This window comes from Notolepis coatsorum (genome assembly GCF_963971535.1).
Source record: "Notolepis coatsorum genome assembly, chromosome: 15".
Taxonomy (NCBI): Eukaryota; Metazoa; Chordata; class Actinopteri; order Aulopiformes; family Paralepididae; genus Notolepis; species Notolepis coatsorum.
In genome coordinates, this window is record NC_140179.1 from 3,747,002 (window position 1) to 3,891,180 (window position 144,179).

General features: G+C 44.4%; 3 protein-coding genes across 3 annotated transcripts in view; all 3 read left to right on the forward strand.

Moving 5' to 3' along the window:
- Positions 1-21,937: 21,937 nt before the first annotated feature.
- On the forward strand, positions 21,938-43,205 carry LOC311241914 (aldo-keto reductase family 1 member D1-like; the record flags this gene model as incomplete). The annotated part of the gene is made up of 9 exons (XM_084330864.1): positions 21,938-22,030; positions 22,492-22,659; positions 24,707-24,823; positions 26,592-26,669; positions 28,534-28,656; positions 31,295-31,404; positions 34,500-34,665; positions 42,273-42,355; positions 43,077-43,205. The coding sequence occupies 9 exons, from the start codon at positions 21,938-21,940 to the stop codon at positions 43,117-43,119; spliced, it is 981 nt and encodes a 326-aa protein (XP_084186990.1). The 3' UTR covers positions 43,120-43,205.
- A 6,031-nt stretch (positions 43,206-49,236) lies between these two features.
- kdm5a (lysine demethylase 5A) lies at positions 49,237-113,720 on the forward strand. The gene is made up of 29 exons (XM_084330347.1): positions 49,237-50,526; positions 51,310-51,387; positions 51,508-51,630; positions 56,137-56,307; positions 59,233-59,430; positions 60,247-60,325; positions 60,581-60,672; positions 61,147-61,305; positions 62,278-62,397; positions 63,697-63,855; positions 69,212-69,393; positions 71,763-71,925; positions 74,639-74,758; positions 78,131-78,325; positions 79,913-80,094; positions 83,798-83,922; positions 85,310-85,460; positions 86,358-86,481; positions 87,580-87,756; positions 89,273-89,451; positions 89,761-89,899; positions 93,097-93,276; positions 93,533-94,099; positions 96,255-96,413; positions 98,325-98,456; positions 98,572-98,719; positions 99,818-100,035; positions 101,448-101,957; positions 111,713-113,720. The coding sequence occupies exons 1-29, from the start codon at positions 50,380-50,382 to the stop codon at positions 112,079-112,081; spliced, it is 5,346 nt and encodes a 1,781-aa protein (XP_084186473.1). The 5' UTR covers positions 49,237-50,379; the 3' UTR covers positions 112,082-113,720.
- A 22,596-nt stretch (positions 113,721-136,316) lies between these two features.
- Positions 136,317-144,179, forward strand: part of LOC311241386 (sodium- and chloride-dependent GABA transporter 2-like) — a gene marked incomplete at its 3' end in the record, with an annotated part of 24,511 nt that continues 16,648 nt past the window's right edge. The window contains 6 exon segments of the mRNA XM_084330192.1: positions 136,317-136,491; positions 139,588-139,722; positions 140,932-141,079; positions 141,992-142,073; positions 143,092-143,223; positions 144,169-144,179. The exon segment at positions 144,169-144,179 is cut by the window's right edge and continues 124 nt beyond it. Coding sequence (XP_084186318.1) covers positions 136,374-136,491; positions 139,588-139,722; positions 140,932-141,079; positions 141,992-142,073; positions 143,092-143,223; positions 144,169-144,179 — 626 coding nt within the window. The 5' untranslated portion in view covers positions 136,317-136,373.

Sequence of the window (144,179 nt, forward strand, 5' to 3'; positions counted from 1 at the left end):
GAGTCCTATTTACCTTTTTTCGGGTAAATGGGTTGACAACAAGGTAGGCCGTGGCTAGGTAGCCTAGCCAGGTATGTTACCTTGTGTTCCGGCGGGGTCTATGGAACGGTGTCTCCATCTGGGGCGATGCGTGAGCTCGGCGGTGTAGCAGTAGAGCTATATTACTGCAGGATGGGACTTAACGGCGGGTTATGGCTCAGCTGGCTAGTTCCTATCCACATTGGCGTCGGGTAGTGGGGCTATGGGTCCAGCCGACATGGTAAACATGTTGCGTGTCTGTGCGCAGCTGGTTGTTGATCTGGGTCCCACATCGCCTCACGCTAGGCTGTAGTAGTATAGGGGCAGGGCCGCCTGGGAGAAATGTGAGGCCCTGTGCGAATTTAAACGCGAGGCCCCCCACCCCCTGAGGCGGCCCTGTGTAGTGGGCTATTGTTTCGTTCTGTCACTCTGCTATGAGAAGGTCTGTCTTGCTACAGTTTTCTCTCCTCTCAACCATTCATACTGACGGTCAATCGGTATACTGGGGGAGTAGTGCGGGGGGGTGCTTTGTTTACCTTTTTTGGTAAATGGGCTAAGCTAGGGCTGGTGTGCTGTTGTGAATATTTTGAATGAAGGCGGGACTAGTTCGCTCTGGTCCGCCTCCCCTTAACGTTGTGTGTATGGGTTTGCTCATTCTACAGTATTTTGTGGTTTAGTTCTTTTATTCATTTAACCCTTTCATGGTGCACACCACAGTGGAGGTTGCTGTTTGCAACCACCACTGGTGCTCCGTGTTAACATCAGTCCTTTGTTTTTGACATATTGAAACAGTGCCCCGCCCGGCCGACGCCATGGGTGGGTCGGCCTGGCGAGTGGCTGGTGGGCTGTTAAAGCTTGTACCGCCACGGTATGGAATTGGCAACGATTAGAACTGTGTTCGAATTGCTGTTTTTTTCTATTAAAAAAATTGTGTCTGGTGGCGGGGCCTTGAGGGCCAGCCGACGTCGACACATTGCGCGAGGTTGTTGACGTTATTAGCTTTGACCCAGCCGCAAGCTATAACCGCTCAGGGTTCCCCTCTCCGCAGGGGATTTTGGTCTTCTGCTGGAGCGTGGGCGGTATTGTCCTAGGCCCTACACCGCCTCACACCGCGCAGCCAGAAGAAGAGAGAGCACGGCCTCGTCAGCGGCGATGACGAGGCCCTCGACAGGCGGCCATGTTTTCCCCCGCCGGAGGTATCCTGGGCGTTGATTCCACAGGTGTCCACAAGGCCGACAGCCTTGGCGGCCGAGGGATCGGCCATGTAGGATGGGTTCGGCTTGAACAAACAAGCCGTCACCGTCCTGCCGCGAGCAGCCCGCTCTCCGATCACTCCCTTCCCCAACACCAGCGGAAAAAGTGGGCTCTGATTGTTTCCTTTGGCTGCGGGCCGCGTGCCTTCGTTGATGCGCGAGCGGCCCCCCTTTCGCTTCTCATGGGGACAGGGGCTGACACCCAGTTGATGGCTGAGCCTGGGTCTGTCCGTGAGAATGTTGTGCTGTCAAGCGGCTCCCACACCTTGAGCTGTGTTGGTTGAGCCTGGTGTTACGTCTGTCAACTTAAGTGTTGTCAGCAGGGGGGCTCGAAACCTTTTGAGGCACACAGTGCGGGCTTCCCCGGCCTCGCCTTCGCCAGGCCAGGTATCATGTTGGTGCCTCCCACTCCTGAAATATTGGCAAGTGGTCGCAGGCACACGTGATTTGGGGTGGTAGTAATATCACTGCAGGGCTACGGTGTGTAGGAACCCATGGGGGCCTTACACCTTGCATGTCCGGCTGCAGAACAACTCCTCAGCATGTTCTGGAGGGGTGTTCAGTGGGGGGGCTTTTTTTATCGGAAGCCCCCCGTATCAGACCGGCCCTTTCTGTCGGGGTTCCCCCTTGGGTGCGATTGCCTCGTGGGTGGTGTCAGGGTCAGATGTTCCGACACGGAACGCGCTGCTCGCACGGTTCCAGGGTTGGCTACGCACAGCGGGGGGACCGGGCCAACTATCTACAGTTCCTGGCGGACCTGCGCCACGTGACGGCGGGTGCGTTGGGAGTGTCGTCACATATGACTACGGCAGTACCATATGTCGAGGTGGATGGAGAGAACGCTGAGGCGGGGACTTGTGTTTACACAACCCCACCCGTTTTCAGGTTTGGTACAGACCCTATTGTCAGGGTCTCCAGCAGTGACAGTTCTGGTCAACGAGATCTAATCTCTGTGGACGAAGCAAGCCATCGTCGTGGCGTTCTCCTCCCGGTGTTCTCTGCCTGAGAAGTCGGGAGGGAGGGGTGTAAGACCCAGGCTGGACCTGTCCCATGGGAAGGTTCAGCATTTTTTGGATTGTCTCCTACCTGTTGAACACTGTCAGGTGGGGGTCTGGTTCTCCTCCATAGACCTGTAGGATGCGTATGCGCATCTCCGATCTTCCATCCTAGGGCTTACCTACGCTTCCTTTGCATGGTTAGCGTATGAGTACCAGAGGCTGCCGTTCGGTTTTCTCTGGCTCCCCGCATCTTCACCAAGTGCGTGGAGGCTGCACTGGGGCCTCTGCGTCGTCAGGGGTTACGGAGTGTTCTGCCCTGATGACGTTCTGGTCCTTCGCGGTCAAGGTGGATCGTCAGGTCTCGTACCAGGCAGGTCTCTACCAGCCTGGGGTTGCTGTAGACTGGATGTAGAGTACTCCTCTTCCCAGTCAAGGGTTGGAGGGCTGTGGGCATCCATCTCAGAGCGTGTTGTCAACACGCTCTGGAGGTTCCGTCCGAGGACGGTTACGGCGCTGTCTCACGTCGCGTTTTCACCGACGCCTCCCTCGCTGGTGACGCGTCGGGCCAACGCAGTAGGGGGCAGCTGGCAAACCATGCTGCCCGGTCTGCGCTACGTTCAATGTGTTGGTGTTGAAAGCGGTCCTTCTGGTCCACAAATGGTGTTGATCAGGACGGACGATACGACGTCAGTGTCGTGTATCGACAGACAGGGAGGAGTACGCTTCCCCTGTCTGCACCAGGCGGCGGGCGGCTGGCTATGGGCGTCCTCCATCTGCGCGGCCTGAGGGCTCCCCACATCCCCGGCAGGGAGAATGTGGGTGCAGGTGTACTGTCGCGGGGCGGTCCTCATCCTGACGGGTGAGGATTACGTCTGGACATGGCCAGGCAGGTCTGGGACCGATGCCGTGCCGCCAGGGATTCTTCCCCATACATCTGTTAGGTCAGTTGTTGGGACGGGTACGTTGAGGGGCACAGGTTCTTGATCCTGATGGTGTTACCATCTGGAATGCGCATGCTCCCTCCACTGTCGCGCTTACGCGGGCAGATGACGTATGTTCCAAGTGTGGTGTAAGGCGGGGGGCCGGGACTCAGTCTCCTGCCCCCTGGATGCTGTCCTTAGTTACCTCCAGTCTCTCCTTGATAGACTGTCGGCTTCGACGGTGAGGGTATATGCAGCAGCTATATCCTCCTATCATGAGGGGTTTGAGGGGATGTCTTGTTCAGCCACCCTCTTGTGAAGCGTTTCCTGCTTGGCGCTCGACGCGTTAAGCCGGTGCAACGCTCCTTGGCTCCGACTTGGGATCTTCAATTGGTCCTCGGTCGGTTGTCCTTGGCCCTGTTTGAGCCGCTCGAGCAGGCGCCGTTGGGACAGCTGTCCTTCAAGACCGCGTTCCTACTGGCTGTCACTTCCGCTAAACGCGTAGGTGAGCTCTGTGCTCTCTCGGTACGTCCAGAGTGCCTGTCTTTTCGGACCGATTGCGGTGCCACTCTGCGACCTAATCCTGCTTTCGTGCCTAAGAATATCCGGAGTTCCTTCCGCTCCCGGGATATTGTGGTTCAGGCGTTTCGTCCTCCTCCTCACACTAGTGAGTTAGATGCGGGCCTTCACCTGTCATGTCCAGTCCGTGCTTTGGGGATTTACCTCAGCCGTACTCAGGACTTCAGGGTTACCGACCAGCTTTTTGTCTGTTACGGTGGGGCTCGTGCTGGTAAGGCACTGTCAAAGCAGCGCCTGTCCCATTGGTTGTGCGAGGGCATTACCCTCTGCTACACGTTGGCTGGGCAGGATCCCCCTGGGGGCGTCAGGGCGCACTCCACTCGTGGGGTGGCTGCTTCTGCCGCTCTCCTGGGTGGGGCCTCGGTGGAGGACATCTGTGCTGCAGCTTCATGGTCCTCCTCGGGTCCCTTTGTAAGGTTTTACCTCATGGACATGACCGGGGGTTCTGTCTCCCAGGCGGTTCTGGGGTCTGTGGCCTTTCCTGCTTCCCGTCCTTGGTCGGGTAGCAGGAGTGTATGGGTATGGGCCACAGTGTGTTGAGTCACACGTGGTTCCGCCTGTACGGTGTGTTCAAGGGGTTCTGGTTCCCTCTTGTTCGCATTCAGGTGGAGTTGACTGCGCCCCCCCTTCATTAGGAAGGATGGGGTGACAGGGCTCCCCGCACCCCTTGATGTGGGCTTACGGGTCCTCAGGGGGTACATCTGTTGGGTCTCGTGTCCGCTCTTCCCCATATCTCATAAGGCTCAGAGCGGGACGCGATAAGCAAATACGATATATAACGATAGGTTATGTAGATAACCTAGTTATATTAGTATTGGCTGAGCGTCCCGCTCTGCGCTGCCCTGAGTTCCCTCTTGAGGGATCTTTTCCTGGAACGGGATTTGGCGAGGAAGGGTGTTTGGTGACCAGAGTCATGGTTATATGGGCTACGCCTCCATAGGGGCGGGGCCCCATACAGGTGTGGGTGCATGTAGTTGTTCGTTGGGGATACAGTAGGTATCATAGGAGATAAGGGGTATCTCATAAGGCTCAGAGCGGGACGCTCAGCCAATACTAATATAACTAGGTTATCTACATAACCTATCGTTATTGCTGGTGTAAACATTCTTACAGTTGGGTAAAAATGCAGAGACACTGGTGACCGTTGTTTCAACGACTAACAGTGATAAAATCTTAGCATGTAATTTGAGTTTATTCCTCTGTGAAGTATGGGAGAATACATTAAAACGCCCTCAGTCACAAACGGTTTGAGTTGTTTTGCACAATATTTGCGGTTATTTGAAGTACGGAATGTTTTCACTACATTTAACTAATAATTGTCATTTATATCAGGGTTCCAGAGAAAGGTGATGGAGACCCTCCTGGAAATAAAGGATGAGATAAAAAAACTCCACAAAGAGATTCATCCTGATGGGAGGGTGGACATACACCCCTGCCAGACAGAGGAGGCATTCAACCTGCTTGAGGAGAACCTTGGGAGGGCGGAGTTCAGGACAAAAATGGTGACTTTAAATTTTTTTCCTAGGATAGGGATTACTGACTCGTATGTTCAAAGGATTTAAATTGTATTGTACATGATGTTACATTAATATACATGTAATTTGGTTTTTTCTTATTCAGATATCCACATTGGCGGGGATCGGGGGAAAGAGTGTCCGGGACTGCACGAACAAGATGATGGACAGGTATTTATATGCATGTACAAAGATGCAGGTTGAGGCAGGCAGGCATGCGTTCTCACTTTCTGTGTTTATGTTTGTAAAGACCAGATGAAGTCAGACGCGTATATTATATTGATAGTAAATGTACTGAGGATGGACAGATGATGTTGACATTTAAACAAAAAATACAATGCATAATAAATGTGTTCATGATCATCATGCAACAAAAAACAATGGGAGGAAGGGGTTTTATGAAACTGGTGATACACTTGTAGTCCTAGTACAGCTTTTCCCTTCAATTTTTTTTATTTGTTTTGACTAGTCACTTGTTGAATTGCTTGAATTATTAATGTCATGACTTTCTCTTACAGACTCATGACAAATGCAGTCATGTCCCGTTTTAATTTAAAGGGGGGTGGTCTTCGAGACAAGAGGGCCTTTAAAGAGACGTCCCTCTACCGTGTCATATTGGGTATGTTGGAACAGATAACGGATTTTAAAAAATGTCAACAGTAGGCAAGCCACAATTTGTGTAATGGGTTGTTAACACTGGGTTGACTTTGGATCTGAAACAAGGAATTGTCAATGCTAGAAATCCATTGGTGTGCTTTGGGATATGAGATCATTCAGTCAAAAAGTAAGCCTGTTTGTCTTACATTACAGAGGCTGTGATGACTCTGCACAGCACCAATGAGGTAGAGGTCAAGGCTGCAATTTCAGAACACCTGAAGCAGGCCCCAGGCAGAGTTGGTGGCACCGGTTGGGGGCACCCCTGATTTTTTTTGATATTTTTTTTCTGGCATGTTTTTTAAACCAACATTTTGGGCAATTAGCTTATTTAACATCTTCCCTGGAGTTAGACAAGAAGATGGATACCTTTCGTCTCTCTGCATGCATTAGGCTTAGGGAACGCCTGGACTGTTAGCCTAGCTTAGCTTCATCACTGGAAGTAGGTCCTACATTAAGCCTAGTTCCCAACAGTCACAAAATACATCCAAATACAATACCGCTCCTATCTCTCCTCTGCTCTTTCATATACCGCCCGCCTAAATACAACAAGGACTTTTTAAATGACTTCATGGACTCTCCGGACTGATGGTTAGATACGATTACATTCTCCTATGCGGCGATTTTAATATCCATGTGTGTTGCGAATCACATCCCCTGTCGCGAGATTTCCTAAATCTCATTGACTCTCTCAACCTCACCCAATCTGTCACAGTACCAACGCATGAAAAAGGACACTTGATCTCGTTCTGTCATTTGGGCTATCTGTCAATATAATTGACATATGTGCTGCTGCTTTTTCTGACCACTCACCTATTGTTTTCTCTATTAAAATCCCCTGCTCTGCTATTTCCCCTCATGTACCTACAAAACAATCCCGCACTTTTACCTCTGACACTGCTGCCCACTTTTCTGAAGCCTTCTCCAGCTCCCCAATTTGTGTCCTAAATGCAAACAGTGTCCCAAATATCGATGACTATCTCTCCATGTTCAATGAGTCATGCACCGATATTTTAAATACTGTAGCACCTTTTAAAACTAAACGCATAAAACCCCTCCCCACACCCTGGCTAAATGAATCCACGCGTACTCTCAGATGTGCATGTAGACGTGCCGAGAGGAAGTGGAGGAAGGATAGGTTGCATGTATCCCTCCAAATCCTACACAGCGCTCTGTCCATCTACCAAACGGCTGTCAAAGCTGCAAAAACAGCTTACATTTCCAACTTAGTCATAGCAAATTCAAACAAACCCCAGGCCCTGTTCAAAGTCCTAAACTCCCTCACCAACCCCTGTGCCACCCCCTCTATTGTACCTTCATTAGCTCTATGCGAAGGCTTCCAACACTTCTTCATCAGCAAAGTCTCTGCCCTTAGATCTCTCTCCCCCTTGCCCCCCTTGTCCCCCCTACCCCCCCTCCTCCCCCCCCCCCCCCACCCACTGCCTGCTGTTTTTGACCAGTTTGCCCCGGTCTCCCTTTCCGATGCCATTAAACACCTGCGACCAACAAATTGCCCCTCAGACGCACTCCCCTCGCGCATTCTAAAGGAAGTACCTGACCCTGTCCTCCTCACATTACTACCACTACTAAACGCTTGCCTCAGCACTGGATGTGTCCCGGCTGCCTTCAAGCACGCTGTGGTCCAGCCCCGGATAAAGAAGCCCAACCTCGATCCCTCTGTCTTCGCCAATTTTAGACCCATCTCACAACTACCATTTTTATCAAAAATCCTGGAGCGCATAGTCTACATACAGCTACAATCATTCCTTGAACACAACAACATCCATGACAAATTCCAATCTGGCTTTAAACCACGACACAGCACTGAAACGGCTCTCCTCCGTGTCTTAAACAACCTGATTACAGCTGCTGATGCAGGAAACTCATCCCTACTATTACTCCTTGACCTCTCAGCCGCCTTTGACACGGTAGACCACCACATCCTTATAGCTCGCCTCGAGCATTACGTAGGCCTTAGGGGCCCCGTCTTAGACTGGTTCCGGTCCTACCTGAGTAATAGGACCTTCTCTGTCCAACTCGGTGATCTCACTTCCTCTGTGGCCCCCCTCACCTGCGGGGTGCCCCAAGACTCGATATTGGGTCCCACTCTCTTCCTCCTATACATACTCCCCCTAGGCCAGATCTTGGCAAAACACAATATCTCATTCCACTGCTTCGCCGATGACGTGCAGGTTTACCTCCCCTTAAAGAAGGGGGCCCGGAGAGGACTGTACATCGGGACCAGCTCAAGCCCCGTTCCTTCCTAACGTCCGATCGGGGTCCGCCGGAGGGCTCCTACGCGCTCGCGGAGCTCGTCTGGGACAGACGCGGAGCCCGCCGGCTATCGTCCTCGGGAACCGGGTCCCAGGGCGTGTAACCCACCCGGGCCCCTCGGTCGTCGCTGAAGACGCGCCGGACGAGGGAGGAGAGGTGGAGTCGGACCCCTCGGGAGAGGACGGCAAGGACGAGGGGCGAAGAGGAGGCCGCTGGCGATCCACCGATGGCCCCGGAGGGCGAGGCTGTGGTCAAGGACCCGCCAACAGGCACTGAGGAATCCGACACGGAGTCGGACATGGGGGGAGTCGAACCAACCCGCCCCCAGAGGAGCACCAGAGGTCGGCTACCCGCTCGGTATCGCCAGGACTACGTGCTGAAGAGTGTGTTTGAGGAACAGTGTTTACAATTCATGACGAGTGTGTGAAACTGTTGGTCTAATGTGTGCGACTGTCGATCTAATGTATGAAACTGTTGGTCTCAGGACCGTATTCATGCATGCGTTAATCGGTGTTCCATTAAATTAACTTGCAGAGGACTTAGCAAGTTCAAAGTGGGGGGAAATGTAGCACCCTGAATATTCTACTATTATTCAGAAATGCTGACTTGCCTTTTATCTCCCCTTTGTGCACAAAGACATGTTAACCACTTTACATTGATATTCTCCAATGACGCGAGTTTCTCCTTCTCTCACTGGCTGGAATATGGATTATAAACACTAAAACTGAATCATATTCAATTCACCCAGTTCTTCCTGTGGGGCTAGTTGGCGGTACCAGCAGGGGGCGGCGGTGGCAGGCGGAGCGCACGAGAGAGTGTGGCGCGGCCGTAATATGTAACGCCTTAGAGGAAGGTATTATTGTATACGTGTTATATATATGTTATTATTATAATTATTAGTAATTAGGAATAATGATATTATATGCCATTTGACTCACTGCCAGTAATACTTGTCACTGCCCAGTATAAGTAACACTAAACGAACTAAGACGGGAATTGTGTGTGTGCGTGTCCATTATTGAGTCTAACCCTAACCCTTTTTGATGCGGGTAATATTATTATTTAACCCTTTCTCCTTACAGTCATTGAGGTCTCTAGTGGTCATCAAGGGAGGGTACTGCTTGCGGGAGGAACGAATCTATTTATTCATCTATCAGTCACTAGGTGTGGGAGGGTTAACGGAGGTATTGGGGGAAGTGAGAGCGAGTTGGGGAGTACTGCTGACCGCCCCGGAAGGGCGAGGAAGACCAGAGTACCAGACCAGGTTGGTAAATCCCGGGCCCCATCCACTCCCACTGCCGGCCTCCAGTTTGACGCTCCAGGCCCAAAGACGAGGGTGCAGTCAGACGGAGCTCTACTGTGTCCCGCTACCCAGTGACTGTGCACACCCGTTCCCACGAAGCAGGGATAATCCACCCTGCTACAGTAGGGAGTGATCTTACGCAGTAGACACAGCAATGATGGATGTCCAGTCGTGATTCCAGGTTTAGGGGTGTTTATTGCTGAAGTTGCAGTTGTACATTCAATGGGGGGAGTGGGTTCTGTAGGAATTATATGGTATTCTATATTTATTTGGTATTTCTTGTCTTCTGGTTGCTGAGCTGCTGAGCTTCTGTTACTGAGCTACTGGGCTACTGAGCTACTGGTAAGAACGGTGTGCTCCTCACTACCTGTGTCCTAGTTGATTACTGCACCTGTGACCTAATACCTAACCAGTGCTGTCAAATCTAAAACCCGCCACCAGGTGTCCAATAATAATATTACAAATAATAAAATAATATGCCACCATCATAATGGCTCCTACAATAATAATGTAATCATAATAATGATGGTAAAAGTCACTTATTATAGGAAACAGGTTAACACGTTATCTTCATTCATTCCCCTTGGTAAATGGATATAATAACATTCACGTTGCAATAGCAGCTTATGCCTGTCACTCCCTCTAGAGCAGTGGTTCTCAACCTTTTTACATAAAGTACCACCTGAGAACGTAGCTGGCTCTCCAAGTACCACCATATGACCGACGTTAAAATACATTCTATTCAGCTATGCACACTTCATGCAGGAGGCAAATGTATTCCTAATAACATTATTTATTGTTAACTTTTGTCAGACACAGCCACAATGTACAAAGGGGTAGCACTAGAACTAGCAAACTCTTCCACACAATTATCATACAATGCAAGAGGCATTGAAAACATAATAACTAACATTCTCACATAGCAAGTGAGAAAATTAAGAACAACTGTATTTAAGCAAATTACTTAATTCAAACACACACTTTTTCATGTAATCCTCGACCGCGAGGATTCCGGTTACAACATCTGTACCAAATGACATAATTTTGACCCAGAAATCAAGAGAGTCAGTGAAAACGTAACTTTTGAACGGCAAGGTAAGATATATTTCAGTTTGTCTATAAAAGACGCTTTACTTGTTAATCTCTCTCTCTCGTGTTCTCAATAGTGACTCAGTATTAGCAGAGTTTATAGCAAAAGGGAAGTTTTGTCTGGGCTCTGCTGAGAAGTCATGGGTCAAATAGAAAGTGCGGGGGTGAAGATGGGGGAGAAGATGGGGAAGTTGGTGAGTGGTGACTACTCCCATTCTCAGAATTTGAGAGTTCATTGGAACCTGATGATTCAGAGTTCAATGAGGCAGAGAATGTTCTGATTCAGACTGACATCATATCTATATTCTGTACGTGCTGTTCCAACTCTTTGTTGAGGCTTTATTGATCTCTCTCTCTCTCTCTCTCTGACACACACACACACACACACACACACACGCCAGCCCCCTCTCAATCATGTACCAGCCCCCTCTCAGTCATGTACCAGCCAGGCCCCTCTCAGTCATGTATACCAGCCCCCCTCTCAGTCCTGTATACCAGCCCCCTCTCAGTCATGTACCAGCCCCCTCTCAGTCATGTACCAGCCCCCTCTCAGTCATGTACCACAGCCCCCTCTCAGTCATGTACCAGCCCCCTCTCAGTCATGTACCACAGCCCCCTCTCAGTCATGTACCACAGCCCCATCTCAGTCATGTACCATAGCCCCATCTCAGTCATGTACCACAGCCCCCTCTCAGTCATGTACCAGCCCCCTCTCAGTCATGTACCACAGCCCCCTCTCAGTCATGTACCACAGCCCCATCTCAGTCATGTACCAGCCCCATCTCAGTCATGTACCACAGCCCCCTCTCAGTCATGTACCAGCCCCATCTCAGTCATGTACCACAGCCCCCTCTCAGTCATGTACCACAGCCCCATCTCAGTCATGTACCACAGCCCCCTCTCAGTCATGTACCAGCCCCATCTCAGTCATGTACCAGCCCCCCTCTCAGTCATGTACCAGCCCCCTCTCAGTCATGTACCACAGCCCCATCTCAGTCATGTACCAGCCCCCCTCTCAGTCATGTACCATAGCCCCATCTCAGTCATGTACCAGCCAGCCCCCTCTCAGTCATGTACCACAGCCCCATCTCAGTCATGTACCAGCCAGCCCCCTCTCAGTCATGTACCACAGCCCCCTCTCAGTCATGTACCAGCCCCATCTCAGTCATGTACCACAGCCCCCTCTCAGTCATGTACCAGCCCCCTCTCAGTCATGTACCAGCCCCCTCTCAGTCATGTACCACAGCCCCCTCTCAGTCATGTACCACAGCCCCATCTCAGTCATGTACCATAGCCCCATCTCAGTCATGTACCACAGCCCCATCTCAGTCATGTACCAGCCCCCCTCTCAGTCATGTACCAGCCCCCTCTCAGTCATGTACCACAGCCCCCTCTCAGTCATGTACCAGCCCCCTCTCAGTCATGTACCACAGCCCCATCTCAGTCATGTACCAGCCAGCCCCCTCTCAGTCATGTACCACAGCCCCATTTCAGTCATGTACCAGCCCCCCTCTCAGTCATGTACCACAGCCCCCTCTCAGTCATGTACCAGCCCCCTCTCAGTCATGTACCACAGCCCCATCTCAGTCATGTGCAGCCCCCCTCTCAGTCATGTACCAGCCCCCTCTCAGTCATGTACCACAGCCCCATTTCAGTCATGTACCACAGCCCCCTCTCAGTCATGTACCACAGCCCCATTTCAGTCATGTACCAGCCCCCCTCTCAGTCATGTACCACAGCCCCCTCTCAGTCATGTACCACAGCCCCCTCTCAGTCATGTACCAGCCCCCTCTCAGTCATGTACCATCCAGCCCCCTCTCAGTCATGTACCACAGCCCCATCTCAGTCATGTACCAGCCAGCCCCCTCTCAGTCATGTACCACAGCCCCATCTCAGTCATGTACCAGCCCCCCTCTCAGTCATGTACCTGCACGACTGGCGGGGGGATGCTTAGTAAGATATATATGATTGGGCCAGCCCAGTGTCAGTTTTTTATTTTTATTTTTTTTATATAAATCATAACGGCCCACATATGCGTCGGCCCACCGGGCAAATGCCCAGTATGCCAGATGGCTACTCCAGGCCTGCCTGCTTCTAAGTTCAGTGACCTGACTGCAGACAAAAAAGAAAAAAATTAAGAAAAAAATTATAATATCTTTTTTTTTTCAAGTACCACCAGCAGGGGGCCCAAGTACCACCCGTGGTACACGTACCACAGGTTGAGAACCACTGCTCTAGAGGGCCTGTTGACTAGCTCGAGTCCCATATATTTCAGATTGTTGACGGCATGATTGCGTTTAGAAAAATGTCGAGCTACAGATGACTTGACATCTGAATTTCTGACTGAACATTTATGTTCACTGATTCTGGATTTAAAAGCTCTAGTTGTTTTACCCACATAAGAAAAATTGCACGGACATTTCAGCAGATACACAAGATTACCTTTAACAGGTATACATACACTTGCCTGTTTTTGGGTGTGTATAGAATCTATCTTTAATCATGCCTTGGCATTGTACACAGGCCTGACAGGGGAAATTACCCTCAGGGATGTTGGACATAAAATGTGTGGGTTTCCTTATGGGAAAATCAGTTTTGACTAAAAGATTAGAAAGGTTCACTTGTCGTTTATAAAAATAATTAGGCGAGTGCTGAAACGCTGCCCCAGTAAGGGGATCGGACTGAAGAATGTGCCAATATTTATTGACAATGCTACGTTGTCGGCTTTTACTAAGGCTGACCATCAGTGGACCTCTGGACAAGCTGTTTATCACTTTCTCTTTTTCCACCTGTGCGGGCCGGGGCTCCACTCCACTAGTCAAATTACTTACTCGTGACAGAACGTTCTATCATGATGTCATACTGTGGTTCTAGAATGTTCTATGTTCTAGAAAGGCTATTATGACATCACCACAAACGTTCCAGTCTGTTTTATGTACCAGAAGTTCCTATTATGACATCACCACAACGCTCTAGAAGGTTATAGGTTCCAGAATGCCCTATCTATTATGACAAATACGACGGTTCAATGACTTTATCTAAATCCAATCAATATTAAACTATTTAATTATTTTGCATAAAGTTTAACACTGAATGAATGAATTAATGAAAACTTTATTTAACAGATTGCAGAATGGGTACAATACAGTACGGCTCAATACACACAATTGTTAAAGGAAAACTCCAACATTTTGGGAAATTAGCTTATTTAACATCTTCCCTGGAGTTAGACAAGAAGATACATACCTTTTTTGTCTCTGTGCGTGCATTTTAGCTTTGGGAATAGACGCTCCGTTAGCATAGCTTAGCTTCATCACTGGAAGTGAGTAGGGGCCGGAGCCTTACAGTGCCTTACAGTGTATTGCAAGGTCTGACATTGACCAAACTTGATATGCATGACCTTGGTGGGCTCTAGGTCAACTCCTGAAAAGGGGGTCAATGTCAGACTTTGCAATCAAAAGTTAGGGGGCTAATAACCCTTGCCATAATTTCAGTGTGCCCCCTAACTTTTGATTGCAAGGTCTGACATTGACCCCCTTTTCAGGAGTTGACCTAGAGCCCACCAAGGTCATGCATATCAAGTTTGGTCAATGTCAGACCTTGCAATACACTGTAAGGCACTGTAAGGCTCCGGCCCCTACTCACTAAGTTTCATCACCGCCAAACCCCGTCAGCCTGCGCTTAAGGCTTTTTGAAAATATGTTGAAGCTGGTGAGAGATAAAGGCTTGTTAAATAATTGGCAATATATGATAGAGACACTCTCAGAGGATGAAAGTCTTCTATCTGAAAACGACTTAGTTACTATTTTAGATCATATGATTGGTCATTTTAACAGAGCACACCTGTTGTGTTTATACACCGTAATAGTGGATGTTACGGCTTTTAAGCTGAAAAATCATAAGTGTTTAGAAACTTTAGATATTAATCACATTATTGATGTTATGCATGCTTATATTATTGATAAAAAAGGTTGCAGCATGATTTGTAATATTCTTTAATAAAAAACATTTATAATATACACAACTACGCTTCATTGTAATAATTGTTATGTAATAATTGTTTTGAATGATTTTAAGTTCATCCTAGTAATAATACAAATATTATCCAGTTGTGCAACTATATTCAGCTATGTGAATGTGATCCCTTAAAGACTTCGAAATGTCACCAGTTGTTGGGATCAAATCATATTTGTAAGGTCCTACTATACTCTGGTTAAACACATATTCTTTAAACAATTCAATAAGAAGTATCACAATCATAAATAAGCTATAAATACCATAAAGTCCACCAAATTTAAAAATAAATTAATGCAACACAGTCATATCCTTGCAAAAGTATGGAAAAAACTATAGGACTTAAATGCATCTCCAACCTAGTGTTGAGGAGATAACCCTAGACCCTTCTTAGATGTTGGTGACAGTAGTGTTGCACTAAAAACAGTCAAACAGTCAAACAGTTACAATAAAACATACCAACACATTTGTTATGTATAGAAAAAAGTGTTATTCCCATAGCAGGAGTCGAACCCGCGTCTCCCTGATGAAAGCAGGGCATCATTACCGCTAGACCATATGGGATTTGCATATGGTATACTGTACAGAACCTGTATACACTCTGACAGGGCTCCGGGGGTCAGATATTTATCTTTCTGTACAAGTTTTTTAAGTGAAATATATTAGTAGGACTCTTTTTACAGCATTCTATATAAGACTTGTAGATATATAAGAACATAAGACATGTTTTTTGCTAGTAGTCTATGTAAAACCCTGCATATTGCAGGGAACTTTCGCAGAGTACATTTCGCAGAGTACATTTCACAGAGTAAATTTTACTCAGAGTACATTTGGATAATTGAATGTGAATAATACATTACCTCTAACTTCACAAGTCTGTTCAGAGTACATTTGGATAATTGAATGTGAATGATACATTCCTATCTGTGAACACTAAAATCACGGTAAAACCTAACATTGCATTATTTTCATGGTTATAATGAATAAAATACATCTTTAAGATATTTCATGCTAAATGGTTCTTAAAAATGAATTTCCTTCAATCATCGGGACAAAAATCAAACAACCTCGCCGGTAATTATTTTGAATTGAATTATGAATTATAATATTGTATCAACAACTTTCATACATGTTAGCCATACTATACACTAACTATGTTGACTGAATTACATTTTATTTACCTTAGAACCATCATATTTGAGTTGATTGAATATTTCCTATCGTGTGTGATTTAATGCATATCCATAATATTGAGAGCATAAAACTCTGGGGGGATAAAAAAAACTAGACGCTGCAAAGTAATTCATAAATGAGTTGTATAATGTAGCTTAGATCAGGTTAAAGAAAATACATTTGGGGCTTGATATTACTAAACTTCTAAAAAATACATTTGTATTGAAGCATTTTGTTTTTATACCTTATCATTATGCAAACAGGTAAAAAAAACTATGTTGACATGTCTGTTTTAAGTGCATCAGTCAGTTTCATGGTTTTAGATGTTTTATAATTTATGTTTATTCAACCAATAAACATCAAATTCAGAATTCACTAGGATTGTGTTCTCATGTTTTTTTACATTTAGTTAAAATATAAATACAACCTGTAGTAGATACACTGTTTTAGAACAATGGTGTTTGCAAATAGTCTGTTTTACTTATGTAACACGTTAGAGTTGAAATTCATGCATGACAATTGGTAAACCTTAGTCATTTGAGATCATAAATCCCCTCTTTTAGCTAGACCTGATCAAAATGACAGATAAAAACATAACCAAACACCTAAAAAATACACCAAAAGCAGATTGATAAAAATGTATACAGGCAAGCGAGCCTAATCACTGAAATTACAACATCAAACTGTTTGTCTTACAAAATAGGGATGTGTCATGGGGGTGATATATCTCAACCCTTGACTAAAATAGCATTATCTTTCTGACTATTGATTAAATCTACTAAAAATCGACCTGTTTCATGATTTTAGATGTCTATAATTTATGTTTATCCTAGGACCATGCTACAAATCTTCAACACAGTTGGCTGAAAGGTGACTGAAAAGGTGACTGAAAACTGGATTGATGCAAGTTACATGAACATGTCTGTTTGAGGAAACAAAATAATGTATTAAACTATTACACTATTACACACTATTACACTATTGCATGATTACACATTTGCACAATATTACACTATATAACACTATTACATACTATTTATTATAGGACTACCCTATGACAATATTACACTATTACACACTATGTCCCTATTAAACAGTAGCACACTTAGATATGATAAACCTTATCCCTGTGGGAAATTTCTATTAATTTTTTCAAATAATTATTATTCCTCTATTTAAATCTGGGGACAAACACAGTTTTACCAACTACAGGCCAGTGTCTTTGCTTTCACAATGTTTCAAGATTCTTGATTCATGATTCTTAGATTCTTAGATTCTGAGTGAGAGTCGGTATGGATTCAGGGCAAATCGATCAACAGCCTTAGCCTTAATGAATATATATGAAGAAATAACCACAACCGTAGATGAAAGGAATTACACAATAGGAATAGGAAATACACTTAAAAAAGCATTTGATACGATTGATCATCACATTTAAATTTCTAAATTACAAACATGCAGTGTGAGAGGGGTGGCGATTAACTGGTTAAGTGGCTATCTTGAAAATAGACAACAATATGTTTTCAGGTGACAATTATATAATTGCCTATTGTCTACATTAGCTACAAATACACTGTATTTGTAATACACTGTTTAGAACAATACTATTTGGAAATATTATGGTTGAATTACTAGTGTGTAACATATTAGAAGTGCATTCTTGCATGACAATTGGTAGACCTTTTTACCATGTATTCATTTGCGATCATTGACCCCTCTTTTAGCTAGATGGTCAAAATGACAGCAACAGCAAAGACCTAAAAATACACATTTTCTGAACATTACATTTGAGGTGGAGCAAACTATATTGAATGTGTTGTCCCTCAAGGTTCGGTCCTGGGGCCCATACTTTTTATTTTATATATATTAATGATATATGTGAAGTGTCAAACATATTGCAATTTGTTTTATTTGCTGTCGATACAAATTTCTGTATTCCAAATTACAAATGAAATGTGTAAACTTAAGATATGGTTTAATAACAATAAGCTATCCCTAAATTTGGAAAAACGAAATGTATGATATTTACTAATCGAAAGAAGGACAATGTGGCATTATGTATTGACAAAGGAATCCAAGGATTATGTTGGATGAGAAAATGACATGGAAGCCACATATAATGTACATAAAAAAAATAAGGTAGCCAAGAGTGTTTTGTTTTGAACAAGGCAAAGAATGTGCTTGATTATAATTCTATGCGAATATTATATTGTTCACTCATCCTACCATATTTGAGTTACTGTGTGGAAGTGTGGGGTAACACGTATGAAAGCAACATAAAGCCCTTATTTATATTACAGAAGAGAGCAGTAAGAATAGTTCACAATGTAGATTCAAGAGAACATACCAATGAATTATGTATTAAATCCAAACTATTGAAACTTAAAGAGTTAGCTGTAATACAGACTTTATTAGTTTTGTTTAGAGTAAATGCAGAGTATTACAAGCAAATATACAGAGGTTGTTTGGTCCCTAATCTTTCACACCTCCTTGCAGCCCCCAGATCCTTTCACACCCAGATCCTCAAAAAGATAGATATTTACAACACTTTATATTTTCGCCCCAACTCTAATCTATCATGTCTTTAACTTTTATACCTAATCATATATTGATTGATTGATTGAAAAGTTTATTAACAGATTGCAGAATGGGTACAGTTTAAAAGTTTTTTATTTTGAATAAGGCCTTTTCCCCACACTCTGTGCTATTTCAGGTTACTGTGACATTAAAAGAGGGGTTAGATGTGCATGTTGGTAAGGGAAGTTGACCTGAAAATGCATGCTTACCATTGCTACAGTATATGGACATTCAGGCCTTGAAGTGATCTATATCCAAAATAAGTCTTAATTAAAGATGGTTGAAACAGTTAAAACAGCTTATGGACAGATATTTTCAGGACTGTTTTCACAAACAGTGTTGTATTTGTAAATCTGCTATGTCCTAAATGTCTGGATGTATTGAAAAAAGGGGGACTCTGATGTAAACAAGACATAAGTCTTATGATCTGTAGCCTTTTAATTTTAGTTTTACGAAATAAGAAAATAAGAATCACCACCCAAACTGTCAAATAGTTGGTATTACTTTTACATTTAGTCAATTAGTTGACGTTTTTATCCAAATTATAATTATAATACATCTCTGTTAGCGGTGTAACAATATTCATCAAAGTGTAGGTTAGTTTATAGGACAATAGCCTGTTTATGGGGAAAATCTTTTAAATTATGTGTGAAAACATTGTGTGAACAAAAAATATGCTATGAGTATAATGTTGTACATTACTTGTACATGTTACAAAAGATATAAACCATTTGAATGATGACTGTAAATGTGTGTTGAGTTTACATTTTTTTACTCCAAGTATGCATGTGCCCTAATCTTCACGCCTCATGCTGTGTTGTAGCACCTAAGAGAGCCCTGTTCACACCCCCGATCAGAGACACACACCTCACAGACACACATAGATCTTTTCTGTACTTTATATTTTTAGCCCAACTCTTTTAATAATAACTCTAAAATAATTAATGTGTATAATATAAAACACCTGTATTAACGAAATATTCAAACCCTAGAACCTTGCATGCTAATGTAATGGTGCACTTTTAATTTTACAAATTACATTTGTAATTTTCTTTTTGCTTAAACACAAGTGAAGATTATGTCTTTATCCATGAAACTAATATACATACATACATTTGTAATTTGGAATACAAACAATTTATTTTACATTTATTTAGACTTTTGCTTAAACACATTAGACACATTACATTTGTAATTTGGAATACACTTATCTAAAGATTGTGACATTTGGCATCTGGCATTAAGAAAACACACACAGACACCTTGGGGGCCGTTTTTCTACAGAAACGGGAAGTCGCAGAGTCATAAATCTGCTTTTGGCAGATGGTTTTGAGTCATCTCATTGGTCCTAGTCTTTCACCAGCCTCGTATGACATCTACGGGGTTTGTCACTGTCAAAATTTTCAGAGAAGCTGCAGTTAGACAGAGGGAGAAATATTCAGTCTACTGAGAGACATTTGAGAGAACACACAGCCTACAGAGTGGAGACACACACCAACAGCAAACAGACAGAGATAGGGTATTTCTTAAGATACACTCACCATTTGAAATAAATGCACTTTCTGAAGATACACTCACCATTTGAAATAAATGCACTTTCTGAAGATACACTCACCATTTGAAATAAATGCACTTTCTGAAGATACACTCACCATTTGAAATAAATGCACTTTCTGAAGATACACTCACCATTTGAAATAAATACACTTTCTGAAGAAAACACACTAAATGTATTTTATTCTGAATATATATTCTTAAGACTTTGGAATACACATAATGTATTCAACCTTGTAAAACTTAATTGTGAAGATATATTCTGAAAACGTTTGGAAATACAGAAATACATATTGTGAAAACCATGGAATACACTCTTTTTGAAAAAAAATAAAAAAAAACTTTTGAATCTAAAAAATATTTGAATCTTTTATTTTGAAAGACTTTTTTTTTTTTTTAGAAAAAAATAAAACTTTTATTTTGAAAAAAATCTCCTCCCCTTCCGAAAACCGAATGTCCCGCCCTCAAAACCGGATGTCCCGCCTCCTTACATTAAATCATCTCAAAAAGGGGGCGTGGCTACAATCCATCAAACTTTGATATATGCCCTTATAAGGTATGACATACACCTAAGTCACGCCCCCTTAAACCTCTCGGCCAATCAGAACGCGCCAAATTCCAAAAACTAAAAGGGGCGTGTTTTGCATAATGAGACACATGGCGTATCCTAATTCTCTCTCTTACACAGGCCTGACAGGGGAAATTACCCTCAGGGATGTTGGACATAAAATGTGTGGGTTTCCTTATGGGAAAATCAGTTTTGACTAAAAGATTAGAAAGGTTCACTTGTCGTTTATAAAAATAATTAGGCGAGTGCTGAAACGCTGCCCCAGTAAGGGGATCGGACTGAAGAATGTGCCAATATTTATTGACAATGCTACGTTGTCGGCTTTTACTAAGGCTGACCATCAGTGGACCTCTGGACAAGCTGTTTATCACTTTCTCTTTTTCCACCTGTGCGGGCCGGGGCTCCACTCCACTAGTCAAATTACTTACTCGTGACAGAACGTTCTATCATGATGTCATACTGTGGTTCTAGAATGTTCTATGTTCTAGAAAGGCTATTATGACATCACCACAAACGTTCCAGTCTGTTTTATGTACCAGAAGATCTATTATGACATCACCACAACGCTCTAGAAGGTTATAGGTTCCAGAATGCCCTATATATTATGACAAATACGACGGTTCAATGACTTTATCTAAATCCAATCAATATTAAACAATTTAATTATTTTGCATAAAGTTTAACACTGAATGAATGAATTAATGAATTAATGAAAACTTTATTTAACAGATTGCAGAATGGGTACAATACAGTACGGCTCAATACACACAATTGTTAAGGGGATGCAGACCAGAGAAAGACGTTTGTCTTGTTTCCATCAGGGTCCCCCATTTTCAATTCATATAGACATTTATGACATACACAACATACATGACATTTATGGCATAGGGACATATAGGTATTTAGTACTGATACATTTGTGACATAAACGGTATTCAAATATACAGTACTGTTACCCCTAGATCCTGACAGAGTATATACATAGATATGATGGTGAGGGGACTGTAGGAGGGGGTGGGTGGGTGGGAGAGAGATATACGGCGGGGAGGGAATATATACATGCGGTGGGGAGGAGACTGTCTATTAGGAGGTGGTGTTATAATAATAATTCTGTATATTGCGCACACACAAGCCCCCGCGGTGAGAACGGACATCCCTGTCTTCTCCGTGTGGGTTGACCTCCGTGGACTATAAACGTGGGCTAGTTCCCTCTGCTTGGGAGGAGTTTGAATAGTGGTCAAAGGTACCAGGGAGCAGCAACGTATCGGTATAACATTATTCATTCACTTGTGTTGCTTGTCTTGTGCATGGAGGCACGTTATTATAGCCTTGGCGGTTTAAACGGGGAGCCAAGCAAACTGCCTATCAAGTACTAGTCCTTTTGCCTTTTTTTTATTTTTTATTTTTTTGTCAGTCCACATCTGGCGAGAAAGATAAAGTTGTGTTGAAATGGAACTAACAGCTGAGAGCCATTCCGTCCCTCTGAGTGATGGAAACAAAATACCTCTGATAGGACTGGGGACCTACGGCGATCCTCGAGAGGTAAGACAGGCAGGCAGCACGTTTTTAACCTAAAGGAAAACCGGTAATTGAAAACCTATACCTTATCTGGTGGTATAATTACTGTCTATCTGTATGTCGTGTGTATGTCATATATGTTATGATGAATTGAAAATGGGGGACCCTGATGTAAACAAGACGAAAGTCTTTCTCTGGTCTGCATCCCCTTAACAATTGTATGTATTGAGCCGTACTGTATACTGTACGGTACCCATTCTGCAATCTGTTAATAAAGTTTTCAATCAATCAATCAATCAATCTATATCTGTATCCATACCTACTATATAGTTATACAACTGGCCAGTATTACTACATGTTTTTATACTTACTGTACAGATGAACACTATATCAGATTACCATTATAACTCAGTACTCATTTTACTCCAGTTTAATCACTTGCACGTGGTATACTATAATTCAGATCATGTTTCTTTTCGTCATAGACCCCAAAAGGGACTTCATATGAGTCTGTGAAAGTGGCCATTGCGGCAGGATACAGACACGTCGACGGGGCTTTGGTTTATTTCAATGAGCATGAAGTGGGATCGGCGATCCGGGAGAAAATCGCAGATGGAACCGTGAAGAGAGAAGATATCTTCTACTGTGGGAAGGTTAGTAGGCTATTATTACACGTGGGGAAACCACTCAAATAAACCATTTTAATTATGTTATTATCTCTCCATGGAAAGTTCATCAATATGTGAACATGAGCTATTCTCTTCCAATTAAGCCAGAAACCACTATGAATTGAAAATGGGGAATGAATGAATGAATGAACGAATGAATGAATGAATGAATGAATGAATGAATGAATGAATGAATGAATGAATGAATGAATGAATGAATGAATGAATGACTTGATTAATGAATTAATGAATGAAAACTTTATTTAACAGATTGCAGAATGGGTACAGTACAGTACGACTCAATACACACAATTGTTAAGGGGATGCAGACCAGAGAAAGACGTTTGTCTTGTTTACATCAGGGTCCCCCATTTTCAATTCATAGTGAGGGGGACCCTGATGTAAACAAGACAAACGTCTTTTTCTGGTCTGAGCCGTACTGTATTGTATCCATTCTGCAATCTATTAATAACGTTTTCATTCATTCATTCATTCATTCATTCATTCATTCATTTATTCATTCATTCATTCATTCATTCACTAGATAAGTAAGACTCAAATTTGTGATGTCATCATCGGTATGAAGTCTGAGGTGAATAGGAGACTGATTTTGTGGACAGACGGAATGTTTGTTTGAGTTTTTATATCCAAATGAGCTTTATTCTATATAGTGTTCTCAGTTCTGAAACAGAAAATGTACCCATACTCAGAACATTCCACTGGGTGTCTCTCAATAAGTGTCACCTATAACATCTTTCCCAATTAGCTCCAGACTGTACCGTCACATGTTTGAGTTTAGACTGTTTTAGACATAGGAAACATAGGTATAAATTCTTAAATTGGATGTAGTTCCTCTCATTATACAAATCTTTTCAATATAAAGTCACAGTATACGTTGGTGAATCAGAATTCCGAACCCTTTGAGGTGTGAGGATTTTCAAATAATTCTAATTCTTAGAATTATTCTTACAGTTTTCATTGACAACTGATAATTGAGACATCATTAGACTTTTCTTTTTTTCTTTTATTATTATTATAATTTTTTATTAATTGTAAAAATGTACAAACATTCAGTCATACCAGTTCCTATAACAAGAAAGATAAACAATATAGCTACATCAAAACATTTTAAGAAAATGTTTCTTTTACATTTTGGTGACAAACTAAATGTTAACTACTGACGTACATTTCTTGTTTTTAACATTCAATCTCAATTAGAAACAATTTTAAAGATGGAGTTGAACATTTAGCTTTATGGATATATTATTTGCAAATAAAATACAAAATAGGCTTCACTTGTCAAAGTTCTAATCCCACCTGTGTGATATCACACACCAAGGGTTACAAAAATATATATGGAGAAAAAAAGAAAAAGAGAAATCTGATACAAATAATACAATTGTGAACATAGAAGTGTTATTCTATTGTTATATTGGTTGGTTGCTTGTCTGATGATGATGATGACGATGATGATGATGATGATGATGATGATGATGATGATGATGATGAGGATGATGATGACGATGAAGAAAAACTGGAGTTCATAATGCACCCTCCGTTTCAACTGTGACTAACATTATGTTAATTACAGTTCAATTACACTCAGTTCAATGAAATGATAAGGTAGCAGTCCCTATAAGACAAGGTATTGCTATTTATTTCACCTACATCCTTCCATGGAGCTGTGGAAGGGCAGTCAGGAAGAGCAACACAACACAAGGATTCAATGTCCCTGATGACATCACTAACTTCTTTACTCTCACGTTTTTAACCTAAAGGAAAACCTGGTAACTATAAAATTAATGTGTGCAAAACAGTTTTTGGATGTGTGTGTGTGAGATTATGTGCAAAATAAATCAGCATTGTTTTTTTTTGATGAAAGTGTCCCTTTAATTAAGGCTGTATGCGTGCCTGTGTGTATTTGTGTATGTGTGCATGTGTGTTCAAAACATTGTTTTAGTCCATCAGTCCGTCATTACGAGAGAGAAAATATTGACCATATCACACATCGATATCTCAATCTGTGACCCAGCTGTGGAACACGTTCCATCCTCCAGCGTTGGTGCGACCGGCTCTGGAAAGAACCTTGCAGGCGCTACAGCTCGACTATGTTGACCTGTACATCCTGGAGATGCCAACGGCCTTCAAGGTATTTTCAACCGTCATTGTATTCACATTGGTCATCATCGGTGTCACTGGTGAATATGTACATTGAGACCGAGACTGTGTGTCAGTTGCCATTACAAAGTTGTCAGTTGCATATTCTAAACTTCTCCAATCTTGCCCCTGCCGGTCATGTTATATAAAACTTTTTAAAAAAAACTTTAAACACGAGGGCGGCTAGGTGGTGCAGTGGGCAAGGCACTCACCACCAATGCTGGAGACGCTGGGTTCGAGCCCAGCTCTCCACATTGTTTTCAGTTTGGCTGGTCGTCCGTACTAATACAATTGGCAGTATTAGAGGGTGGGAAAACTGATGGGTGGGGATCGGACGTTGTGGACAGAGACTCCTACAGGTCGGTTGGTGCGCCTGCGCAGTAGAATCAGGAAGCGACGGGGGCGGCGTCCCTCCAAAGCCCAGACCCCTGACGCTGAAAGATCGCGCCGCGCAGGTGAAAAGATGCGACGGCTGCTACCTCGAGTACCGGAGGGGACTCGTGCAATGTATGGCTTCGTCCACATTATAGCCGGCTTGTGGGAGGCATGGCCTAACAGCGTTCGAGACAGGGGAGGGTAGAATTGGACGATACGAAATTGGGATGGGAGAAAAATAGAAAATGGGAGAAAAGTGGATAATAAAAAAAAAAAAAAAAAACGTTAAACACTAAACTGTAACTAGCAACGCCCCTCTGGAAACAAACAGAAATGACTGAATTGTTAAGGTCCAACTGGTAAACTCTAGTGCAAAGAGGTTCTGTTGTGCAAGACAATAGAACCATGTTTAATGTTTATTGGCAAACTTCCACCTTATATTACATCTTTGTTGGTCTGGAGTGCTGTCACCTACCAAACTCGTTCGAATGATCGGCTTGTGCTCAGGGTGCCTCGAGTTCGGTCTGAGCTTGGAAAATCTGCCTTCTCCTACGATGCTCCATACACATGGAATACCCTGCAAAAGACTCTAAAGCTCGGAACATTCCCGTCATTCATGGAGTTTAAAGGCATTGCACTTGACCTATGTACTGAATCATGTAATTGTTTTTAATCCATCATTGTAGTAATTGTAATTCATTGTAATTATTAACTGTTATGATATTTGTGTCCTTTGTTAACTCGTTATCACTGTAAATGAGGGAAACCTCAGTGCTTTCACGAGTATAAATAAAGGTTTGAAATGAAATGAAGTAAGAGGAGCAGGGGGGGGGGGGGGGGGTAGTTCAGGTTGAGGTAGAGTAGGTCCAGACAGGGTTTCCAGGTGGGGACACACAAGGCAGGGTAGGATTATAGACACCAGGCAGGAGTCAGGCCGAGGGTCTGGACAAGGAGACAGGCAGACGTCAGGACGGGACAAATAGAGCAGCGATGAGACGGTTAAGATATATCAGGAGGAGCAAGAACATAGATGATACTGACTGGGTTAGCGGAATCTACAATCTGGCAAAGTCTTGGAGTTTGAGCTGGGTATTATAGGGGGGACATGACATAAATAAACAAACAAAATTAAAGCGTGTGTTGGTAATGTTTAGTATACTTAGTGTCTGTATATTTATTAAGATTGTGTGTTGGTCACATTTAGTATACTCAGTGTCTGTATATTTATTAAGATTGTGTGTTGGTCATATTTAGTATACTCAGTGTCTGTATATTTATTAAGATTGTGTGTTGGTCATATTTAGTATACTCACTGTCTGTATGTTTATTAAGAACGTGTGTATTAATGTTCAATGTGAGGTCATTAATTTTTTATGTGTTTTAAGCCGGGGGATACATTCTACCCCAAAGATGAAAACGGGAAGTACCTTTACCACGAGACTGACCTTTGTGCAACATGGGAGGTGAGCGGAACTGACTCCAGATCAGAGCAGAGATGGATCTTAGCTTGTTATTGACATCATATGTAATGTATGTACAGTATATATGTAACGGTTGTGAGTGACATCGTCCCCTTAAACTTCGATGCCCCGAGGGAGTTTCGAACCCGTGGTCTGCCGCACCGCGGGCACCAGCACAGACCGCTATACCAAGAAGTGAACTCACTGCTTTGTAACGTGTCTATGTGTCTTTTGAGGGTGAGAGTGAGTTTAACCCGTAGTACCGCTACTCACCACAGTCACTTCACAACATCTGAAGTCCATCGTGACAGCGCCTCGTGGTACCATCCGTTACACATATATATATATATATATATATATATATATATATATATATATATATATATATATATATATATATATATATATATATATATATATATATATATATATATATATATATATATATATATATATATATATATATATATATATATATATATATATATATATATATATATTATGTGTGTATAACTATGTGGTGCATGTTATCAACACACACACAAACATCAATCTGGCGACAGATAACACACACACACACACACACACACACACACACACACATGGCACGTGGCAAAATCATGATTAATTGTCCAGCCGTAACACACATCAATCTGGCGACCAGATCACTCACACACACACGCGCGCACACACGCGCGCACACACACACACACACACATTTAGAATATTTTATTTATGTCCACATAAAGACAAAGTTTAAAGGACACAAATATTAACAGTGCACTTGTACATTGTGGTATTATTCCGATACAATCGTGCCACAGTGGCAATCAAAGTTACAGACTCACACGGATGATGAACCTGACAATCAACACACAGCTCATGGGTACAGATAGCAGCGTCTTCTCCAAATTGCCCGGCTGCCAATAATTGCTGACACTGAGCAATATTTTGCTAATTGTTTGACTCTTCTCTTTGGAAGACCGGCCAACTGAAGGCCTCTAACACCCAATTTATGGACATGACTCAGGCTTCCAAATATGAAGACTAAAAGTTTACAGTTGTAGCCAAGTTGTGATATGGTATGGTCTAACAGTTGATATTTTAACATTTTGGTTGTAAATGCTTCCTCTAGACTGTAATCAAACGTGCAACCAACTTCTAGGATGAGAACCTCTCTGTTATTCTCATTAACAATAACAACATCGGGGGTGTTTGCTGAAATGTCAGAGAACAGTGAATTGTCCCTACACAGATTGAGCATATATGGCTTCACACTGGTGTGCTTATACAGCTTATATGTTGCAGGTGACCCGAGTGTGGAACTGACACTGTCTGCAATCAGGTTCACGATCCTATCATGCCTACAAATGTAGAGCCCTTTGTATGCATGACAGCCATTGAGTATGTGAGACATGGTTTCTGTTGTCTGTTCGTGACCATGGTGTATGCAGTGTGGGCAGTGTGGGCTATTTCTTTTTACATTTTTAAAAACTGCGTGCGAGACAGAGTGGTCAGCGGCAGGGAGACAAGCAAGCTTCCCTTGTAGTTTAAGCTCAGTCCAGTGTTGACGTTGGCGTTGGCCACGGGCATTGGTAAGTGGCAGTTCATGCTTACACACACACACACACACACACACACACACACACACACACACACACACACACACACACACACAGTCAAAGGGCAGTGTTTACTATAGATTGAGCATGTAACCTGCAGGTCATTGTCCATGCAGGACAAAGCTGTAAACCAGAATGATAGTTTGCCATAGGATAGTTAAGCAGGGTTAAAGTCTGAATCTGTGATCAGTGTGTGGTTTGCATGCCGTGTACTCTCTGACTGATACTATTCGTTCACACAACAGGCTCTAGAGGCGTGCAGAGATGCCGGCCTCACCAGATCTCTCGGCGTGTCCAACTTCAATAAACGCCAGCTTGAGTTGATCTTCAACATGCCTGGCCTGAAACACAAACCTGTCTCCAATCAGGTACAGAAACATATATTCTCTGCTAAAGAAGCACCATGTTATTCCTGATACACTGAGGGCTAGATCCACAAAGAATGGATTGCACGGAGCAAGTTGCACCCTCCCTTACAATTCATTATTAATTGAAAATGGGGGACCCTGATGTAAACAAGAGATAAAAAGTCTTTCTCTGGTCTGCATCCCCTTAACAATTGTGTGTATTGAGCCGTACTGTACTGTACCCATTCTGCAATCTGTTAATAAAATCTTCATTCAATCAATCACCGTGCAGATTGATTGATTGAATGAACGTTTTATTAACAGATTGCAGAATGGGTACAATACAGTAAGGCTCAATACTTAAACCGCCTGTTCTCCATGGGATCAATTTGACCCCATTCAATGTTTAACGTATAAATGGTTGACATTCCTTTTTTTGCTTATTATTTCATGACCTTTCCTAATTTAATGAGGACATAAAAACATAAAATCAACAGGATTTCAATGTCCCGTACACACTTTGTACGCATCAGTGTTCCTTGAGGTCAAATTTACCCCAGGCTGTTTTAACTGTATAAAAAGCATATCAAAATGTCAACATTGTTTAGGATGATATTTATGTGACTATTACATGCAAATTTATAATCTTAAAAAAAGCGTCCCTCTGCTTTAGGGCCCTAATCTAATCTCTATATCTGCAGTGCGAGAACCACTCATTGTTCACACCCTAATGTCCTGTGAAATGGGTAGGGGGGGGATGTGTGACTCCTTGGGTCTTTGGAATATTTTGTCGGAGGTGGGGTGCGGGGCTCGAGGGCATGAGCAGCAAACGGTATTGATTGATTGATTGATTGAAAACTTTATTAACAGATTGCAGAATGGGTACAGTACAGTACAGCGTTAAGGGGATGCAGACCAGAGAAAGACTTTCGTCTTGTTTACATCAGGGTCCCCCATTTTCAATTCATCGTAACATATATGACATACATGACATACAGATAGACAGTACTGCTACATCTATACATTTATGACATACCAGATTTGCAATTACAGTACTGTTTGTGATACAAAAAGAGTCCAGAAAAAAAGAGTATATACATTTGACGTAGAAACTGTACATTGGATTGGGTAGGTGGGGGTGGGGGGGGACTGTACATTGGAGGTGGTTGGGTGGGTGGGGGGGGGGGTTGGGTAGGAGTGGGGGGGGGGGGGTAGGAGGGGTGGGGGGGGGACACTGTACAGACAGAGCTGCAGCGTTAACTATGACCAGAGTAATTAGAGGAGTAGGAGCGGTAACAAGGCTCTGTGGTAGGAGCACCGGAGTTGTCTCTTAACAGTATGTATGGAGTCAGACAGTTCCTTTTGCCTAGCAAACATTGTTTGTAGTTCCTCTGTCACCTGGGAAAGTGTCTGATCGTGCTGTCCCAGTAGGGTGCCTTGGCTCAAGAGTCAGTACGGCTGAGCGAGTTGAACCCAATATGCAAACACAGAGACGATGCAGACAGATCTTGGTATAACCCAAAAGACGGGTACTTTATTATAAGAATGTTCAGGGTAGTTCAAGCTGCAGGTCGGTCTTAAACCACAGAGATACTCGTACAGTCCAAGGGGCATAAGAGGAGCGGGGCAGTCAGTCACACAGGCGATGGGTCAAACACGGGATCTGATACTCAAACGGTCCAGGGCGTAGGCGAGGAGCGGGGCAGTCACACAAGCGATGGGTCAAACACGGGATCTGATACTCAAACGGTCCAGGGCGTAGGCGAGGAGCGGGGCAGTCACACAAGCGATGGGTCAAACACGGGATCTGATACTCAAACGGTCCAGGGCGTAGGCGAGGAGCGGGGCAGTCACACAAGCGATGGGTCAAACACGGGATCTGATACTCAAACGGTCCAGGGCGTAGGCGAGGAGCGGGGCAGTCACACAGGCGATGGGTCGTACGCGGGATCTGGTACTCAAACGGTCCAGGGCGTAGGCGAGGAGCGGGGCAGTCACACAGGCGATGGGTCGTACGCGGGATCTGGTACTCAAACGGTCCAGGGCGTAGGCGAGGAGCGGGGCAGTCACACAGGCGATGGGTCGTACGCGGGATCTGGTACTCAAACGGTCCAGGGCGTAGGCGAGGAGCGGGGCAGTCACACAGGCGATGGGTCGTACGCGGGATCTGGTACTCAAGCGGAGTGGGCACGAAGAATGGTCAGGCAGGCAGAGGTCATGCACGGCATACAGGAGTAGAGACAGGACGTGGAGCCAGATGATGGACTGCAGGAAAGGGAGAGACAGACCGGGTTAGGCACGAGACAAGGGTACCGGAATAGGAATTAACCATAAAGAGTGAAGTGAACTGCGACTGACCGGAAAATACTAAGCTACGATCTGGCAGCTTGATGACATCTGAGCCAGGTGTGAGTAGGTGAAGCAATCAGCACACGGATGTCAACCAGCTGCTCCCAGGGCTCGCACACACCTGACTCCACTTCTGTAATTAGAGAATTAGAGTTCTGAAAGGGGGCATTTGTAGCGGAACTAGTTACCCAAACACCCGTAGCCCTCACATTATGCATGTGCTATCTAGAATGTTCTCAAACTCTAGATGCTTTTTTTTTTTTTTTTTTTTTTTTTTTTTTTTTTTTTCTTAATTTCTTTCTATATACAGATCGAGTGCCACCCCTATTTCACTCAGCCAAAGCTGCTTGAATATTGCCGGCAGCACGATGTGGTTGTAGTGGGATACAGCCCCATAGGAACCTCCAGAGACGCTTCCTGGTATGTGCTGGAAACAACACAACACAACGTCATATCACATATTCATCACATCATTAGGTCATTGTAGAATAACTAAGCCATAAGACCATATTCCTGGCCAGTACATGAGATGTTGGATATTTCAAGTTTTCAACCCTAATGATGTTATCAAGTGGCCTGATTCAGAGGCATTTTTACTATGCTGCCCCCTACTGGTATAGTAGTGCACCCCAGGGAATCAAAAATAAACTTCAGACTGCCCAAAATAAAATGGTTAGAGTAGTGATGAAGCTTCCTACCCGCACTCACCTGGATGTAGCCATATTTAACCAACTCAACTGGCTCCCAGTGGAAAAGCGGGTTATTCAAATTAAGTTGGGCCTTACCCATAAAATCATGTTCAATGTGGTCCCCTCATACTTGTCCAACTATTTTATGTGCATCAGGGACACCCACACATATGCGACCAGGGACAGTTTAACAGACATTAAACTGTGCAAATTCAAGAGCTCAATTGGGAAAATGCAGTACTAGTGAGTGGAATAAACTGCCAGTGTCCATAAAAGGTATTGAGTCAGAAAGAAACTTCAAACAGGCTCTGAAGAAATGGCTTAGTCACTCAGGATAGGGAAAGATCTATGCAGGAGGTGCACTGTTGACTGTGTTTGTTTGTTTTATTGTTTTTTTCTTTTTTATTATTCAAGTGTAGTGCTTGAAGATTGAACTTGTGCATGTTATATTTGTGGCTACTCGTCATCTTGTTGTCCCCCCCCCCCTCTGAGGACCACAATGGAAATAAACCGTAAGGTTTTATTGTGTATCAATCCTCGACAGTTTTTTTTTTCTTTTTTTTTTTTCCCCTCCGTTTTCCTCCGATTTTCTCCCATCCCAATGTTAGTCGTTATGCCAATTCCCAATCCCCTTCCTGGTCGCTGCGCACTTACCCCCCACAGTCGGTCTGGGAGAGTGGAGGCTACCACGTGCTTCCTCCGACACACGTCCAGCCAATCAACCGCTTCTTTTCACCTGGCAGCGCGGATTCTCATTGAGAGGGCGTAGCGTGTGGAAGGATCACACTATCCCACTCAAGTCCTATCCGCGCTTAGCAGGCGCCCCGACCGAACTGTAGGAGTCGCTGTTTACAATGACCCGGACCCACCCCGCCAGCTTCTCCCACCCTCTAATACAGCCAATTGTATTAGTGTGAACGGCCAGCCAAGCTGGTGACAACCCCGGAGCTGTGAGCTGGATTCGAACAGGCGAATCTAGCCGCTCCGGGGTTTGGTGACGAACGCAATCTCCGTTACGCCACCTGACCGCCCAATCCTCGACAGTTTTAAATTATATGTGATGGCTGTACATTTTTTGTACCAGTATTGTATGTGATTTTAGATTGTCTAATAAATTCAATCAACCAATCAATTGCACCACATGACAAACAGGATCTTGGACATATTGTTCTCAGCTGAGATTGATTGCTTTGGATTGGAGTAAACCATTTTCACATAATGAACTCTCTACCATTAAATGACAATTCCACCACAAAGCAACAACTAATTTACCAGATTGAGGAATAGCTGATAGCTGATTCCCTATGTGGCCAAAGTCAGTTCTTTTTTAAATTGAAAAAAAAATGCATTTGCATTTTAAGAAATGTTATAGTTTAGCAAGAAAATATAGAAACGGGAAAACTTGTCATTATACAGATGGAGAAAAAGTAAATACAATTAAATACATACATAACTAAATAAAGTAGTACATATTCACATACATATTGCCGTGTTTACCCATGTACAGAGAGGACATCAACACAGTCACATATGATCATCTTTGAACCAATTCCTTGTCATTGGTTTTATTATTGCTACCCTTATTACTAAGAACAAGTGAGAATCTCTCTCCATCTCTTCTGGTATTTTCTCAAGTAGTGAGACTAACATATTTGACTATTCTCTTAATAGAATTTTCCCAGACGCCACTTGATAGATGACCAGAATATACGACTGTGGTTTGTCATCTGGCTCATTGCATTCTGTTCAATTACATTCGTTTTCGAGGACCCCCTCAAAAACGAGATAGCATATCTCAAGGGGTTTATCCTTCAAATAAAATTTAAATTTTTCTTTGTACTTACTTTGAATCTGGGAGGTCTTAAAGTATCGAATTATAATCTTCCCAAGAATATAATATTCTTTCCAATTGTTTGAGTCAGTTGTGTTGACACAGGTCGAGCTAAATCGACCTTGACGTAAGAGAGTGGTGGTAGGTTCCCACACAGAGTGGACAGGCACAACAGGTGCAAAAAATAACACTCTTTATTTGACAATTCGATGACAAAGAATGCAATGCACAGAAAAATGGGAAATGAGGGCGGCTAAGTGGCGCAGTGGGCAAGGCGCTCGCCACTAATGCAGGAGACGCTGGGTTCGAGCCCAGCTCTCGGCATTTGCTACCAGCTTGGCTGGTCGTTCATACTAACGCAATTGGCAGTGTTAGGGGGTGGGAAGCTGGTGGGTGGGGATCGGACGTTGTGGACAGCGACTCCTACAGGTCGGTTGGTGCGCCTGCGCAGCAGAATCAGGAAGCGACGGGGGCAGCGTGAGCCTCCCACGCAGACCCTCGCCGCTGAGAGATCGCGCTGTGCAGGTGAAAAGATGCGACGGCTGCCTCCTCGTGTACCGGAGGGGACACATGATGCAAGGCTTCGTCCACATTGCAGCCGGCCTGTGGGAGGCATGGCCAAACAGCGTTCGAGACAGGGGAGGGTAGAATTGGACAATACAAAATTGGGAGGGGAGAAAAATAGAAAAAGTTGATAAATTCTTTTTTTTTATTTTCCCTTTTTGCTGTTGTGACAGCCACTCCTGCTCCCAGGTCTAATTAGCTTGACCTAGGGCAGGCGTGGCTGCTTAAACCAGCCATCTTCACACCACAATGCGATTTAAAAGAGGTTTGCATTATTGTACGTGGGATTGTAATAAACTACTCAATCCTCCTGCAGTCCTTGAGTCCTGCAGTCTACTGAGGATGTCTTTGGACAGAACTCTGTTCATGATGAAATCAGATGAGCTTCTTCAACAAAGTGAACGACCCCCTTTTCATCATCACGTCAACAGGGTGAACTTGACCTGCCCTCCGCTGTTGGAGGATGAGGTTCTGGTGTCCATTGCCAAGCGGTACGAGAAGACCACCGCCCAGGTGGCCCTGCGCTTCAACGCCCAGAGAGGAGTGGTGGTCATTCCAAAGAGCTTCAACCCCCAGCGAATAAAGGAGAACTTCCAGGTTTGTAAATATGTATTGTCACTAGGGATGTTCCGATCACATTTTTTTGCTCCCGATCCGATCCCGATCATGTGATTTTGAGTATCTACCGATACCGATCTTTCCCGATCCGATCAACAATTTTTCATCCCAATTTCTCACATTACATTCACCCTGAATGTTGACGTTATCCAGGTGAAAAGTTAACTTCATTCAAGCGAGGCATTGCAATCATTGACATAAATCATTTGATGTATAATTAAATCAAAGGAAATGCGTTTGTTTTGGCAAAATTCTTCTGCTCTGTGTGACAATAAATAAATGAATGATGATATGCAATTTAAAACCAAAACTAAGGCCTCAGTATGAGTTTAAGACGTGAACATGGTCATGTTTGTTGAATAAAAAAAAAAGTGACCTGTGGTGTGTGTGTGTGAGTGTGTTCATGTGTGCTTGTGTGTGGAGAGTTCAGTGTTCAATGTTCTGATGGCCTGGGGGAAGAAGCTGAGCCTGAGTCTCTCTGTTCTTGCAGCGTGTATGCGGAGGCGCTTGCCTGACCTCAGCAGCTTGAACAGGCTATTGTTGGGGTGGTGAGGGTCCTTCATTATTCTGCAGGCTCTGGATTTGCACCTCCTATTGTATAAGTCCTGCAGGGGTGGTAGTGCAATACCCGTAGTACGCTCTGCTGAGTGCACCACTCTCTGGAGGGCCTTCCTGTCCTGGGCAGTGCCGTTTCCAAACCAGGCAGTGATGTTCCCAGTCAGGATGCTCTCTACAGCCCTGGAATAGAAGGAGTGGAGTATCTTCCCCGATACTCTGAACTTCCTTAATTGTCTCAGGCGATAGAGGCGCTGCTTTGCCTTTTTTACCACAGTGTCTATGTGTGTTGTCCATGTCAGGTCATCTGTGATGCGGACTCCCAGGTACTTAAAACTGCTCACCCTGTCCACGATAGCCCCATTCTCCTAAAATCCACGATCAGCTCCTTGGTCTTACCAATGTTCAGGAGTAGGCTGTTATCCCGGCACCAGCGTGCCAGGACATCAACCTCCTCCCGGTAGGCCTTCTCGTCATTGTCAGAGATCAGACCCACCACCACCGTGTCGTCCGCAAACTTCACTATGGAGTTGGAGCTGAACCTGGCCACACAGGTTCTGACTGTCAAGGTGAGAAAGGTGTTGTGGAGTACCTGGTAGACTGTGTCGTCAGTGGACCTGTTTGTCCTGTAAACAAACTGCAATGGCTCCATGGTACTAGGGAGGGAGGCACAGATGTAATCCTTGACCAGCCTCTCAAAGCATTTCATGACCACAGAGGTGAGTGCCACCGGTCTGTAGTCATTTAGGCCTGCTGGGTAGGAGTTTTTTGGTACAGGGATTATAGTGGACACCTTGAAGCAGGCAGGGACCACGGACTCGGCCAGGGATAGGTTGAATATAGTGGTGAACACTGGGGCTAGCTAGTTAGCACAGGACTTAAGTATTCGTCCTGTTATCCCATCTGGGCCTGCAGCTTTCCTAGTGTTCACCCATCATAAACGCTCTCCTCGCGCTGTGGTCCGTCACCGAGAGTGTGTGTTTCTCCCCAGCGGAGGAACCCCCCTCACTGACGTTGCTAGCCGGTTGAGTTCGTTCGCTAGGGAGGCATCGGCACTCACGATTGAGTGGGGGCTGACCATGTAATCAGTTATCGTTCATAATCCTCGCCATAAGCCTCCTGTGTCTTTCTGGGCCATCTGTGTCTCCAACTTGTTCCCATATCTTTGTTTTGCAGACTTCACCTCTTTACGCAACCTGTAAGCTGCTGCCTTATACTCGTCCATATTTCCAGATACACGGCCTGAGTTGTAAGCAACAGTGTGAGCATTTAGGGCGACTCGGATGGAGTTGTCAACCCACGGTTTCTGGATGCTCTCGGTTGTGCCTCTGTAGAAGTCCATAGGATCTGGGGCCCCAAGCCAAATATCTTTAGCCGCCTGAGGAGAAAGAGGCGTTGTTGTGTTTTCACATGTGAGGTGATGTGAACACAGAGGAACTTGAAGCTGCTGACTCTTTCCACAGCAGACTTGTTGATATTGATGGGGCCCAGCCTTCCTTCCCCTCTCCTACAGTCCACAACCAGCTCCTTGGTCTCGTCAACATCGAGGGAGAGGTCGTTCACCTGGTACTATTGTCATATTGTCAATCTCTTTCCTGTGTAGGCTGTTTCATCGTTGTTGGTGATTAGGCCTATCAGTGTTGTGTCATTGGCAAACTTAATCACCATGTTGGAGCTGTGTGTGGCTACACAGTCGTGCAAGTACAGGGAGTAGAGGAGGGGGCCCATTGCTACAAAAACGTCAACAAAGAAAAACCAAGAATCTCCGGCACTGAGAGAGGATGGACCTCAGGTAGGAAGTATGACGCAGTGTGGTGAAAGCCGGAAACATCCGGAAGCTACCCTGCCGACCACCATTCTCTCAAGCAGGGCCATTACCACCATCGGAACATGGAATGTAAGGACCATGTATGAAGCCGGAAAGACTGCGCAGGTGGCTGCCGAGATGAGGAATTACAATCTTGCAATACTCGGAATCAGTGAATCAAGGTGGATTGGATCCAGCCAGAAGAGGCTTGCCACAGGCGAGATGACACTGTACTCAGGCCATGAAGAGGACGATGCACACCATACCCAGGGAGTGGCCTTAATGCTGTCCAAGGCTGCCCAGAGAGCACTTATTGGATGGGAGGCACATGATCCTAGGATCATTGCAGCTTCCTTTAGAACTATGAAGGCAAAAATAAACATGAACATTATCCAGTGCTATGCCCCTACAAATGACAGCAATGAAGAGAGAAAAGAAGAATACTACAGCAGACTACAGGACATCATTCAGAAATACCCAGAAAGAGACATCAACATCATAATGGGAGACTTCAATGCCAAGGTAGGAAGTGACAACAGAGGCTACGAGGAGACAATGGGAAAGCAAGGTATAGGACGACAACGGGGAGAGATTCGCAAACCTATGCGCCACTAACAACCTGGTCATCGGCGGAAGCATTTCCCCCCACAAAAGGATACACAAAGCTACACCGAAAACCAGATAGACCATGTGTGCATCACGAAGAAGTTCAGGAGGTCCCTTCAAGATGTATGTGTTAGGAGAGGAGCTGATGTTGCCTCAGACCACCACCTCCTGGTTGCCCGGCTGAAGCTGAAATGAAACAAAAACTGGACAGGAGAGAAGAATTGGAGACAAACATTCAACACAGCACTTCTGAGAGACCCAACCAAGTTAGAAGAATACAAACTCACACTTAGGAACAAGTTTCAAGCCCTGCAAGAGTTGATGGAAGAAGAGGAGGAAAACAGACAAGAAGTGGAAGTCTGTGAAGGAAGCAGTAAGTACAATGTGCAAAGAAGTACTGGGCCCGAAGTAACACAACCATAAGGAGTGGATATCAGCAGAGTCATTGAGGAAGATAGAGGAGAGGAAAGGGAAGAAGGCACTAATCAACAACAGTTGCACAAGAGCCGAAAAGGTCAAAGCACAAAACCAGTACACAGAAGCCACAAAAAGGGTTAAGAAAAGCATCAAGGCAGACAAGAAGGACTATATAGAGGGTCTTGCGGCAGAGGCTGAAGAAGCAGCTAGACATGGACATTTTAAAGACTTATATAACACCACCAAGAAGCTGTCAGGAAAGTTTAGTAAACCAGAAAGACCAGTTAAGGACAAAGATGGACAGCCAATCATCGGAGAGGAAAGACAAAAGGAAAGATGGGTAGAACATTTTGAGGAACTGCTAAACAGACCAGCACCACAGGACCCACCAGACATCCAGCAAGCTGACAGGGATCTGCTGATAGACTGCAGCGTGCCAACAAAGGAAGAGATCCGCAAAGCCATCAAGAAACTGAGGAACGGCAAGACTGCAGGACCCGGCGGTATTCCGGCAGAAGCACTGAAGGCCGATATAGAGACGATGGAAGAGATGCTCCATCCTCTCTTCAAGAAGATATGGGAAGAAGAACACATCCCATCAGAATGGAAGGAGGGCTACCTCGTCAAAATACCAAAGAAAGGAGATATGAGCCAATGTGCAAACTACAGAGGGATCACACTACTCTCCATCCCAGGAAAAGTATTCAACATGATTATACTGGACAGGATGAAGGATGCCGTCAACCCACAGCTATGAGACCACCAGGCGGGCTTCTGCAAAAACAGATCCTGCACAGACCAGATTGCAACACTGCGGATAATACTGGAGCAGTCATTAGAGTGGAATTCACCCCTATTCATTCATTTCATTGACTACGAAAAGGCTTTCGACAGCGTGAATAGAGAGACCCTCTGGAAACTACTCAGACACTACGGAGTGCCAGAGAAGTACAGAAATATCATCAGGAACTCCTATGAGGGATGACCTGCAGGGTGATTCATGGTGGTCAACCCACCGACGCCTTCCAGGTAAAAACTGGAGTGAGACAGGGCTGTTTGTTGTCACCATTTCTGTTCCTGCTGGCAATAGATTGGGTCATGAAGCAATCCATGGCAGAGAAACGGCATACAATGGACATTATGGACGCAGTTAGAAGACCTCGACTTTGCAGATGACCTGGCCCTTCTCTCTCACACCCAGCAGCAGATGCAGGAAAAGACAAGTACCATCGCTGACAACTCTACTCGGCTTGGGCTTAACATCCACAGAGGTCATGAGAATCAATGCTGACAACACATCACCCATCATTCTGGAAGGAGAAGCGTTGGAAGAGGTAGACAACTTCACCTACCTGGGCAGCATGGTTAACAAGCAAGGTGGAACAGATGCTGATGTGAGAGCCAGGATTGGTAAGGCCAGAGGAGCCTTTCTCCAACTAAAAAACATCTGGAGCTCAAGAGACATTTCCACACAACCAAGATCAGGATATTTAACACCAACGTGAAGTCAGTCCTACTCTATGGCGCTGAGACCTGGAGGACCACTGTCACCACAACCAATAAACTACAAGTTTTCCTAAACACCTGTCTGCGCCGAATCCTCCAGATTCGCTGGCCTAACACCATCAACAAAGACCTGTGGGCAACAAACACAACAACAGCCAGCAGAGAAAGAGATTCTCCAACGGCGTTGGAGATGGATTGGCCATACTATCCCTGAGCATCACAAGACAATCTCTCAGGTGGAACCCCCAAGGGAAAAGAAAGAGAGGCCGACCACGAAACACCTGGCGCAGAGACTTGGAAGATGATGCCAAGAAGATGGGACACACCTGGGGCCAGCTTGAGAGGTTGGCTCAGGATCGGGATGCTTGGAGAACCCTTGTTGACGGCCTATGCCCCAAACGGGGTAAAAGGCGTAAGTAAAAGTAAGTAAGCAGGCCAAAAAAATCAATCTTAACAACCAATCAGATTGTTTTGGCCTGCTAAGTGGTGTATCCGGGGTTGCGTCAGAAAACGAACACCACCATTGTGTTCCTGGCCAAACATATCAGTTAATGTCCCCATGGGCCGGACACGTCTTCTTTAAACAAGTCAAGAAGAAACATCACAATAAGTCAAGAACAAAACAAAAACACCATAAAGTCCACTGGTGCAGAAGAGGTGCGGCTGGGTGACGCAGCGGACATTGCACTCGTCACCAACGCAAGAGACACCGGGTTCAAATCCGGCTGTCGGCGTTGCCTCCGACTTGGGCCGGCCGTCATACTAACTCAATTGGCAGAGTTAGCGGGTGGAAGTCGATGGGTGGTAATCTGGACGTTGTGGACAGCGACTCCTACAGGTCGGTTGGGGGACGCCTGCACAGCAGAGACAGGAAATGGTGGGGGTAGTGTGAGCCTCCCATACGTTACACCTCGCCACTGAGAGTCCGCGCTGGCAGGTGAAAAGATGTGACAGGCTGCCTCCTCGTGTATCGGAGGGGACACGTGATGCACGTGAAGCCATTATTATTGGCACCCCACACCAGGTTCGCTCATCCACCATCACCACCATCACCTTTTCCGGCCAAAACATCACCCTGTCACCAACAATCACCAACCTAGGGGTAAAAATGGACCCTCACCTGACCTTTGAGGCGCACATAAATCAACTATACAAAAACTCTTTCTACCACCTCAGGAACATCGCCAAACTTCACCCCTCACTCACTCTGTCAGATGCCGAAAAGCTCATCCACGCCTTTGTTTCCTCCAGGCTGGATTACTGCAATGCACTCCTCATCGGGATCCCTAGCAAGAACATCCAAAGGCTACAATGTATCCAAAACAGCGCTGCTAGGATCCTGATGAGAGTGCGGAAATACCACCACATCACTCCCATCCTCAAGTCCCTTCACTGGCTCCCTGTCTCACTCAGGATTGAGTTCAAAGTCTCCCTGCTCACCCACAAATGCCTCTACGGAAACACCCCCCTATACCTCAAAGAACTCATCACCCCTCACTCCTCCTCCCGACATCTCCGCTCTGGCCAGGCAAACCTCCTCCAGCGCACAAGGACAAATCTCTGCACTATGGGAGATCAGGCTTTTTGCTCTTCCGCTCCCAGTCTGTGGAATGCTCTCCCTGACTACCTGAGAGCACCACAGACTGTGGATGCTTTTAAGAAAGGCCTCAAAACTCACCTTTTTAGTAGAGCCTTCTGTTGACTTTTTATCAAATTTTTTGCTCCACACATTTTATTTCTTTTACCAATTTCTTTGATCAGTTTTATTTATTCTATGTTTCTCTATGTTATTCTATGTTTTAGTCTTGCCTATTTTTATATTCTTTTTCCTTTATTCTCGCTAGTTTTTAAGTTATTTTAACTGTAGCGCTTTGAGACTTGCCCCGCAACTGTAAAGCGCATTACAAATAGAATCTATTATTATTATTATTAAGGCTTCTATCCTCCCTACAACTGGCCAGTAGGGGGCATATGCGAGCAACGTTCAAGACAGGGGAGGGGAGAATTGGCACAGTGAAATTGGGATGGGAGAAAAATAGAAAAAGAGGAGAAAAAGTGGATCAAAAAACAAAAAAAACACTGGTGCAGAAGAATGGAACAAGCTGCCAAATTAAATTAAATGCATTTAGGTGGAGGGTAGATTACAAAATGAGGTGTAATGTTGGCTTAAGATCAATGACTGATTAAGCATTTATCAAGTTTTTATAAAAGTTCTGAGCTGTAGCCTATATGTGATTGATTGTTATTTATTAGATTTTTTGTTTTACATGTTCTATCGAGTGTTGTTCATCATACTGGCCAGCGGTATAACTTGTAAGAGTAGGTAAGGGATATATGTAGATGTGGATAAATATATATATATGGCATACATAAATATATATACATACGGTATATACAGCATTATTGTACATGCTATCATACAGAGTTACAGTATATGGGTAGACTATAGTTTGAGGTAGGTAGTTGTGTTTACAGTGTAAGGCAGTTGTAGACGGTGAAGACGTATAGAGGACAGTGAAGACGTATAGAGGACCACAATGGAAATAAGTTGACTTTTCTTTTATAGTCCTCGACAATTTCTGGTATACATTAATGTGATGCAAGAATGTTGTGTTGTTGCATTGTATGTAACCATTTATTTTTAAATTGTCAAGTGAAACCAACTAACGATGCTCTACCCATCATGTCATTGCAGATATTCGACTTCTGCCTCTCTGAGACGGAGATGGCGGCAATTGAGGGGTTAAACAAAAACATCCGTTTTGTGGAACTTCTCATGTGAGTATACTGCATAATAATAATAATGGCCAACACCTGGGTCGTTTAAACTGATTTTGCCAGACATTATTTTGTTGTAGTGTGCATGTGCCAAGTTGTTCAGAAGCGTGTGGTCACAAAAATGCCAAGCTTGTGAACAAACAATTCATTATGGACTAAAAACTTGACTATTTTTGTAAAGAGGAGGCTTTGGACTGTCTGTGGTGAGTTTTTGGAGAAGATTAGAATAGATTAAATGCCTCCAGACGGGTCTCTACCGTTTTTTGGGTGAACCGGTTCCTGGTTCTGTATACAGTTGCTGGAATTGATTGATTGAAAATTGTATTAACAGATTGCAGAATGGGTACAATACAGTACAGCTCAATACAAACAATTGTTAAGGGGATGCAGACCAGAGAAAGACTTTCGTCTTGAAAATCTGGTATGTCATAAATGTATAGATGTAGCAGTACTGTCTATCTGTATGTCATGTGTGTCATATGATGAATTGAAAATGGGGGACCCTGATGGAAACAAGACGAAAGTCTTTCTCAGGTCTGCATCCTCTTAACAATTGTATGTATTGAGCTGTACTGTACTGTACCCATTCTGCAATCTGTTAATAAACTTTTCAATCAATCAATCAATCCCCCATTTTCAATTCATCATAATCTTCTGGAACACAGTCGGGTTTGCACGGCTATCGGTCTACCTGCTCATCTAATAAAATGTGTATCAACAGGTGGAGCGATCATCCCGAGTATCCCTTTCATGATGACTACTAGACTGCCAAACTTCAAGATGTCACTGAAATTTGCAAAAATAAAAAATATCCTCAATATTGACTCCTACAATCCTGCTATGCACTGCCATATGTATCCACCAGATGTCAGCATGTAGGCTACGTGTAAAACACAGGGAACTTGAACTTGTATTTCGGTTTGTATTGTAATCAATGTAATGCATGACAACTGTTTGATATTTTATCTTAAAATGGTTATGTTGCAATAAAGTCACTATTTGCCAGACCAGTGAGTGTGATTGCCTGCGGAAGTGTTGACGTTACAATAGTGCATGTACACTGCTGTCACTAGCTACATCGTTTCTTGAAATAATGACTAAATCATAACCCAAATACCTTCGAGTTCAGATAAGAAAATTCTATAAATCAAACAATTATGTATTGGCTTGGATCAGAATCTCGACAACAACGGTGCGTGCTGCTGCTCGCTCTACTTTTCGCCTGGGTGATGAGACGGAAGTGGAGGATGAGCACAATGTTATGACGTGTGGTTGTAATGCGGCTGTAGAAATATTAGCCCAGCAGCTACTCAAGTTAAACTTTCTGATCATAATATATATGCCAGTGATATGTGTGAAGTATGTCCATTATAATAATGACGGTAAAGCCGTGCACGTTTCTGCAGAAGACGAAGATTCAAGACGAGACGTGAAGCTCGACGGCAAAGCAACAACCAAGGACTAGCTAACGGTTAGAGTAGGGTATATCTGCAGAGCCGCAAGCCCAACGTCTGGGCGGGGCTTCGGGGCTTTTGTACTCTGTGTTGTTTCCTGTAAAACCCGGAAGTAGTCAGTTTGTGCTGTTTATTTTTAACCCTAACCCGCAACACGGAACACAGAAGTGCAAATGCTGTTGAGTCCTCACTGCTTGTAAAAATAAAGCGTGATTTTTCCCCCGTAGCCTCTGTGAGCGAAGATGCTCTTTGATTTAGGCTGGTAAAGCTATGCCTCCTAAAGTGTTAATCCCGGCTTTCCGGTTTTGATTGATTGATTGATTGATTGAAAAGTTTATTAACAGATTGCAGAATGGGTACAGTACAGTACAGCTCAATACATACAATTGTTAAGGGGATGCAGACCAGAGAAAGACTTTCGTCTTGTTTGCGGACGACTCAGCCCTGCTGGTCTCTGACAAGAACAAGTTACAGGTTGAAAAAGCCCTCAGCTCGGAACTAGGCAAAATCTGCATATGGCTCGCCGACAACAAACTATCATTACACATGGACAAAACAGAGTCCATTCTCTTCGGTTCAAATAACAAACTCAGCAAGACTGACGACTTCTCGGTTACAGTGGGTGACAATATTGTCACAAGGAAAGATGAAATTACCTACCTGGGTTCCATCCTAGAGGCTAATCTTTCCTGTGACAAAATGGCATCCAATGTAATAAAAAAAGTCAACCAACGAACGCGATTCTTGTACCGGATCTCCTCTCTGGTAAACAAGAATACCCTGAAGACTCTAGCAGGAGCACTCATTCAAGGGTACTACGACTATGCTTGCACCTCATGGTACCAAAGCACCTCAAAGGCACTAAAAAACAAATTACAAACATCTCAAAACAAGCTAGTCAGACTACTACTTGACCTGACTCCTAGAACCCACCTCACCCCTGCCCACTTTGACAACCTAGGATGGCTTAGAGTAGACGACAGAGTACAGCAACTTGCAATGGGCCTGGTCTACAAGATACACTACGCGACCAAGGTACCCATGTACATGTCAAAATACTTCCCAAAGGTCAGTGAATACCACGATCACAACACCAGAGGGAGCTCCACAAATCATGTAAAACCCAGATTCGGCTCAAACAAGGGACTAAACACGTTTCGCAATTATGCCACATCAATGTGGAACGCCCTGCCTAAAGCTGTAAAGGAATGTGAATCACTACCCACCTTCAAAAACACTCTCAAAAAACACCTACGTGAGACTGCAATTCGAAACTGGCCCCTACAAATGTCCTAACCTAGTTGTACAGTAAATGACCAAGTAAGGCTTTGTCAACATTCCAATGTACAGTGTAAAATGTGTGTGTGTCCCCTACCCAACCCCCCCCCCCCCCCCACCTCCAATGTACAGCCCTCACCCAACCCCACCCCACCAACCTCCTCCAATGTACAGTTTCTACGCCAAATGTATATACACTCCTTTTCTGGACACTTTTGTATCACAAACAGTACTGTATTTGCAAATCTGATATGTCATAAATGTATAGATGTAGCAGTACTGTCTATCTGTATGTCATGTATGTCATATATGTTATGATGAATTGAAAATGGGGGACCCTGGTGGAAACAAGACGAAAGTCTTTCTCTGGTCTGCATCCCCTTAACAATTGTATGTATTGAGATGTACTGTACTGTACCCATTCTGCAATCTGTTAATAAACTTTTCAATCAATCAATCAATCAATACATCAGGGTCCCCCATTTTCAATTCATCATAACATATATGACATACATGACATACAGATAGACAGTACTGCTACATACATTTATGACATATCAGATTTGCAAAATACAGTACTGTTTGTGATACAAAAGTGTCCAGAAAAGGAGTGTATATACATTTGGCGTAGAAACTGTACATTGGAGGAGGTTGGGTGGGGTGGGGTTGGGTGAGGGCTGTACATTGCGGGGGGGGGGGGGGGGGTTGGGTAGGGGACACACACACATTTTACACTGTACATTGGAATATTGACAAAGCCTTACTTGGTCATTTACTGTACAACTAGGTTAGGACATTTGTAGGGGCCAGTTTCGAATTGCAGTCTCACGTAGGTGTTTTTTGAGAGTGTTTTTGAAAGTGGGTAGTGATTCACATTCCTTTACAGCTTTAGGTAGGGCGTTCCACATTGATGTGGCATAATTGCGAAACGTGTTTAGTCCCTTGTTTGAGCCGAATCTGGGTTTAACATGATTTGTGGAGCTCCCTCTGGTGTTGTGATCGTGGTATTCACTGACCTTTGGGAAGTATTTTGACATGTACATGGGTACCTTGGTCACGTAGTGTATCTTGTAGACCAGGCCCATTGCAAGTTGCTGTACTCTGTCGTCTACTCTAAGCCATCCTAGGTTGTCAAAGTGGGCAGGGGTGAGGTGGGTTCTAGGAGTAAGGTCAAGCAGTAGTCTGACCAGTTTGTTTTGAGATGTTTGTAATTTTGTTTTTAGCGCCTTTGAGGTGCTTTGGTACCATGAGGTGCAAGCATAGTCGTAGTACCCTTGAATGAGTGCTCCTGCCAGAGTCTTCAGGGTATTCTTGATACAAGATCCGGTACAAGAATCGAGTTCGTTGGTTGACTTTTTTTTATTACACTGGAATCCAGTGTAATAAAAAAAGTCAACCAACAAACTCGATTCTTGTACCGGATCTTGTATCAAGGGATGCCATTTTGTCACAGGAAAGATTTGCCTCTAGGATGGAACCCAGGTAGGTAATTTCTTCTTTCCTTGTGACAATATTGTCACCCACTGTAACTGAGAAGCCGTCGGTCTTGCTGAGTTTGTTATTTGAACCAAAGAGAATGGACTCTGTTTTGCTTATGTGTAATGATAGTTTGTTATCAGCGAGCCATATGCAGATTTTGCCTAGTTCCGAGCTGAGGGTTTTTTCAACCTGTAACTTGTTCTTGTCAGAGACCAGCAGGGCTGAGTCGTCCGCAAACAGGAACAGGTTGCAGTCACAAGCAGTCACATTTGCATAAATTAGAAACAGTAGCGGTCCTAGTATGCTTCCTTGTGGAACACCACAGCTCACTGTGAGGGGGGGGATAGGGTACCGTTTACCTCCACCATCTGTTCTCTCCCCTCCAGGTAGGATTGCATCCAGCTCACTGATAGACTATCAAAACCAATTGCTTTTAGCTTGTCAATCAGAATGGAGTGATTGACAGTGTCGAAGGCCTTTTGTAGGTCCAGCATGACCATGCTGCAGTATTTTCCTGCGTCCACCTCTTGTTTGAGCATAACCACTTCGAAAGAATGCCTAAGCATAACCACTTCGAAAGAGGGCCTAAGCATAACCACTTCGAAAGAATGCCTAAGCATAACCACTTCGAAGCAGAGAATAATTATATGTACAAGGCGGAAGAGACCCTTCGGAGTTAAACCAGTCAGAGAGGGTATTTTCTTCTTCGCTGTACGCGGCCTAGCCAATCAGAGCGAGCGTCTTCGCAAGAACAGAGGCTACGGAAAAAATAAAATAAACAGCACAAACTCACTACTTCCGGGTTTTACTGGAAACAACAACACTGAGTACAAGCCCCGACGCATTCTTTTTTTCCGTAGCCGCATTTCTCGGAGACGCTCTCTGATTGGCCGACGCCTGTTTCTACACTGGTTAAGCTTAGGCACTCTTTCGAAGTTGGTTAAGGTTAGAGTTTGTCTTAGAGCGTGACGGCAAGTTCTTTCGACAGTTAAGCTTAGGCACTCTTTCGAAGTTGGTTAAGGTTAGAGTTTGTCTTAGAGCATGGCGATAGAACGCCAGGTAGTTTGCAGGCTGTTCGACGCGGAAATGGGCAAAGACACAGCTTGTCACGCGATTGGGCAAACATGTCAGTGGCCAATCAGAGAGTGTCAGTCAGTGGCCAATCAGAGAGCGTCTCCGAGAAATGCGCCCGGACGCGTGAACATGCGCCCGGACGCGTGAACACTTTAGGCAACCAACATGCCCTTCCGCGTTGCTCTGAATTGCTCTGATTGGCTGAGCGTGCGCATGCGCATGAGCCGCGACGCGCTCCTCAGAGGCAGGAATACTAAGCTCCCCCTTAAGCTCCAGGAGAGAGGAGAGAGGCTGAAAACCCGCAGTTCTTGGTTTGTCATGACAAACTAATAAAAAAATCGCGATTTACCCGGTGGCTACAACAACACACAGTGACTACATGTGTTGTTGTAGCCACCGGGTAAATCGCGATTTTTTATTAGTTTGTCATGACAAACCAATTACATAATCCAACATATATGTGTAAAGGCACAACATATTCCAGTTAACGGTATATTTTTTTAATGATTCGTTACGGCGCAATCAATACTTCCATGCGTTCGGGACCTCCATGTTTTGGGGGTATTCATCAGAAAAATCGGATCCGGGATTCGGCTCCCATCAGTCGGGCAAGAACTGCGGGTTTTCAGCCTCTCTCCTCTCTCCTGGAGGCCTGTACGTTAATGCCAAGCAAGCAGTGCAAAAATGCTTCCGCATTCGTCACCGCACGCTAGTGCGGTAAAGCGCCCTTCTTTTCAGACACGCGCTACCGTGCGTGCACCGGCGGCGGCGTGCTCGCTCAGGTGCGTGCGTGCGCCGGCGTGCTCGCGCGAGGTGCCCGCGCATGCGACACGAGCGGAGCTCAATATATATAAGTCACCGCCCCTTATTCAGTATCCAACAAATAGCTCAATTGGCAAGGACACATGGCTGTGGATCCTATGGCTTGTTTGCTGGCGAGTTCGAATCCCATCGAAAATATTTTTTAACGTGATTTTTTTTTAACGTGTATTCTTTCGCCGATTAAGGTTAGGCATTGTTTCGGAGTTGGTTAAGGTTAGAACGGTTAAGTTTAGGCGCTGTTAAGGAGCTGGTTAAGGTTAGAGTTTGTCAAAGAGAATGGCAATATAATTTCTATGGTTAAGGTTAGGCATGGTTAAGGTTAAGGTTAAGGTTAGGCATTGTTTCGGAGTTGGTTAAGGTTAGAACGGTTAAGTTTAGGCGTTGTTAAGGAGCTGGTTAAGGTTAGAGTTTGTCAAAGAGAATGGCAATAGACAGCCTATTTCCGCGAAAATGAAAGGCGCATTACTGCATGCCACTACGGTAAATTTTTGCACTGCTTGCTTGGCATAAAGCTACACGCCTCCTGGAGCCGCGCTCGGCCAATCAGAGAAACGCGGAAGGCGCTCGGCCAATCAGAGAAACGCGGAAGCGCATGTTGGTTGCCGAAAGTGTTCACGCCGCCCGGACGTTGGGTTTGCGGCTCTGCAGATATACACCCTATTGAACGGTTCACCAGCTAGCCTAGCCGCGTTAGCTCCCTGTCAGCGGCGCGGTCGGTCGTTGTTGTTTGTGTGAAAAGTGGGACTCCGTGTTTATGGGGACGTGATGTGCTGTTTTATTTTTTAGGTATATTGTCGAGCAGATAACGCCAGGTTACACCACGGGACCGTCCAGCTCAACCAACAACCGAGGCTATATATTCAGCTACCCTTTAGCTGCTGCAGAATAGCGACCTAAACGAGGAGTGGAACTAACGACACAACAACAGTCAACAGTGTGGAGCAGCAGCCTCCCTGCTCTGCAGATATACCCTACTCTCCCTGCTGGAGGAGGAACCGCCGCTGTTCTCTTCTTGGAAGAAAAGACACGCAAAGACCGGAGTTTATTAACAATAACGTTACATTTATTACGCTAACCTTTTCTTTTGCGGTCGCACAACGTTATTATTAAATAACCCCCACGCAGCCTATTTTTTTAAACCCCATTATTATGATGGTGAAAAAATAATGCATTGCCGTGGAGGTGGTGGTGGGGACGGGGACAACATGGCTAGTAATAGTGTTCGAGCTTGCCTAGTAATAACAGATGCCGCAGCCAAAGTTGGATAACCCGTTTTTGTTGTTGTTTTTTGGGGGTATTATATTTAAGAAATATATATGAAGGCGTTGATGCATTTGACACCAGTGTGATTTCTTTCACTGGATCGTGTTTAACTTTGTGAAGGGATCGCCTGTCCCCCGTTTTTGAAGGGTTATTATTATTATTATTCCGATGGCGTGGTGTGTGTCTGGCGGTGCTGCCGCCGCCCGGTGCCCCAGGTAGCTGCTCCTCCTCGGCCCCGCGGTGCTGCCGCCGCCGCCCGGTGCCCCTCCTCGGCCCCGCGGTGCTGGAGGGAGGACTCCCCCGGTGGGATGGACGAGCCTGGCTGGCAGTGATCTGGACCTCCGTTGTTTTTTTTTGCGTCTAACGTTACTTTTTTTTACAGAATGCGACTCATCATAACACATAGCGATATATCCCAAGAAATGGCAGTGGCTGCGATTATGATTATTAAACGTGTTCGATTTCAGAATTGAATAATCATGCTGGAAGTTCTCCAAGAAGAAGAAGACTTAATGTCCAGTTGTTGTTCGAGGAGGCTATAATCATGGACTGATCCCACTCGGATCACCTCACAAGGCAACACGTTTTGAACTATTATTGTGTTTGTAAAAAAAGAAAAAGAAAAAAATATTTAATTGTTTTAGCAAATTCAACATGTCCGGATTTGCCGAATTTGTGCCCCCTCCCGAATGCCCTGTTTTTGAGCCGAGTTGGGAAGATTTCTCGGACCCTTTAGGATTTATCAACAAGATTCGACCCATTGCAGAGAAAACTGGCATCTGCAAAATTCGACCTCCCGAGGTAAACTCTTCTTCTATTATTATTATTATTATTATTGGATCGTAGCTCTGCTTCTTTCAGATGCTCTTGCATGGAGTCGCCTGGTCTCTCTTGTTGTCATTTAGCAGCTAGTCCGGTTGTTATTTTGGGCCTGCGTGGATCTTGCGTTAGGTAACGACATTAGTCTTTACCATTACACTTATAGAGGTCAAATTAGACGTCCTATTCTTATTTTTTTATTTTTTTCGCTTTCCAGTGAGAATGAGATGTGGCGTATTTTATGAAATAAGAAAACGTATCTTTTGATTTCAAATGATTTGTAAAAAGGCTCAGATCGCACATTTCTGCCTCTGATTTCTTTGTTTATGTTTTACCCCTTTTTTCGGCCTTCGTGGTTACATTGTAACTGTTAACCATGTTTACTGCAAAATAATGCCAGGTTAGGCCATAAGTTCGGCCGCTCTTTTAGTCAAATCCTGTCGCCTGCATCTGTTTTGTAGACTTGCAGTCAACACATTGGTTAACGTTAGCCATGGATTTGCCTCTTGGCCTTGTCATGTTGGACCAGGAGATGTCCACTTCTTTACCATATTATGACGAGGCAGAATATGAGCTATGTCCAAAATTGTAGACTAGAAGAAGAATTGTCTGCTGAGTGTGTTGAATAGATGCATGCATCCCTTCCTCTTGACAGACAACCTGTGATTTCCTTGACTTAAAACAGCATTGATGTTGCTGTCATTTCCTCGTTCTTTTGTTGGACTTGTCAGTGGGCTAATATTTTGGATCTTCCTGTCTTGTCAGGATTGGCAGCCTCCCTTTGCCTGTGATGTGCGCAATTTTCGCTTTACCCCTCGAGTCCAACGGCTCAATGAACTGGAGGTGAGTGTTGCCAAAATGTTACAGAATGCATCATCATCTCATCTGGTAAAGATAAATAAACATGTCTATTTCTCTGTGGCTCCTCCCCTCTCCTCTCCTCTAATTTACCAACATGCTCAGGCCCTCACTCGGGTCAAGCTCAACTTCCTGGACCAGATCGCCAAGTTCTGGGAGCTCCAGGGCTCCAAGATTCGCTTCCCCCACGTGGAGAGAAAGATCCTGGACCTTTACCGGCTCAGCAAGGTGACCTGTTTCTACTGAATCACTCTGTCCACTGCCCATCATCCTCCACAGATGCAACATGACATTTTTATTATGAGTAGGCTGTTGAATTCATGTTGTTAAATGTAGCATTGTTGGCCTGTGCCAATTATTTTTAATAACCCAGGTAATCTGTAAAATCGACTGACCATCATGTCTAGAGAGAGTGTTTTCATGGCGCATCATCAAACCGGAGATACTGAACGTATCCAACGCAAGCGAACTAGCATCTGTTCCTGGTCATTGTTGCTCAAAATGTTCGGTCGGACCGGGAAAAGCATTTGGAGTACTTCAGATTGCCAAAAGCTATTACAAATCAGGGAGAAGAGTGCAAAAAAGGAGGCGAACAGTACACCCCCTCTCCTCTCTGTCCTCCCGTCTGAACGATCTACCAAAGTACCGATAAGCATTTCGATCCAAAAATGTGTACTAGTAGACTATTAGAAAAAAAATTCAAATGTAAAGATCAGTTGATCTAGTAACGTTATTGAATCACCTACCTTGGCTTTCACAATACACATGTCATGTGACATGTCATCGATGAGCTGATACTGTGCCCCGCTCACCCATCCACACACCATCTGGTTGTAGGCAATAGGCATCCAAACCTTTGTAAGATTTAAGGTCTTCATCTGTGTATGGGCTTGGTGAAAAGACGAGGTAGTTCACTATGTCGGGGTAGGCAATAGAAGGCAGAATTGTAGGGTCGTAAACTCGAAGATGAAGTAGCCAGCTAGCTCGTATGGATCTTCACCACCTATTAGTCTGAGTTTATAAGAATATTGCGCCCTTTCCTGCCGACTAAGTCCTTCTCTGTAGGTTCTAGCAGCTTCCACGCGCTTTCCTGCACTTTTTTTGTGGTTTAAACATCCTAAAATCCTAAAAAGTCAACTTAAATCAAACATTCAGCGTGCAATCCATTCAGATGTTTAAATCCCAGTATCGCCGCAATGTCCACGCATCCGGGTTACTGACCAAATCGTGACGTCGGTGCAAACACTATTGTAAAATGTGCAGGTAGCTCAGCATGTAATGTACACTTCACAGAAATAGAAGTTCGGTTCATAACATAGTTTTCTGGTCACAGGTTTCAGTTCGGTACGGTTCAGTTTGATTGATTGATTGAAAATTGTATTAACAGATTGCAGAATGGGTACAATACAGTATGGCTCAATACACACAATTGTTAAGGGGATGCAGACCAGAGAAAGACTTTCGTCTTGTTTACATCACGGTCCCCCATTTTCAATTCATAATGACATACATGATATACAGATATATATCATGACATTTATGACATACAGATATACAGTACTGTTACATTTATGATATACAGTACTGTTTAACAGAGATTCTAAGTACCAGAAAATATATACATTTGAGGGGGAGGAAACTGTACATTAGGAGGGCGGTGTAGAGCCTGATGCCTGCCGGTATAAAGGACCGGCAGTCAACAGTGGGGAGAACAAATTCCATTGCTAATTCAAATAGTATTTGGTAAAAAAAAAAACATTTGCCTTCATTGTATTAGCTGAAAGCATAAGAAACACACAAATACTTGGTTATTATCAATTTGGCCTATTTGTTAATTCTAAGTGGCTCTCATAAGGGGATGTGCCTTTTTATTATTTTTTTTACTTCGGTGTAATGAAAGAGTTGTAGGCAGTCTGGTAACTTTGTTCTGAAGGTCCATCCCTCTTCTGTAGACCTAGTAGTGTAGCTGTAGCCTATAGTGTATGTGTTGGATAATTATTTGACAATTCTGTTTCGTGTCTGTTTACGTTTGGAAATGACCTTGTTGCTGAAGTGACCATGAAAGGAAATATTAACATCATGGCCTGAGGTTGTGCACTGAAATGCCAAACTACACACGACTGCATTGGGTTGCATAGTTCGCTTTCGCTATAAATAACAACATTAAGGCTTTGATTATGATTTTGCCCTGTCAGTGTCAACATATCCAAATGCAGAGGTTGTTTTTTGTGTAACGCTAAATACTTTGGGGAGCATTTGCCTTCCCTGATCTGCTAGTAATGGACCGTTATCTAGATTTTACGTGTGAAAGGGCAACTCCCGGCAATGATGCCCGCACCCAATTCTCTGGGCATTGTGTCGCAAAGAGGCCTCATGTGTCTGTGGAAGCAGGAAGCACTGGCCTAGGAAGTGTCGACATGAAATTAGAAAACATGCTAAATCCATGCATGAAAATAATCTTTGATTGACCTAGCGAAACACTTGTTTTTACAAAGTTGGGGAATGGCCATGTGGTTGTACCTCTTCAGCTCCAGTCACGCATCTACGAAAAACAGACCCAAGCAGATGATTTGAGTAAGCGAAGCGATACGAGGTGGATTCACGTGGGGCTGGGCGATATGGCCAAAATATCACATGGTGGTTTAACGGTAGACCAGGGGTTCCCAAACTTTTCAGGCCAGGACCGAGAAAATAAGGCGTCAGAGAGCCGCGGCCCAATGCACATCGTCTGGCTTTTTTTTATTTTTTATTTTTTGCCAGGCGACCGATTTTTTATGCCAAATATCACTTCAATCCTATTAAGTTAGTTCAAGTTAGTTATTAATTTATATGTGCTATTTATGAGAGGGCTAACTTGTTGCAAAATAATAATGATAATAATAATAGCCTCATTAAAATACTATTGTTGCTTCGGTTGTTTTCAGCGTTTTATGTGCATAATCTGTTATTTAGTTTGAAATGTTCGTTGAAATAAGTAGATTTTTCATTTTTGTTTATTTATTAAGTTAATATAAAACCATATAGTCACATTTTAGAATACAATAGAATATAATTTTAGAATACAACTAGAAACACTGTCCTGGCCTGCTTCTAAGTTCAGTGGCCTGACAAAAAAAATTTATTGATTTTTTTTTTTTTTTTTTTTTTGAAATCATCTCGCGGCCCTCCCGTGGCTGCTCGCGGCCCACCTTTGGGTCGCGACCCCGACTTTGGGAACCACTGGTCTAACGGTAGACGACAGTATTCAGTTTTCCAATGTGATAGGACTATTGTTTTATGTCTTTATCTTGTAATATACAATTGTCACAGTGCTGTTTCATTCAAGATATTTGTAATACTGATGCAAGGACGTATTTGTTGATCAACCTTTTTTGTCATTAGATGTTTTTATTCACATGAAGTAAAACAACGGCATACAAAAATACACGACACAATTGCCCCCCCACCCATCCTGAGATATTAAATAAGTGTATGGGGCAGTTTCCATCTTAATGCAATAGGTTTCTTTTTTGCAGCCTTCAGGCCATCAAGTAATATATGTTTCTGGTATTGGGGGGTATTTGGGGGGGGCTTACAGGTATAGTAATTATTTTTTACAGTATGTATATTCTTTCCAATATGAACATATTGTGAATGACTGTATTGTAAAAATAAAAGTCCATACCTTTGCATGGATCCATGAAGGTATACCTTCATATTCGATGCTTTGCTCAGCTGTAGGACAATATTTGCCCTGTAGGACTAAACATGGAACAATATACGTTCCTTGACATCAAACGGTAAATACCATTGACGACCTGCATGACTCTACTGTCTTCTTTTTTTTTATCCACTTTTTCTCCCATTTTCTATTTTTCTCCCATCCCAATTTTCATATTGTCCAATTCAACCCTCCCCTGTCTTCGAACGCTGTTTCTTGCCTCCCACAAGCCGGCTGCAATGTGGACTAAGTCATACATAGCACGAGTCCCCTCCGATACTCGAAGTAACAGCCGTCGCATCTTTTCACCTGCGCGGCTCGATCTTTCAGCGTCAGGGGTCTGGGCTTTGGAGGGGCCCCGCCCCCGTCGCTTCTTGATTCTACTGCGCAGGCGCACCAACCGACCTGTAGGAGTCGCTGTCCACAACGCCCGATCCCCACCCTTCAGTTTCCCTCCCCGTAATACTGCCAATGTGTATTACTGTGGACGACCAGCTAAACTGAAAGCAATGTGGAGAGCGGGGCTCGAACAGGAGGCATCCTGTTCCAGCCTAGTCTCCAGCATTCGTTGCGAGCGCCTTGCCCACTGCGCCACGTAGCCGCCCATGACTCTTCTGTCTTTATTCATTATTCAATAACCAGAAGTTTTACCCTGAGGGATGATTTACAATAAAGTGCTATTAAAAAAAAATACCTGAAAAGTAGGCTACCGTACTTAGATTCTTGATGCTGGAACTCCCAAAACACTAGCATTAGTATAAAAAGGAAGAAAGGCAGGCTGTAGCTGCATACAACTTTTGAGATTCCACACGTTTGCCTTCTAGTAGTATTGACAAATCCAAAGTATTTCCGTCATGCGTTGCATTCAGACCTGCGCGAGAAGTGAATATTCATTTCCACAATCGAATGTAATGGTGTTTTTTTTTTTTTTTTTTTTTTCTCCGATTATAGAATATCGTTTGACAGCCCTAATATAAACAACCTTCTTCTGTGACTTGAAGATCATCTCAACGTGAAGACCTTGTGTGTTTCAGATCGTGTCTTCCGAGGGCGGCTTCGAGACGGTCTGTAAGGAGAAGAGGTGGTCCAAGGTCGCTGGCCGCATGGGCTTCCCCCCGGGGAAAGGTGCCGGCTCGCTGCTGCGCTCCCACTACGAGAGGATCCTCTACCCCTACGAGCTCTTCCAGACTGGAGCCACACTCACTGTGAGTGACGATAACCTTACACACACACACACACACTGCCCAAGAATGGTGGTACAGTAATGTGTTTTACTAAGCAGAGCTCCAAACAAACTGGGCTCACCACCGTCCCAAAACATAGTTCTAGTCGTCTCAAAGTATTTCTTGACTGTCCCAAAAATATAGAAGGGATCTTTAACAACAGCAGACCCGACCGTCTGTAGTGTGGTAGTGAAAGGTTAACCTAATCTGTAGTGTGGTAGTGAAAGGTTAACCTTCTGTAGTGTGGTAGTGAAAGGTTAACCTAATCTGTAGTGTGGTAGTGAAAGGTTAACCTAATCTGTAGTGTGGTAGTGAAAGGGTTAAAGCTCCAGTCATGACCGTGTCAATGTGAGGTATATATTCGCACACATTCTTAAAGAGTTGGATCTGTAGATGGAAGATAAGCTTCTTGGTACTTAATTAACCCATCAAGCTGTATACTTCAGTGTTTATAACATTACCAACATAAACAAACCTTTTACAGCCACAAAATACAGCAAATACAATTTAAAATGAACTAATTATTGACCTGTTGTCTAGTGTTAGTCTTTGTATAATGTGTGTTGTCTAGTGTTAGTCTTTGAACGAACTGCCCACCCCAGTTAGGACAGCCGAAACCCGCCCAATCTTTCGCCGTCGACTAAAGACGCACTTCTTCAACCATTATCTGAAATAAAAAAAAATTCTTTAATTTTTTTTTATCTAACCCCTAACCTTATTGTCCTAATATACTAACCTACACTGCAGCACTCAACACTTTGATGAACATTGTTGCTCAGCTGATATATTTGTGCCCTTCCGAAGTTCCTGATGACTTGTCGTACAGAACTTGTAAGTCGCTTTGGATAAAAGCGTTTCAGCTAAATGATAAAATGTAAATGTCAATGTATAAAGAGCTCAGTCATATTTACCTGCTGTCTAGTGTTAGTCCTTGTATCAAGAGCTCAGTCATATTTACCTGCTGTCTAGTGTTAGTCCTTGTATCAAGAGCTCAGTCATATTTACCTGCTGTCTAGTGTTAGTCCTTGTATAAAGAGCTCAGTCATATTTACCTGTTGTCTAGTGTTAGTCCTTGTATCAAGAGCTCAGTCATATTTACCTGTTGTCTAGTGTTAGTCCTTGTTATCAAGAGCTCAGTCATATTTACCTGCTGTCTAGTGTTAGTCCTTGTATAAAGAGCTCAGTCATATTTACCAGTTGTCTAGTGTTAGTCCTTGTATAAAGAGCTCAGTCATATTTACCAGTTGTCTAGTGTTAGTCCTTGTATCTAGAGCTCAGTCATATTTACCTGTTGTCTAGTGTTAGTCCTTGTATAAAGAGCTCAGTCATATTTACCAGTTGTCTAGTGTTAGTCCTTGTATCTAGAGCTCAGTCATATTTACCTGTTGTCTAGTGTTAGTCCTTGTATAAAGAGCTCAGTCATATTTACCAGTTGTCTAGTGTTAGTCCTTGTATCAAGAGCTCAGTCATATTTACCAGTTGTCTAGTGTTAGTCCTTGTATCAAGAGCTCAGTCATATTTACCTGTTGTCTAGTGTTAGTCCTTGTATCAAGAGCTCAGTCATATTTACCTGTTGTCTAGTGTTAGTCCTTGTATCAAGAGCTCAGTCATATTTACCAGTTGTCTAGTGTTAGTCCTTGTATCAAGAGCTCAGTCATATTTACCTGTTGTCTAGTGTTAGTCCTTGTATCAAGAGCTCAGTCATATTTACCTGTTGTCTAGTGTTAGTCCTTGTATCTAGAGCTCAGTCATATTTACCTGTTGTCTAGTGTTAGTCCTTCTATCAAGAGCTCAGTCATATTTACCTGTTGTCTAGTGTTAGTCCTTGTATCTAGAGCTCAGTCATATTTACCTGTTGTCTAGTGTTAGTCCTTGTATCAAGAGCTCAGTCATATTTACCTGTTGTCTAGTGTTAGTCCTTGTATCAAGAGCTCAGTCATATTTACCTGTTGTCTAGTGTTAGTCCTTGTATCTAGAGCTCAGTCATATTTACCTGTTGTCTAGTGTTAGTCCTTCTATCAAGAGCTCACTCAACATGTCTCTATTGCTAGTTCTTGTTTTGGGGGCGCGGGGGCGGGGCTACCCATTTGTTGACGTTTGGGTCACTGATTGGCTCTTCATTTTTTTTTTTTTTTTTTTTTTTTAAACACACATATAAACAAACATGACAACACACGATAAGATACACAAGCATTAATACACAGTGTATATCCAACGAAGTTACCATTTATACCAATGTCTTATACAGGATATACCCCTATATATACTGATTGGCTCTTCATACAGTGGGCCCCACCTCGGCACACGGTGCAGTTCAGGTTTCATTAGTAAAGAGTCTCTGACCTCTTCTCCTGACCCAGGATGGGAGCCTAGCCCAGGGCCCACGATCATGAACATTCTGGGAAAATAATATGAAGTATAATATATTTTCCAGGCCTGGAAAGCTATGAAACATGCATCAACTTTTGGAAAAATTTATAATTTATGTCGATCAGAAAAATTACTCACACACGAGATGGTAATAAATAAGGGAATGAGCGACGTCTAGACCATTTCCTGCTTGCTGCCAAGAAACAACTGAGGCAAGAGAAGAAAAGAAATAGAAGCTCTGGTTCATTCATTTCATCTCCCTCTGATCATTTGAATTTGAAATGGGCAGATTGTGCACATGACAGATGACTTGGTATCACGTTATGTAAAAAAAAAAAAAAAGCCTGTGGACTCGGACCAGTCCTGTCATATTGCAACACTTAGTATTACACAAACTAAAATGAATCAAATAATACTCCCGACAGTCACCAAAATGTATGATTTTATAATGTACAATACTTCACATAAATAGAGTAGGCAGACCTGATGACTTTGATTCCCCCCCCCCCCCCCCGCCTGCTACTCTCTCCCCACCAGGGCATCCAGCGGCTGTACGAGGAAGGAGAGGATGGGGAGGAGGTGGACGAGGGCGTAGGGGAGGAGACGGCGGAGGACGAGGAGGACCAGGAGGAAGAGGAGGAGAAGGGCAAGGGAAAGGAGGGCCTCTGCTGCGACGCCACACCGACCAAGGACCGCTCTCTGCCCGAGCGACGCTCCCGACGGCTGAGGTCCGAGGTAAAGGAACAACCTCCCGGTGCCATCTGGGGGTAAAATAGAATGACGGCTGAGGCACAAAAATAACAAGGGATAAGAAAGATTGAGGTCATGTGACTTCAGGGTTAGATTGAGGTCATGTACTTCAGGGTGAGATTGAGGTCATGTGACTTCAGGGTGAGATTGAGGTCATGTGACTTCAGGGTGAGATTGAGGTCATGTGACTTCAGGGTGAGATTGAGGTCATGTGACTTCAGGGTGAGATTGAGGTCATGTGACTTCAGGGTTAGAGTTAGATTGGGTTGTTTGAAAACACGCAACACCGAGAACATTTCCCACCTCAGCATCTCTTTCTACCGCAGATTTCGCTAATGTTGCGCAAAACCAATAATTTCCACAGATTTGTATTTGTTCAGAGTATGTATGATGAATTAGCAATAACCCTCCTCTCCCCCTACCAACCCTCTCTACCTCCTCGCCTCTTGTGTTTGAATTACGCTTGTCTGTTACTTAGTGTAAAGCGACTTTGAGTTCTATAAAAGTGCTGTATAAATCAAATGTATTATTAGTAGTAGTAGTAGTATTAATATTATTTATTATTAATAAACTTTAAGGGATCACATCATACCACAACTTAAATCTTCGTGCTTTTCTTTAATCTCTAACGTTTTTTTCTGGATCGATCCAGCACTGATATGAGAGAGAAAATGGGTTCTGTGAGTGACCGTCTGACCGGGGGGTCGAGGTAGATGGTTCCACCGCATATATACGTCCCTGGAACCCACGTCCCCTGGTTCTGTCCTGATCCTCTTCTATCGCTGTTTGTTTCTCTTCCAGAGGGAAAACAAGGAGCCAAAGGGTCTGAAGATCTTCGCCTCAGGCCCTAAGATGGTGGGCTTGGAGATCGTACCAGCTGGTGAGGACGGGAGCTCCTACTCCTAACTTCACTTGTATTTGTGTAACACGCTAACCGATAACATTGGTAATGCAACGCTCTGTGTGTTCTTTTAGTGCTTAGTTCCCCTATTTGAAAAGCTATATCTCCAATCAACTTGTGTTTTTCTGAAACTTGATTGAGTTTATTACACACGCGCACACAAATACCAGCATTGCAGAAAGTGAAGGGTTTCTCCATTCGTCTTAACATTGGTGCTTTTCTCCTTCTAACTAGACGATGGATTCAATAAGAGGCAGCGTCTTCTCAAGGCTCAGGCCTTCGCCATCAAAATGCGGCCGCGCAAGGAAACCCTGGAGGTCAACTTTGTGCGTACCAGATAATTACACACACACACACACACACATACATACATACATACATACATACATACATACATACATACATACATACACACATACATACACACATACATACATACATACATACATACATACGCACGCACGCACGCACGCACATACATACATACATACATACATACATACATACACACACACACACACACACACACACACACACACACACACACACACACACACACCTGTCAACATACAGTACTTTGTATAGTCTATCCAAATCAATTGTAATGTATGAGCTTTATATATCATGTACTGCCCCTGACTATGAAATAACACTCCTACTTTCAGTGTTTAAATGGGTTCTGTGAGTGAAAACATCGTCCATAAACTGCAAAACCTGAGTGTGTAATAAATAAATGTGTTAATTGTATAAGCCTACGGTGTAACTCTTACCTTGACCGTGCTGCATGGTTCCCCCCCCAGATCGACCTCTACCTGTGTCTGATGTGTGGGCGGGGCGACGAGGAGGACCGCCTCCTGCTGTGTGACGGCTGCGACGACAGCTACCACACCTTCTGCCTGATCCCGCCCCTGCAGGACGTGCCCAAGGGAGACTGGCGCTGCCCCAAGTGCGTTGCAGAGGTAACGCTCGGCTGTTATTAGGTGCCTGGGAAAGGAGTACTTCTTATCATCATCACTGCACTCTTTCGGTTGGGTGGGTGGTTTGTTTGTGCGTGCGTGGGTTTGTTGTTGTTGGTTGGGTGGTTTGTTTGTTTGTGCATGCATGGGTTTGTTGTTGTTGGGTGGGTGGTTTGTTTGTGCGTGCGTGGGTTTGTTGTTGTTGGTTGGGTGGTTTGTTTGTTTGTGCATGCATGCATGGTGTGCACTTTTTCCACGGTTGGTTAGTTGGTTACTTGGTTGGTAGTCTGAGCGAATAACCAAATAGTCGGTGCGTGTGTGCTGACAGAATAGAAGAAAAAAAGATTCTCATCAGGGCATCTGGCAATCTTCCATGGAACTTGTGCTCAACATGCTAGGCTAATTTGACTAGTTGGGTCCGTCATCCTTACCTGTTGCTCACTTTTTCCGACAAGTCAGCCTTGTTCTACCGCGCCATTGAAGAATAATAGCAGCGCATGCAGGTCCGAGGCCAGGCAGGAACAGCACCTATTATGACTCCTATTATTCTATGTGTAGCCGTGACATGAAGCTCTAGTGAACACCACAGGTGAGGTCCGAAGTAGGTGGAATAACTAGGTGGAATGTTTCAACCTGACACTAGAGCAAGAGAGACAATGGACCTATCTCAAACCCTGCCCTCTTTTCTTGATCCTCCAATCACAACTGTCGCTTACAGTTGTGATTGGAGGATCAAGAAAAGAGGGCAGGGTTTGAGATAGGTCTATTGACTCTAGTTGTCTCTATGGGGAGGAAATGATCAGACTTACATTACTAATAATGAAATATGGATTAAAGATTCTATAGTGATTCCGGACACATCAATACATGATTATAAAATCACCAACATCGACCAATGCCGATATGGTCACTGATTATATTGTGCATCCCTAAACGTTAGCCCTCTTCATCGAGTGTCCCATTTCACCCTCCCAGGAGTGCAGCAAGCCCCGGGAGGCGTTCGGCTTCGAGCAGGCCGTGAGGGAGTACACCCTCCAGAGCTTCGGAGAGATGGCCGATCACTTCAAGTCCGACTACTTCAACATGCCTGTCCATGTATGTATGACAGCAGCAGCAGCTCCTCGTACGGTCTGTACTGGTGCTCGAGTGTTAGAAACCATGAGGACGACGCAACACTCCTGCTCGCTGCACGGCCGCTCACGCCTCAGCAGTGCCTCGTGTCGCTCTCCAGACGAGGGGCACCGTGCCCATCCAAGTATGTAATGTCACCGCACAGTGCTGCAGCGCCTGTGTTCCGCTAGCAGCAACAACAACAACAACAACAACAACAACACGACTTATTCAAAATTTCAAAGTTTTTCAAAATAAAAGTGCAATTCTTGTCGGCTAGGTGGTGCATTGGGCAAGGTGCTCACCACCAATGCAGGAGACGCTGGGTTCGAGCCCAGCTCTCTGCATTGCTATCAGCTTGGCTGGTCGTTCATACTAATACAATTGGCAGTATTAGGGGGTGGGAAGCTGATGGGTGGGGATCGGACGTTGTGGACAGCGACTCCTACAGGTCGGTTGGTGCGCCTGCGCAGTAGAATCAGGAAGCGACGGGGGCGCCGTGTCCCTCCCACGCAGACCCTCGCCGCTGAGAGATCGCGCTGTGCAGGTGAAAAGATGAGACGGCTGCCTCCTCGAGTACCGGAGGGGACACGTGATGCAAGGCTTAGTCCACATTGCAGCCGGCTTGTGGGAGGCACGGCCTAACAACGTTCGTGACAGTGGAGGGTAGAGTTGGACGATACGAAATTGGGATGGGAGAAAAATAGAAAATGGGAGAAAAAGTAGATAAAAAAAAGTGCAATTCTCTGTGTTGCAGTACACAAAGGTTATTGAAAAAGCTTTATTTTGCACATTAAAACATCAAACTAAGCATGTAAATGAACAGATACAATTGTGTTTTTGTATAATAATAATAATAATACATATTATTATTTGATTTGATACCTTTTATTTATTCTCAAAAAAGGGACATTGAGGTTTTACCCTCATTTGCAATGCTGTCGGAGATTACAAATATAAACTAATAATAAATAACATTTGTTTTGATGAAATTAAATGGATAAATGCTGTTTATTGGAGCGCTACTTCTGGTCACAGTCAAAGAGTTCTAGAAGACCAAGGCGTGAACCTGTGACCTCACACTTCACAGAGCCCCAATCGAGGCTGGTGGCATATTGTTCCCTAATATTTTCTTTATGTTAGCTGAAAATATGAACATACAATTGTTTTATGAAATCTTAAAAATATCGTTTGGCAGTCAAAATGTCAGAAAATATAGGGATATAATTTTTTTCCCCCATATCTTCCAAACTAAGAGAAACAACCGCCTCTGTCTCTCACCAGATGGTCCCCACGGAGCTGGTGGAGAAGGAGTTCTGGCGTCTGGTGAGCAGCATCGAGGAGGACGTGATCGTGGAGTACGGAGCGGACATCAGCTCCAAGGACATGGGCAGCGGCTTCCCCGTGAGGGACGGCAAGAGGAGGCTGATGGGAGACGAGGAGGTACCGGAGTTCTGATCCCAGTCCAACCCACGTTTTTATACAATTAGCTCATCGTCATATCTGACCGTTCCTGGTGTTGTATGTAGAAAATAGTCAAATTGTCACGTGCCTCATTGTGGGCGACTGTAGGCCTACATTTACATACATTTAGTAGGGATGGGTACCGAATTCGGTACTTTTGAGGTACCGAACCGAAACATGTCGGTACTACAGAGTATCGAATCAAGTGAGAAACAAAAAAAAAAAAAAAAAAAAAAATGTTTTTTATTATTATTTTTTTTTAACGTTTTTCTTCTTCTTTTTTTTTACTTCTTTTCATGTCAACGTTCACACGCACAATATATGCTTACCTAGGATTTGACTTGATTCAACAACAAAGCAGTCGGAGCAATGACAAGCCGAAAACTGTCAAAATTGTAGTTATTTGAAGTTTGGATTTTTTTTTTACGACTGAGGTAGGTAAATTAAATTTCTTGAGACTAAAGTACCGAAAAAAGGTACCGTTGGGTACCGGTATCGATTCACAGGTACCGGTATCTGTTCAAATGTGAAAGGTACCCATCCCTAACATTTATTTTTATTTATCCAAAGCGACTTACAAGTTCTGTACGACAAGACAGCGAGAAGGGCACAACTCTATCAGCTGAGTAACAATGTTCATCAAAGTGTTGCGTGTTACAGTGTAGGTTAGTGTATTAGGACAAGTGCATGACAGTAGATTAGGGTCAGGGTTAGATTTTTTTTTTTTTTTTTTATTTATCATTTCAGATAATGGTTGAAGAAGTGAGTCTTTAGTCGACGGCGAAAGATTGGACGTGTTTCGGCTGTCCTAACTGGGGTGGGTAGTTCATTCCACCATTGTGGGGCAAGGACTGAGAATAGGCGGCTTCTCTTTGATGACCCTCCGGGAGCTTGGATAGGAGTAGGTCTGAGGCGGCCAGAAGATGCAGAGCGTAGGGGTCTTGAGGGTGTGTAGACCGGGGTGCCTGTTGTTCGTGTGAGCTGCTTCCAGGCTAGTGTTGTGTGTTGGGGTGGGTATCGCTAGGATTTGATCATTACTGATACTTATTGATACTCTTATTGATACTGTTCTTCATAATTTGGTGCAAAAAATGGCATGAAAAGATCAACAGTTATTTTACTATAACTTTTTTGCAGAAATGACGAGTTAAATTGTTGCTTTAGTTTCCTATATATACGGTATGTGTGTGTATATATATATATATATAAAATGAGGGAGGAGCAATTGCAACAGATATCTGGTGTTGATGTTGCTTAACTCATTGCACATTATTGCATTGGATTGACTGGGAATGTGCATCGAAAAAATAACTCCGGTCCGGGTCTTGCTTCTCGGGCATGCAGTATCGTGTTACCAGATTGACTGAGGACCCTCAGAGCACCGTCGATTATGTGTTTCGGACTATAACGTTGGATCAATAAACGCGATCGATATTTGGAATGGCGATCAGGAATTGGATTAATCTTTTTTGCAGAACATCTGATGTGAGGTAAGGAATTTATGTTACGAGTCTTGGGGTAATCAGATGTTCCTATCACCGCCATCGCAGCGTGTGTGTGTGTGTGACGTTAGCGCTGACCAGGTCATGGATAATCGATTTTTCAGACCGCTTCTCTAGCGTGCATAAGGACACAAATACTATCGATAATCTAGCGTTTATTTGAAAACTATTCATAAATCAGCCGGAAAATGACAACGTGTTTTGTGCATTGTATTCCACTAAAGGGCTATTATCGCGGATTTCTCTGGAATTACCAGAACTCTCCAAAACTATACTCGTAATTCAAAACGGTATAAAACGGAAATGTACTGATGAAAAAACAATCAGTTTCGTACATGTTGACTGCAAGCAAGTCATTGATAAGCGACGGGTGTATTAGACCCATAGCCATAATTTAAGATATAGTTTAAGCGTTCGCAAATTTCCCCATCCTCCCATTGACTAAAGCGCTGGCACGGAACGGCCTATTTGGGCATAGGGGCGTGGCTTTGAATGTGTTAATGCTGCTTTACTACCAGAACACTTAAAGGACGGCCCATAGGGGGAGCCAGTTCACCTGACATCTACTGCTCTTGTATATACCGTAATTCCTCTATTAGTGACCCGGGCTTGTATTTGCTTAAACTGTAGCGGGTACCAGGCTTTTATTATGAGGAGGCATGTATAAGAGAGAGGCCTATATTTCTAATTTTCAAACGGATCATAATGAATAAATCAACATTTTGTGTCAGTTTGAACCCAGTAAAATGTACTGGGTTCATTTATTGAAACCAAGTACTGTATGAAATAGTAAACAGTGCAATTACAGGTGGTCACTGGTCATTTCAATGTTTTCAAAGTGAAATCAAGTAACTAGCTCAGTATGCAGCTCAGTATATTAGTAACCCGGCTTGTATTAGGAGGCCGGCTTATAATTGCTTAGCTCAAGAGCGCACCCGGCCATTAATAGAGACCCGGTTTGTATTTGAGACCCGGTTACTATTAGAGGAATTACGGTAGGCTATTTTGTTTACATTTCTGACGTTTTCAATAACAACAAAAAAATATATATATATTTATAAATAGAGAGAGAATGAAGGCAGGCGGAAGAATCCTTTCTTTTGATATATATATATATATATATACTTATTTTTGTTATATACTGTATATCACGATTCAATACTGCATCTCGATATGTGGAGTGAAACTGTGGAACAGTCTAAATGTGGTGCTAAAGAAATGTCCAAACATGAGACAATTCAAACTGATGTATAAGGAAATGATGTTCACAAGGTACAGGGATGAGGAAGGGACTTGATATTCACGGGGGTTTACATTTTTATTTTATTTCTTTCATGTTTTACATACCGTAATTCCTCTAATAGTAACCCCGGCTTGTATTTGTTTCAACTGTAGCGGATACCAGGCTTGTATTAGGAGGAGGCCTGTATAAGAGGGAGGCCTATATTTAAAATGTTCAAACAGATCATAATGAATAAATCAACATTTTGTGTCAGTTTGAACCCAGTAAAATGTACTGGGTTCATTTATTGAAACCAAGTACTGTATGAAATACGGTAGTAAACAGTGCAATTACAGGTGGTCAAAAAAAGTAAAATAGTGCAATCACAATACTGGTATAATAATAATAATAATAATAATAATAATAATAATAATAATAATAATAATAATAATAATAATAATAATAATAATAACTTCGTTTTATACAATTCTGAGGTAGGCTTACTCTCTTGGTAAACATTAACACCATACCATTAGGTATTTACTGCACAGCCAGGCCAGCATATAACAACAATAACAAAATATATTGCCTATGGTAAATCCGTTGAGGGAAATACCGTAATTCCTCTAATATACATGAAACCCGGCTTGTATTAGGAGGCCGGCTTATAATTGCTTAGCTCAACAGCGCACCCGGTCATTAATAGAGACCCGGTTTTTAATTGAATACCGGTTACTATTAGAGGAATTACGGTATATAGTTTTTGTTTTTTTGTTTTGCATATATATATATGGTATATATATATATATATATATATTTTTTTTTTTTTATGTTTTAAAATAGTACACTCATTTGAGTAGTGGAAAAGGGGTAGGATTAAATAAGTGTATACTTCTTCCTACTCCCTTTCGAACATGTAGATTGAGTTGTGTTTTGCTTTTGTTATTGTTTGTTTGTATTCATTGCATGTTCGAAATAAAGATTTCAAATCAAATCAAATCAAAAACGAATCATGAGCTGAGTGTGTCCCCTATCGGATAATGAAGTGGTAGTGACGGGACATCGATTATTCACAGAGGCAGACAACAGAGTATTTGGTTGAGGTGGAATTTAATGAAAGCTCATGTTTCAGCCTGGGGAGATTCAGAGGACAGCATTGAATACACAACCCTGGATAATGGAATGGAATGGCTGTGAAGAATGACATGAAGTCATTACACCGCTTCTCAGTGGTCTCTCTGTGTGCCTGGGTTTGAGGAGGTGGTGTATGGTGGAAAAAAGCTGTTTAGAATTGCCGGGGCTATTGTTGATGATGTTGGAGTAGAACCGTGACCGAGTTATGTGTGAGTCCCCCAGAACAGCTTTCCACTATGACCCCTGAGAGAGGTCATTAGGGTCACTTGCTCCAGGGTTCCCCACCTGTCCTGGACAACCTGCAAAGTTGTTGACTAGTTTTAACCGTATTGTTTTTGAGCGGAAAGGGGTCTCTAACCCTCTAAAGCCACGTAATGTTTGCAAAACATTAAATATGTTTGGAACCATTTATTTATTTATTTAAATTGTATCTGAATCGACTTGTCCCTGGTTTTATAATACAATGGCATTAAGACATGAAAAGAGGTATAATGTTCAACAAGCATTATTGGAATTTGTTGTGGATTGTTGAGGATGATCCAGATGATAAAAATGAAAAGCCTGATAGCTGGGACAGTGCTGACGACAACCATAGTGAAGGATTTGATCTTGTATCAATTGATCTGAGTGACAACTATATAATTTATTGTGCAGCTTGAATCAAAATTACCTGTTGATGATTCATGTGTGTAACTACTATGCTATTTGGATACGATGCAGAGAGGGACATTGATAGGAGCCTTTAGAGGGTTAAAGTTTAGTTTTAAGTTTAACAGTATTGTTTTTGAGTGCAGGGGATCTTTAACGCTTAGTTTTAGCAGGGGATCTTTAACGCTTAGTTTTAACAGTATTGTTTTTGAGTGGAGGGGATCTTTAAAGCTTAGTTTTAACAGTATTGTTTTTGAGTGCAGGGGATCTTTAAAGCTTAGTTTTAGCTGTATTGTTTTTGAGTGGAGGGGATCTTTAAAGCTTAGTTTTAACTGTATTGTTTTTGAGTGCAGGGGATCTTTAAAGCTTAGTTTTAACCGTATTGTTTTTGAGTGCAGGGGATCTTTAAAGGAACACTCCTCAGCCTGTTCCACCACCTCCCTTCTTGCCCGCTTTGCTTCCAGAACCCGTAGTTCCTTCTCTGTAAATTCTGGTTCAAATAGATATGGTTCTGGTCTGGATTTTGGTTTGCTCAGAATGAATCATCACTTTCCTCTCTTTCAAAGTCGTCCATGATTAGCAGTTCTGTAGGTTAGCTAGTTATGTTGGTTCTGTTGACGGAAGTTACCAGGGCTGCCCCCTGAAAGTCGACGATTCCAATCATCAGTAAGAGACCCCTCAGTCCACTGAGATTATATATAATAAAACCCTTTTAATAAATGTTTCTCATATCAGTGCCCACATTCATCAAATAAAATAAACCTCTACTATGCCAATGTATTTAGCCAGGAAGTCTGGCAGAACATTTTCTTTCTATACATGTTCCCAGGAGTACGCCAACTCGGGCTGGAACCTGAACAACATGCCGGTGCTGGAGCAGTCTGTCCTCACCCACATCAACGTGGACATCTCGGGCATGAAGGTGCCCTGGCTCTACGTGGGCATGTGCTTCTCCTCGTTCTGCTGGCACATCGAGGACCACTGGAGCTACTCCATCAACTTCCTGCACTGGTGAGGGAGCACGCACACGCACACAGAGACACACACACACACACACACACACACAGGGCTCTACAGTGCGACCATATTGCTCGCATATGCCCCTAAAAATATGTGTGTGCGAACCTGAAAAATCAATTATGCGCACGGTGTGCGAGTGCAGATTACAGCCTCAGTCGTCCCTTTTTTTTTTCTCCGCTGAGAATCGTTAAAAAACTACAAGTCCCACATTGCACTCAAGCCAACGGTCCAATCACAGTAGAGTGACGTGACTGGTTTCATGGGAAATAAAGCAAATGACCAATCGTAAGCTCTCATTTTGCTTGTTTACGTCCTGAAACTCCGCCATTGCGATCAGGGCTCTGTGTTTTCCGAGACACTAACATATTATATACCGGTAGTCTTACCAATAGCAATAGATTTTAGAACACCTAGATTTATCGATAGCAATAGTAATATAACGGTAATGCAACAAAACGAATGCCTTGCTTTGTTAATCATAACGTTGATGCAGTAGCGTATTATGTCGTTGTGTTGGCTGTAACGGACATGACAATAACATAACGTGTACACATTAAAATTGCGATAATCTATTCTAACATTTTCAAATCGATGCAGTTGAATTTTCCCCTTAGGGTCGATGCATTGTTACACCCCTACACCAAAGTCACTGGCCCTCTGTGTGTATAATAACTTGGCTATCGTTATCAACAGCAGAGATGGGCATGGGGTCCAGCTGCAGCGCCGGACGGCCGGAGTGCAAGCGATGTGACGTAATTGGCAGGCTCTACTGTCAATCAATAGTCTACCTGACACGCAAACTCATAAACAATGTTTCTGTACTGGAGGTGTACAGTATTTCAATAGGCAACCCTGAAAGGATTATTTTTCTAGAAGAGCAACACAGCCAAAACATAGGCATTGTATGCATAAAAGGGGCAAAAGCTAAAGTTAAGTGACTGTTACTTTTGTAGCAGTAGTTTGATTTGATAGTTTATTTGATAGGGACAGCGCATGTTAATGAACATCAAGTACAAAATACAAAATGTAAACATGCAGGGTTGTAGCTAGAGCTAATTTACACACATGCACGCACAGTACAAATATACATTTATTAAAAAAAAAAAAAAAAAAAAAAAAAACTCTGTTACTTGAAAATATTTTCACTGTGCTCCTAAATATTTGTGGGTGCTCCTAAATTTCTTTGTGTGCTCCTAAATTTTTTCATTTAGGAGCACATGTGCTCCTTGGGGAAAAGGTTAGCGTAGAGCCCTGACACACACACACACACACACACACAGAGACACAGACACACACACACACAGAGACACACACACAGAGACACGCATGCATACACACACACACACACAGAGACACACACGCATACACACACACACACACACAGACAGAGAGACACACACACACAGACAGACAGAGACACACATCTCTGATGGTTCAAATTGAGTTTGGATATTGACCTGGTCATTCACCGATGGTGTTATTTTAAAGCTACCTTCGGAGAAATGGGCAAGAGTGCGTTTACCTGCCCAGCTGAAATTGAGCCAGCTCTGCCTCACTTTTCACGCACGCACAACAACGGTTCTCCACAGACTCTGAGAGGCACCAGCAGCTTAAAGCCGAATAAAAGAAAAACTACAATAATAATAATAATAATAATAATAATAATAATAATAATAATAATAATAATAATAATAATAATAATAATAATAATAACAAATGTTCCCAGCCCCTGATCAGCAGGTGGTTTTGCACATTTATATGTACTTTCTGTCGAGGAATGTGATGGTGGTTGTGGTTTTCCGATGTGAATCGGAGAACACCTGGGTCCCAGTGTTGTCACTCAGTGTTGTCCTTGCTCTGCACGATCCTCATCACAGAGGCCCTGACATGGACAACACACACAAGACACTGTGTTTAAAAAAGGGCGAAGCAGCGCCTCTACCACCTTGAGACAACTCGGGTCATTCAGAGTATCGGGGAAGATACTCCAGTCCTTCTACTCTGGGGCTGTGGAGAGCATCCTGACTGGGGGACATCACTGCCTGGTTTGGCAACTGCACTTTAGGGGGAAAAAAAGGTCACTTTAAAAAACACATCTGTTTTTGTATAGTTATATATAGCATAACTGTATATTGTATAGTTAGTACTAGTGTATATAGGACTCATTACCTTCAATTCGTAAGCTTAGCATTGTATTGTATTTTATCTTAGTACTTTTTATCACGTCTATTTTATTAGCTATTCTATTATTATTTGTATTTTTGCACAATCAAGGCGAGCATTCGTTTCACTACATGTCTCTCGTGTGTGTGTAGTGTACTGTATGTGATAAATATAAATCTCTTGACTCCTGAACCCAGGGGGGAGCCCAAGACGTGGTACGGCGTGCCGGCGCAGGCCGCGGAGCAGCTGGAGGCGGTGATGAAGAAGCTGGCCCCCGAGCTGTTCGACTCCCAGCCGGACCTGCTCCATCAGCTGGTCACCATCATGAACCCCAACATCCTCATGGAGCACGGAGTCCCGGTAGGTACAGCCGCCGTGTAGCCGTCCAATCTAAAATAATAATAATCTAACCCTGACTAACCTTACTGCCATGCACTTGTCCTAATAAACTAACCTACACTGTAGCACTCAACACTTTGATGAACATGGTTACTCAGCTGATAAGAGTTCTGCCCTTCCTCATGACTTGTCGTACAGAACTTGTAAGTCGCTTTGGATAAAACCGTCGGCTAAATGACTAAATGTAAATGTACTGGATAGTTCCGATTTTTTGGAACCCTAGTCCTATTGGTAGAATCCTTTCTCGGCAGAATACATGCTGTTCCTCATACTAGCTCTGGGTAGTCGGCCCCAAACCGATTAACCTCGTTCCCAGTTTGATCTCCTCCGTGAGATAAAGACTGGTAAAGCACTACGGCCAAGTGTCTGTGGGGTGGAATGTCCGGTGTATGTACTACTACTTCCCCTGGAAGCTGCCTCCGAACGGACCAAACTTTTGCCCGAATCCTGTCGGCAAACAAGCTAGAACGTCCCGGTCATGTAGTAAATTCTTCAGGCAAAGCCGTTGCAGTGGCTTAAAGTTTTTAAACGAGGAAATATGGTGCACTTCACACGTTTCTAATATAATTGTTTTGTCGAAACCGGAAAGCCTGTAGCCGGTACTTCCTGTACTTCCGTTTTCACACTTCAGGAGGCATAGCTTTACCAGCCTACAAACCGATGCAAAGTAGATGGGGTCGAGCTGACTGAAGCTCACTGACATCTGCTTTCACTGTGGAGTAGATTTCAGTGAGTGCGCCCGGTGAACACACAATAAGTGAATTAATGGAGACATCCCTACTAGTATGCATACCAGAGGTGGGACCAAGTCATTGTTTTGCAAGTCTCAAGTCAGTCGCAAGTCTTGGTACTCAAGTCCCGAGTCAAGACGGGCAAGTCTCAAGTCGAGTCCCAAGTCAAGTCTGACAAGTCCCAAGTCGAGAAGTGCTAACCTTTAAGTTTTGAGTCCTAAACAAGTCATAATACGCCGTTTCACCAAAAAGTTTCATTATCAACTTGTTGGCAAAACATAATCTAATTTCTATAAATGTAATAATATTCAGAATCAGTCTTACAACTAGATACAATTGGGCAAGAGCTGCTTGAAAACCAGTTCAGGAGTATATTGAGAAAAAAAAGAATAAGGATCACCATATCCATTTTAAAGGTATAGGATAACAATAACCAACATATTGTCTTCCCACTTGGACCAATCATTTATTTAACGTCTGCCTGCCCTGTATATACAGTCGACTCTAGGCACATGATCCATAATAGCAGACCTCGGTTCAACTAACCTTAACCCTTTATCAATTTTGGGGTATAAAAAATCTGTACTGAAATGACAAGGCATCTCTGCATTTCATATATTAGGTCGTTTATTAGGTATTAGATTTAGGTAGGGCCTAATGCATCTAACTATTGTCAGCGTTGCAATCTCATCAGGATGGTATATCTAGTAGAAGAACTCAAAGGAGTTAGTAGCAGAATCTCAAAGGATGGGATTGAAATCTTGCTTTCTTTGGGCTTAACATGCCACGGCCCGTATTCGGGGGGGCGACGTGCCCGTGGGCGGAACGCACAAAGTCACGGCACTTTGCGAGCGTCTAGCGCCTCGGGCTGCATTTTCTCGCAGAACATATAAATGACAGAATTAAAGATCTATTTGCTGCCGTTCGAATGCCACCTCCCGTATCGGTGCCTCGGTTCTCGAGTTACATGACGATATGTCAGGATTCCCGAGGCTCCAGAACTGCCAATCATCCGCTGATGGTGAAAAAAATGATTGGTCAGCGTTGTAGCCAATGAGTGTAGCTCAGAGTGTAGTGTGCGAATAAGGGATCTAGTGAAAGTTGACGAGCGAAAACCAGAAGTGTTTTTTTTCTTTTCTCTAATGAGTGGACGAGGAAATGGAACACTGGAGAGCTTTTCTTTTTGGCCCATGGTTTACCCGGATCTCTCTCAAAGAGCCATTTCTGAACGAATTTTGATCAAATTTGGACCTGTACTACATAAGACTTCAGGCTATGGGTCCACTGTGTTTTCCAGCTTATACCTATTTTTTTTGTATCTGCTTTTCCTCCCCATTTTTCTATTTTTCTCCCGTCCCCAATTTCGTATTGTCCAATTCTACCCTCCCCTGTCTCGAACGCTGTTAGGCCATGCCTCCCACAAGCCGGCTGCAATGTGGACGAAGCCTTGCATCACGTCTCCCCTCCGGTACTCGAGGAGGCAGCCGTCGCATCTTTTCACCTGCACAGCGCGATCTCTCAGCGGCGAGGGTCTGCGTGGGCGGGACACGCCGCCCTCGTCGCTTCCTGATTCTGCTGCGCAGGCGCACCAACCGACCTGTAGGAGTCGCTGTCCACAACGTCCGATCCCCACCCACCAGCTTCCCACCCCCTAATACTGCCAATTGTATTAGTATGAACGTTGGTGGCGAGCGCTTTGCCCACTGCGCCACCTAGCTTATACCAATTTTTTTTTATATTTTGTATTGCAACCACTACAGAAACATTTTAGTACACAAGTTCAACTCAAGTTCAGACCTCTGTTACTCTATTTCATTAGCACTAAGAGGTTAAATGACGAGCAGCGGTGTCTCTGATTGACGCTACAGTTGTGGTGGGGTGAGTCCGGGAGGTTTGAGGAGACGAGGTTTGGAAGCAGGTGTTTTATTTGTGTCCTCTCTCAGGTGTACAGGACCAACCAGTGTGCCGGGGAGTTCGTGGTGACCTTCCCCAGAGCCTACCACAGCGGCTTCAACCAGGGATACAACTTTGCAGAGGCCGTCAACTTCTGCACCGCCGACTGGGTGAGCAACGTCATTCTTCTGTTTCTGTTTTGACATTTGTAGGGCTGACCCCTATTAGTCGACTAATCGGTCGAAAGGAGCCGTAGTCGACTAGCCAACCTCTTAGTCCAGTGGTTCCCAAACTGTGGTGCGCGCACCCCTTGTGGTGCGCGAGCGCCCTCTAGGTGGTGCGTGACATGAAAAGGCTAATGGTGGTATAAAAAAATAAATTTTCATAAAAATCTTAGTCAAACCTTTAGTATTAAACATGCTGGCAGAGTACATGCATCCATGTTGTCGTGAACATTTTAATTAAATAAAGAAATTCCCTATCCATCGTCGCCGTGGGAAGAGATAAAATAAAAAAAAATAATAAGAAATTCCCTACCTACTCATGGCTTTAACTGACAACCAACAGGAACCAAATAAAAAATTTTTTATGCCTAATAAATATAACTAATATACATTATTTCAAATGGGGATTTTCACTGTGTAAATCATGAAATTCAAGAAACGTTTTAATAATAATAATAAACAATAATGTCTCGGGCGTGTCTGACACAGGTGTGCGGACAGAAACCCATTGGGGGGTGCGTCAGCTAGGTCGGGAGGTGACAGGGGGTGCACGGCCAAAAAAGTTTGGGAACCGCTGTCTTAGTCGAATACAAACAAAATAAATTTTTTTTTTTTTTTTTTATCATTCTTTCCAAAAGAAAAGAGGCCTAGAAGCGTGGCTAATGCTAATGGCACGCATACCAGAGGCTAACTGCCTAAGAAAACAGGCACAGAGGCACTGAAAGAGGATTTCACCCATCTAATGAACACACTAGACTAGACAAATATCAAGATGTATCCATCAGTGGACCAATTGCATGCTTTTGCAGAGGACAAGAAGCCTTCAGTCGACTCCTTCAGACATTAAGCACCCCCACAGCCCAAATGGAATGATAAAAAATTTAAATAAAATAAAAAATGTAAAGAAAAATATATATATATATATATATATATATATATATATATATATATATATATATTTATTTTTTTTGTCGACCAATAGTCGACTAACGGCAAATTTTGGCCAATCATAGTCGACCATCCAAATCCTTAGTCGGGGACAGCCCTAGACATGTGCAATAAGAGACACTGAATGTGTTTTTATCCGTATTAAAGCTACTACCGACCATTATCTGAAATAAAATAAAAAATCGAACCCTAACCGTACTTTTCGGACTATAAGCCGCGGCTTTTCCCCCCATTTTTCGACCCTGCGGCTTATATAACGGTGCGGCTTATATGTGACTCGACGTGACCAAACCCGAAAATGTAAAAATCTAAATAAAAAATCTTGACTGCATTGAAATGTTATTTATCTGTTCCTTTATTTGCTAAACTTAATACAACTTGTAAATTAGTTAATTCTTGTTATTTTTCCGACAGTATTGTGTCCCAATGCTAATTACATATGGTAATTAAACATTAAAACACCTGCGGCTTATAGTCCAGTGCGGCTTATATATGTACACATCATTCAATTTAGCTGCTGCGGCTTATATTCAGGTGCGGCTTATAGTGCGAAAAGTACGGTAACCTTACTGTCATGCACAGAATCTACATCTCTGTATACACAAGTTAACAGAATCTACATCCCTGTATACACAAGTTAACAGAATCTACATCCCTGTATACACAAGTTAACAGAATCTACATCCCTGTATACACAAGTTAACAGAATCTACATCCCTGTATACACAAGTTAACAGAATCTACATCCCTGTATACACAAGTTAACAGAATCTACATCCCTGTACACAAGTTAACAGAATCTACATCCCTGTATACACAAGTTAACAGAATCTACATCCCTGTATACACAAGTTAACAGAATCTACATCCCTGTACACAAGTTAACAGAATCTTGTAAGTACTGCCATGGAAACAGAATTCCGAAGAGCGCAGAACCCCAGAGTATAGTGGGTATGGTGTTTACAAGCCTCCGTATCTGGGCTAACATGGCTGTATCGCAGGCATCGTATTTGGGTTTCTCATAGTTGGGATATGAGCTCATCATGGCCACTGTGAACTGGAATGGTGTTTACATGCACCATCTCAAATAGGATCCTCCCGACTAACCTTTCCACCAGTGGCACAGCCCACATTTTATCACCAGGTGGCACCAGCACAAGATTTGGTCACTTATTTTTTTTGTTTTTTTGGTCCACTTTTTCTCCCATTTTCTATTTTTTCTCCCATCCCAATTTTCATATCGTCCAATTCAACCCTCCGCTGTCTTTGAACGTTGTTTCTTGCCTCCCACAAGCCGGCTGCAATGTGGACTAAGTCATACATAGCACGAGTCCCCTCCGATACTCGAGGTAACAGCCGTCGCATCTTGTAACACCTGCGCGGCTCGATCTTTCAGCGTCGGGGGTCTGGGCTTTGGAGGGGCCCCGCCCCCGTCGCTTCTTGATTCTACTGCGCAGGCGCACCAACCGACCTGTAGGAGTCGCTGTCCACAACGCCCGATCCCCACCCTTCAGTTTCCCTCCCCGTAATACAGCCAATGTGTATTACTGTGGACGACCAGCTAAACTGAAAGCAATGTGGAGAGCGGGGCTCGAACAGGAGGCATCCTTGCCCACTGCGCCACGTAGCCGCCTGGTCACTTCTTTTCTTTTCTTTTCTTTTGCTGCACAGTATTCAGGACCTTTTTTAAATGCAGCTATTTATTTGATGTTCTTTATTTTCTGCAACATTACATGACATTGCTGTGTTGAGAAGATAAATGAGAGCAACGCAGCATGCGGCACGATAAGCTATTTATCTTGATTGTCTTGTTTTCACGATTGAAACTGGGATTAATCGCCGGGCCCTCGGCTGTAGACACGTCTAGCATGCCTAACTATAACGGAAGGATGAGCAACGGCAGTGCAATATAGAATACACTCTTGCAATGAAATACCGTAGATTACATGACTGCATCGAAACTAGGGATGTCCGATATTGTCGGCCTACCGAGATTATCGGCCTACTGATATTATCGGCCGATATTGGCATTAAAATGTAATATCGGAAATGATCTGTATCTGTTTTCAAATATTTAATTGAATTTTTTACATTTATTTAACCTTTATTTACCCAGGCAAGCCAGTAAGAACATTCTTATTTTATTTATTGTCCATATGCAAGTATGCATAATGTTGTGTTAATTCCACAACAAGAGATATGTAATGTTAATTACCTGAAATTGTTCCGTTTTTTGCGGGGGGAAACCCGCATATATCGGTATCGGTTGATATCAGTATCGGAAATTAAGAGTTGGTATATCGGATATTGGTAAAAAAAAAAAGCCAACATCGAACATCCCTAATGGAAACCCTTCTTCTCTGGCACCAGTTACCGAGGGGCCGTCAGTGTGTGGCTCACTACCGCCGCCTCCACCGCTACTGCGTCTTCTCCCACGAAGAGCTCCTCTGCAAGATGGCGGCCGACCCGGAGAGCCTCGACGTGGAGCTGGCCGCCGCCGTCTTCAGGGAGATGGGAGACATGATGGAGGAGGAGACGCGCCTCCGACAGGCCGTGCAGGAAATGGTGAGAGAGGGGTGTTTGTTTATTCTTTGTAGGGCTGTCTTAAATACTTCGAAGCTTCGTTCGATGGCATGAACTTCGAACATACAAAGAAAAATCGAAGTTAAAAAAAGAATATATATATATATATATTTTTTTGCCTCCAAAATCTTGCGCCTCCATTCCAATGAAACGAAAGTAAGCGGCGCCTTCCCGCCTCCATTCCAATGAAACGAAAGTAAGCGGCGCCTTCCCGCCTCCATTCCAATGAAACGAAAGTAAGCGGCGCCTCGACTCCACCTCTCTACAACAAGCATGTGGAGATTATCTGTGTTGAAAACAACAAGGACATACATGTGCAGCAGACATGTCGACGAAGAAGTCATCAGACGTGTGGTCACACTTTAAAATATGCAAAGACAATGCCCAAAAAGCCGAGTGCCAGATATGCCAGAAGAAAATGGCATATCACAACTCTACAACAACTTTGTCAAATCACCTAAAAAAACGTAAGTATCGTTGTACACGACGGCGACGCCACACAAAACATTAATAAGGCTATGCCTATGCTGCTATGACTAATGTGTTACCAAGTTGGCTCATTTAATTGTAATCATCTGCTTTTGTAGGTGCATTGTCTGATATAATTATAAATTATAAATTATAAATTAAATATAATATAATATAATTGTTTTCTTGATAGACGAAGGTTGCAACATAATTATGTAATGTCATGTCGTTGGCTGTGAGAGCAGCCCCACTGCACCCAGGCAGCGCAGCCGAGTGAAACCTTGTCACGAAAGGGGCTACTTAATTAATTAATCCAATCCCCTTTATTTATAGAGCACATTTAAAAACAACAAAGTTTACCAAAGTGCTGTACAAGTCCCACAACATAAGATAACAAAATATATATATTATAATTAATTAAAAAGAATAAATTAAAAAAAAATCCCGAAGCTTCGATTGCCAAAAAAAGCTTTGAAGGTCAGCCCTAATTCTTTGAATATCTCTTTTTACTGATATTGCAGTGTTTGGTTTCTCTTAATTAATCAGATCCAGCACCTCCCCATGACATCAATACATTTTGTGTAAAACCTTGTACAATTGAATGTGTTCTATCATTCTGTTATGGGTAGTGTAGTCACTCCTGTTGTGTGTGTGTGTGTGTGTGCGTGCGCGCGCGCGTCCTCAGCCATACCTCCTACAGTTCTGATTAAATTAGGATGAGACTTGGCACATAGTTTGATGCTATAACCCCATAGAGTGAGTTGCGTCTACATAGTAGCCAGACGTCTTGTGTAGGGGGTCCTCTAGGGGCCTTGGAATATTTTCAACAAGATTATCATAGCCTATGATATGATCCTTAGTCTATCTAGTTGATCATACTCTATGATCCTTACAGGCTATCTAGTTGATCATACCGGATGATCCTTAGTCTATCTTGTCGATCATACCGTATGATCCTTACAGTCTATCTCCCTAATATCTCCCTAGTTTTACTCCCTAATGTCGGTATCCTCACCTGACCAAAAATCAGGTATCCGTCGGGCTCTAAATCATACAATGCAATTGAGTTACTTACCATGTGTTGTTCTTCCGGGCCTTTAGGGGGTGTTGTCCTCGGAGCAGGAGGTGTTTGAGCTGGTCCCCGATGACGAGCGCCAGTGCCACAAGTGCAAGACCACCTGTTTCCTGTCGGCGCTGACGTGCTCCTGCAGTCCAGACCGGCTTGTCTGCCTTCACCACGCCGCGGAGCTCTGCGACTGCCCTCTGGGTGACAGGTGTCTCCGGTGAGGAACCCCGACTAACCCAGTACAGTGTGTCTATTCTTAGCACGGGGGGCGGCTGGGAAGCAGATGGGGTATGAGTCCTGGTCATTACAATAGCGTCTCCTACTGGTCGGTCGTGCCTGCAGCAGGGAGGGGGTCTGGGGGAGACGGTGTGAACCTCTGCACACGTTTTCACACGGTGAAAAGAAGCAGCTGGTGACTCCACGTGTATCAGGGGAGGCATGTGGTAGTTCTACAATATCCCCAGACCGACGGTAGGGCAGTGCAACGATCAGAAATGTACTCTGAAACAGCATTTAGACCACGACGTGACTCTTGAAGGTGATAGAGCCATATGAAATCCGTTTTATTTTTTTCCAAATTCCATTTTATTTTTTTCCAAATTCAGTTTTTTCCGTTTTAATATTTCAGAATTCTGTATTTTGCTTTACGCTCATTTTACCATCAGAAATAGTGTCTAATAAGTGGGAATGAATAAATGTCCACAATTTAATAAGATATAACAGTCCATTTAATAGGGCTGTCTTAAATACTTCGAAGCTTCGTTCGATGGGCATGGGATTCGAATATGAAAATAAAATTTGATTATTAAAAAATATAAATGATATATATATATTTTTTTGCAAAATCAACTCTGCGTCTCTGTTAACTACAACAAGCAATGCTGTTTGTTATTTAAGATGAGGTCGGACTCGGCACTGACAGATTTGTGTTCATTGTGCTGCTTTTATAAAGCCTCAAATGACGGCTTACAATATTTCATGAAAGCAAAGTTTTTGTTTGTCTAAGATTTAAAAAGGTTTAAACTTTACAAAGTTGAACAAAGTGCTGTACAAGTCCCACAACATAAAAAAAATAAAAAGAAAAAAAAATATTTCTTTTTATAGTTGATTCCATTTTTATTGCTTTATTGATTCCGTGATCGCGGATTCCATATGGCTCTCGATATATCTACTACGCTGGTGTTCCTGTGTCGCCTCGTTTGCCGCCGCAACATTCACAGAACAGGAAGCCGACGCCGCTGAAATACAGTCAGAGTCAGGTAGTCATGAGTTTATAACTCCAGCAGTGTATTCTCTGTCTATTGTTTAGACTACTTCGACTTGGTAACGCAGCTGTCCTCTGCGCTACACAGCCTTCTCCAGAGACTTGAAATGTACAATGGAAATTGTAGTTCTTGCACGTTTGGCGCCGTTAGATACGCAGTTGTGTTCCTCCTGTTGTGTTTTTTGCAAAAAAATTCTAAAATTTTAAAAGTGTATAATTAGACTATAATGTTGTCTGTATTCTGTAAGAATCTGTAGCGAGAATCAGCGAGGCAAGGGCCTCATCACATCCAACTAAAGAACATCTGGAGCTCCAAGGTAATCAGTCAGCAGACAAAGGTCAGACTATTCAAATCAAATCCAACATCAAGCCAGTACTCCTTATACGGATCAGAGACGTGGAGGAGGACAACCAAGATCACAATGACTAGAGTGCAGTCATTCATCAACAACAGACGCCTGAGGCGGATCCTGAACATCCACTGGCCAGATACCATCAGTAATAACAATGATCTCTGGCAGAGAACGGGAGAACAACCAGTGGAAGAACAAATGACGGCTTACAATATTTCATGAAAGAAAAGTGTTTTGTTTGTCTAAGATTTAAAAAGGTTTAAACTTTACAGCACTGACGAAGTTGAACAAAGTGCTGTACAAGTCCCACAACATTAAAAAAAAAAAAAAATTATATATATATTTTTTTTAACAGTTGATTCCATTTTTATTGCTCAATTCTGCGATTCCGTCCGCGATTCCGTGATCGCGGATTTCATATGGCTCTATTGAAGGACATACCAGTCTAATATTGACTTCTCACCATTACCGGAGATTGCCCCCCTGTCTTTACCTAATCAGAATCAGAAAGGTCTTTATTGCCAAGTATACTTTTCACATACAAGAAATTTGCTTTGGACGTTACTGGTGCGACATTAGCGGACAGACATTAACAGACAGATGATACAATAAAGTGGTGGAGTAAAATAGAATGAAATATGAGCCAAGTTAAGCACAATAGAATAATATATTTATGAAATCAAATATAGGCCAGGGCTGTACGACTGTATAAGAGGTTGAATAGAATTATATGGGATATAAACTAAATTAAATATAGCACAATAGATATAGTAAAATTATAAGTAAAAATAAAACGGGAATAGGCCATAATAATAAACACAATAATGTTGTGTGTGTGTGTGTGTGTGTGTGTGTGTGTGTGTGTGTGTGTGTGTGTGTGTGTGTGTGTGTGTGTGTGTGTGTGTGTGTGTGTGTGTGTGTGTGTGTGTGTGTGTGTGTGTGTGTGTGTGTGTGTGTGTGTGTGTGTGTGTGTGTGTGTGTGTGTGTGTGTGTGTGTGTGTGTGTGTGTGTGTGTGTGTGTGTGTGTGTAGCTGATCTCTTACCTTCACCTTACTAAACACCATTCACACTCAAGTTTCAAGTTTCTTTATTAGTTGTCATACAAAAATACAGAATACTTTTATATGAAATGCTTTTTTCTGTTTTGCTCCTGAGAGTGTGCTAGATAAAAATAGATAAGTATAAAATAGAAAGTCAAAAGTACGCAAACAAGTATAAACAAAAGTGTTCAATATACATATATACAATACAGAGTAGGATTTTTTTTTTTAACTGAGTTACAATACAATATACAGTACAATGCAGAAACATCAACATCATTGGCATTTAGGGATGTTCGATATTGGCTTTTTTACCTATACCGATATTGTCCAACTCTTAATTTCCGATACTGATATCAACCGATACCGATAATATATGCAGGGTTTCCCCCCCAAAAAACGGAATAATTTCAGGTAATTAACATTACATATCTCTTGTCGCGGAATTAACACAACATTATGCATACTTTTGACAATAAGAAATTCAGAATGTGTTCTTACTGGCTTGCCTGGGTAAATAAAGATTAAATAAATATATAAATAAATGAAAACCGATACAGATAATTTCCGATATCACATTTTAATGGCCATTGATGTTGAAAAGGGGAGGGAAATGCTCCATGAGACTTGAAAGTAGTTTGGAAGCTGCTAGGTACTGTGTATATAACTCAGCCTTCTGAAAACCAATGAGTTGTTTTACTTTTTCTAACACTCTACTAAAGCCCTGCATGTCAAATCTTCTATATAAAATAAACCAAACCAGCCACACAACCACCTCTCGGAGACGAGTGTGGACATTGCAACGTGTGCAAGCTGCTGACATGACATGATGGAGAGGAGACTGTTCACTGAACATTGTTTCAGCTAAATCCCTTCACTGGCTCTCGGGAACGTCTCTAAAACATTTTAAATATAAATAAATGTGTTTTTTCCGGGGAGCTCCAGTAGCTCACCATGTACCTCGACGCGAAAGCGTCGGGGAATACCGTGCTGCGTCACGGATCTGGTAGACTCCGAGTTCGATTCCTGGACCCGCCGTCATTTGCCGAATGTCTTCCCCTGTTCTCCCTCCCGTTTCACCCTACATCTGTCAGTCATGCTTGACCAGAAAAGCGATAAACGCTAAAAAATGAAGTTAAAAAAAAAATATATATATATATATATGTGTGTTTTTTCCTAAGATCTGAGCTCCATACCGCCTCTAATGTCAGTGTTTCTCCCCCCCCCCCCCCCCCCCCCCCCCTCCATGCCGTGTTCCTCCAGGTATCGGTACGACCTGGATGAGTTCCCGTCGATGCTGTACGGGGTCAAGTTGCGGGCTCAGTCATACGACACCTGGGCCAAGAGGGTGAGCGAGGCGCTGGCCGCAGACCACAAGAACAAGAAAGGTAGGATGACGGAGATCCCGTTTAATTCGCCACGTCATCCATTGTCTTGTGTTGTGGCTCCTCTGCCTTGTGGCGTTATCGTCAATAAAGTAGGACGACAACACAACAAAAACGGTAGAAATGGCAGCGTAAACAACAATATAACGTCACGGTGACCAAATGCGTCCACATTTTTATAGGATTCCATCACATTTTCATAACGATAGCGAATATAATTTACCCTGCACCGTTTTCATTGAGGTTTCTTACAAATTAACGATGTTTTATTTGTCCTTTTATATGCGGATAACATTAAAATCTTAAATTGTACCATTATGTTCCCCTTTAGACGACAAACATAATGCTAATGATGCACTTTTGTTAAGATAATTAGGTGACCATTCTCGGTCACTATATGCAGGTCGCATTAATAGTTTAACGCTGCGTGTTCAGATCACGTTTTCCTAATCCGGTGCTGACCTGTGAACAACTAGGTGCTAAAGGTCTTGGGATTTGTAGTCATTTTGTAGTCATAACATTTTCACCTTTTAAACCAATGCTGCCATCTACTGACACCAGAAAGTGTTGTGTATAACGTTAAATTGATTAGAGAGGCTACCCGTACCGCACACTTGTAAACACCGTCGCCCAAAACACATTCTAGAGATTCCCACTTTTTACTGGTACATACGTTCATATCTAATAGTCTTTAGATGACTAAATATAGATGAATACTCATGAAATTTGATATATATATTCTAAAATAAGTACAATTTCACTTCACCTACCTGTCGGCATGAAATTCCCAAACGCTGACGGTAAAAAAAAAAGCCTGGATGTCGCGCAAAATGGGGCGTGACCGAATTTGGTTTGGGGCGTTCCCAGACAAAGAGAGTGACCGAGATTGGTCTATGTTCCGTTAATAGCTCTCAATTACAATACAGCTATCAGTGTGGATGTTGTGAGTGGCACTACAATGGCAGCAAGATCACTGATAAATAGCTCTAGACTATAACATAACGATAACAAAGCATGTAGTGTGTGCAAATCAAATAGCTCTAAATTACAATCACAGTCCTGGTGTAGTGTGTGGAGAGTAGCAACACAACAACAATGAAGTAGCACTAAGTTATCATAATAGTCACAGTATAATAGTCACAGTACAAGTGTAGGACAGACCACAAGGACAAGACTGGTCAACAAATCAAAAATAAAATAATTTGTTTGAACTTTTATGTCATCAGAATCCTAAGTTAACCCCCCAAACATTCTGTGGATCCACAAAATCAGTCTCCCATTCATTGTCAATGGAACAGAACAGATATAGACTGAACATATTTAAATTCTTAATTTGGGTGGTATTCCCCTTTAATCTTCTCCCCTCTGTCTCTCTGTCTTTGTCTCTCAGACCTGATAGAGCTGAAGGTGTTATTGGAAGACGCGGAGGACAGGAAGTACCCGGAGAACACTCTGTTCCGGCGTCTGAGGGAGATGGTGAAGGAGGCGGAGACGTGCTCCTCTGTCGCCCAGCTTCTCCTCAGCCGCAAGCAGAGGCACAGGTTAGTAGACCGACCATATACCCACCGGAGGGAAGCCGGTGGGCGGTAATCTGGTCGTTGTAAACAGCGACTCCTACAGGTCGGTCAGGGCGCCTGCACAGCGAGGGAGGGATCTGGGTGAGGTAGTGTGAGCCTCCCACGCGTTACACTTCCCCAGTGAGAGTCCTCGCTGGCAGGTGAAAAGAGGCAGCTGGCCGTCTCCTATGTATCGGAGGAAGCATGTGATAGACTTCAGGGCTCCCTAGACCAACCAGTGGGGGGCAAATGCGAGTAACGACCAGGAAGGGGAGCGTTTTTTTTTTTTTTTTTTTTTTTTTTTTGCCGCAGTTTGCGGAGACGCTCTCTGATTGGCCACTGGCGTTTCTGGTCATGTAACATGTGCGCCCAATCGCGTGACGAGCTGTGTCTTTGCCCATTTCCGCCTCGACCAGCAGCAAACTACCTAACGCCTAGTTTATCACTGGTTAAGCTTAGGCGACTCTTTCGAAGTTGGTTAAGGTTAGAGTTTGGAATCAGGGCTGGTGTTCTATCGCCACGCTCTAAGACAAACTCTAACCTTAACCAACTTCGAAAGAGTGCCTAAGCTTAACCGGTGAAAGAAACAGGCGTCACACGATTGGGCGCACATGTCACATGACCAGAAACGTCAGTGGCCAATCAGAGAGTGTCTCCGCAAACTGCGACTACGAAAAAAAATGACGTGGAAGGGGAGGGGGGGACTTGGCGTAACGACTAAAATTGGCATGGGAGGAAAATACAAGAAAAATAGGAGGAGAAAAAAAGTTGATCAAAAATAATAATAATAGAACGGCAGTATATTCTATCGATGATACATAGTGTGTATATATAGTAGTAACAGTGTGACTGAGCCGGTCGTGTGTTTCTCTGTCGCTGCAGCAGCCGGTTGCGTCCGGAGGGGGGCAGCCGTGGGCGTAACAAGCTGACGGTGGAGGAGCTGAAGGCCTTCGTGGAGCAGCTCTACAGACTGCCCTGCGTCATCGGCCAGGCCCGGCAAATCAAGGTCTGTCCCCACACACACACGCACGCACACGCACACACACACACACAAGGCACGCACTCTACCTACTTCTTGTCTGAGTAATTTAAACACTTCTGCCATCTAGTGGTATAAATGGGCACACTTCTTCAATCAATATCTGAAATGAAAAGAAAATACCTTCTGTCTTATACTATCATGCACTCTTCCTAGTATACTAATATGTCTCTACTACTATGCACGCAACACTGCAGCACCCAAGTTTCAACACTGTTTGATGAACATTGTTACTCAGCTGAAAGAGTTGTACCCTTCCTGCTGACTTGTTTTATTTCTTTTGTATTCATATTGTATCTTGTTCTTTACCTCTACTCTGATATTTGTATTATCTATATTTTATTGTATTATTGTAATTTATATTAAGATAAGATAATTATTTATTGTATGTTGATACAGAAATGTGTTTTGTGTCAGAACACACAATACTGCGCTACAAAAAAGATCAGAGAGACAACCATGTTTCCCCATTGAAAACAGGGTTCACACAAGGTCCTTGAAGTGCTTGATTTTTGACCAAAAAAAGGCCTGGAATTCCTTGAAAACTGACCATTTTTTAACAAGCTGCTTAAAAAGTTCTTGAAATTCAAATCAACCATTCGCATTGAAAGTTTTGTCCATCCATGATAAAATTGTAAATTTATTTAAAGTGTAACTAATTGTCAGAAATTGGGGTTAAACCATAAATATTGGATCCCAATATTTTTCCCATTAATAAAAAAAATAAAAATAAAAAAAAGCATTTAAAAGTGAATTATATCCTTTTAAATGCCCTTTTAAAATGAAAAATAGTGCTTGGGAAAATACTTGAAAGTCCTTGAATTTCATTTTGCAATGTCTGTGGGAACCCCGTGAAAACGACTACAGTGGTCCATCTCCTCATTAGACCGGTCTTTGTCACTACTACCTCTCTCACTCTCTACCCCCCCCCCTCTCTCTCTCTATCTCTCCCCTTTCTGCCCTACTGCCTCTCTCACTCTCCTCTCTCTACCCCCCTCTCTCTATCTCTCCCCTTTCTGCCCTACTACCCCCCCCCCTCTCTCTCTCCCCCCCCCCCCCCTGCAGGAGTTGTTGGAGAACGTGGAGGAGTTCCACGAGCGGGCACAGGTGGCTCTGGCTGACGAGATGCCGGACTCGTCCAAGCTGCAGTCCCTGCTGGACCTGGGCGGCGGGCTGGACGTGGAGCTCCCAGAGCTGCCCCGGCTGAAGCAGGAGCTCCAGCAGGCTCGCTGGCTCGATGAGGTACCAGCACTGCTCTGTGGGTGGGTGGGTGGGTGGGTGGGTGGGTGGGTGTAGCTTTGGTGGTGGTCCGAGAGGCCGTCCCATAATCAGGAGGTCACAGGATAACAGTGCCACCTGCTTGGTGTACTGTGCTACTACATCTTCTGTTTGTTAGGGTCTATCTACTTATTAGGGCTGGAATTAGTGCGGCGTGATTATAATCCAATCGCAATGTCTGCCTGTGCAATTATATAACTGCAAAAAAGGTCACGGGGGAGTCTTCAATAACGTTTGAATGGTGATCCATTTTGTGAATCCATTTGTTGAAACAACAAACATCTTTGTTGGCAGACGGCCTCCTTCTCATCAACACACTGCTATATCTAACTAGTGATGCACGATATATCGGCCGCCGATATAATATCGGCCGATATGGCAGTTTTTTTTACACATCGGTATCGGTCCGATATCAAGATAGGGCCGATATTAAAAAAAATATATATATATATATATTCCTTTTTTTTTTTATATATATATATATATTTTTTTTTACATGTTTTGGCCTTAAATAGTTTCAAAATATCAGTCATTTCTGAAAATAAGTTACAAAAGTAAAAAAAATTATGCGTTTTGGAAAATAGCTCTTTATTTGATTATCATAAAAAAGTGTTTTCTATACAGAGATATCGACATCTGTAAATATCGGTATCGGCCAGAACAGCAATATTAATATCGGTTATCGGTATCTGCCACAATTTTCACATCGGTGCATCACTATATCTAACGTCAGCGAGCGAAGCGTGTGCGTAGCTCGAACTGTGTGACGTTATGTTCGGAAACGTTGTTCTGGCTTCCTGGGTCCTGTTCTCCCCGTAGTGCATGTGATTCAGGGATGTAAACAAACATGTCACCAGCCACCCAGGAGAGAAGTAAGTATCTCTGGGAGGCTGTTGGGGCAGGTTGCTAGTGACTGTCTTTGTTAAATAAAAATGGCATGTGGATAAATGTGCATGTTTGAGTTAAATACACGTTTCAAAACGGTAATCTTTTTTGCAATCTTTTTTGTAATCTGCATTTTCCTTGATGACCAATAAAGTAGACTCGTGACGACACCATTTATTTATTATATTGCAAATCGCAATATTGTCTACAATAATCGCACTATATGATATTATCACTATGCTAGAGTCACAATATTATAATATCATGATATTGTGATATATTGCAAACTGCAAATGCTCTCTCCAATGGAAAACTTTGTTAACATCTGCAATAAAAATCTATATACATCATCTGGTCTATCTAATAATAAGTCTGTTCACCTCTTTCCAATAGTTGTTGTTGCAGTAAAATGGGATTGTCGAGCAACAACGATGTTTTAGAAAATGTCTTAAAAATATATAAATATATATTGATACTTGCCGTCACTGTATCGATATAACATCAGCACGCAAAATATTGTGATATATTCCTCTATTTTTTCCCCCACCTCTACCATCTATCTGAACCGTGTTGTCTCCCTCTGGTGGTCCCTAAGGTGCGCGTCACCCTGGCAGAGCCCCACCGAGTCACCCTGGAGCTGATGAAGAGGCTGATCGACTCTGGCGTGGGTCTGGCTCCCCACCACGCGGTGGAGAAGGCCATGGCTGAGCTGCAGGAGATCCTCACTGTCTCTGAGAGATGGGAGGACAAGGCCCGCGCCTGTCTACAGGCCAGGTGAGGGGACACACCTGAGGGGGCCTGTTGTCATCGCACCACGTGTGTCTCTTGTTCTGTGGAACTTGGTTGTAAATCCTTTTATGGTGGGGATCCCTCTGATATTATGGTGGGGGGATCGCTCTGATATTATGGTGGGGATCCATCTGATATTATGTTGGGGCCGCCACGTATAAGTATGTATACTATGGGAAATACCTTTTGATACGTCTCTGCATTGTTCCTGTACATTTAGTGTGTTTCATGTGATTCTAGTCCTAACACATCTTTGTGCGTGTGTGTGTGTGCTCCCCCCCCCCCCCCCCGCAGGCCTCGGCACAGCCTGGTGACCCTGGAGAGCATCGTGCTGGAAGCCAGGAACATCCCGGCCTACCTGCCCAACGTCCTGGCCCTGAGGGACGCCCTGCACAAGGCTAAAGAGTGGACCTCCAAGGTGGAGGCCATCCAGGTACTGGGCTGGCGAGACACACGGCACACGCCGCTCGGCAGGAAGGGCTTTATAATGTCAATGTGAATTTAAGACTTCTTAACGCAGTCCCGTCGGCAGTGTTGCGTTCCTCATATCGACACCGATTGCACGCGCGCTAATGACGCCATGCGCGCTCCCGCGCATGCGCATAAATGTTCCCTCGCTTAAGCACAGACTAAAGACGGTGCCTAATTGCCTCTACGAATGGAATGTAACACATTTCATTCACAAGTTCTGTGTGAATGTATCTGAGAACGTATTTAACACACCTGACGACCGGCGCTATTGATATGCAAAGTGGCCCAGGTGGGTACTTATAGCGAGTTGGCGAGTGCAGCGCATTCCTGTGTACACGCGCGTGCCATGCACATCTGTGCGTGTGCGTGCGCGCGCTTCTGCTCACAAAACTTTGGCTGCACTGCGTGCAACCCCGTCCCATGAGGAACGCATCACTGCCCGTCGGTAGTGTTTTCAAGTTTCAAGTTTCTTTAATAGTTGTCATACAGAAGTACAGAATACTTTCATACAAAATGCTTCTTACTGTTACGCTCTAGAGACTGTGCTAGACAAGATAGTATCAAATAACATAGTATAGCATGTAAATTAGAAGTAGAAAATGAGGTCACAGTGTTCAGTATAGACATATGTACAATGTTCGATGCAGAATAGACGTAACTGAGTTACCATATAATATACAATACTATGCAGTGTACTAATGTACAATACTATATAGTGCAAAGCAGAAATGGGATGAGGTACAATTTAGGTATAATTTACAGTAAGGTGTACGAGTTGTAGTGCAATCCTTCATCAATAAATATAAAGTGTGGGGAGTGGGTGCTACAGTGTGTTTGTTTAAAGTGAGTGTGTGCTATAAAGTGTGGGGAGTGGGTGCTACAGTGTGTTTGTTTAAAGTGAGTGTGTGCTATAAAGTGTGGGGAGTGGGTGCTACAGTGTGTTTGTTTAAAGTGAGTGTGTGCGTGTGGATGTGTGTGCTATGTGCGTTTGATGGTTGTTGTTGTGTAGTGTTCATTGTTCGTTGAGCAGCCTGATGGCCTGGGGATAGAAGCTTCTTCTGAGTCTTTCTGTGCTCGCCTTGAGACTAGTGTGATAGTAAAGGGTTAACCTTCTGTAGTGTGGCAGTGAAAGGGTTAACCTGCTGTCATGTGGCAGTGAAAGGGTTAACCTTCTGTGTGTTGTCGCAGTGAAAGGGTTAACCGTTTGGTAATGCGGCAGTGAAAGGGTTAAGACTGTGGCCACTGTGCTATAGTCAGGGGTGTAAAAGGTACCCAGAAATTATACTTAAGTGAAAGTATGGGTACCGTCTCAAAATCGTACTCAAGTAAAAATCTGAGTGTCTGGCTAAAAACACACTTCAGTAAAAGTAAAAAAGTTTCTACTTTAAAAAAGTAAAAGTCAAAACTTTTTTTCGTCTCATAGCAGGTGTTTAATCAAAGATCCCCGCTTTCTAGTCTTGCTCAAGGCATGGGTATGGGCGGGTTAATTTTCCATTGATGGGGATTTGATTGGCTGTTTTTAACTAAAGTGCAGCCGCAGGATTAATAAGCGTTAGTTCGGCCAGAGAAACAAATATACTAATAAAAAAAAATTGGATTGTTGGAGATTTGTACTTTGTAGGTCTGCATTTTAAATGTAAGGAGTCAAAAGTGTTTTTTCCCCTCTGAAATGTAATTGAGTAAAAGTACAAGTATACAAACCTAATAATACTTGAGTAAAGTACAAATCCCCAAAAACAGTACTTAAGTATTGTAACAAAGTACAATTACTCAAGTACTTTACACCCCTGACTAGGAGGTGGGGTGTTCTGGATTGTTTCTATTTCTTAAACCAATCGCAGTCGTCCGAGGAGGTGCTGAGCCCAAAATGCAACTTGAAAAATAGCGTTGGGGGAGAAAAGTTTCTTCATCAAAATGTTCCACCATGAGTGTAGCTTAGCTTTCTAGCTGGAAGACTTGTTGTTTATGCTCCTGGTGACGGGAATCTTGAAAAACAGGAAGACGTCGACGGATATAGTTTGTGCCGATGGGAGCCTTTAAGGCCTCTGCATGCTACAGAAACTTCAAAGCAACTGCAACACAACATCGACAAAGCAACAGTGTTTTAGACACTCTGCCTTTATGCTTCTGCAACATCGACGCGCAAAGTTAGTTTAACTAAAGTTAGTTTAGGTTCGTGTTAACGTTAGATAATGTACAAAATAAACGTATTTCCGGTGATTTTAGACGTCTCTCTTTTATTTTGAAATCCCCGACCGGAAGTGTTATAGTGTCTGTTGCTAGCAGCTTAACTTTCTGTGCTTTTCGAGCTAACGTTACCGATTGTAACATCATTAGTTTCCAATGGAGAGGACCTCGGCTCACATGCAGCTCAAACTACCTATTGGAATAAATTAATTGATTGATGTTTAACTTGTCCCTGTGTGTGTCCAGTCATTTCGACTAGCAAACGTTGTATTTAACGTTAAAGTTACCTCAGGATACCATTGTATTTAGTTGGTTAGCTATGTAGCTAATGTGGATAGCATTTTGTATAGCACCAATGCTAGCTGGCTGGCTACAGCTTTATTTACTAAATTATGGAGGCTTTTTAATCGTCAAGGTAAGAGAGGATTTGTCATGATCAACTGAAGGCGTATGCTATGGAACAATATGTGCTTGGGTTTTCAGAAAAAGGCCAGCTATGTGACGCTAATTATTTAGCATCAACGCTGGCTGGCTACAACAATGGCGGATGGTATTCTCTGCGAGACCAATATTATTCTATGACAGCCCCGCCCCCATTCACTAACCAACCAATCACTGCTACGCAATATCAACGCAACAGTTGTTTAGGTTAGATTTGGGGGACATGTACACAACGTCCAAGCAACACAGTCTACAAGACCCTAAACAACAACCGCGCTGAAATCGCGCTGATGTTGTGTTGAAGTTGCTTTGAAGTTGCTGTAGCATGTAGAGGCCTTTATAGGCACTGAGTGTCAACATCGTGCGAGAGTCAGACGACAACTGAACTGAGCGCGCACGCACACAAAATGGATTTGAGATTCAATACAGGATTTGAAAGGATTCGATACTGGATTAAGATCCGATAAAAATGCTTTCAAACCCCAATGATATCTGTGACCCCCCCCCTCTGTGCTCTCTCCCCGCCCTCAGAGCGGCAGCAGCTATGCCTACCTGGAGCAGCTGGAGAGCCTGCTCGGGCGCGGACGCTCCATCCCCGTGCGTCTGGACCCCCTGGCCCAGGTGGAGTCCCAGGTGGCCTCGGCCAGAGCCTGGAGGGAGAGGACCGGCCGTACCTTCCTCAAGAAGAACTCCACGTACACACTGCTCCAGGTAGGACCTCCTCCACGCACACACTGCTCCAGGTAGGACCTCCTCCACGCACACACTGCTCCAGGTAAAACGCCACGTTCCTGAAGGGATTTACTGCCGGAGGCTCGGTTAATGTTGTAGGATTGTAGATCAGATCAGAAACGACGCGTGAAGCTTTTTTTCCCCTTGTACATTATTTTATTTGTTCCTTCCCTAACACAACCACTCCACATGCACTCTCGCCTCACGTGGTCACGTGTGTCGTTCTCTCTCCCAGGTCCTCAGTCCACGGGTGGACATCCGGGTGTACGGCAACAGCAAGAGCAAACGGAAGCGAGTCAAAGAGCTGCTGGAGAAGGAGCGGGGCGGCTTCGACCCGGGCGCCCTGAGCGACCTGGACGAGGGCCCGGAGGAGGTGCGCGACCCGGCCTCCGTGGTGGCGGCCTTCAAGGCCAAGGAGCAGAAGGAGGCGGAGGCCGTGCACTCGCTGCGCGCCACCAACCTGGCCAAGATGGCCATGGCCGACCGCATCGAGGAGGTGAAGTTCTGCCTGTGCCGCAAGACGGCCAGCGGCTTCATGCTGCAGTGCGAGCTGTGCAAGGACTGGTTCCACGGCGCCTGCGTGCCGCTGCCCAAGACGGGCTCGGGGCAGAAGAAGCTGGGTGCCGCGGGCTGGCAGAGCAACAGCAAGGACTCCAAGTTCCTCTGCCCGCTGTGCCAGCGCTCCCGGCGGCCCCGGCTGGAGACCATCCTGTCGCTGCTGGTGTCGCTGCAGAAGCTGCCGGTGAGGCTGCCGGAGGGGGAGGCTCTGCAGTGTCTCACGGAGAGGGCCATGGGCTGGCAGGTACGCTGGTCTACGTCTATAGAATCAGAGAGGGCCATGGGCTGGCAGGTACGCTGGTCTACGTCTATAGAATCAGAGAGGGCCATGGGCTGGCAGGTACGCTGGTCTACGTCTATAGAATCAGAGAGGGCCATGGGCTGGCAGGTACGCTGGTCTACGTCTATAGAATCAGAGAGGGCCATGGGCTGGCAGGTACGCTGGTCTACGTCTATAGAAGAGAATAGAAATACTTGAATCATCCAGCAGGGGGCTCTGCAGTGTCTCACGGAGAGGGCCATGGGCTGGCAGGTACGCTGGTCTACGTCTATAGAAGAGAATAGAAATACTTTAATCGTCCAGCAGGGGGCTCTGCAGTGTCTCACGGAGAGGGCCATGGGCTGGCAGGTACGCTGGTCTACGTCTATAGAAGAGAATAGAAATACTTTAATCGTCCAGCAGGGGGCTCTGCAGTGTCTCACGGAGAGGGCCATGGGCTGGCAGGTACGCTGGTCTACGTCTATAGAAGAGAATAGAAATACTTTAATCGTCCAGCAGGGGGCTCTGCAGTGTCTCACGGAGAGGGCCATGGGCTGGCAGGTACGCTGGTCTACGTCTGTAGAAGAGAATAGAAATACTTTAATCGTCCAGCAGGGGGCTCTGCAGTGTCTCACGGAGAGGGCCATGGGCTGGCAGGTACGCTGGTCTACGTCTGTAGAAGAGAATAGAAATACCTTAATCATCCAGCAGGGGGCTCTGCAGTGTCTCACGGAGAGGGCCATGGGCTGGCAGGTACGCTGGTCTACGTCTGTAGAAGAGAATAGAAATACTTTAATCGTCCAGCAGGGGGCTCTGCAGTGTCTCACGGAGAGGGCCATGGGCTGGCAGGTACGCTGGTCTACGTCTGTAGAAGAGAATAGAAATACTTTAATCGTCCACGGGGACGACACATCGCTCGCGGTAAACATTTAGACGGAACAAAGTCACCAATAAGAATAACAAAACAAATTGCCTAAGAATAGAATAGGCCTAAGAATAAGATAATAATAATAATAGTAGAGTTTCACAGATTCACATTTTGTATGTTATGTGTAATATACATTCTAGTATAAAATATACAGTAAAAATATACAGAAGTCTACAGTAAGTGTAATATTGCACGGTGCCATTTCAAAACTAAGAGTCCAGGAAGATGGTAACTGTCACTCTGTGCTCAGTGATGCAGTGAGTGTACAGTGATGCAGTGAGGCACAGTGATGCAGTGAGGCACAGTGATGCAGTGAGGCGCAGTGATGCAGTGAGGCACAGTGATGCAGTGAGGCACAGTGATGCAGTGAGTGTACAGTGATGCAGTGAGGCACAGTGATGCAGTGAGGCTCAGTGATGCAGTGAGTGTACAGTGATGCAGTGAGGCACAGTGATGCAGTGAGGCGCAGTGATGCAGTGAGGCACAGTGATGCAGTGAGGCGCAGTGATGCAGTGAGGCACAGTGATGCAGTGAGGCACAGTGATGCAGTGAGGCGCAGTGAGGCACGGTGATGCAGTGAGTGTACAGTGATGCAGTGAGTGTACAGTGATGCAGTGAGTGTACAGTGATGCAGTGAGTGTACAGTGATGCAGTGAGGTACAGTGATGCAGTGAGTGTACAGTGATGCAGTGAGGTACAGTGATGCAGTGAGTGTACAGTGATGCAGTGAGGTGCAGTGAGTGTACAGTGATGCAGTGAGGTACAGTGATGCAGTGAGTGTACAGTGATGCAGTGAGTGTACAGTGATGCAGTGAGTGTACAGTGATGCAGTGAGTGTACAGTGATGCAGTGAGGCACAGTGATGCATTGTAAAGTCTGATGGCTGTCGAAGTCGGAATGAAGGACTTCCTGGATCTGTAGACTGTGAACAGTTCTATGAATTGAAAATGGGGGACCCTGATGTAAACAAGACGAAAGTCTTTCTCTGGTCTGCATCCCCTTAACAATTGTGTGTATTGAGCCGTACTGTATTGTACCCATTCTGCAATCTGTTAATAAAATTTTCAATCAATCAATCAATCAACCAATCAATTCTAGTTCTGGGTTCCATGTGACCAGACTTTGACTATACATATTGTTATTTACGGGTAGAAAGAACCCGCCCACCGCTGCCTGATCCCCCAAGCGCCGTGTTTGTCCCCCTACTACTAGGACCGAGCGCGCCAGGCCCTGGCTACAGACGAGCTGTCGTCGGCCCTGGCCAAGTTATCGGTGCTGAGCCAGCGCATGGTGGAGCAGGCTGCCAGGGAGAAGACGGAGAAGATCATCAACGCTGAGCTGCAGAAGGCCGCGGCCAACCCTGACCTGCAGGTACCACCCTCACCTCACCTCACCTCACCTCCACATGTTGGGCTCACAATAATGATTGACATAGCCATCCACCAATCATGTGGCTATATATCGCTGAGCAAGTTGTGTGTTCAGGCACTATTTCTTCCACACTCCGACGCAGAGAGTTCAAACATCTCGGTCCAAAGAGGAAGTAAACTAACCGGTAACACGTTGAATAAATAATATTATATTTATTGAGTACCTCAGAATGAAGAACCATATAGGTCCCATTTGACGTTTTCAGAGGAACAATGGACCTCGTTCACTAACGCACTTACGAAAAAGAAGATTTCTTCTTAACTCCACTTACGAAGTTCTCGGGCCGATTCTGGTATTCACAAACGGTTTCTTATCAGGGATTCGTTCTTGGCTAAGAACAAATCAAATCAAATTTATTTGTCAGGCCAGACGACACACGTTGATGTCCCCATGGGCCGTACACGTCTTCTTTAAACAAGTCAAGAAGAAACATCACAATAAGTCAAGAACAAAACAAGAACACCATAAGGTCCAAAACATTTAAAATGAATGCAACCCTCCCAGACATACACCACGCGAAGGTAAGGTAAAAACTCACTAAAACCTAGCAATAGGAAAAAATGCACCACAGGCAATGTGGAGGAGAGAAACCTTAGAAGGGCCGTTCAAGGGGGGATCTCCCTTCTTAGATGTCGGTGATAGTAGTGTTGCGGTAAAAACAGGCGACCAGTTGGTAAGCATGCACTCGTGTGTGTAGTGAAACACAGATGAGTGCATGCCATAGCAACTGAAGAACAGGATTTAAGAACTCAGAAAAGCAGTTGTAGACGGGCCAGATTGGTGTGCTCCCTCCCGTGTTCTTAGGGCTTAATTTGTGAGAAATCATTGGTGATTGCGTTCGATTCTACAGACATCCTCAGATTTAAATAACCTAGAGTGGGACGCTTCGGGGCTACCAAGACCTGTCCTCCTAATGGAGCTGTGCGATACCCTGGAGCCAGCACTGAGGAGGGTCCATCTCAGAGACCCCTCAGAGATGTTGTTTAGTAAGATCTCCCAGAGAGCCTCCAGCAGCAAGAAGGAGTAGGGATGGACATTTTGAAGGCGTTGTACTTTTCTATTACAAACATGGTGGTTGAAGGGGTAACGCCCCCCCCCCCTCCCCCACGCAAGTGTGCAGCTCACTCACACTGTTGCCTGAAGGGCTTCTTCACCAAACAACTGATCATCATAACTCTGACTATAAATAAAGACGACAAACACCCCCAAAAAACTCTTGTAATACAGTACTTTTACCTTACCACTAGATGGCACTATCAGTCAATACCACCTCTGCTTGTAAACAGATATTTAGTACTTCCTGTTCATGCTGTAAGTTGTGTCTCAGTATGCGAATAAAGCTCTGGAAATATACAACAAAAACGACTGTAATCAGTAGCTGAATGGGTGCAGCTGACGTAAAAAAAAAAACATCCGTATATCACACATATATCTATTTGTGTTTTTGCCTTGAGCATGTTTTGTATTGGCCCCGTTATGCTTTTTCTATGCATTTCCTTTTCATATTTTATAATTTTGTAGTTTCTTTTTGTCTATTCCTTTGATTTGTTTAATTTTGTATTCATATTCTTTGCCTAGTTATGATGAATTTCTGTTTTATTGTTTGCTATATGAACTGTTTGATGACTGTTGTTGTGTGTGTGTTTTTATGTGTGGACCCCAGGAAGACTAGCTAGTTGCTACGGCACTTATAACTAATGGAGATCCTTAATAAAATATCAATGATCACCTACATTTATTTCAAATAATCTAGTTTTCAAGTAACCGTGTCCATCCCTAGTCCAGAGCTCTCTGGAGAGGAGTCTCCTCGGGTGAGAGCTTACCGTGTGTGTGTGCCCCCCCCCCCCTCAGGGTCACATCCAGACGTTCCAGCAGGCGGGCTTCAGCAGAGCCACGTCGCCACGGCAACAGTCTATGGACTACGACGACGAGGAGACGGACTCGGACGAGGACATCAGGGAGACCTACGGCTACGGCACGAAGGTAACCGAGACGCGCGGCACTGCGGCTGCTGCGTACACACACACACGTCTTCTTGACTCTTCACGCGGCCGCTGCTGTATGCGACTAATAACGTCTTCTCATCGTCTCAACCCAGGACCCCGGCGAGGTGAAGCCCTACCTGTTCTGCGACGAGGAGATCCCCGTCAAGTCCGAGGAGGTGGTCAGCCACATGTGGCCGGTCACCACGCCCTCCTTCTGCGCCGAGCACGCCTACTCCTCCGCCTCCAAGTCCTGTGTCCAGAGTAAGACGCCAAGAAAACACAACATTCATTCAATCTTTATTTATACTCGATAAATACACTTGAGTAGTTAAACTCATTTACAGTGGCGTCGAGATGTTACACTCGCAAGTGTCACAGTGCAGTTCATAAATATAAAGACATCAGACAATCAGAATAATTAAGAGCACATTTTCGAATACATTAAAACAATTACATATCGTCGTGACCCGATTGGTCATTAACGTTCTCTAAACCGACCCATAGACACTTAAGAGTGTTTAGTTTCAGAGTTTCCTGCAGGGTGTTCCACGATGTAGGGGCAGAAAAGCCAAAAGCAGATCTACCAAGTTCAGTACAAACTCATACAAAGTGTAAAGCCAAAAACATACGACTATTACTACCTCCAAGTCCCGTGTCCAGAGTAAGACGCCACAGGGACAGTAGATGTTTTCCCCCCACAGACGGTCCCCTATTACAGTGGTTCCCAAAGTCGGGGTCGCGACCCAAAGGTGGGCCGCGAGCAGCCACGGGAGGGCCGCGAGATGATTTCCAAAATAAAAAGTCAATTATTTTTTTCTTTTTTTTTGTCAGGCCACTGAACTTAGAAGCAGGCCAGGACAGTGTTTCTAGTTGTATTCTAAAATTCTATTCTATTGTATTCTAAAATGTGACTATATGGTTTTATATTAACTTAATAAATAAACAAAAACGAAAAATCTACTTATTTCAACGAACATTTCAAACTAAATAACTGATTATGCACATAAAACGCTGAAAACAACCGAAGCAACAATAGTATTTTAATGTGGCTATTATTATTATCATTATTATTTTGCAACAAGTTAGCCCTCTCATAAATAGCACATATAAATGAATAACTAACTTGAACTAACTTAATAGGATTGAAGTGATATTTGGCTTAAAAAATCGGTCGCATGGCAAAAAAATTTAAATAAAAAAAAGCCTGACGATGTGCATTGGGCCGCGGCTCTCTGACGCCTTATTTTCTGGGTCCCGGCCTGAAAAGTTTGGGAACCCCTGCCCTATTACACTGTGTAATTGTTAATTGTAATGAATCTCTTTTTTTGGTCACCTCCCCTCCCGCCCTCCCTCCCCCAGACGTGGCTCCCAGGAAGCAGCCCAGGAAGACCCCCCTGGTGCCCCGCAGCCTGGAGCCCCCGGTGCTGGAGCTGTCGTCCCAGGCCAAGGCCCAGCTGGAGGAGCTGATGATGGTGGGCGACCTGCTGGAGGTGTCCCTGGACGAGACGCAGCACATCTGGAGGATCCTGCAGGCCACGCACCCCCCCTCCGAGGAGAGGTTCCTGCAGGTCATGGAGGTAGGCATGGAGGACGTCCAGGCAGCCTATTCTTTAATCCCAGCCGAAGAGTGCTGCCGAGTGCTTCCGCGTTTTCCCTGATTGGCCGCTCTGCCGCGGCATTATGCAGCCGTAATCCCCCCTGTTTTAACATCGACGGTTAGCTCAACTCGTTCGCCGCCTTGCTGTGGAGCCTGCGGTGCGTTGGTGACAAGTTTGAATCACGTTTAATAAATGTATCATCTCTCGCTATAAACGTGCATTCTTTCGCCGGTTAAGTTTAGGCATTCTTTCGGAGTTGGTTATGGTTAGGGTTAAGTTTAGGCATTCTTTCGGAGTTGGTTAAGGTTAGGGTTAAGTTTAGGCATTCTTTCGGAGTTGGTTAAGGTTAGAGTTTGTCGCAGAGCATGGCGATAGAACGACTGTCTGTCTTTCTTGACGCGGAGGCAGCAGCCTATTTCCGCTCTACCGCTCTGCCGCGCGCCGCGGTCACATGGGTGTCGTGGCCAATCAGAGAAACGCGAAGCAGTCTTCGGCTGGGATTAATATAGACTCGTCCAGGCAAGAGTAGGCCTTTGTTTGGAGTAGTGTTGCACATGTGTTATACATTTACCAAACTGTTGCCAAACAGCTCAAACTTAGTGTACATACTTATCCTCTGTTGTCCATTTTAAGTATTTATTTCTGCTGTGTCTCATTTTGAATATAATTCCACTACTTTTCCTGATTTTAGGTTTTTGACGTGGTATCGTTTCAGTATTGAGATATTTTAGGCAGGTATTCGATCATCAAAGTCGTAATTTTGGTATTGTCCCCCTCTCTCTCTCTCTTTCTCTCCTTCCTCTCTTTCCCCCCCCTCTCTTTCTCCTTCCTGTCTCTTTCTTTCTCTCCTTCCTCTCTCCCCCCCCCCTCTCTCTCTTTCTCCTTCCTCTCTCTCCCCCCACTCTTTTTCTTTCTCTTTCCTTCTATCATTCCTCTCTCTCTCTTTCTTTCTCTCCTTCCTCTCCCCCCCCCTCTCTCTCTCTCTTTCTTTCTCTCCTTCCTCTCTCCCCCCCCTCTCTTTCTCCTTCCTCTCTCTCCCCCCACTCTTTTTCTTTCTCTTTCCTTCTATCATTCCTCTCTCTCTTTCTTTCTCTCCTTCCTCTCTCCCCCCCCCTCTCTCTCTCTCTTTCTCCTTCCTCTCTCTCCCCCCACTCTTTTTCTTTCTATCCTTCCTCTCTCTTTCTTTCTTTCTCTCCTTCCTCTCCCCCCTCTCTCTCCTTCCTCTCCCCCCTCTCTCTTTCTTTCTCTCCTTCCTCTCCCCCCCCTCTCTCTTTCTCTCTCCTTCCCCCCCTCTCTCTCCCCCCCTCTCTCTCTCCCCCCCCATATTTCTCTCTCCTTCCTCCCTCTCCCCCCTCTCTCTTCCTCTCCTTCCTCTCCCCCCCCCGGTCCAGCCCGATGACTCTCTGACGGACAAGCCGCTGAAGCTCAAGCTGAAGGACTCGGAGAAGAAGCGCAAGCGGAAGCTGGAGCGGGCGGAGCACCACCACCACATGCTGATGGCGGCCGGCGCCGGCGTCTCGGGCCTCGGGGGGGACAACGCCCGGCCGCCCAAGTCGTCGTCCAAGGACCTGAAGCGCCTGGCCGGCCTGGAGCTGGGTCTGGGCCTCCTGGGCAACAACACCACCAACACCAAGCCCAAGAAGAAGAAGCTGAAGCTGAGCCTGGACAAGAGCCGCGAGGCCAAGCAGCTGGCGCGGCGGCTGGCCAAGGAGGAGAAGGAGCGCAAGAGGAAGGAGAAGGCGGCGGCCAAGGCGGAGGCGGTGCGCGAGGGCCTGGAGAAGAGGAAGGAGAAGAAGATCCTGGACATCCCGTCCAAGTACGACTGGTCGGGCGCCGAGGACTCCAACGACGAGAACGCCGTGTGCGCCTCCGGGAGCTGCCAGCGGCCCTGCAAGGACAAGGTGCGTTATTAACCCTTTCACTGCCACGCGACGGCCCGGTTAACCCTTTCACTGTGACGATACAGGAGGAGAGAGAGAGAGGGGGGGAGAGAGGAAGGAGAGGAAGAGGGAGAGGGGGGATGGAGAGAGAGGGGGGAGAGGGAGGGAGAGAGAGAGGAAGGAGAGAGAGAGAGAGAGGGGGGGAGAGAGGAAGGAGAGGAAGAGAAAGGGGGGGAGAGAGGAAGGAGAGGAAGAGAGGGGGGGAGAGGGAGGAAGGAGAGAGAAAGAGAGAGAGAGGAAGGAGAGGGAGAGAGAGAGAGGGGGGAGAGAGAGGAAGGAGAGAAAGAAAGAGAGAGAGAGGAAGGATAGAAAGAAAGAGGAAGGAGAAAGAAAAAGAGAGTGGGGGGAGAGAGACAGCCGGTTAACCCTTTCACTGTGACAATACAGAGGGTTAGCCCTTTGCTATCACACGACCGACGGCGATGCTCCATCATTAGCATCATTAGCTCCGCGGATGCAGAGCTAATGATGGAGCGTCGGTCGTGTGATAGTAAAGGGCTAACCTTCTGTCGTGTGGGGCAGTGAAAGGGTTAATAACTTAAAAGAAAATGATAATTTAAAACGATGAATAAAGTGTGCATGAAATAATAGGGGAAAGTAAACGTTAGGAACTTGTTACATTCACCCAACACAAGGGCTGAGGACTCACATACCCCCCCCCCCTCTCTCTCTCTATCTATCTCTCTCACACACACACACACACACACGCACACACACACACACACACACACACACATTCAAAGTCTCCCTGCTCACCCACAAATGCATCTACGGAAACGCTCCCCTATACCTCAAAGAACTCATCACTCCTCACTCCTCCTCTCGACATCTCCGCTCTGGCCAGGCAAACCTCCTCCAGCGCCCAAGGACAAATATCTGCACTATGGGAGATCAGGCTTTTTGCTCTTCCGCTCCCAGTCTGTGGAATGCTCTCCCTGACTACCTGAGAGCACCACAGACTGTGGATGTTTTTAAGAAAGGCCTCAAAACCCACCTTTTTAGTAGAGCCTTCAGTTGACCTTTTATCAAATTATTTTTGCTCCACACATTTTATGTTCTTTTACCAATTTATTTTATCAGTTTTATTATTCTATGTTTCTCTGCTATTTTATGTTTTAGTCTTGCCTATTTTTATATTCTTTCTTTCCTTTATTCTCGCTAGCTTTTAAGTCCCTTAACTGTAGCGCTCTGAGAGTTGCCCCGCAACTGTAAAGCGCATTACAAATGAAATCTATTATTATTATTATCAATGAGAGTATCAGCAATAATACACCCGAGTGAAGTCTGGTAATTTTTTATTTTTTTTTATAAAATAAATAAATACGTTTCTAAAATGTTAATCGAGAGTTTAAAAAAAAAAAAGCTAGTGGCGTTAATAGAATCGTGCGTTAACGTGTTAATACCGCGTTAACTTTGACAGCCTGTATCTACAATATTACAATAGCTTTTTACGTTCCGTTTTTCGATCATGTTTTTAACGCTTGCTTCGGTTCAGGCTGTGTGGCGTGGCGTGTTCACGAAGGCACCCCGACACACTGGACCACTGGCGTGTTCACGAAGGCACCCCGACACACAGGACCACTGGCGTGTTCACAAAGGCACCCCGACACACAGGACCACTGGTCAGCGTTCCAATGGGAAAGCAAAGGGTGTTAATACTGGCCACAGTGGTGCAGCGGTCAGCACTGTTGCTTCACAGCCGAGAAGGTTGTGGGTTCGAACTTCGAACCCACACCCGGCCTAAAGCACACATGCATGCTCGCTGCAGTCTCCTGCCGTTGTCCTTGAGCAAGGCGCCACTGGTATTAGAAGTGGACTTGGTCCCCTGGGTGCCAGTCTGCCCACTGCTCCTAAACAGTCAGGATGGCATTAAATGCAGACCACTGCTCCTAAACAGTCAGGATGGCATTAAATGCAGACCACTGCTCCTAAACAGTCAGGATGGGGTTAAATGCAGACCACTGCTCCTAAACAGTCAGGATGGGGTTAAATGCAGACCACTGCTCCTAAACAGTCAGGATGGGGTTAAATGCAGACCACTGCTCCTAAACAGTCAGGATGGGGTTAAATGCAGACCACTGCTCCTAAACAGTCAGGATGGGGTTAAATGCAGACCACTGCTCCTAAACAGTCAGGGTGGGGTTAAATGCAGACCACTGCTCCTAAACAGTCAGGATGGGGTTAAATGCAGACCACTGCTCCTAAACAGTCAGGATGGGGTTAAATGCAGACCACTGCTCCTAAACAGTCAGGATGGGGTTAAATGCAGACCACTGCTCCTAAACAGTCAGGATGGCATGAAATGCAGACCACTGCTCCTAAACAGTCAGGATGTGGTTAAATGCAGACCACTGCTCCTAAACAGTCAGGACGGGGTTAAATGCAGACCACTGCTCCTAAACAGTCAGGACGGGGTTAAATGCAGACCACTGCTCCTAAACAGTCAGGGTGGGGTTAAATGCAGACCACTGCTCCTAAACAGTCAGGACGGGGTTAAATGCAGACCACTGCTCCTAAACAGTCAGGGTGGGGTTAAATGCAGACCACTGCTCCTAAACAGTCAGGGTGGGGTTAAATGCAGAGCACACATTTCGGGTGTAAGTAAAAAGGTACACGACGATAAAGATATTAATGGGTCTCATTCTCCAACGGACTTACGACAAAAAGGGTTTTCTCTTAGGGCCATTTGAGACCTTTTCGGGCAAGACATGAATATAGACAATATATTATAATATAATATTAATTATATATGTTTATTTTGGACGGTTGGTGAATTCCAAAATCGGCCCGAAAAGGTCTCAAATGGCCCTAAAGAGAATGAGACCCAATTGTACAGAATTTGAACCCATGGTACGCTCCGGCATGGTCACAGTACTGCAGTAATGACAATACTACATTCTATATATATAGGTCTGTCTCATTGACATTAACAATATTAGCTAAATGGGACTGTTTTGGATAAGAACAATCCATGTTATGTATGTATGTATGTATATATATATATATATATATATATATATATATATATATATATAATGCCAGCAGGGGGCAGCGTTACCTCGTGTTGCCTCCCTCCTGATACATTAGCTGGAGGATGGTACATCTTCATTATATTGAGATGATTGGGTGGAGAGAGGTCGAGGGTGATGAGAGGATTGTGTGGAGAGAGATGGAACTTAAGACACCATGAAAACAATGAAAAAACACCCTGAACCCATTAATAAGCCCTATCGCAAGGAATGTATCCTAAATCTAGCATTCCTGGAAATTGGTGATAATAATGTCTTGGCTCTGCAGAATAGATTGTGGTGGAACCTGATCAGTCATTCTGTTTGTGGACAGATCTTCATGATCAATACACATGTATTTGTAAGACACATGAATCAAGTACAACTAGAGAGGTCGGTGAACTTTGCTGAGAGGAGTATATGCTTCCATGTGGTCACCTGAAATCATACTGACGGAGAAGAGGTGGCCCACGCTTCTTGTAGGCTATTCCGGAGTGGTGAGAGCTCTGGGGTGTGTGTGTGTGGGGGGGGGGGGGTGAGATGTGGCTATTGTCTTGATCAGACCATGTTGGATTGAAGATGTCGTTGCCTTTTGACAGCATGACGAGGCTAAAAGGCTGTCCTCTTGTGTCAAGGTGTATTGAGCACAGAGGCCCATGTGGTCCAGTGGGGTTGCACCAGAAACAGGTGACCCACAGATAATTGACAGAGGGCGCGATTGGCTTAGCGGTTAACAGAGGTCGGCGGCCGGGGGGGGCGCCCCCACCTACCTAATACACTGTGTCCCTGCTTTGCATCCATTTGAAAAAACGCAAAGTCCTCCCATCGAAATAATCTGTTTGGAATTTTGGTTTATGAAAAGAGGACACGGTAGAGTTGGGTTTAATTAAAGGTAAATAAATGAGACAAACTCATTTTTACAAACACTGAGCAGGTTGGCAGCTTGCATGGTCGCCTCCGCCATCAGTGTGTGAATGGGTAAAATGTGAGCAACAAATTGTAAAGCGCCTTGGATAAAAGCGCTATATAAATGCACCATTTACCATTTATTTACATGTGATTGCATTTACACATTCTGTTCAATGTGGCCAACAATGAGTATCCTCATGTGATAACAATGTCGCAAATTGTGTGCATGTGCCAGGTCTCCCAAGAAGCTATTTAAAGCTTTTGGAGGGAGCCTGAACACAGATACAAACAGAAATATAAACAACAAAACAATAACAAAAAACAAAACAAAACAATTACAGCGTGGGTAGGTTTACACACCTACCTACTAACTGACATATAACAGAGATACATAATACAGACAATTGTATTCCTAAGTTATAATTTTAATTAGAGATATGATTTAAGCAGTTCCTCTTTCAGTGATTTTTTTAAAGGTTTTAAAGGTTTTAGTCATTTTTTGATTTTCGTCAAGCTTGTTCCAGATCTGTGGACCCCTGCATGCTATGCTTAGGCTAGCACAATTGAGCCTTCTCCTCTTGCCAAATATAAGATGTTTATTTCTTGTGTTGTGGATGTGCAGTGGTTGGCAGACTGGGACAAGCTCAGACAGTCTGTGATTCATGTTGTTGACAACTTGATACATAATTGATGCGTTTTGATGAATGTTAAATTCAGCGAGCCTCAGGAGACCAAAGCGATGGAACAGAGGCTTTGAGGGCGCTCTAAACCCGGACCATGACAGCACTCGTAGTACCCTCTTTTGTAAGCTTTCTAGTTTCTTGAGATGGCTGGGGTATGTGTTGCACCATATGACATTACAGTAATTAATGAGGGGTTCATACAGGGTTTTGTATAAAGTGAGAAGGGCAGGCAAGGGAAGAAAATGACGTATTTTGCAGAATAAGCCAACATATTTGGACAGTTTTGTTTGTAGATATTTTATGTGGCATTTGAAGTTGAGTGACTCATCGATGATGACCCCCAGGAATTTTGTGGACACCACTCTTGACAGCTCCTTTCCATTTATTTGTATGCACATGTGATGTGTGCACATCCAATTGGAGTGGAAGACAATGAAGTTTGTTTTGCTGAGATTTAGTGATAATTTGTTGCATTTAAACCAGGTGTCCACTTTTTGTAGTTCTGTGTATCACACGCACATAATTGGCTTAGTCGCCATAAAAACAACCTGTAACTTGACTGGTGCCAGTGAAAATGAGCCTGCCGGCTAACTTTATGGCTACTTCGTTTCACGATGGCAGTAATGGAAAATGAGCGTCAGCATCTGGCACGTTATGGCCGTGTTGCATGAAACTAGTTTCACAAAGTTGAGATGTTTGCAACTGTGTCACGGCTGAGTGTCACAGTTTCAAATGCGTCGCAAGGAGAAATGAAACCTTAAGTGTCATATACTTGAGGAGAAAACCTAAGGTGTTTTGTGCAACCAGCCCCTGTGTCCTCGATGATGAAATCATGAGGGGGGGGGGGGGGGGGGGGGCTCTTTTGTCACCAGCTCGGAGCTGGTTGTGCTGAGCACGGAGGAAACGGCCGTTTTGTGAAATGGAGCATCATGGAACTTGATTGAATATCAACAGCTGATAACAGCACTGGAACACCCTAAAGAGAGTTACACGTCACGTATTAACAGGACCAGTTTTCTGAGACATTTGTAAATTAGCCACAGAGTTAACCAGTGGCCTGTGTGCCCCACCCCCACGTCCATCTGCCTGGGTCAGCCAATCACAGCCGTGAGATCCGTGGGCTTGGGGGCGGGGGGGGCGGCGGTCATGTGGAAATCCTGAGATTTACCAAAACGGCAGCCGCCAGTATAAACATGACTCAGCTGTTGTTGCAGTGTTCTATTCTTTCTGGCTTCGCTTTAAAGGAGTAGGTCTAATGTTTGGACCCCTAGCCCTGTTCTGTGCCTCACCTACCAGCCATGATGTTGATTAGGACCCTGGCCCTGTTCCTCACCAGGGGCGGAGCTAGGGGGTGGCTACCTGGGCTCAAGCCCCGGATGTATTCTGAAAAGCCCAGAATCTATTTACATTTTTTTTTTTTTTTTTTTTTTTTTTTTTTTTTTTTTTTTACAATTCATCATTGTTACATGAAAATATGTTTGCACCAGATTTAGCAGAGGCTAATTTCCATCTGTGGTCTATCCAGCTGCTAACTGTATTTGAGTGAGTTATGTCTTGGTGTTATGGTAGACTCAGACCTAAGATTTAAATCACAATCAACAAGTTGACAAAAACTTAATTCTTCCACCTTAGAAACATAGCTAAAGTACGCCATTTATAAATCAAAAGGACGCTGAAAACCAGATCCATGCCTTTATCTCAAGCCGACTCGACTACTGTAATGCACTCCTTACCGGCCTCCCGAAAAAATACGATGATAACTATTTTATTGCAATGCACTATTGCATTATTTTATTTTATTTTACTAACTATTTTATTGCACTGCACTATTTTACTTTGTATCAGTGAATCATAGACGCCTGGCCATAAGAGCATTCGGAGCATCTCTGCTCTCCCACTATTGAACTTGGGGGAGCAAAGGTATGCTCTTGCTCCACCACTTTTTGATCATATGAAAAATATTATATATCCCCCCCCAATATATAAATCTAACCATAACTACGTTATGGTTAACTGAGTTTTATAGTGAAAAGAGCAGCTTTATTGGTCAAGATTGAAGGCTCTATATTGCAGGAAATTGCACGTACAGGTTAATTAAATTCAAAAAAAAAATTGCCTGCACAAAATAGAAAAAAAAAATGTAAAAAAAAAAAGGGGGGGGCCCATCTGGGCTAAGCCCCGGATCTCCTACAATCCTAGATCCGCCCCTGTGCCTCACCTACCAGCCATGATGTTGATTAGGACCCTCGCCCTGTTCTGTCCCTCACCTACCAGCCATGATGTTGATTAGGACCCTCGCCCTGTCCCTCAGCTACCAGCCATGATGTTGATTAGGACCCTCGCCCTGTTCCTCACCTACCAGCCATGATGTTGATTAGGACCCTCGCCCTGTCCCTCAGCTACCAGCCATGATGTTGATTAGGACCCTCGCCCTGTTCCTCACCTACCAGCCATGATGTTGATTAGGACCCTCGCCCTGTCCCTCAGCTACCAGCCATGATGTTGATTAGGACCCTCGCCCTGTCCCTCAGCTACCAGCCATGATGTTGATTAGGACCCTCGCCCTGTCCCTCAGCTACCAGCCATGATGTTGATTAGGACCCTCGCCCTGTCCCTCAGCTACCAGCCATGATGTTGATTAGGACCCTCGCCCTGTCCCTCAGCTACCAGCCATGATGTTGATTAGGACCCTGGCCCTGTGCCTCACCTACCAGCCATGATGTTGATCGGTAGAATCACCTACAATCCATGCTGTTCCTCATACTGATTGATTGATTGAATTGATTTGATAATTCATAAAAGATACATATAAGGGTGGCTAGGTGGTGTAGTGGGCAAGGCGCTCGCCACCAACGCTGGAGAGGCTGGGTTTGAGCCCAGCTCTCGGCGTTGCTACCAGCTTGGCTGGTCGCTCATACTAACACAATTGGCAGTGTTAGAGGGTGGGAAAGCTGGTGCGTGGGTCCTGGGCATTGTGGACAGCGACCCCTACAGTTCGGTCGGGGCGCCTGCTCAGCGAGGGTAGGATCTGGAGAGAGGTAGTGTGACCTTCCACACGTTACACTCTCCCGGTGAGAATCTGCGCTGCCAGGCTGGCTGCCGGCTGGCTGCACATGTGTCGGAGGAAAGCATGTGACAGTCTCCGGCCTCCCTGACCAACAGTAGAGGGGGGGTGCGCAACAACCAGGAAGGGGGTTGGGAATTGGCATAACGACTAACAGTGGGATGGGAGAAAAATCGGAAAAAAGGAGGGGGGAAAAGATAATATAAAAAAAAATATGCATATAAAACTGCCCAGCAGGAATACGTACATTTAAAAAATCATTGAGGTTAAAAACACAATAAAGCCAAAAGGCTTATTTCCATTGTGGATGGAGGTAGGGTGTGGGGTGGGCAGTTGGCTGGCAGAAACAGTATAGCTACTCTGAACCCCAAATACAAAAACAAACCACACAATTTCCCCTACATTAACAAGTCAAAGCCAAATACACAATCAAATTAAATGAATCTACAGCATTCCCTTTAGTCCGTCTAATTAATAATAAAATCAAAGATCCATCTGTAAACACACATTACACATCAGTTTTAACAACTCATCCTATCCTTCCTAGCTTCTATGAGAATCTAATAGAGGCAGCCAGACACCAACCACTTTTTCAAAGTGGTCTTAAAGCCTTAAAGTTGGCCACAAAGTCAACGGGGTCGAGCACCTGTCTTTACAAGTCAGTCATTTCATTCATTTGTTTGTTTATTTGGAAGGGACAGCATGTATTAATGGACAATACATACAATGCACTGTAAATACACAGGATTTAGCAAGGGGTGCTAATTTCCATCCTCAGTCCCCAAACACAAAAACAAATAAAATACAAAAACAGAGCAATATAAAAACATGTTAAAACAAAAGAACAATAATTTACAAATACATGGCTACAAAGCTAAAAGGACCAAGACCATAAAGGTCCATATTATAGTCACATGCTTGGTGTTCCAGAAACCATTTTTTCTTTACTTTGAGTTTTAAACGTTGGTCATTCTCGAATGGCGGTAGGTAAACTGTTCCACAACATACTTCCCTGCACTGACGACACATTCTGACCGAAAGTAGTCTGTCGGCACTGGAGCTCGCAATCCTCTCTAGAGGTCGACCTATAGTCCTGCTATGACCTCGATCAGACTTTTTTTTTTTTTTTTTTAATCCACTTTTTCTCCCATTTTCTATATTTTTCTCCCATCCCAATTTCGTAACATCCAATTCAACCCTCCCCTGTCACGAACGCTGTTTCTTGCCTCCCACAAGCCGGCTGCAATGTGGACTAAGTCATACATAGCACAAGTCCCCTCCGGTACTTGAGGTAACAGCAGTCGCATCTTTTCACCTGCGCAGCTCGATCTCTCAGTGGCGAGGAGTAACGCGTGGGAGGCTCACGCTGCCCCCGACACTTCCTGATTCTACTGCGCAGGCGCACCAACCGACCTGTAGGAGTCACTGTCCACAACGCCCGATCCCCACCCATCAGTTTCCCTCCCCCTAATACGGCCAATGTGTATTAGTATGAACGACCAGCTAAACTGAAAACAATGTGGAGCGCTGGGCTCGAACAGGCAAGCCCAGCGTCTCCGTCATTCGTGGCGAGCGCCTTGCCCACTACGCCACGTAGCCGCCTTGACCTAGTCCTTCTATGACCACGATCAGATTTTTTTTTTTAATGCATTCTCCCAGGGGGGGGGGGGGGGGGGACAGAGTCCGTGTAATGTCTTGTAAATCATACAGACCTGTTTGAATGACTTGAAATTAGTCAGCTTGTGCAGAAGACCGTAGCCTCGAACCCATTGACTTTGCATTGGTTTTTGGCCAACTACCCAGAGCTAGTATGAGGAACAGCATTGATTGTGCCAAGAAAGGACTCTAGTGATCAACACCATCATTGATAAGTAAGACATAAGGCTAACATGCACGTTTTTGTCTCTCTCTGTGTGTGTGTGTGTCTGTGTGTGTGTCTGTGTGTGTGTGTGTCTGTGTGTGTGTCTGTGTGTCTCTCTGTGTGTCTCTCTGTGTGTGTGTCTGTGTGTGTGTGTGTCTGTGTGTGTGTGTGTCTGTGTGTGTGTGCACCAGGTGGACTGGGTGCAGTGCGACGGCGGCTGTGACGAGTGGTTCCACCAGGTGTGTGTGGGCGTGTCCTGTGAGATGGCGGAGAACGAGGACTACATCTGCGTGGACTGCTCCCGCAAGGCGGCCGGCGTGGCGGTCAACGTGGGCGGGGGGCCCGTGGAGGAGGTGGTGGTGGTGTCGACGACGACGGAGGAGAGCGTGGTGGTGGTGCTGGCGGCGTCGTGCAGCACTGGCACCGGCGTGCAGAGTCTACCCCGCCCCGCGGCGCCGCCGCCGCACCCGTCCCCCGTCGTCGTCTCCGTCCACCTGAACCCCGGGACGGCGCCCCAGCAGCAGCAGCAGCCTCAGGAGCCCCGGCCGCCGGCCAGCTAGCTAGCGCTCCTCGGACGGACGAGGAGGCGGGGCTTCTGCGGACACGTGACGCGACAGAGCGCCGCACACGGGACCGGGCTGACGGACTCCTTCGAGAGATGAGTTTGGTAGCGCGGCGCGGGGGGGGGGTCGCCACAGAAACTCTTGGTGAGACGTTTCGAGTCAAAAACTCTCAAAAATGGTGTTTTCATGGAGGAGTGGATCCAGAGAGGGATGACAAAATGAACGCCGACTGCCACAGAATGGGACATGTCTCTCTCTCTCTGTCTTTCTCTCTTTGTCTCTCTCTCTCTCTCCAGTATGATGTAGCAGATTTTTTTTAAACATGTTGTCCTGAACCGTCAATGAATGAATATGGGTGAATATGGAGATCATTTTAAAATGTTGTCGCTGCACAGATACAAATGATGGTGGGTCATGATATTGTTTTTTTTAACGTCTATAAACATCAACCAACTTCCATCTCTCTGTCTCTCTCTCTCTCTCAGCGTGTGTGTATGTATTTCTCTCTCTGTGTGTTTCTCTTGGGGTGTGTGTATGCATGCGTTTGTGTGTGTCTCTCTCTCTCTCTCTCTCTCTCTCTCTCTCTCTCTCTCTCTCTCTCACACACAAGCAGTAGGCTCTACATGTGCTGTTCCAAGGACCCACTCCCTCCGCTGTTGTGTTCAGTGCAAATGGGCACCTGACTAGGTTCCACATCAGAACGCCTCCCGTGTCTCCGCCCCCTACAGTAACTCCAGTCACCTGACTAGGTTCCCAGATCAGAACGCCTCCCGTGTCTCCGCCCCCTACAATAACTCCAGTCACCTCACTAGGTTCCCAGATCAGAACGCCTCCCGTGTCTCCGCCCCCTACAATAACGATAACGTCTCAATATGTAGGATTAAGACTAGGACAAAAATGGGTTTAATAATGTAGTGGAATTATTTATAATATGTATATAGGTTTTAAGCAATTTAATGGTTTTGATTGTGGCTGCTTTTTTTGTTTTTGTTTTTTTTGGTCATTTGTTTTCTCACCTTTTTAATAAACTGTTCCTAGTCAAATGAGTTGGGATGATACGTGTTTTTATATTAAATTACATGTTTGTTTGAGTAGCTCGACGTCTGCCACCCATTTTAAAGGGGCCATGTTATGTATCTTCAATCTTTTTATTATTGAATCTGTGGGACATGTGTTGTGTTCTTTTTTTTGTGTGCAAAGAAACTAGTCTAAATCTAATATTAATTATTTATTTTACAGCACTTCTTTCTTCCCTTCAACACAGATTAGATGAATGGTTTAGCAACACATTTTAACCCTTTCACTGCCACACAACGGAAGATTAACCCTTTACTACCACACAACTGACGGTCGCCGTGATGGTAAAGGGTTAACCTTCTGTGTATTGTCGCAGGGAAAGGGTTAACCGTTTTGGTAGTGCAGCGGTGAAAGGGTTAAATGAATGATTGTCTGGCCACCCCGCGCCCGAGAGTAAAACCCTTTCACAGACGGGGCCGTACGGTTGGTATGAGCCGTGTTCCTGGTTCCAAAATGCACAGCTAATAGAATGTTCACCGAATGTTTAGAATCCATTCCATGTTGGAAGAAACGACAGTTGCCATGTGTTGATATATCGGAAATATATAAACAAAAATTGTTGGTGTATTATTATTATTATTATTACTGGATCTTAAAAACGGTTACAGTAGAACAGTAATGCACAATGTTTTACCTACTCTGCCACTGCATATAAATTGGGCATTTCCTTTCCAAAGTGTTTGCCAATGGTTACAGGCAGCCATGTTGGAGGAGAGGGGACTACACAATTGTGAAAAGCTTGTTTAGTTTTGTCAATCTGAAGACTTCAGACCCGGGCCACATGTTGAGGCCTCCCAGCACCCCGATATCATTTCAGAATGCCATACAAAGACCAGGCAAACACACATGTTCCATAGTATGTACTAGGCATGTTCCATATTGGCTTTTTTTTTTTACCGATATACCGATATTGTCCAACAACTCTTAATTTCCGATATCAACCGATACCGATATATATGCGGGGTCTCCCCCCCCCCCCCCCCCCCCCCAAAAACGGAATAATTTCAAGTAATTAACATTACATATCTCTTGTCGTGGAATTAACGCAACATTATGCATACTTTTGACAATAAATAAAATAAGAATTTGTTCTTACTTGCTTGCCTCGGTAAATAAAGGTTAAATAAATGTAAAAAATGAAAACCGATACTGATCATTCCCGATATTACATTTTAATGCCAATATCGGCCGATAATATCTGACATCCCTAGTATGTACCCTTTAAGAATCCACATATTCCTGTTCCCCAGGACAGTTCAGTCAGTATGTTCTTCCTGTGCCCCAGGACAGTTCAGTCAGTATGTTCTTCCTGTGCGCCAGGACAGTTCAGTCAGTATGTTCTTCCTGTGCCCCAGGACAGTTCAGTCAGTATGTTCTTCCTGTGCCCCAGGACAGTTCAGTCAGTATGTTCTTCCTGTGCCCCGGGACAGTTGAGTCAGTATGTTCTTCCTGTGCCCCAGGACAGTTCAGTCAGTATGTTCTTCCTGTGCCCCAGGACAGTTCAGTCAGTATGTTCTTCCTGTGCCCCAGGACAGTTCAGTCAGTATGTTCTTCCTGTGCCCCAGGACAGTTCAGTCAGTATGTTCTTCCTGTGCCCCGGGACAGTTCAGTCAGTATGTTCTTCCTGTGCCCCAGGACAGTTGAGTCAGTATGTTCTTCCTGTGCCCCAGGACAGTTCAGTCAGTATGTACTTCCTGTGCCCCAGGACAGTTCAGTCAGTATGTTCTTCCTGTGTCCCAGGACAGTTGAGTCAGTATGTTCTTCCTGTGTCCCAGTGTAGCCGGTGTGATCTTGTTGCGTTGTGTTTAGTCGATTCAACCCCTGTTAAGGGATCGCCCTGAGTGGGAGTTGAACCCCGATCTCCCGCGTCGCGGGCGGCATCACTGACCACTATACCAAGAAGTGAATTCACTTCTTGCTACTGGGTCTGGATGCCTCTGGGGAGTGAGTTTACTTGCAGTACCGCTTAACGTCCACAGCCACTCCCCGATTTCAGAATCCCGGAAGACTATTGTTGATTATGAAGATCTGGCTACAATCCAGGAACAAATTTCCTCCCCCACTACCCCCCCCGGACCCCCCAGGATCAGCACCCCGACTCCGCTTCGCCGATAAAACATGGCCTTGTGCTCATCCTTTTAAGATGTTTTCCTGGGGGTCGTCCCAGAACTCTGTACTACATGGTGCTTCAGCTTATGGGAGACGGAGCCGAGGCCTGGTCTTTAAGGTCCCATCTTGAGCCACAACCTGAACACCGGCTGAATCACAGGGACGAGAGACCTGTCCTCTGAAACAGCTGAGAGCAGATCCAGTCTGAACCGACCCAGGCTGAACGAGGGGGCACCACACATCCTAACCAAGTACCATGGGATCATTAACAACCATGATCTGTCATAATACATAACAGACTGCCCAGCGCTTCTTATTGTTTATCGGCCGTGTCATTATATCGGTGATGCACGTCTCTTACTGATGTACAGAACATCAGTCGCCTCGTTCTGAGAACTTAGTTATCACTTATTATTATGCCCATAATCTCGCACACTACACTACAAAACTGTCTTGACACATTAATTTGGTCTCAGAGTTGTGATGTCACATTATTCCAGGAGGTATTGTATACATACTCAGTGAAGTGATGGAAATGGAAGAAAAAGACCTTGGTGATGAACAGTTCCTAGAAGCCACGTACAAAAACCTTGATACATGTGTTTTTTCACTTTCGTCATTTCATACTGAGCTGTATTTAACACTGTATGTGACACTTCCTAATACATCATATTGGCATCCTAATACATCTTAATGACGTCACATAATCCAACTCTTTAACTCAATAATATCTCAAACCACATGCAAGACAAGACACGTTTGTAGTGTTTGGGATATTTGTGAGATTATTGGCATAATAGTAGTAACAGCAGTTATTGGTGATAATTGAATGCATTCTGCAAGATTGCTGGTTGTACATCAAATAGTTTTTTGTGTGTGTCATTTCTCTAGAACTGAGCAGTCCATGGTGCACGTGTGTGTGTGTGTGTATGTGCGTGTGAGTGCACACATTCTATTTCAGTATTCTCTTACACTCGGCCCCCCCTACTGATACTACTGTGTTTAATCAACAACAAACATTACACTGCATATCGCTGCTGTCGGGACAAAACCTCATAACTCCAAAAACCCAACTTTTCAGCAGATGAAAAAAACTAACACAGATTTGAGGGTGAATAGAGTTAGGAGGTTTAGACAGATGATCGGTTTAATGCTTTCCCATTGTTTAAACGTTGTAAAACCCACACACACATATGGAGGATGATCTACGGAGTTGATTTATATAATAATATAAAAAAATATAGTTATGAGGTTTTGTCCCGACAGCAGCGATATGTAGGCTAATCATTTAATGCTTGTGCAGGAATGTGGTGTTAGTCAATGTATACACCAGCCTGACCTGTAAGCAGCCTCACTCGGATGATCAGAAATGACGAGTCGTTTCTTTGCCGCATTGTGTGGCAGAAACATGACATTTCTCATGGTGTGATTGGATTCCTAGTGTTCTCATGGTGCGTCGTGTTGCCGTTCAATATGGCTGGTTTTCTTGGGTTGAGTTTGTGTGCACATTTTTTTTTTTTTATATAAAGTTATAATATAAATAAATATTTTGTATTATTTATTAAAATATAAACGAGACGACCAATTGTCACACACAAAGCCCTACACAAATCTTATATCACAAGCCACCTTCTAGAGAGTCTAGCGCACATTCCTAGAGGTCATAGTGAACCCAGGGAGAAGAGGTTGATAACACAACAACATTTGTAGCAGCAGCACTGGTCTGACAGTGACTGGTAGTCGACGGAGCCCCAGTTTAAAGTCAGGGAGCCTATAGCCATGATGAGGTCATGTTTACGACTGTCTCTCATATGATGGCTGTGTCTTTCACATGTCTCAACAACAGTACGACCCGGAGGGCCGGCCTACAATAGCAAATGTCCCTGACTGACTCACCCACAATGCTTCTCTTCTCATTCAGTGTGCGCCGCTACACCCTCACCTGCCAGTAGGAGCGCTATCCTTAAAGGAAACATCATCCCTCACGTAGTAGAATCCCATAGACTGCATCATCTCTGACCTAGTGGAGTCACATGCAGCTGCACTATTACCTTCTGATAAGCTATTCAGCCTGTCACCATTTCAGCCGTCTGACCCAAAACCAGGGGGACTGGTTGGTTTGATCGCCGGCACCAACAGGAAGGTGGTTGGGCTCAGATCTATTATGCCCACCGTGATCGCAGCCAACGTACCCTAAAGCAAGGAGGCGCTGGTGCCACCCCGCCGCTCTCAAGACTTCAGCTGACAATCGGAAAGACAATCTCCTTCGATACCAAATAGACTCCACCTTTGACATTTCACAAAGGGCCTCTGTTGAATTGCCTCACTACCAAACGGTTAACCCTTTCACTGCGACAATACATTGAGGGTTCACCCTTTCACTGCCACACAACATCAGGTTAACCCTTTCACTGCGACAATACACCGAGGGTTCACCCTTTACTATCACACTAGTAGTGAAAGGGTTAACAGAGTTAATTCCTCTATATACAGTAATATCTCTCCTCCCGCGCCCGACCCTGTGCACTCTGACCTTCCTGATGAAATGCACGTGTGAGAGAGCATAGATATATATAGAACACTAGATAGCGACCAAGGTACCCATGTACATGTCAAAATACTTCCCAAAGGTCTGTGAATACCACGACCACAACACCAGAGGGAGCTCCACAAATCATGTTAAACCCAGATTCGGCTCAAACAAGGGACTAAACACGTTTCGCAATTATGCCACATCAATGTGGAACGCCCTACCCAAAGCTGTAAAGGAATGTGAATCACTACCCACTTTCAAAAACACTCTGAAAGAACACCTACGGGAGACTGCAATTCAAACTGCCCTACAAATGTCCTAACCCAGTTGTACAGTAAATTACCAAGTATGGCTTTGTCAGTATTCCAATGTACAGTGTCCCCCCCCCCCCCCCTACCCAACCCCCCCCCCCCCCCCCCACCTCCAATGTACAGCCCCCCCCACCCACCCACCCACCCAACCTCCTCCAATGTACAGTTTCTACGTCAAATGTATATACACTCTTTTTCTGGACACTTTTTGTATCACAAACAGTACTGTATTTGCAAATCTGATATGTCATAAATGTATAGATGTAGCAGTACTTTAAGTAAAAAAGTAGACATTAATGTTATCAGTAGCTGAGCTGCCTGGAGCAAGATGGCCGCCCTACGACGACGTCGCTCTCCATTGGTCGGCAGCGCGGGTAAGCTATCTAGTGTTCTATATATATCTATGTGAGAGAGGCTCATGTGTGTGCGTGTGTGCAGTAGACCGGGTCAATTTTCAGAAAATCATAACCCTGAAGGCATTTCGTGTTTATTTTTGGTACACAACATTTCTAGGGGTATTAAGGGGTGCTGAATCCAAATCTGTTGTATACCAAGCTCAAAATTTTCAAATAAGGCCTCAAAATTGAGAAATCCAACATGGCCGCCAGCGCCAGGCTGAAATCTATTTAAGTGCATATCTTTTTGACTAAACAAGGTAGAAACATGAATGAAATGTGTTTTTATATGTTTGCATACATGATGAATTTAAAATCATATCCTAATTTTAGATCAGTTGTAAAAATGTTGCGTGAAACTCATATTTATAGCAGAAACTGTGGTCGTTATTGATGCATAACTCATCAACCAAATAAGAAAGAAAAGCAGGATGATCCCAGGTCATGGATTTATTCATCAAACTATTTTCTCTTGAATTTTTTATCAACATGCCATTTATGCAAATTAGATAGTCATTAATATGCGTAGTAGCTTAGGTACAGTAATTTATTGTCAGTCATCAATCGTATTCAGGCAGGTGTCACAGGTGTCTTGCAGTTGCATGATTCATCCAATGCCACTTTTCCTGAATAGAATAGAATAGATTCTAATATAATAAAATAAAAATATTATTTTACCATATCAATATAAGTGAATGTTCAAGTTTCTTTATTAGTGTTGTCATACAGCATACAGAATACATTGCATGAAATGTTTCTTTCTGTGTTGCTCCTGAGAGTGTGCTAGATAATAACAAGATAGTATTAAATAAGTATAATAAGTATAAAATAGAAAGTCAAGAAGTCAAGTACGTAAACAACAAAATTGTTCAGTGTATCTATATATACAGTATGTACAGCTGGTACACAAATGGTGAGGTATAGCTTAGCTTGTGGTGCCGCCTTGTAGTGGTGAGGTGCAATAAGGAATGAGAATGATGTGCAATTTCCTTACCAATAATATAAATATAAATATAAAGTGTAAAGTGTGTCTAAAGTGGTAAAGTGGGTGCTACAGTGTGTTGTTTATTTAAGTGAGTGTATGTGCGCTGTGGGTGTGTTGATGGTTTGCTTATTGTTCATTGTTCATTCATTGAGCATCCTGATGGCCTGGGGATAGAAGCTCCTTCTGAGTCTCTCTGTGCTCTCCATGAGACTCCGGTATCGCTTGCCTGACAGCAGCAGTCCAAAGAGGCAGTTGTTTGAGTGGCTGGAGTCTTTGATTATTCTCTTAGCCTTGCCCATGCACCGCTTGTTGTAAATGTCTTGGAGAGTGGGAAGCCCACCTTCAATTGTGCGTTCGGCTGAACGGGCCACTCTCTGTAGTCTGCTGCGGTCTTGTGCAGTGCTATTCCCAAACCAGGAGGTGATATTGCCAGTCAGGATGCTCTCTATTGTGCATGAGTAGAAGTTCTTAAGGATCTTCTGACTCACGCTGAACTTCCTTAAGCGCCTAAGGAAGTAGAGGCGTTGTCGTGCCTTCTTGATAACACTGTCAATGTGTGTGGTCCATGTCAAGTCCTCGGATATGCTGAGGGGGCTGTAGTCCCTGACCCCCGACCTCCTAAAGTCCACAATCATCTCCTTTGTTTTGCTGACGTTCAGGGAGAGGCTGTTCTCTTGACACCATCCCGCTAGAACCTTAACCTCTTCCAGGTAGGCCCTCTCGTCGTTTGCAGAGATCAGGCCCACCACTACTGTGTCGTCAGGAAATTTGATGATTGTGTTGTTGTTCCGCTGTGCCACACAGTCATGTGTGTACAGGGAGTGGAGGAGGGGACTCATGACACAGCCCTGGGGGGCCCCTATGTTGAGAGTGATGGATGAGGACGTGCAGTTGCCTGCTCTCACCACCTGGGGTCTGCCCATCAGGAAGTCCAAGACCCACTGGCAGAGGTCATAGTTCAAGCCCAGGTCCCTGAGCTTGGCTATGAGTTTGGAGGGGATTATGGTATTGAATGCTGAGCTGTAGTCGATCAATAGCATTCTCACATAGTTCCCCTGCCTCTTGTCCAGGTGTGATGCTGCTGTGTGCAGCACATGGGCTATGGCGTCCTCCGTGGACCTGTTGGGGCGGTATGCAAATTGCAGGGGGTCCAGGTTGATGGGGAGGGAGGAACAGATGTAGCCCTTCACTAGCTTCTCAAAGCACTTCATGGCTATGGAGGTGAGGGCTACAGGGCGGTAGTCGTTGAGGCAAGCAGGCTTGGATTTTTTGGGTACAGGGATGATGGTGGACTTCTTCAGACAGGTGGGGATGACAGCCTGTTCTAAGGACAGGTTAAATATGTCAGTGAATACCGGGGCCAGTTGGTCGGCACAGACTTTTAGGACGCGGCTGAGGATACCGTCCGGTCCTGCTGCCTTCCTGATATTCACTTTCTTAAACGTCCTCCTCACCTCATGTTCTGTTATGCTGAACACTGAATCTCCATCAGCAGCGCCCCCCCCCCCCCCCCCCCTCCATTGCCGTGGTTTGTAGGCTGGTGCTGTTATTCCCAGCCTCAAACCTCGCATAGAAGGTATTGAGATCATTTGCCAGTTGGATGTCACTGTTCAGTTTGAGGGAGGTGCCTTTGTAATCTGTCATCGTTCTGAGGCCCTGCCACATAGCTCTAGAGTCAGCCTGTTCATATTGAAGTTCAATTTTATCCCTGTAGCGCCTTTTTGCTTCTATTACTGTCCTCCTAACATTGTATCTCGCCACCTTGTGGTCATTCATGTTGCCTGTCACAAGCCTGGCATTGTATGCTGAGGTGCGCGCTTTCAGAGCCTCACGGACGGATTTGTCTACCCAGGGCTTTTGGTTTGGGTAAACTCTAATTGTGGTAGAGGGGATTGTTTCTTCTACCAAAGTACAAACAAAGTCCAGCACTGTTTCCGTGTAGTCATTAATATTATCTGTGTTATCGCGGAATTATTGAGTCTGTACATTCTAGTGCCGCTTGGAGCGTCTCCTCCGACGCCACCGTCCAGCGCTTCACCTCTCGCGATACTACAGGAATGCGCTTGAGACTTTGTTTATACTGCGGTACAAGAAAGATGGTGTCGTGATCTGACTTGCCGAAAGGACTGGCAGCATGTGATTTGTACCCGCTCTTAAATTGCGAGTAGCAATGGTCTAAAATATTCCCGCCTCTGGTAGAACAAGTCACATGCTGGTAGACGTTTGGCAGCACTTTTCTCAGATTGTGCCTGTTTTGATGGATTGGTCATGGTATCTGTCAAAGACGACATCTACCCTCTGGTATTCTGCTCCCATCTTCAACACGGTGTCAGTGAACTTGTTGGCATAGTCACCGAATGTTGTAGTGTCGGGTGGCTTTCCGAGTGCCATTACCAGAGCTTGGCCATCAATGACCAGGCAGCTAGGTCCCTGAAGGGTAAGATCTGCAGGGGTTTTAACTTGTTTCGTCAGTGTAACTGAGGGGTACAATTCCCTGACTGTATTACTAGATATGATACTTACTACCACTACCTTTGTACTTAATATTCGGCCACCCAGTACACGGCATAAATATATTATCATGAACACTCTCACGTAGATGAAACGGATCCAACACAAATGTACGAATTAGAAACAGGTCTTTATTTCTACACAGCGATGGTGTGTAGAATAAGCACTCAATCACTTAATTACATTTATGAATTGAAATAGTATGCACTTTTATGGCAAGGAGTATTCGTCGGTATATCAATAGAGAATGTCCAATCTCTGAAGGCGCAGGTGGTAAATATACGACCTGGAATAGTTAAGGAATAACAGCAATGATACTTTAATGATTATACTAGATACACTAGAGGGGGTTAATCCGGTCGCTTGTAAGCCGACAGGAGTAGGAGGGGGGGGGGGGGTAGAATCCGGCTGCCTCGTCCGGCCAAGGGTATCCCAGGTGAACCCACTGTAGTGCCGTTCAATGCGCCGGCGATCCTTGGACCACAGATGAAAGCAGGTGGACTCTTTGTGGGCCGGCTCTCTCCGGTCCACGGGGGAGAGACGTGAAGCGACCTCGTCTTGCAGAGCGTCTCCTCACCTTGCGTCCTCTCCAGGGGGGGGGGTTCCAACACACGGCAGTGTCGGGGGTCTTTATCCATGGAATAATCAAAGTATCCAAAGCATAATCCGTGCCTGGGAAGGCGGGCTGTCGTCGGTAGAATAATCCGGTATACAGGTCCACTCGCTCGTCGGCTCTGGGGCTCCTCGGGTGCAGCTTCACATAGGGTCAACCACCCTGGGTAAGCAGCCAGTTCTCTGCCCGAAACGATGGGGTACTGACTACGGTAGTATTCTCACCGCACGAAGCACTATATATTAACAGACTATTATTAGCTTAATAGACTACGTCCAACTCGACGATATAGTGCCAAATATGACTATTCAAATATTAATATACACGATGTCTCAATACCGATGGTAGGCGAACTTGGCCTTACTCCCACACGTGGCGTCGCGGGGAGGCTTTACGTCTGTGACTCTATTGGAGGGTAAGAAACTGGACTGAAAAGAAAGTCCTACTTTAGTAGCGCAGTATATATACGCACTATGAACAAATAGTCCCATTAGTGGTGCGGTAGCCAAATTCCTACGCGGAACTAGGACTTGTTCGTACATGTCGAGCGGTACGTTTGAACTGGGTCTGAGGGGTATGGCAGCCTGGCACCAAGGTCTCGACCAATAGTAGAATGGAGACTATTATGGGATGTTCAGTAGGCTAGAATGGATATTCAATGCATATTGTACAAGGAATATACAAGGAATATCAGGGAATATTAGAGAATATACAAATACAATTAAATATATATATATAAATAAATATATATATTCGGTTTAATCTGGCCCTTCACAACAGCCACCCCCTGAATAGGTCCCAGACCTAATCAGTTAAACAGAGACAGATTAATCGCGTTGTCTATTTACACATAAGGGTTTGCTGTAGGGGTCAGTCAACTTCACAAAGTCATAGGGTTGTAGGGTCATGGTCATCATCGATTGTGTCTGGGAGTCGAGGCAGTTCTATGAGCCTTGCCACGGGACGGGTGTAAGTGCGACCCTGGACGAGCACTTCAGCTGCTCGGACCTTGCCGTCGGCACCGGTGATCACTTTGCTTACGCGGCCGGCCGGCCACATAGCTCTGGGCAGTGATTGATCAATAATCATGACGACTGTTCCCTCTGTCAAATTGTCTCTCTCCTTTACCCACTTCTGGCGGGTCTGTAGAGACGGTAGGTAGTGCAGTAGGAAACTGTTCCAAAACTTGTCGGCTAATACTTGGCTGTACCTCCACATTCGTCGGCCGTTCGCTTCTTCAGGCCGGTACATTGTCTGTGGTAATGCAGGATCTAGCCGCCCCATCAGGAGTGTGTTGGGGTCTCTGCGTAGGCGACCACCCACTCTGATGAGGGTATGAGCGTCGCTCTCGGGGGCCAGGTGAATTAATCTGCTGTCGGATGGGACGGGCTTTCCTCCCTGTAGACAGGCCAATTCATCGGGGAACGAGTCTCTCTGGGCTCGCTGCAGTGGAAGCAATTCTGCGTCCTCGTAGTTAGCTGCTGACATATCAGCGGGGGACTTGCACTCCGGGTGGTACCGCAGGAATGTTCTTTGTTGTGCACTCTCTATGGACATGCAATCGTCTATGTTAGGGTCGGTGGAGGCTACGGTGCTCAATCCACAGAACACAGACTTCTTATTTTCCACCTCCTCTGGACTTGCTTCCCTCGGGATAGGCATGGGCCACTGTCCTTCCGGGAGTCTTAGGAATGCGGGGCCGTCACTGTAGACATTGCGACGGGTGAGGTCATCCAGGGGCATCCCCCGGGTGATGACGTCAGCTGGGTTCTGTTTTGTATCAACGTAGCGCCACTCTGTTTCTCCGGTTAACTCTTCGGTTAAGTCTTGAATCTCGGTGACTCTGACTCCCACGAAGACTTTGTACTTGCATGAGTCCGATTTGATCCAGGCGAGTACCGTCGTGGAATCTGACCACAGGATTGTTCTAGACACCGGTATGGTGAGCTCACGTTGGATGAGCGTGGCTAGGTGCGCTCCGGCTAGGGCTGCGCAGAGCTCTAGACGTGGGATAGATTGTTGCTTGCGTGGGGCTATTCTCGAGCGGGCGAGGACAAATGCTGTGTAGATCTCTCCCCCCTGGTCTTGGGCCCGCAAGTAGGCTACTGATCCGTATGCGACCTCTGAGGCGTCACTGAAGACGTGTAAGTCCATTTTACATGTCTCTGGCCTCACCGTGGGTGGGAAGTAGCTTCGGCGCATATTAACGCCTGGGAGTGAGTGGAGCTCCATCTCCCACTCTCTCCAGGTGGATGCAAGGTGTGCGGGAATGGGGTCGTCCCAGCCCTGGTCCTTGTCCCACAATGCTCGTACAATCATTTTTGCCCTGGTGGTGTACGGTAGAACACATCCTAGCGGGTCATATTGTCGGGCGAGTGTTGTGTACACACTCCGTCTGGTGGTCGGCGCCGCCGCCGGCCTTCCCTGCTCCGTAGTCAGGGGCCTGTGTCTGTAGTGAAGCGAATCTGTTTTGAATCGCCACACCAATCCCAGGGTCATCTCCTGGGCTTCTCCCGGGATTGTAGCCATCCAGGTCTCGCTGCTGGCTGCCTTGTCCTCGGAGGAGAGGCTGCGCAGTACTTGCGGATCGCTGCTGGCCCACTGCCTGAGATCAAAGCCGCCTTTGATCAATGAGGCGCAGAGTTTAATCAGGAGAGCCTCGGCTTCTTCCTGGGTTGAAAGGCTTTGTAGACAGTTGTCTACGTAGAAGCTGTTCTTTACGCTGTGTCGGACCTCTTCGTCCGCTGCTGGGTCCTCTGCTACATGTTTCTGTAGTGCAAATGTCGCACAGCAGGGGCTGCACGTCGTTCCGAAGGGGAGGACTTCCCATTGGTAGATGGCTGGGTGCTCATCTCCTGGCTTCTCTCTCCATAGGAACCGTAACAGGGGCTTGTCCGCCTCTACTAATCTCACCTGCAGGAACATTCCTTTAATGTCCCCGCTGATGGCCACCTTTTCCTGGCGGAAGCGGAGTAGAACGCCGAGTAGGGAGGGGCCGAGTGTGGGACCGGGCAGTAACTCTTTATTCAGATTTTGGGATCCGATCTGGTAGCTGCAGTTAAATACTATGCGGTCTTTACCGTTGTGATGGACCTTGTGGTGGGGCACGTACCACGATTCAGTGGTCTGGTCAGCCTCTTTAATGTCCATCTTTGTGACGTGTCCCGCTGTGATGAGCTTCTCAATCTCAGCGCGGTATACACCCTCTTGGGCGGGGTTCTTGGCTAAGCGCCGCTCCGTGTTCAGCAGGTACCGTTCTGTGGCGTCTGTCTTGGCGTGGAAAGTAGGCATTCCTTCTCGCCGCAGGAGTGGCGTGGCGTATCTCAACACGCCGTTGACCGGGACTCTCTTGGTCCCTGTCTCGAGGAGGTGAATGGCGTAAATGTCATCTTTAGAGCGAATGTCTTTCTTTCCGTTCTTAAAGGGCATCTGTTCCAAGGTCCATAGCCGCTCTACGTGTTGCAGGAGTGCGGTTTCTCCCTCTGTGACTCGGGAGTGGAGACATCTAGTGGCTGTACTTCGGTTGAGAGATTTGGCGAGCGGGCCTTGGAGAGTCCATCCCAAACGGGTCTCGACTGCTGCAGGGCAGCCTCGGGGTCCGGTATGAACCCGGTCTATCGGGACAATGAGGTCTGCATGGTCGGAGCCTATCAACAGGGTCGGCATAGCATTGTCTATGAGCGGGATCGGTAACTTGCGCAGATGTGCATATTTCTCCATCAGCTTGGCGACGGGGTATGTGTACCGCGACAGTCCTATTTCTTGGCTGGTGAAAGCGTCTGCAATCTGGTACCGTCGCTCAGGCTGGCCGCTTGCTGCGATAGAGAATGAGACATTCTCGCCCTTTATCTTCTTCAAATCTCGTCTTATTGTCCGAATTGTCATTTGGGTTTCGCTTCCCCGCAGCCCTAGCTGGGCCGCAGCGGAGGCGAGCAGCAGGGTCTTCTCTGACCCGTCATCGAGGACGGCGTAAGTGTCCAGGACTTTATTCTGGTAGCTTAGTGTCACACGCACTACTTTTAGGAGTACTCGGGCTCCACTGCTGCTGGCGGGATCGATGTACATGACGCTCGCTTTGCGGCTGGATGGTGCAGGTGAAGGGCGCCGTCTGTTACTGTCGTGAAGTATGTCCAGATGGGCTCCATCGCACTTGGTGCACCTTTTCTTTAAGCGGCATTCGGCTGCCATGTGTGAGCGCGCACAGCGAAAACAGCGCTTGTTGGACTTTATCCATTGACCTGCTTCCTCCGCGTTCAGCTTGGGGAAGGAGTCACATTGCGCTAGCCAGTGTTCTTTCTCACAGTAGGGGCACACTATCTTCCACTTCTCCGTTCTGGAGGGGGTACTGTGGCTCCTGCTGCTCGGTACTGACTCCGATTGGTGCATCACAGTCACCGATCTTCTTCCATCATTTAGTCGTCTGGTTCCTTCTCTGGAGCCAGGGGTGCTCCGTCCGAATGTATCTAGCCGTAGGCTGCTGACTTCTCTCGCCAGGAAGTCTGCTAGATCGAGGAGGTTCGGTTCGGGGCCATTCGGGTCTCTGTGGTCCCTCTGCCGCCTAAAGCGCTCCTGACGAGCGGGCGGCAGCTTCTCCAGGATCCTTTCCACATTTGAGTTGGCGTAAAGTTCATGCCTCCCCTTCTCTCTTTGCGCTCCCAACATCCCTACCAGGGACTGCACTCTGATGGACAGGTCGTCCAGTGCTCGATTGTCTATTGCTGGGGGTAAGCGGTCGATGTGTCGGATCTCCTGGATCACGTAATCCCATATGCGCCCATACCTCTGGTCCAATGCTACCAGCGCTGCTGTGTATGGGGTGGTGGAAGTCGCGTAGGCGAGCGCTATATTATGTGCGCGGGGTACCTTTAAGTGCTTCAGTAGGATGGCGTATTTGTGGCGTTCATCCAATACATCCACCAACATGGTCTCCAGACACATGCGGAGTTCTGTATACTGGGCCCGGTTCTCTTGGGTGAAGTCGGGTACCATAGGCGTGCCAATGTATGACGCTGACTGTGGATACATCGGCGAGCGTTGGGGGAGAGGCCTCCTAGGCGAGTCTCCTTCCGCTCCTTGGTATGGGCTGGTACCGGCAGTGTACCATGGCCCGCTTGTCCAGGTGCTGTTCCTCGGTGCGGGTCGTGCGTCGTGCTCACCCGTGTATAGAGTCGGGGGTCTGTAGCGCAGCTCCGCGGGAGTATAGCCTGGGCTGTACCGGACCTCCTGGTCCGGTAGAGTACTGTGCTGTCTTCGGGCGTGGTTCTCCTCCTCTTCCTCTTCGTCTTCAGTTAGGTCATCCAGTGCTTGTAGTCTCTGGTTTAGCCTCTCCACAGGATATGCTGCTCCTTCCCGGTTGCTAGGTCTCGCTTGGACCGGTGGGGGGAGGTGGTCTGTGGGGGGTATAGACCTCGTCTGTTGGTCAAGTTCAGGGTTGTTTACTCGGCTAGGGGATGCCGCCCTGGAGGTGTGTCTAGACGAGTTCCTGGAGCCTCTGGCGGAGGGAGAGGGTGTTGTCCGTCTGATCAGCTGTTCTATTAGTTGCGCTTGCTGTCTGTCGCGCTCTGCGTCCCGTAGAGCACCAGCAGCTGCTCGCTGGCTGTCTGCTCGGTCTCGGGCCACATTCTCTTCCCTCTGAATGCGTCTTATTTCTAGACGTATATGCTCTTCTTCGCTCCGCTGCTGGATCTGCAGTCGGTCGCGTTCAGCAGCGGCGTTCAGGCTGATGAGGAAGGCCTGCTGTAGGGTCCTCTCTGCCTCGCTGGGAGAAGGCGGTTGTATAGGGGAGCCTTCCCTCGGGGTACTCCTTGCGGAGCCTTGGAGCTCTATCTCCACGGTGCTCTCCCCGTCTTCTTCCGTGCCGAGTTCTCTCTCGGTAGCGTTGTATTCCTCCCGGGACTCATCGGGGACTACTTCTTCAGTACTGGCGGGGTGTGAAGTCATGTCTGGTTCCCACTGGTCCCCACCGTGAACTTGGTCAGTTACATTAGAGCCCGTAGGGGCCTCTATGGTCGGGGTAGTCTGGGCGTTGGGGTTAGACATACTTTTACTTTCTAGTTTTACCGCGTTTACTGTTAGTAGAAGACTAGGTTGTTGACTGACAGCGTAAGCCTCTAAGTACTGAGGGAGCCGTCGTTCGCGCTGCGGGCGTTGGTTAGGAGGATCGTTTCGTGGAGTGTTCATCATAGGCCATTTCAATATTAATAACACTATATTAATATTACACTAATTACCATCCGGCTCGAAGGACCAATTGTAACTGAGGGGTACAATTCCCTGACTGTATTACTAGATATGATACTTACTACCACTACCTTTGTACTTAATATTCGGCCACCCAGTACACGGCATAAATATATTATCATGAACACTCTCACGTAGATGAAACGGATCCAACACAAATGTACGAATTAGAAACAGGTCTTTATTTCTACACAGCGATGGTGTGTAGAATAAGCACTCAATCACTTAATTACATTTATGAATTGAAATAGTATGCACTTTTATGGCAAGGAGTATTCGTCGGTATATCAATAGAGAATGTCCAATCTCTGAAGGCGCAGGTGGTAAATATACGACCTGGAATAGTTAAGGAATAACAGCAATGATACTTTAATGATTATACTAGATACACTAGAGGGGGTTAATCTGGTCGCTTGTAAGCCGACAGGAGTAGGAGGGGGGGGGGGGGGTAGAATCCGGCTGCCTCGTCCGGCCAAGGGTATCCCAGGTGAACCCACTGTAGTGCCGTTCAATGCGCCGGCGATCCTTGGACCACAGATGAAAGCAGGTGGACTCTTTGTGGGCCGGCTCTCTCCGGTCCACGGGGGAGAGACGTGAAGCGACCTCGTCTTGCAGAGCGTCTCCTCACCTTGCGTCCTCTCCAGGGGGGGGGGTTCCAACACACGGCAGTGTCGGGGGTCTTTATCCATGGAATAATCAAAGTATCCAAAGCATAATCCGTGCCTGGGAAGGCGGGCTGTCGTCGGTAGAATAATCCGGTATACAGGTCCACTCGCTCGTCGGCTCTGGGGCTCCTCGGGTGCACCTTCACATAGGGTCAACCACCCTGGGTAAGCAGCCAGTTCTCTGCCCGAAACGATGGGGTACTGACTACGGTAGTATTCTCACCGCACGAAGCACTATATATTAACAGACTATTATTAGCTTAATAGACTACGTCCAACTCGACGATATAGTGCCAAATATGACTATTCAAATATTAATATACACGATGTCTCAATACCGATGGTAGGCGAACTTGGCCTTACTCCCACACGTGGCGTCGCGGGGAGGCTTTACGTCTGTGACTCTATTGGAGGGTAAGAAACTGGACTGAAAAGAAAGTCCTACTTTAGTAGCGCAGTATATATACGCACTATGAACAAATAGTCCCATTAGTGGTGCGGTAGCCAAATTCCTACGCGGAACTAGGACTTGTTCGTACATGTCGAGCGGTACGTTTGAACTGGGTCTGAGGGGTATGGCAGCCTGGCACCAAGGTCTCGACCAATAGTAGAATGGAGACTATTATGGGATGTTCAGTAGGCTAGAATGGATATTCAATGCATATTGTACAAGGAATATACAAGGGATATCAGGGAATATTAGAGAATATACAAATACAATTAAATATATATATATAAATAAATATATATATTCGGTTTAATCTGGCCCTTCACAACAGTCAGTATTATTTGCTAACACAGACTTGTTGGTGGAATGTAGACTCCCGATAGTTGTGGCCAGAGATGGCGGGATGGGCATGAACTCATGCTGGAGGATATTGTCAAGGTCTACCTTACGACCTGCTCTGTAAGCTGTGATGAGCATTTGTAGAATCTGCCTGTCCACTTTGATGGTGTTTTGCTTGTTCTTGGAAAGTTGCACAACTTCATACAAAGAGGCAAATGTCTTGGCTTTGTTCTTTCGAATGGGTGATTTCAGGTTCAGGTGCTGGTCACTATCTGGAGGTTCACACAAACGTTTGTCCACAAACATGTTCAGTTGTGCCTGTCCAAGGTGTTCTGCGCCAAGTATGGATTCTTGAATCTCCGGTGTGACTACGTCCTTGTTGATGTATGTAAGAAAACTTACAAAAGCACATTTAATTCAGGTTTGTACCTTGGGTAGTCATCCTTAACTCATTAAGCCCCACCATTTATTTTTAGAAAATTCGCCTAAAACAGCATGCTTACATTAAAAATGCTTATATATCCAGATTTATAAGAGCTACTTTCATAAACTTGGTACCTGAAGAAAGCTAAGACTTGGGGGATTCTAATGTTGGTGTCCAACACTGTACAGGTATTACCAAATTGCTGTAGTATTCCTGCAAACACTGAAGAAATGTCATTTTTTTTATCCTCACCTATACAAAGATTACAGTTAGACAGTCAAAAACACCCTGTTACTCATGGTTGCACCCCAGCTATATTCCTACTTTCTTCCTCCATAGGTGCAGATGTTCTGTGCAAAGTTTCATGTCAGTAGAATAAAAACTGTGGGTTTAGCACCTGTTTTTGTGGAGAGAGGGCCTGGTGCTGGCGGCCATGTTGGATTTCTCAATTTTGAGGCCTTATTTGACATTTTTGAGCTTGGTATACAGCATATTTGGATTCAGCACCCCTTAATACCCCTAGAAATGTTGTGTACCGAAAATAAACACGAAATGCCTTCAGCACTTTATACAAGCACATTTTCTGAAATTCTGCCTAGTCTACAGGGCCGGATTAACGAGGGGCCACTAAAAAAAAATTATATTTTTTAAATTTTTTGTTTTTATTTTTTTTGGATGCCCCTCGTCACTAGAGGCCCCAACATTTTATTTATTTATTTTTTAACTTAAATCTTTAATTTTTTTAAGGCCCCTCGTCACTAGAGGCCCCAAATTATTATTATAATTTTTTTTACTTTTATTTTTTTTGGAGGCCCCTCGTCACTAGAGGCCCCAAATATTTGTTTATTTATTTTTTTACTTTTATTTAAAAAAAATTTGGAGGCCCCTCGTCACTAGAGGCCCCACATTTATTTTTAATTTTTTTTCTTATTTTGGAGATCGATGTCATACTGTGACACTGAAATGAAAACATATTTCATCAACTAAAATATTTAGTCAACAAAAATATTTCATCAACTAAAATATACAGTACGTCACACCCTGCCGTCTGCAAGTGGCTAATCTTGAGTATTTTTTCTCCTCTTCATAAGAGTTTGAGGTTTTCCGTTTGAGGTAAAAACAGCAATAAAAAGTCAAAACTTGCATCTCCACATCCCAGCCCCGATGCCTGAATACTTTTACCAACGGATTTCCAGTTCCGCGTTCGCGTTCTGCGCTCTGATTGGCCACTGACGTTTCTGGTAGCGCCAATCGTGTGACGCCTCTTTCTTTCACCGGTTAAGCTTAGGCACTCTTTCGAAGTTGGTTAAGGTTAGAGTTTGTCTTAGAGCAGGGCGATAGAACACCAGCCCTGATTCCATACTCTAACCTTAACCAACTTCGAAAGAGTCGCCTAAGAAACGTCAGTCAATATTTCTATTGTATTTTTTTTCTTTTATACATACATACATACATACATACATACATACATACATACATACATACATACATACATACATACATACATACATACATACATACATACATACATACATACATACATACATACATACATACATACATACATACATACATACATACATACATACATACAGCCCCACCCCCACCTACTAGACAGTCCCCTCCCCACCGTATGTAATGTATATATTCTCTCCCCACCGTATGTATATTTCTCTCCCCACCGTATGTATATTTCTCTCCCACCCACCCCCTCCTAATGTACAGTCCCCTCCCCATCATATGTATATACTCTCTGTCAGGATCTATGGGTAACAGTACTGTATATTTGCATATCATATATGTCACAAATGTAACAGTACTATATACCTGTATGTCATGTATGTCCCTATGCCATAAATGTCATGATGTCATATATGTTGTGCATGTCATACATGTCACTATGAATTGAAAATGGGGGACCCTGATGTAAACAAGACAAACGTCTTTCTCTGGTCTGCATCCCCTTAACATTCCTTTACAGCTGTGGGTAGGGCGTTCCACATTGATGTGGCATAATTGCGAAACGTGTTTAGTCCCTTGTTTGAGCCGAATCTGGGTTTAACATGATTTGTGGAGCTCCCTCTGGTGTTGTGATCATGGTATTCACTGACCTTTGGGAAGTATTTTGACATGTACATGGGTACCTTGGTCGTATAGTGTATCTTGTAGACCAGGCCCATTGCAAGTTGCTGTACTCTGTCGTCTACTCTAAGCCATCCTAGGTTGTCAAAGTGGGCAGGGGTGATCAAAGTCCTTTTAGCTTGGCCCTCAGAGCCCACCACTTCTAAATATTCTATTATATTTTTTAAAGTGACATATAAAAACGCCACTGTGCGTGCGTGCACGTGTATGTGTGTGTGGGGGGGCCTCCACAAGAATCTGGCCCAGGGGCCTCTGATCAGGACTCTGATCTGGCCTTGTGTGTGTGTGTGTGCGTGCACGCGCGCGTGTGTGTGTGTGTGTGTGTGTGTGTGTGTGTGTGTGTGTGTGTGTGTGTGTGTGTGTGTGTGTGTGTGTGTGTGTGTGTGTGTGTGTGTGTGTGTGTGTGTGTGTGTGTGTGTGTGAATCTAGGAGGGACAAGTGGTGGAAAGAAAATAATTTGAATTCCCTTGTGTGACTTGGCCAATGAAGGAGTCCCGGACTCCCAGTGACACCCTATTTGAGCTCCAGAGACAGAGGGAGGGTCTGTACTTTGCTCAGAGGTGGGTAGACAGCAGAGCCGCAGGTTTAGCATTACAAACCCCCGCCCCCTCCTGTCCCACTCACTTTAAATACTAAAACCTGGACATTCACGGATCAATACTTGCACCATAGCTGCAGCCTTAAGACCAGCGGAGAACACAGCACAGCGTTTTTCACACTGCAATGAATGGTAAGCCATGATCGGACACTTGACATGTTTGGACTGGGAGAGCAACACTTTGGCATCATGATATTTGCTTGATTTAGCTTGGATTGCAGATGAATCTCAAAGCGATTTTAATTGATTGAAGGTCATTACGATCCTATATACATAGCTGGGTAAACGGACTAAATGTCCTCATCTGAGATTAACTGATTCTCAAAATGAATGTTGGATTATTATTCCTAGAAGCTGTTTCTAATGCAGACAACACATTTTTTGAGAAAAAAAAACACACCTCCAAAAGCAAAAAAATAGGAAGAATTTGAATAGTGATTCTGATGTGGATTAATTACCATGGCAACGACTGAAGCTTCGGGTCAGCCGAATATATATATATATATGTATCAGGGCTGACCCGAAGCTTCAGTCGTTGCCATGGTAATTAATCCACATCAGAATCACTATTCAAATTCTTCCTATTCTTTGCTTTTGGAGGTGTGTTTTTTTCTTTCTCAAAACATGTGTTGTCTGCATTACAAACAGCTTCTAGGAATAATAATCCAACATTCATTTTGAGAATCAGTTCATCTCAGATGAGGACATTTAGTCCGTTTACCCAGCTATGTCTCATGAGACATCATCAGTCCAACTTATTGTATGAGAATGATTTGAGGGGAAGGGTGACATGAGAGTATAGTGTGTTTGTGTGTGCGTGTGTGTGTGTGTGCGTGTGTGTGTGCGTGTTGCGTTGCGTTGAAGTATTTGCAAATTGTATTGTATCATATGTTGTGTATTGGAAATCGTGTTGTATTGTACTTGCTGAAGTATATATAATCTTGCAATTAGTTATTTGATGGGGGATGGAAACGGATAAGCTTTGCGTCTTCCATCTCTGTTTCAAACAGTGTACAGTTTCTGGCTGTTTTTCTTTGGGGGGGGGGGGGCGTTCCTCTTTTCCCATTTAATACATTTTTTCAAACGTTGTTTTGCCGGACAATGGCAAATGTAGCCAAACTAACACTGTGGTTTGAAATAAAACTATTGAATCTTGAATCTTGAATCATGACAACCTGATCAGAGAACCTGTTGACCCCACAGCTCTCGTTAACCACTGAAGCTTTAATTATTCTATGATAAGCCCTAATATACTGTATGTTTTTAATGTTTTAAACCCTAATATACTGTATGTTTTTAATGTAATATACTGTATGTTTTTAATGTTTTAAGCCCTAATATACTGTATGTTTTGAATGGGCAGAAAAATGTATGTGTTTTGAAATGTTCTGTTTCAATGGTTTCATTTAAAAGAGGAGATTTATGATGTCAGATGAGCTGAGGAGATTGTTGTTAACTATTATGTTATTATGTTGTTAACTAACTATGCTTTATAATCATGTTATAATGCTCTATAAATTGAATCAATAGATCAAAAACATTTGTAAATGTTGGCTCTTCATTGGCATCTTGTATCGCAGACTCTAACTTGAGCCCTTGTAGTCGGATCAAAGGTCAATTCTCCTCACTCCCAAGTTTTGATCCTCCTATAGTACTAAGGAAGTGTATGATATAATCATGATCTTAAAGAACTCTACTCAAGGTCATGATGGGATTAAAAGCAGTCTCTTCAAAGAAACTATTTATCATCCATCCTTTAACTCATATTCTATCATTATCCCTTCAATCCGGTATCATCCCTCACAACCTCAAAATCGCCAAAGTCATACCAATTTATAAATCTGGAGACCCAAAGGACTTTGGCAATTACCGTCTATCTATTTTGCTTTTCAAAAGTCTTAGAGAAACTGGTATACTCAAGAATCTCTAACCATCTAACTAAGAACAACATCCTGTATAACCATCAGAATGGTTTCCATACAAAATACTCCACAGAACATGCATTGCTACAGCTCGTCAATAAGATCTCCTCAGCACTTGATGACAAAAAAATTGCTATTGGTGTCTTTCTAGATCTGAGCAAAGCTTTTGATACTGTCAACCACAACATTCTCATCTCTAAACTCAATAGATATGGTGTTCAGGATATTGCCCTCAAGTGGTTTACTAACTACTTAGACAACAGAGAGCAGTTTGTGTCATCCAATGGATGCTCATCTGTTAAATCAAGGATTCTATTCTGGGCCCTTTATTATTTTTATTTACATTAATGATTTGGCTATGTCTTGTAATACTCTACTTCCATCATTATTCGCGGATGACACCAATCTCATAGCTACTCATCTTGACAGTCCCTGATTGTATGCGTGAATGAGGAACTTGAAATGGTCTCTAACTGGTTTCAATGCAACAAGCTTACTCTAAATGTCAAAAAATTTAACTTCATGGTCTTCTGCAACAAAAATAAGTACTACCCTAAAGAAGAATCTAAAATATTAATAAATGATAATGATTTTGTTCTTCTTATTGACTCGTGTCAATCTTCCATGTTTTTGCTATAGTGTCTGCCTTATGTCTCTGATCCTGTTTTGTAGTTTATTTTGTAGACCATGTTTACATGTATTTCATTCATATTGTTTATGGACAATGAGATGGGAGTGGAACTTTGTACAAGCCCTTTGGCACTGTTTTTTTAGTTAATTAAATAATTGTGAATAGTGGACCCCAAACTTTGAGAACCAGTGCTTTCTAGGATGGGGTTGTTGTTGTTGTTGTTGTCTGAATGACTAGAGACCAGGTGTGTTGTTGGTGTCCAGGTCCCGCAGGAGACGCTCCCAAGGCAGGCCTCTCTAATGGCAGCGGCCGACCCAAGGAGCTGCTCCCTCCGTCCGAGGAGAAGATGGAGGAGCGGGGCCAGTGGAGCAACAAGGTGGAGTTCATCCTGTCGGTGGCCGGCTCCATCATCGGCCTGGGGAACATGTGGCGCTTCCCCTACCTCTGCTACAAGAATGGAGGAGGTGAGGGGGAGGTCGGGGAGTCTGGGAGGTGGGGAGGCATCCTAACTATTTAGGAGCAGTGGGCAACCACAGTCCCGTGTCTGGGGACCGACTCCAGCTCCAATGCTAGTGCCTTGCTCAAGGGCAGTAGCAAAATTATATTCAAATGATATACTTAGCATGCTTAGGACTTTGGAGGCATTTTTCTAAATCACCACGGGTATATCTCATCATTTCAACTAGGTTTAAAGGGATAGTTCACATTTTCTGACAGTGGTGTGAAATACTTGCAATAGTATAGTTGATGCAGTGCCATTAGCTTAACCTTCCGTGGTCAGAGTTCTAACCCGGTGAAAACAGGCAGCTTCAGACAAATGCTTTCACGAGACAATGAAAAGTGTTAATGCACACTTAATAACATGCAGGCAAACGTTGTAATCATCCACAAAAGAAGTATTCCATCCCACTTAATGTCCAAATATACAAACTATTCCTTTAGTGAATGTCCGGAAAAGCTGGACCTGAATGTGTTTTTGGGGTGGGGGTAGGGGGTGCGTGCTTGTGTAGGTGCTATATCAGACATGTCCCTCTCTGTCTCCGGACTCTCAGTGGGGTGGTCGTGAGGTCACGACCTCTGGGGTCAGCGAGGTCACACAGCTGTTGTTGCTTCGTTGGTTGCAGGCACTTTCAGCAGTTAGTCCCCCACTGACATGTCCGTCCCTTCAGTTTAAAAGGATAGTTCTTTTATTTTTGGACCCCTAGCTCTATATCTCTTACTTACCAGTGATGACGTTGATCAGTCCTTTCTCAGCACAATCAATAGACAAGCCAGAACTAGGGCTAGGGGTCAGAAAATGGGAACTATCCTAAATTGAAATGTGTCGTGACAGGTTTTCTGTAAAGGTCTGAATAGTTCCTTGCAGTCCTTCGCTCTCTAAAGTGGATTGGCTCATGTTTGGTGTTAGATTCCATCATTTAACACTGTATTTGCTTCATGTTCAGGACCATATCCAGTGCTTGAAATGATTACTGTATATATATATTCATGCTCTTATATATATATATATATATATATATATATATATATACACACAGGTATATATTGGCTGCAGATGGTTAGGTCTGTCAATTCAACTGGCCACTTTGTTCAGTCAGTCTGTCCTACTACTTTGGTAGCTAAACATTTTATTGTCCGGTGAAATTTTGAATCCATCCCACGTGGCCAGTTGACAAGAAGAAAAAGGTTCCATGCTCTTAGTTACGACACCTTCTCACCAACAGAGTGCAACTGTCAATCATTTACTTAACTTACCTAGCATTCTTAAAGGGGTAATCAACAGTTTGTTTTGGTGACATCTATAGGTGATATTGCTGTTGCATTTTTGCACTGTTTTGACCTACTTTCCACAACAGCCAAGAACAACAAATGTCCAGTCCAGTCCAGTCCAGTCATTTTTTATTTCAGGTGTTTGACACATAACAATGGTCATTCCATAAATCTGCAAAGTTTTACCAGCTGCTATTGCAGCATTGTCCAATTATCCGAAAAGGGCTAGGGCTGAAGCACTAGGCTTGTCGGGCCCTACCCCTGAAGACTACATACATATAGTACACATTACAGTATAGTATATATACCTGCAGTTAAGTATATAATAGTATATAGTATATAATAGTGTATACAACATATATAATGTGATATGAGATATATAGTACATGATATATACAATATAATAGTACCATAATATAATAGTATATAATGTAAATATAGTTTAATATAATATGCAGATTAAAACATTCATGAACTGCTTATAGGTAGAATCACTATTGTTTTATATTAATCGGTGATAGAGACAAAATAGACATTTATTCTACATGAAAATGTTCACGATTAAAAAACCTTAAGACCTTTCTTAACCCGTCATAAATCAGATTATATTATCTATTTTACTCCCATGTTTTAGCAACATAACCAATGTAAACAAGTGTAAGATCCTGATCAAACTGGCCAGTATCACGTCTTTGTCTGTTTGGCCCTCCATCCAATTCCTCTGCGTTGTGTACTTTTAATGGTCCTGACGTCTCCGATACCGGTTGATAAGATCCTTCAAGTCAAGTCAAGTCAAGAGTTTTAATTGTCACGGCATACAGGTATACAATGAAATGCGGGTGGTCCTTATCTCCCCCGTTAGTGCAATCCATAAACCATAATAATTCTCCACCTCCGTAAGAATCCGACACTTCGACACCGTGAGATACCTTATGAGGAAAAGCGTTGTTTTATTGCTATAAACAGAACCTCATAATCAGATGTTATCAGATGTTATCAAATTGTATCGTCCTTGAAGAGTCTATTCTAATGATCTTTCGGTGTGTTCGTCTATCGTCCTTTTGTTATTCAGTCCAATAGTGGTCAGGCCTGTTCGTTAGCCGAGACCATCCTCGTGGTAGCCGAAGCTAATGCCGATGTGGCATTCTTCCTCCCCCCCCCCCCTCTCAATGAGAGGAGAGAGTGTCCTCTGTGTGATCTCAGTCCTACTCGCTCTCGGTCAGATTCTAGTCTGCCTTACACCCGGAAACACCGTTCGACTTATCAACGATAGCCCACCCCTTTCTGGTTGTCATGTGCCGCGTTGTCATGACAACTGCTAACCTTTCACACATTAAACTTTCATTAAGATGAACCTCTCTCCCTCCTGCCCTGGGAGACAGTACACTCTAAACTCAGATGTTCTTACAAGGAATGTCAACAAACACCCTCGCTGGCAGTGTATTCAATCCCCTGGTCACCGTTCTATCACTGTCTTCCATGCACATTTCGATCACCGTTTTAGCTGTGATCCTCTCCCCCCAATCTATACATCACATACATTGAAAAAGCACCCCAAATCCTTCACAAGGCTTTACAAATATACAAAATACAGTAAAATATACAATAAAAAACTCATATTCACCTGTTGTCTGGTGTTAGTCCTTGTATCAAGAGAATAAAAAACACATGACTCTATTGCTATTTAAGTGTGTGTGTGTGTGCGTGTGCGCGCACGCGCGTGTGTGTGTGATAGGGTGCTACCCCATTTTGTTCACGTTTGGATTGCTGATTGGGCCTTTAATGTCCAGGTGCCTTCCTCATCCCGTACACGATCTTCCTCTTCACCTGCGGGGTTCCTGTGTTCTTCCTGGAGACCGCACTGGGGCAATTCACCAGCCAGGGGGGAATCACCTGCTGGAGGAAGATCAGCCCTCTATTCGAAGGTACTGACTGTATATGATTGATTGATTGATTGATTGATTGATTGATTTTGATTGATTGATTGATTGATTGATTGATTGAAAACTTTATTAACAGATTGCAGAATGGGTACAGTACAGTACGGCTCAATACAAACAGACCAGAGAAAGACTTTCGTCTTGTTTACATCAGGGTCCCCCATTTTCAATTCATCAAGACACAGTACTGTTTTATGTACATTAATGTAACAGTAATGTAATACTGTATACCAGTCTTCTAAAGATCTCCTCCACTCAGAAACGTGTTTTCTTTATGGTTTAACTCGTCTTGGAGGCATGACCTTTAGCTTAGATTAGATTCAAATGTATTGTCACCATACAGCACATCGCCAGACAGCACAAGAACAGTACAATGAGAATAAGTTGCCATCTAACCAACGTGCACATTTATCAGCCTATTAGAGCTCTGGGCTTTTCACTGATGATGGTGTTTCAGAGAGAATAACTGTTTTGCTGTTCTAAATTTGTGTGCGTGCGTGTGTGTGTGTGTGTGTGTGTGTATATGTGTGTGTGGGGGGGGGTATAATAATAACAAATGCCAATCCCTGGCATGCTTGCTTGCTCTTGATGCATATCTACTGGGGGTGTGAGTATGATGCCATCCGCTGGCTCAGTGCTGTAATTCCCAAAGGCACGGCTCTATAATATATCATATATGTATGTATGTATGTATGTATGTATGTATGTATGTATGTATGTATGTATGTATGTATGTATGTATGTATGTATGTATGTATGTATGTATGTATGTATGTATGTATGTATGTATGTATGTATGTATGTATGTATGTATGTATGTATGTATGTATGTATGTATGTATGTATGTATGTATGTATGTATGTATGTATGTATGTATGTATGTATGTATGTATGTATGTATGTATGTGTGTGTGTGTGTGTGTGTGTGTGTGTGTGTGTGTGTGTGTGTGTGTGTGTGTGTGTGTGTGTGTGTGTGTGTGTGTGTGTGTGTGTGTGTGTGTGTGTGTGTGTGTGTGTTATTATGTCATCCGGTACCTGACCATGGCCCTATACAGTCAGCATTCCACCTTTGATGCATTAAAGGTTAATAGGTTATTATGCCAACTGATGAATATCTCTAAAAGATTCCCTGCTTCACACTCTGAGCTGCTCCTCCGTCTCTGTCGTCACGTGTCGTGTCGTCAACACAACAGGTCTGGGTTACGGCACGCAGGTGATTGTGATGCTGCTGAACTTCTACTACATCATCGTGTTGGCCTGGGGCATCTTCTACCTCTCCTTCTCCTTCTCCTGGGACCTCCCCTGGGCCTCCTGCAACAACACCTGGAACACAGGTGAACAGTGCAACCCCCCTGGCCTGCTCACTGACACCTGTAGCCCAAACACTGGTTCATTACATCCACCGGGAGGGAGCATCATCGTTATTATTCAGTGTTCGGACTTATTATTATATTATCTATTTTGGATGTGCGTGTTCTATTTAAATTTTTTCAAATCAATGTCATTCAATTGTCTGTCTTGTTGTTTACACACCTTTTTTTTGCACACAGAAATATATTAGATCTCTCTAATGGAAAAAAAATGTGTTACAGTATATATCTCAAATAGTTTTTGTCCGAAGACGCCAGACTAATTAGTACACGTCTATATCGTTCAGTAGAGCCCGGTTTTCTTTCTTTTGAAGTCAAGTTCTCTGATTCTGTATTTGCAGAGGTATCGTGAATTTACGTCAACTTGAAGTAAAATTTTATAATAATAATAACTTCGTTTTATATAGCGCATAGGGGGGGGGGGGGGGGGCAAACAAAAATAACAAACATGGTGGACAGACGTAACATTCAAAGTGGGAAATTAGGGGTTAAAGGCCAAGTTGAAGAGGTGGGTTTTGAAGAGTTTTAAATGGTAAATTCTGAATGAATGAATGAAAACTTTATGTCCTCCATTCAAGATTCTACCTAAGTTAAGTAGAGAAAGTATTTGATATTGAATGTACTGTACTTAAGCAAGACTTGATTGATTGATTGATTGAAAACTTTATTAACAGATTGCAGAATGGGTACAATACAGTACGGCTCAATACACACAATTGTTAAGGGGATGCAGACCAGAGAAAGACTTTCGTCTTGTTTACATCAGGGTCCCCCATTTTCAATTCATAGTGGAATTGCCTCCTGCTGCAAAAGGCTGAGAGGGTTCAGGAGCAATGGGAGGCGGAGCCATCTGACATAATGTCTCGATTTTTCTTTCTTTCAGAAATTGTCTGGAGTTTGTGAGGAGAAACGACTCAGCCAACTTTACAATTAATCCGAACGCCACGTCTCCAGTCATCGAGTTCTGGGAGTGAGTTTAAATACTGCCGTATTCGTTTATCACCACCATTAAACTGTCATACCATCCCCATATAACCACAATTCAATTAAGTACCGTCTGTAATTATAAAATAATAAATGAATATGAATGTGATGACGTGGCGCTACCTGGGGCATTTACCCTGTCCTCTCTCTCTCTCTCTCTCTCTCTCTCTCTCTCTCTCTCTCTCTCTCTCTCTCTCTCTCGTTTAAATATGCTTTATTAGGTCAAACCATGTGACCACTAGACTAGATCCAATAAAGTTTTGGAAAAACGCATGATAAAGAGGACGTGATTTGTTACTTGTGAACGCACTCTCACAAGTAACTTGACAAATAGATTTAGCAAGGAGGCCTGCCTCATGGTGGCACTATTCAGTATATATCTACCAACCAGAGACTTTGTCTCACAAAATGTTATTTTTGAGTATTAGTGAGTGAAGAAAAACTTGTATTAATGTTTTTTTTTTCTCTCTCTCTCTCTCTCTCTCTCTCTCTCTCTCTCTCTCTCTCTCTCTCTCTCTCTCTCTCTCTCTCTCTCTCCGCTCTCTCTCTCTCTCTGAATGTCTCTCTCTCTCTCTCTGAATGTCTCTCTCTATCTCTCTCTCTCTTGAATGTCTCTCTCTCTCTCTCTCTCTCTCTTTCTCTCTCTGATGTCTCTCTCTCTCTCTCTGAATGTCTCTCTCTCTCTCTCTCTCTCTCTCTCTCTCTCTCTCTCTCTCGCTCTCTCTCTGAATGTCTCTCTCTCTCTCTGAATGTCTCTCTCTATCTCTCTCTCTAACTGAATGTCTCTTCTCTCTCTCTCTCCTCTCTCTCGCTCTCTCTCTGAATGTCTCTCTCTCTCTGAATGTCTCTCTCTATCTCTCTCTCTCTCTGAATGTCTCTCTCTTCTCTCTCTCTCTCTCTCTCTCTCTCCTCTCTCTCTCTCGCTCTCTCTCTGAATGTCTCTCTCTCTCTCTGAATGTCTCTCTCTCTCTCTCTCTCTCTCTCTCTCTCTCTCTCTAGAGGAGGGCTCTGAGGATATCTCCGGGTCTCGACCAGATGGGTTCTCTGAACTGGGACCTAGCGTTGTGTCTGTTTATCGCCTGGGTCATGGTCTACTTCTGCATCTGGAAGGGGGTCAAATCTACAGGAAAGGTGTGTGTCTCTGGGACGTCCCGCTCCAACACTGGTGGTATAGGTAGAAGGCTGAGCATCAAAACCAAGGGTGGGGGGGGGGTGCCAGGGTGGGTGGCGCGGCCATGTAGCTCCAGAGCCGGAGACCTTTGCCCCCACGTCTTCTCCCATGATTGATCCGTCCTCTCTGACGGGCCTATCCGGATAACCAAGGGTGACAAGTCACTCTGTTGACCTTTAACCTCATACTCATGGACTCTAAAAGCTGTGCAGAGGAGGCATTGGTCAAGTGGTCGAGACATTTTAAAAGCCATGTTGACTGGTGACATGTTTGGTGTGCAGGACATACTGTGGGAACACAAACCACCAAGGAACTCTAAATTTAAAACAAAATCTATTGTGGGGGGAAGGGGGGCAGGGGAACAAATGATCCTCTGTGTGGCGCCGTGTGACGTCACCCACCAGTTTTCTCCACTAACGGCAGAGTAGCGTTTAAACACTGCACGGATGAATTCCTATCAGTTATGATTCACTGCAACATTACAGGAATGGGAGGCTCAGAACTCCGTCCTTAATCTTTCAACACCGTATGCTGCCTCCTCTGCACATCACACATATTTGCTGTGTGCGTACAATAGCGCCTTTCAGAAGACCCAAGGTCGCTTTACATAGGGGGGGGAAATAACAAAAGTAACAAACATAGTGGACAGACGCAACAGACAAAGTGAGAAATTAGGGGTTAAAGGTCAAGTTGAAGAGTTGGGTTTTACTTTTGAATGGAGTTCGGCGGGGAGGGAGTTCCAGAGAGTGGGAGCTGCTGAACGCTGAAAGCTCTGTCCCCCAAACGTCCGCAGCCGTCTGGTTCGGGGGAATGGAGAGCTGACCAGTGTCTGTAGTATACATTATTTATGGATGTCTGTATACGTTATATTTCGTCATGGCAATTCCTTCCGTGTGTTTCCGCAGGTGGTGTACTT

Excerpts from the sequence above, each read along its gene's own strand:
- kdm5a (XM_084330347.1), top strand. The coding sequence starts at position 50,380 with ATGTCCGGATTTGCCGAATTTGTGCCCCCTCCCGAATGCCCTGTTTTT. Across the intron at positions 51,631-56,136 it reads ACCTTTACCGGCTCAGCAAG|ATCGTGTCTTCCGAGGGCGG; the intron begins GTGACCTGTTTC and ends TGTGTGTTTCAG. Across the intron at positions 80,095-83,797 it reads CTGGGTGACAGGTGTCTCCG|GTATCGGTACGACCTGGATG; the intron begins GTGAGGAACCCC and ends GTGTTCCTCCAG.